The 144,179-nt window shown below is 35.4% G+C and overlaps 2 protein-coding genes across 4 annotated transcripts; one reads left to right on the top strand and one right to left on the bottom strand.

The window, feature by feature from the left end:
* Positions 1-55,879: 55,879 nt before the first annotated feature.
* Fancb (FA complementation group B) lies at positions 55,880-83,073 on the bottom strand. Of its 2 annotated transcripts, XM_046424267.2 has the most exons (10): positions 82,983-83,073; positions 78,978-79,070; positions 75,515-76,532; positions 72,766-72,903; positions 71,973-72,065; positions 67,269-67,397; positions 64,859-65,022; positions 60,228-60,661; positions 59,882-60,119; positions 55,880-59,362 (listed from the first exon to the last, which is right to left on the bottom strand). In XM_046424267.2, exons 3-10 carry the CDS (start codon positions 76,460-76,462, stop codon positions 58,951-58,953), a joined length of 2,556 nt encoding a protein of 851 aa, XP_046280223.1. In that variant the 5' UTR covers positions 76,463-76,532; positions 78,978-79,070; positions 82,983-83,073; the 3' UTR covers positions 55,880-58,950. The 2 variants fall into 2 exon arrangements, with proteins under 2 accessions (XP_046280223.1, XP_046280224.1); XM_046424268.2 differs by lacking the exon at positions 78,978-79,070 and having other exon boundaries at positions 82,983-83,052.
* A 313-nt stretch (positions 83,074-83,386) lies between these two features.
* On the top strand, positions 83,387-126,090 carry Mospd2 (motile sperm domain containing 2). Of its 2 annotated transcripts, none has more exons than XM_046424310.2 (15): positions 83,387-83,548; positions 83,695-83,764; positions 101,478-101,633; positions 103,457-103,543; positions 105,223-105,377; positions 108,657-108,717; positions 111,044-111,082; positions 114,115-114,239; positions 115,907-116,083; positions 116,783-116,895; positions 118,895-118,991; positions 120,199-120,295; positions 120,717-120,846; positions 123,803-123,905; positions 124,725-126,090. In XM_046424310.2, exons 1-15 carry the CDS (start codon positions 83,540-83,542, stop codon positions 124,782-124,784), a joined length of 1,479 nt encoding a protein of 492 aa, XP_046280266.1. In that variant the 5' UTR covers positions 83,387-83,539; the 3' UTR covers positions 124,785-126,090. The 2 variants fall into 2 exon arrangements, with proteins under 2 accessions (XP_046280266.1, XP_046280265.1); XM_046424309.2 differs by having other exon boundaries at positions 124,591-126,090.
* Positions 126,091-144,179: the final 18,089 nt, after the last annotated feature.

Genomic DNA, 144,179 nt, shown 5'->3' with positions numbered 1-144,179 from the left:
CATCTACAACTAAAATACAATATTTTTAAAAAGAGAAAGGTTTTATCATTATATATATGCATATATATACAAACATATATCTGAGATATATATATATATATATATAAAATCAGGAAGAGTATTAGTAGAAATATGAAACTTAAAGGTGCTTCTGGTGAGGCCGCACACAGAAATTTGAAAATGTTTGTGGCCACTAAAGGAAAGGTGATCCTGATTATAAAATGGCAGAGAACTTGACTGAATTGTATGATTGTGTTTTGTGGAAAGTAGACTTTGTAAATTATTAAATTGAATCTCTAGCTGAGAAGACTTCCAAGCAAAGTGAGGAAGACATGGCTTGCTTTCTCCTTGATGCTTATAGTAAGATGCTAGAGGAAAAACAAGGATGCAGATATAGCTCAGTGGTAAAAGCACCCTGGGTTCACTCTCTAATACCAAAAAGAAAAAAATGCTAGAGGAAAGTAAAGAAATAAACTGAGAAAACAATTGTTATGTAAAAAGATACCAGCACTTTATCATTTAGAAAATTCTCAGCATACATAGTTAAGAGAAAAGATTAGACACTATACTCTGGAGAGAATAGCAAGGATGTGGCTGGACAATCATTTGTTAAAGAGATTAGGCATGAGGTTTATAATCTAAGCAACAATCATAGAAGCAGGTAGAAATAGCCATGGGGTTACCTAGGAAAGATCTGTGGAAAACCCCTATGTGTAATGACTTGAATCCCCATGTATTTCATGGTAGACTGACAAATTATTGAGAATTGTATACCAGAAGAAATACTGTCAACCTGAACTGAAAGGGATTGAGAGAACACCATGTAGGACAGAGACACAGAGAGAATGCCATGTGAAGAAGACAAAGAGATTGGACAAATTTATTTACAAGTCAAGAAAAGTGAAGGACTGCTATCAACTACAAGTTAGGAAAAGACAGGAAAGATTCTTACCTAGAGCTTACAGAGTATGGTCTTAACAATATCTTAATTTCAGACTTCTAGCTTCCAATAACATGAGAGAATAAATTTCTATTGTTTTAAGGCACCCAGTTCATAGTACTTTACCTATAGCTGTCCTAGGAAACAAATACAGGATGTAATAAAAGGTTATTGAATAGCTGAAATTTCCTCTTGTATCTCAAACCTACACATATTTTCTGTATTTATTTGGGAAGGAGCAGATAAACATTTTAATTTAATAAACATTATATTAAATTAATTAAGTAGTTTGATTAATTTCCTTGAAAACGTGGCTTAAGACATATTTTATTTATGACAGAGGAATATATTATAGTTTATATTACACATATAGAGCACAAATTTTTCATATCTCTGGTTGTATATAAAGTATATTCACACCAATTCATGTCTTCATACATGTACTTTGGATAATGACGTCCATCTCATTCCACCATCATTTCTAACCCCATGTACCCTCCCTGCCCCTCCATACCCCTCTGCCCTATCTAGAGTTCATCTATTCCTCCCTTGTTCCCCCTTCCTATCCCACTATGAATCAGCCTCTTTATATCAGAACATTCGGCATTTGGGTTTTTTGCAATTGGCTAACTTCACTTATCATTATCTTCTCCAACTCCATCCATTTGCCTGCAAATGCCATGATTTTATTCTTTTATTACTGAGTAATATTCCATTGTGTATATATGTCACATATTTTTTTTATCCATTTATCTACTGAAGGGCATCTAGGTTGGTTCCACAGTTTAGCTATTGTGAATTATGCTGCTATAAACATTGATGTGGTTGTGTCCCTGTAGTAATGCTATTTTTAAGTCCTTTGATTATAGATCAAGGAAAGGGATAGCTGGGTCAAATGGTAGTTCCATTCCCAATTTTCCAAGAAATCTCCATACTGCTTTCCATATTGGCTGCACCAATTTGCAGTCCCACCAGCAGTGTATGAGTGTACCTTTTTCCCCACATTCTTGCCAACATTTATTGTTGTTTGTATTTATAATAGCTGCCGTTCTGACTGGAGTGAGAGAAAATCTTAGAGTAGTTTTGATTTGCATTTCTCTAATTGCTAGCAATGATGAACATTTTTCATATATTTGTTGATTGATTGTATATCATCTTCTGAGAAGCATCTTCAGTTCCTTGGCCCATTTATTGATTGTTTTTTTTTTTTTTGGTGTTTAGCTTTTTGAGTTCTTTATATACCATAGGGATTAGTGCTCTATCTGATGTGTGAGGGGTAAAAATTTGCTCCCAAGACGTAGGCTCTCTATTCACCTCACAGATTGTTTCTTTTGCTGAGAAGAAACTTTTTAGTTTGATTCCATCCCATTTATTGGTTCTTGATTTTAATTCTTGTGCTATAGGAGACTTATTAAGAAAGCTGGGGCCTAATCCCATATAATGGAGATTAGGGTCTACTTTTTCTTCTATTAGATATAGGGTCTCTGGTTTTATTCCTAGGTCCTTGATCCATTTTGAGGTGAGTTTTGTGCATGGTGAGAGAGAGGGGTTTAATTTCACTTTGTTGCATATGGATTTCCAGTTTTCCAACACCATTTGTTGAAGAGGCTATCTTTTCTCCAATGTATGTTTTTGGCACCTTTGTCTAATATAAGATAATTGTAATTTTGTGGGTTAGTCTCTGTGTCCTCTATTTTGTACCACTGGTCTACCCATCTGCTTTGGTGCCAATACCATGCTGATATTGTTACTATTGCTTTGTAGTATAGTTTTAGGTCTTGTATAGTGATGCCACCTGCTTCACTCTTCCTGCTAAGGATTGCTTTAGCTATTCTGGGTATCTTATTTTTCCAGATGAATTTCATGACTGCTTTTTCTTTTTTTTTCTTTTTTTTAATGTTTTTGGTAATTTACATGCATTTTTTTCAGTTGTTTTAAGGTATACAATCAGGATTTTTCGATTTCTATGAGGAATGTCATTGAAATTTTGATGGGAATTGCATTAAATCTGTATAGTGCTTTTGGTAGTATGGTCATTTCAACAGTATTAATTCTGCCTATCCAAGATCAAGGTAGATCTTTCCATCTTCTAAGGTCTTCTTGATTTCTTTCTTTAGGGTTCTGTAGTTTTCATTATATAGATCTTTCACTCTTTCATTGATTCCCACGTATTTTTTTTTGAGGCTATTTAAATGGGGTAGTTTTCCTTTCTGAGGATTTGTCACTGATATACAAAAATGCATTTGATTTATGGGTATTGATTTTATATCCTGCTACATTGATGCATTCATTTATTAATTCTAGAAGTTTTCTGGTGGAACTTTTAGGGTCTTCCAGGTATAGAATCAGCAAATAGTGCCAATTTGCGTTCTTCTTTTCATATGTATATCCCTTTAATTTCTTTAATCGGTCTCATTGCTTTGGCTAAAGTTTGAAGAACCATGTTAAATAGAAATGGTGAAAGAGGGCATTCCGGTCTTGTTCCAGTTTTTAGAGGGAATGCCTTCAATTTTTCTCCATTTAGAATGATATTGGCCTGGGGCTTAGCATAGATAGCCTTTATGATGTTGAGATATGTTCCTGTTATCCCTAATTTTTCTAGTGTTTTGAACATGAAGAGGTGCTGTATTTTGTCAAATTCTTTTTCTGTGTTATTGAGATGATCACATGATTCTTAAGTCTATTGATAATGAATTACATGCATTGATTTCCGTACGTTGAACCAACCTTGCATCCATGGGATGAATCCCACTTGATCGTGATGCGTTAGCTTTTTGATATGTTTTTGTAATCAATTTGCCAGGATTTCATTGAGAATTTTTGCATCTATGTTCATTAATTTCCTTAAAAACTTGGCTTAAGACACATTTAAAAGCTATAATACTTATCATCTTTTGTCTATTTGCATCATCTTTGAGCTCTAATTTCCTCAATTTCCTTCTCACACACCTGCAAAAATCCCATATATTTTTGCATGTGAAATCCAATAGAATAAATAATAGTGTTCTTTTGACAAACATCACTGCTCATTAGTAAAGGATTTAAATTCTGCATGGGCTTTGTTTACACACAGAGCTGCTAATTATCAGTCATTTTGATATGCACAGGGAATGACCACAGTGGTGGAAAATGCCAAATCAGAGGCATTACCTTGATTAGAATGTCCAAGATGTGATGCTAGAAATGTTCTCTGATAGTGGAGGTATATCCCAGGCTTCTAAATCCCTGTGACCTAAGTAGCTGGGACAAACTGTTATCAGCAGTTCCAGCTTCTGAGTTCATACTCTGTTAACCAAACAACTTTTTGCAGCTCTTGGAAGAATCAGGATTTAGGCTATAGTCCAGGTCTTTAAAATGCAAGGAATTTTATTCATCACTTTGATATTGGTCCCCTGACCCTGCTTCATCCCCTCCCACAAACAGCTATCTCTTGTTAAGGCCTCTGGAAATGTGGCCCATATTCTGGAAATGTGGTCCATATCTAGCCACATACAACAATGTACCTAAGTGATAGAGAGACAGTTTAGGAAACAGGATTCCTCAACTATGAGCCATCACCCATTGGTGAGTTGTGAAAACATTTGATGGATTGTAATCAAAAAACATTTAAAATAAAATAGAACAGGACAGATTAAATAAACTAGGAAATATCATGATTGCTGCCATGTAGTAAAGTGTTTCAAGAACCTTGTTTTTTGAACTTTTTCCCACATCTGTCTCTGTGTGTACTAGGTCATGTTATAAAAAATTTTGAATGCCCATGATTCAAAACTCTTTGAATTCCCATAATTCTGGGGAATAATCATGATTTCCAAACTCCTTCAGTTTAAAAATGACCATTGGTCATTTGCATAGTCTGTCCATCCACTTCTTTTTATTAATACCATGTCTCCAGACTAACAGCCCTGGTGTCTACTAGAAACAAATGAATTCCAAAGACTCTAGTACTCAGAAAACATACACAAAAAGGTAAACGGGACAATGAAACAAGAGCTCCATGGCTTAGACTACTTTAATAGCCTTGTGATTTTCTTGAAACCTAGGTCCATGGCCACATAGCTTATCTTTTTCCCTTTATTATAAATTTGGGTGCTAGGGATTAAAGATTATTGGATCATGGCCACACCTAAAGGTACTCCCAGACTGATAACAAGGACATTTAAGATAATATCATTCAAGGCACTGTTGTAAGTGCTTAGGTGAGGGTGGGGTTAAGGAAAACAGGATAGGCCAGTACCAAAGATAAGATGTTCTTAAAAGATAAGTAAGAGTCTGCCAATCAGACAGGGTGAGAAGGCACTCCAGGCAGAGAGAAGGGACTAAGCAGGGAATACAAAATGAACATAAAGTCTATGTAACTTTGTTATAGGACAGCGTGACATCATATGATGTAGCTGAAATACTAGGTCACGCAGCAGAATGATGGGCCATGGGCAAGGAGGGATAGCAAAGACCAGATCATAGAGGGAAAACTTTAGAGGATATAATAAAAGGTTCAGACATTATCATGTAGTTGTGTGAAACCATAGGGGACTCAAGTTGTATTAAAGTAATTTGATTTGCAACATGGTAGAGTCATTTTGTAAGGAAAGCCAAATCAATTGGTAGGAGCATGGGTCATAAATGGTTTGAAGGCAGGAGGTCAGACACGGTGGCAACTTATTTAAAGTGATAGGACAGCAGAGGAAGAAATGGAAATAGATTTTTTAAAAATAAAGTGTAGAAATGGATGAAGAATCAGAAGTCTTGGATAACTCCCAAGCTTCCTGATTAGGTAGTTATATGGTTGGGTAGACAAGAATAGAGCAAAAGAGTATAATTTGGGCGAAATTGAATTAATGTGCGCATAGAACATTAAGGTGAATCAGGATGCTAAACAATTAGATCTGGCATCCCTTCTTCTGTCTTTTAAGCCAAGTTGCCATCAAACAACCCAAGAAATAAACAGATTTTCAGTCAATCAATCATTTCTTTTAAAGTTATCAGGCAATGGTTTCTACCATGTCCCTTTAAAATGAATTTTAGGAGAAAAGTGTCAGTATGCACCAAATTCAGGAAACTAGGGTACAGATCTTGCTATTTTCAGATTAGAGGTATTGCTGAGACTTTAATAAATTATCATCATTCTAATACATGGACAACCAAGCTTGATTTTTAAAACCAAGATGTTTGCATGGATGGAGAAGAGACAGCCAAGTGACATTGTGGTCCTAATCTCATAGATTTGTCTTTGACTCTAAGAATCCAACCATTTCATATTCACAAAAAGGACTTGGTTATAAATACTTCAGATGCTAGCTCTCCTGAAGGGAGCAATTTTTATCCTAGAGACAAGATGTGCAGATCACTCATGGATTCCAAGACCTCTCTGACAGTTATCCACAGGCATGTTCAGTGTTGGGACAAAGCAGAAATGCTACTTGGGTTTCAGCTATAAACTTGGCATCAGCAAATGTTACTGCAGAACAAGGCACTTTATTGTCTTTAAAGAAAACCTTCAGGAATTCCTTTTGTGACTCAAAATTTTTAAATGATCACCAAGTGTTTCTTCACCAATGAAGAAATTACAATAATAATTCTGGATACATATGCCTTTATGTTTGCAGGGAAGGTTAGGGAGTAGAAGAAACCTCAGCCAAGTTAGTTAGTTGCTTTCTTTCTTTCTTTCTTTCTTTCTTTCTTTCTTCCTTTTTGGTAGGAGGGTGGAGAATGACGTACATATTAGAAAAGTTAAAATAAGGAAGATTAAAGTGTCAGAAGTAAAATTTAGCATGCATTCTGGCTTCAAATACCACGCCTATTTTCTACACATATTATGAAGAAATCCCAAAGATATAATTGTGCTGAAGTGTTTTAGATTTATTCCTCTTTTCCAAATTCATTACTCACTTCAATTCCCTCATAGATTGTTAAAGACCTACTTGTCACTGAGTTTGTTCCTCAGCATCATATAAAATAAATAAATAAAATAAAGGTATTGTGTCCATCTACAACTAAAAAAAAAAAATTTTAAAAAGACCCACCTGTTTCTTCCAGTTTTGATGCAGTGTCTTGTACAAAATAGAACAAATTCCAAATGCTGGGGCTCACTTCTCAGCTCCAAACCAATTAATAGAGCTAAGAAATCAAAGGCTAGAGTTAAGCAAATGGAACCAGACTTGTATTTACCTAATCTATATATACAGTTCTGATACAACCCAAGCTCCAATCCTGACTTTTAAGAGGCTTTTGGATATGTCTCCTGAGCATCATTCTCTCTTATCAAACTCCACATTCTTATATTGTATTCATCACCCCTCTTCCTCCTACTTGCCACTGACAATTCTCCCTTTTTCCCCTGTGCCCAGTTTCTGAATTTTTTTGATCTCCCTAAAGGTATGTGTGAGTCTCACTCATATGCTACATAAATCACTCCTAAACACCAATTTTATACCTTTAAATATGTAGGTGCCAGGATATTAAGCTCTATAGCTACCTACTGAACATCTTTATGAGGGTGTCTCTCACTGGAATCTTAAACAAACCAGGGGCATAAATGATTCCACTATTTCCTTCACCCCTACCCCAAACTGCTTCTGCTTCCTTGTTGCCTTATCTCAGAAAATACATCACCCTCTTAAACTGTTTAAGCTGACTTCATCCTCAGACTGACTCATCTGTCCATCCTCCTGTCAAACCACATGAATGCCATTGAATTCATCATCCCTGCTGGGCCTTCAGCACAGGCATTTCACATTGCCTTTTGGACTAAAAGTCTTATAACTATTCTCCCTGACTCTACTCTGTTCCTCCTACTGTGGTCAGAGTGATCTTTCTAGAATGCAGTTTTGAGAATGATATTCTGCTTCTTTACAGCTTTTGATAGCTTCCTTCCTTCTGCCCACAGAAAACTTCCCAAGATTCTCCATTACATGGCCCATTCTGACCACTCCAATCCCATTGGCTACAACTCAACAACATTCCTGCACTCTCAGATGCTATTCCTGACTATAAATTGTCTACTTCCTCTTATCCTTCTTGAATGCTTTGATACTTTATATTGCTTCTCACTTGTTCTAAAAAATCATGAGTAGGAGTCCCATGTCTAACAATGTGATCATATTAAATAAAAAGCTAATCTGAAGGCTATGTTTCTAAAGGGTATCTAACCAGAGTAGAGGGCATGTATTTGACAGAATGTTCAACTAAAGTTAATAAAATGAAAACATAGGACCAGGACTGAGTTCAAGATTGGATCAGGCAAATTATAATACATAATAGAAAAAGGGAAAGTATGAGATTCAAAGGAAAGGGATGAAAAGAGTGTGATAAAGAAGGAATTAGGGCTCTGAGAAAGAAGAAAGTGGGCATGTGAGAAAACTGTGAAAATAAAAGATTCCAGTTCCATGCTAAGGCATTGGGGCTTGAGAAGGAAGACCACCATTGAGAAATTTCCAGTGATTAGGAAAGCCAAGAGATTTTGGAGAAATGTAGTGTCTGTAATTCAACATGACATGGCTTGTCTTGAATACTTAGACTTGTGAACCCCTTTATTACCCATAATCCTTTTGTAAAAAAATCTACAAAATGGCACTGTGTATTGCTACAGACAGTGCACCAAGCCAGAGGTGATGCAGTGTATGGAGAACACAGCAGTTTTCAATGGCCAAGGGGTTACAGGGAAGCAAGGTGCAGTGTGAACTAACCACAAGAAAAGTCAGAAGCACAAAGTTAACCATATGTCTTGGCCAGCATGTTAGATTTCTACCATCCAAAGGGTTGTATTTTGGGGAAGTTTATTTGATATCAGAGAAAAAGGAGACTCAACTCTTAGAAGGCTGAAAGAATTAGGGATGTTCAGGCAGCAGACCCATAGCTTACAGTTACATCTCATATAAGAAAGTTATAGAACTGGCATGAAGTAAATAGTTTTGAAAGAATACATATAAAAATAGTTCGATCCTCAACACCACATAAAAATAAATAAATAAGCAAAATAAAGGTTTAACCAAAAAATAAATATTTTTTAAAAATATGCAAAATTTAAATTAGACATAGAAAGGGGTAGTTAAAATCCTATTAAAGATACAATGTAAGCAGATGGATTCTCAGCTCAGTTCTATCAGACATTAAAGAAGAAATAAAGTCAACCCTCTCAAATTACTCCATGAATTAGGGAGGGAACAGTCCCAAATTCATTCTATAAAGCAGATGCAAAAATCCTTAATAAATTAGCAATCAGAATTCAACAACATATTAAGAAGATTGTACATGATGATCCAAGATGATTCAGTTAATTTCATCCCAGGGATGCAAGGATGGTTCAACATAAGCAAATCAATAATGTAGTTCACCAACAAATAGAATCAAAGACAAAAATCACATGGATCATCTCAATAAATGAATAAAAAGCCTTCAAAAAATTAACACTGAACAAAGTAAGTATAGAAGGAACTTACCTTAACATCATAAAGGCTATATAAGACAAACCCAAGGCCACCATCATAGTGAATGGGAAGATAATCTGAAAGCATTTCCTTTAAGATCTGGAACAAGACAAGAAAGTCCACTCTCACCACTCCTGTTCAATATAGTTCTTGAAATTCTATCCAGAGCATTTAGACAAGAGAAGGAAAGTAAAGGGATACAAATGGGGGGAAAAAGATCTCAAATTATCTGCTTGCTAATGACATGATACTATACCTAGAAGACCCAAAATACTCTCCCAGAAGACTTCTAGAGCTGATTAAAAAAATCAGTAAAGTAGCAGGATACAAATTCACAAATACATAGCTTTTCTACACTCCAATAATGATTATGTTGAGAAAGAAATAAGGAAAATTATGCCATTTACAATAACATAAAAAAATATTTGGGGATTAAACTAACCAAAGAGGTGAAGAACCTCTACAATAAAAACTATAGAACACTGAAGGAAGAAACTGAAGAAGACTTTAGAAGATGGAAAGACCCTCAAGCTCTTGCATAGGAATAATTAACATTATCAAAATGGCCATATTACCAAAAGCACTCTATAGATTCAATGCAATCTTCATCAAAATACCATTTGTCACAGAACTAGAATAAAATGTCTTTTCATATGAGAAGAATGAAAGACCCAGAATAACCAAAGCAATCCCGAATAATAAAAGAGGATTGAAAACTTAGGAATTAGACCAAAAGCCTGCAACTGCTAGAAGAAAACAAGATCCACAGTTCAACATATTGGCACGGACCACAGTTTCCTTATAAGACTCTTAAAAGTCTGTGTTGATTTGAGATGAGGTATTGTGATGCCTAAAGCTCAAGAAATAACAACAAGGGCTGGGGTTGTAGCTCAGTGGTAGAGCGCTTACCTAGCACAGGTAAGGCACTAGGTTCAATCCTCAGCATCACATAAAAAACAAAAATAAATAAATTGAAGGCTGGATTCTTCATAAAAAAGAAAAAAATAATTAATAATAAGAATCAATAAGTAGGATGGCATCAAATTAAAAAGCTTCTACACAGCAAAGTAAGCAATTAAAAGCATTAAAAGAGAGCCTACAGAATGGGGAAAAACATCTTTGCCAGCTACTATTCTGACAAGGGATTACTATCCAGAATATACAAAGAACTCAAAAAATTTAACACTATAAAAACAAATAACCCAATCAATAAATGGGCAAAAAATGTAAAGAGAAAGTTCTCAAAAGAAAAAATACAAATAGCCATCAAATATGTGAAAAAATGTTCAACATTCTTAGCAATCAGGCAAATGCAAATCAAATCTACACTGAGATTTCATCTCACCCCAGTCAGAATGGCAATCATCAACAATACAACAGACAAAAATTATTGGTGAGGATGTAGGGGAAAGGTACACTCATACAAACGGGGATTGTAAACTGGTACTACCACTTTGGAAAACAGTATAAAGATTCCTTAAAAATCTAGGAATGGAACCACCATATGACCTACCTATTCCACTCTTTGGTACTTATCCAAAAGAACTAAAATCAGCACATTATATTGATACAGGCACATCAATGTTTATAGCAGTGAAATTCAGAAGAGCCAAGTTATGAAATCAACCTAGGTGCCCAACATCTAGGTGAAAGGATAAAGAAGATGTGATATGTATATATATATATATATATATATATATATATATATATATATATATATATACACACACACACATACACACAATGTTATTAATCCATAAAGAAGAAATGAAATTATTTCATTGGCTGGTAATGGATGAAACTGGGGAACACCATGCCAAGTGAAATAAGCCAGACTCTGAAAGTCAAGAGTCAAATATTTTCTTTCACATGTAGAAGTGAGAGAGGAAGAGGGAAAATATGGAATTTAAAAATAAGGATCTCATAAAAATAAAAGGGAGACCAATTGAGCAGAGGAAGGGATTTCAGAAGGGAGGGCATGGGGAAGTAATGGGAAATTAAATCTACCAAATTATGCTATGTCCATGTATAAATTCACTACAATGAATCCTGCTTATGTATATGAATCCTGCTTATTACAATGCACTAATTAAAATAATGGCAATAGTAATAATAATAGAAGGGATATCAGTAGAGTAAAACAAGTAGATCAAGAAAGGGAGAAGGAGAGGGAAAAGGAAGGTACTGGAGAATGACAAAGATCAAATTATATTATGTACATGTACAAATATGATATAATAAATCCCACTACTAGGTATAATTATAATTCACTAATAAAAATACTTAAAAAGAAAATTGTAGAACTACCATAAAGTCAATACTTTTGAATAGATGAATATAGTAGATATGTAAAGCAAATTAAAATGGATATACTTATGAAAACTGGTTGGTAAAAGTATATTACATTAAATATACGAAGTAACTTTACAGGATGATAAATTAAAAAGAAAACACTGTTCTTTATTCTCTGGCTCCTTAATTTCCAAAAAAAAGATATATTGTTTTCAATGAGTCAGAGAAATAAGGAGATGGTTTTGATTCAAAGAAGTATGGGGAAGAAAAGAGTGTGGTTGATTATATTTGTCCTAGAATTTCCACAATTTCTAATCTAGAAATTTAGGAAACTGAATCAAATTTCTATTATATCTTACATAATAGAAATTATATAATAGACAAGTGAAAGTTGTCAAGCCTGAAATGTCACAATTGAAGATCTATTTTTAATGACAACAGAAATGATTTCAGACATAAATTTTATTTCCAAAGCCCAAAAAATATTTCTTTACACATAGCCCCAACAATTATATTTGATAACTTAGTACTTACTGCAGTCACCAGAGTTTTATGGAGCCAAACATGTCTTTAGGATTTCTTTGCTAATCAAAATTTGAGAAAGCATCATGAATGAATATGTATGTAAAATAATACATACTGATTCCCAAAGTAGAAATAATGTCCCTCAAATTTGGGAATTTGAGGATTCCAGAGTAGTTGCTTATTAATTTTATGTATGACTCTAGTAATTATATGCTGCAGTAATAATCCCAAAGTTCACTGTGGTGTAGTACAAGATTATTTCTTACTCATATAAAGTCTTCAGCAGACCTGAGATCCGAGGAGGACCACTGATCTCCATGTATTGACACAGTCTTCCAAACCACTTAGATTTTATACTTTCTCTGTTTCAACATACACTCCCACAATCACAATCTACTTTTAAATGTATCCATCTGCAAATCACTTTGCAGTCACATGACTACACCTAACTTCATTCAGTTGGTGAATGAAGAAAATTCATTTTCAGTTGATTTTTACATGGGGTATGAGGTAAGGGTCCAATTTCATTTTTCTGCTTATGGATATCCAGTTTTCACAACACCATTTATTAAATAGACAGTCCTTTCTCAATTATGGGTTCTTGACACCTTTGTGTCCTATATATTTCAAAATTGCTTAAAGAGTAGTGTATTAGCCAGAATTCTCCAAAGAAATAGAATGGGATTTACTAGAGGATTGGCTCACATGACCACAGAGGCTAAAAAGTCTCATGTCAGGCCATCTTCAAGCTGAAGAAGTAGAGAAAACTGTAGCAAGAGCCAGAGAAGTGGATAGTATGGTTAAGTCCAAGAAGCTAGAAGCCTTAGAATCAAGGAAGCAGACAGTGTATACCCTAGACTGAGGCCAAAGGGCTGAGAGCCCCCAAAATGTCAAAAGTGCAAGTGTCAAGAGTCCAAAGGCCAAAGAACCTGGGTATGATATCCAAGGGCAGCAGCTAGAGAAATATAACTTCCACTGGAAGTAGAGTCAAGAGAGTCAATTTCTCCCTTCTGCTTCCTTGTCCCATCCTGGGCCCCCAGCTGATTGGATGGTGTCCACCCACATTGAAGGAGGGTTTTCCCTACTGTTTGCTAACACACATGCCAACTTTTCTGGTCACAACCAGAAATAATGCTTTGCCAGTTCCTTAGGCATCCCTCCATCCAGTCAAGTTTACATCCCAAATTAACCATTACAAGTAAATTTTAAGTGCTTTTGTCACGGAGAAATGATAAATATGTGGGATGATATATTTGTTAATCAGCCTGATTTAATCATTCTACATATAAACATGTATCAAAACATCACATATTGTACCTCATAAATATATACAATTATTATTTGTCAATTAAAAATAAAAAATTAGGGGATGGGGTTGTGACTCAGTGGTAGAGCACTTGCCTAGTGTATGTGAGGCACTGAGTTTGATTCTCAGCACCACATAAAAATATATAAATAAAATAAAGGCCGTGTGTTCATCTGTAACTAAAAATATGTTTAAAAAATTAGCTGGTATCACATGCCTGTAACCCCAGCAGTTCGAGAGGCTGAGGCAGGAACATTGCAAGTTCAAAGCCAGCCTCAGCAATGTAATGAGATCTTGAGCAACTTAATGAGACATTGTCTCAAACTTAAAAAAAAAAACAAGCTAGGGATGTGGCTCAGTGGTTAAGTGCCCCTGGGTTCAATCCCTTATACCAAAAATATAAAATAAAATAAAAACTTTAAAGTACTGAACAAATAAAATGTTCAAATATAAAAAGTAACATTTTTTTAAAAAGGAATCATAAATATTGGTAAGCCAAGTACAGTGACATGCATCTGTAGCCCCAGCTACTTGGGAGGCTGAGGAAGGAGAATTGATTGGCCCAGGACTTTGAGTCTGGGCAATGTAGTGAAACTCCATCTCAAAAAATATGCCAGAAATTAAGGCTTAATTTTAAAAAGAAGGAATGTTAGTATCAGTAATGTCTGCAACAGATACATAGCCAATTTTTAGATTTTGTTTATATTCTTACAGGACAAATACAATTTAAATGTTTCCAGGTATTTTCAACCATCAGAAAGTATTGTATATCTTCCTCCCACTTATTCCTTGCTTCACTCTGATGTAAACAAGAAAAAAAAAGAATAAAAAGTAGACTTCAAATACATTATTCATTTTAACCCAATCCATGTTACTATAAAGGACCTAAATAAAGGCTTTTATCTAACATAGGGCTTCTCAATCTCAGCATTATTGACATTTGGGGCTGGAACACTCCTGGACATTATCCTGTGCATTAAAGGATATGTTAGCAGCATCTCTGATTTCTTCTCAGTAGATGCCAGTAGCACTGTCTACGCCAAAATTGTCTCCAAGCATTGTCAAATGCTCCTAGCAGAGTAGGGGGGTTATTCCTAGTTGAGAACCACTTTTCTATTTATTTCATTTGACCACTAGAAGAATTTGGGAAGAGATAAAATGATCTAAAACATAAAATGACCCAGTATTGAAGTCAGGTAGAGATGAATGAAACACTTTCTTCCAGATTAACCACTTACTTCTCCTGTGACTTTGGAGCACATATCTGACTGACCTTTCTTTGCCTTATCTATAAAGTGGGAAGAACAATGTTACCTAGCTCACAAGCTTATTGAAATAATTAAATGAGACACCAAATAACCCATTATTTTCTATTTGAGGAAACTACTGCTATTATAGACCCAGTTCTTCAATATAGAGAAGTCTATTTCTCAACTTTCTGTTCTGTTTTACTTGTCTCTTTACATATGTCTGTGAGAGTTCTTCAATAGGTTGCTTACCCATTACCTATATTAAGCCTTCTATTTTTTTGGTGCATTATAGTTATACATAATAGTAGGATTTGTTATGCGATATTCATATATGCATATAACAATTTGATCAATCTCATTCCCTAAGATCTTATCTTTCCTTATCCTACTCCCTCCCCAGATCTGCTTACTCTACTCTACTTGTTTCCCTTCTATGATTTTTTTCCAATTAGTGAATTTTATATATATATATATATATATATATATGCAGAATTCATTGTAGTGTATTTATATATATATATATATATATATATATATATATATATATATATATATGCATAGCATCATCTGGTAGATTTCATTTCCCAGTACTTCCCCATGTTCTTACCTTTTCCCTCTCTCTCAATCCCATTCCTTTAAGCCCTCTATTATCCATAGGTGAATTGTCTGAAAAACTCAGCCATCAGGAAAGGGGCTGGAAACTGAAAAGTGAAGCAAAAGACCTGCAGAAGTTCTGCACTAAAGTTCAGATGTTTCTCATATAAAGCTTCCCCAAATTATTAAGATGGTTTACAAATTATTCCTTCCTCAGACTGAATGCTATCCTGACCTTGCACACAGAAATATGTGCCCAATAAATCTTAGCTGAGGAATTAATTGATCAAATTCAGATATAAGTTAAATAAGCCTACAAGTCTCAAATTAGGTAGGACAGGAAAAAAAAAAGTATTGGCAGGAGTGAGAAGTGGTATCATCAGTAAGAAGCAATAGCTAATAGTCTGACATTAAGAGAAAATTAAAGAACAGATATTAATTTTAAAGAAACACATGCTCTAGAGAGTAAGCTGCTACGCACGTCACAATAACCTCTTAGCTGCATTACCATGTCAGTGCATAATAATTAACATTACTAATAATGTCTATGACATTTTTAAAAATGTGAATTCTGTTCCGCATGTTTTATTTTTTAAAATTCAGGATAGTATATAAAGGACTTGAGAAAGATTTTCATCATAGACTTATAAAATATGTGATTTTGCAACGTATATCAGGTGTTATCTATTCTTTCTTCTAGATGAAGAAAGTCCAAGAAAGGTGAAGTGCACATTCCTCAGGTCAGACAACAGAGATAAAGAATTAGAATAAGGAGCTGGGGATGTAGCTCTGTGGTACAGCGTTTGCCTAGCAAGTGAGAGGCCCTGGGTTTGATCCTCAGCACCACATAAAAAAATACATAAATAAAATAAAGGTATTGTGTCCATCTACAATTAAAAAGTATATTTAAAAAAGAATTGGAATAAAAGTTTTAGTTTGCTGACTTTATAACAATTGCTTTTCCCACTACTGTACATTTTCACAAATATACATGAATATATACTTTAAATTCATTAACATTGACAAATATAATATTTAGTGACTCAATTGGGGTATACTTCAACTACTTGGAATTTTCCCTATTATTAATCAAGTGGTCTTTATTGAGCCTTTTTGCTGCTGAAAGAAAAAAAATTGATTTGATGAGTGTGTCAAAGGAGGGAGAAAGCATGATCATTGATTCTGTGATTTAAGAGACTTAAATTTCTGGAAAGGAGAGGAAGATTCATGTGTAAGAAGTCAGAATAATACAAAGCAATGCAAGTAATGAGTTTGAGTTCATGGCAACTCACTCTGAGTGTTCTGGGAATGGAGAGATAGGAAACGGCAACCCATGGCAGGTGGTCACGGAATGCATGGAAATGGAAAGGTAGGTCACCTGAATTGAACACACAAACATATGTAGGCTTTGGAAAATAAACAAGGAGACTCCAGATGCAAAGTACATTAGAAAACAGTAGGAATTTGATTCAAAGGTATGATATGCCAAGGTCATTGTACTGTCATGTGTAACTAATTAAAACAAATTTAAAAATTTAAAAAAGAAAGAAAACAGTAGGAATGTAGCTGGGCATGTAGCTTAACAATAGAGTGCTTGCCCAGCATGTACAAGATCTGAGGTACTGGGTTTTGTTCCTCAGTACTGCAAAAACCAACAAACAAAAACAAAATAAAACAAACAAAAAAACACTAGGAGGGGATAGAAACTTCAATCATATCATATTGTCCAAACCATTCAATCAAATGTATTACTGAATAAGTATGAAATTTTTATGAAAATTTAGGGATATACAGGAAATATTCAAAATTGAATCCTTCCTAGAAAATCTAAGTAGAAGGGATGAAATAATAAGAAAAATGGCCTAACAGCTCTATAATATCACAATCTGATAGAAACATAGTACATGCCTCATATGTAATTTAAAATTTACTAGTAGCCCAATTAAAAATACTAAAAATGACTTGTGATCTGTAACCCTGGGGTCACCACTGCCATTGCTGGAAACCCCTACCACCACTGATGCTACTCCTATGGATTCTGGGGACATATCCCTGCTCTCCACACCCCAGTACTACCAGAGGCACACATTAACTGCAAAGCTTGTCCCAGCAGTGAATGAGAAAAAATCCATCATGCTCCACATTGCAGTACCACTACTTCATTGCCTGAGCAACAGTGGGTGCCCCACAACACTGCTATGTGCAACACACCTGCCTGGGACACTGGAGTGCCCTCACCCCAAACCAACTTCAGAGACAGTGGGCTTTCCTACCCCACTACCAAATACACTGTGCCCAAAGCTATCAATTACACCAGAAAAAGCAATAAGGAGATGATAGTATGGTACCCAGCTGGAACCAAAGTCACTAATAGCCTACCAACCCACATATACTAAGATACATCTTTAGGAGAAAGATATTTGCTATGATTTCTTTGGAAAAACACCTTATAAAATTGGTGGAGACAACTCATCTGGCAGATGCACATACATCAATATAGGGACACAAGAAGTATGAAACAGCAAGGTACTATGATGTATCCAAAGAACAAAGTGAACTCTCCAATAACAAACCACAGAGAAAAGGATATCAGCAAAATGCCTGATAAAAGAAAATAAAGATGGAATATTCAATGAAATTGGGAAAACTTTAATTCATGATATGAATGAAAAATTCATCAAAGAGACAGAAACCATGCAAAAGAACCAAAAAGAATATTTGGGACTGGAGAACTCAATAAGTTATATAAAAATTATAGTAGGGAGCCCCAACAACAGACTAGTTCAAGTAGAAGAAAGAATTTCTGAACTTGAAAACAAGTCTTTTGAAATATCCCAGTTAAACATGAAAAAATAATGCACAAGGCCTCTGAGACTTTGAGAACAACCATAAAAAATATTCAAGTTATAGGAGTTCTAGAAGGTAAAGGGAATGAAAAGGCATAAAAACATATTCAATGAAATAATAGCTGAAAATGACCCTAAGCTTGGAAAAAGTATAGACATCCAGATCCACAATGCTCAACGGACCCCAAATATATTTTATCAAAATAAAAAAGTCCTCAATGCAGTATATTACAATCAAACAGCCAAAGGTTCAAGACAAAGACAGAATTCTAAAAACAGTAAAAGAAAATATCATGTCACATTTAAGAGAACCCTCCTCAGACTAATAAAACTTCTCAGCAGAAACCTTACAGGATAAGAGAGAATGGGATGACATATTCAAAGTTCTGAAATTAAAAAATGGCAACCAAGAATATTAAAAACATCAAAGCCATCCTTCAGACTGGGTATAGTAGTGCACAACTGTAATCTGTTAATTGGGAGGCTAAGGACTCAATGTTTGAGGCAGCCTGAGCAACTTAGATCCTGCATCAAAACAATTTTTTATGGAAATTACCTTTATTTTAATCTATCAACTTCAAAAAAACATAATTCTCCCATATTTGCAGGATTTGTCCTGATGAAGAATTAGCCACTTAACAACCAAATAACATTTATTGCCTTGGTTAAGTGGCTTCAGATCCCAGCATTACAGGAGGGTCTCAAAAGAGGAAATACTACAAGATACCTGGAAAAAAATTTAGAAAGGTACAGAATACCTTAGGAAAGTTAACATTGGGGTTCCAGAATATTTTTCTTAAATTTCCTCCTTCTAATTATAACATCAAACATGTTTCAAATAATTTTATATTAGAAAAATGATATAAAATTAAAACATTCTTATAACTTAGGGATAACCGATATTAATATTTTGGTTGTACCTACCATTATATTTTTAAATAAAAATAATTTCAATTTTTATTTAACATTATAATAATTTTATAGTAATAAATATCTATCTAAAGCAACCTTTTAAAAATTACATTAATATTTTAGCCTTCCATTATTCCATAATTTATTTATTGATTTCCTTATCATTGAACATTTATTCTAAAGGATTTAAAAATCAATGTTCTTATTCTATTTTTAATTGGTTCTTTTTAGTTATAGGTTACAATATAATTTATTTTGACATAATTATAAAAGCATGAAATATAATTTGCTCTAACTCAGCCCCCAGTACTTCCCCTTCTTTTCCCATACTCCCATCCCCATTCCCTTTCCTCTACTCTACTGATCTTTATACTATTATAGTTACATTTTTAAATTAGTGTCTTATGGATGTATATGATGGTGAAATTCAATGTAGTATATTCATATATGTACAATAGGAACGTTAAGTAAGATTCACTCAAGTCTTTCCCTATCCCATCCCTCATCTCTTTCCTTTGTTCCCCTTTGTCTACTCCACAGATCTTTCTTCTATTCATTTTTATACTTCCCTTCTAATTTTGAATTAGCTTCTACATATCAGAAAAAACATTTGATTTTTGGCTTTTGGCTTATTTTCAGTTAACAAGATAGTCTCCAGTTCCACCCATTTACTGACAAATGCCATGAAGTACTTCTTTATGGTTGAGCAGTACTCCATCATTTGAGTGTATGTGTGTGTGTAGCATATTTTCTTTATCTATTCATCTGTTGAAGGGCACCTACCTTGGCTCCATAGCTTGGCTATTGTGTATTGTGATGCTATAAACATTGATGTGGCTATGTCACTGCAGTATGCTGATTTTAAATCCTTTGTATATATACTGAAGAGTGGGACAGTTGGGTCATATAGTGGCTCCATTCCAAGTTCGTTGAGGGATCTCCATACTGCTTTCCAGAGTGGGTGCACCAATTTGCAGTCCCCCCAGCAATATATGAGTGTTATCTTTTCCCCCAAATCCTCGCCAACAATTATTATTGCTTGTATTTTTGATAATTGCCATTCTGACTAGAGTGAGATAAAATCTCTGTTGTTTTAATTTGTATTTCTCTAATTGCTAGAGATATTAAACATTTTCTTATATATTTGTTGACCATTTATGTTTCTTCTTTTGAGATGAGTTTAGTTCCTTTCCACTTTTATTGATTAGGTTGTTTGTTTGTTTGTTTGTTTTTGATGTTAAGTTTTTTGCATTCTTTGTATATCCTGGATATTCGTGCCTTAAGGAACAGGTGACAAAGATTTTCTCCCATTCTGTAGGCTCTCTCTTCATGTTCTTGATTGTTTCCTTTGCTGTGAAGAAGCTTTTTAGTTTGATGCCATCCCATTTGTTGATTTTTTATTTTACTTCCGGTGCTTTAGGACTTTGCTTAAGAAGTCAGTTCCTGAGCTGATATGTTGGAATGTTGGGCCTACATTTTCTTCTAGCACATGCAGAGTTTCTGGTCTAAATTCCTAGGTTTGTTATCTACTTTGAGTTGAGTTTTATGCAGGGTAGGAGATAGGAGTAAAATTTCATTCAACGAAATACAGATTTCAAGTTTTCCATCACCATCTGTTAAAAAGGCTATCTTTGGGCCTGAGGTTATGGCACTCATATGAGTGCTTGCCTGGCATATGTGAAGCACTGGGTTCAATCCTCAGCACCACATAAAAATAAATAAATAAATGAATATATTATGTTCATTTACAACTAAAAATATGTTTAAAAGGCTATTTTTTCCAATGTATATTTTTGGCACCTTAGTCTAGTATCAGATAATTGTATTTATGTTGGTTTGTCTCTGTCTTCTATTCCATTCTACTGGTCTTCATGCCTGTTCAAAACAGTTTTTATAAAGGTGGGCTGAGGTTATGTCTCGGTGGTAGAACACTTGCCTAGCACATGTGAGGCACTGGGTTTGATCTTCAGCACCACATAAAATAAATAAATAAAATAAAAGGTATTGTGTCCATCTACAACTAAAAAATATTTTTCAAAAAAAATTAGAAAGGGCTAGGGATGTAATTCAATAGTAAAGCACTTGCCTGGTATAAATCAGTCCCTGAGTTCCATCCCCAGTATTGCCAAAAAAAAAAAAAAAGCTACCTTTCATCAATGAATGAAAAATAAACACAATCAAAGACAAATAAAAACTGGGAGAATCCATCATTCTAAATTAACCATACAAGAAAGGCTTAAAGGAGTCTTACATCTGGAAACAAAAAAGTATCCCTACTGTAACAGTTTGCATGAGGTGTCCCCATGAAGCACTTTTTGTTCATAGAGGAAGTGAAACTTTCAGATTTTGAGATCTGTAACATTAGTAGATTAATCCATTTGCTGGATTAATAATCTGAAGGAATTAATGGGTGATAACTGTTGGCAGGGAATTAATGGGTGATAACTGTTGGCAGGTGGGGCATGGCTGGAGGAAGTGGGTCACTGGGGGCCTACATTAGAGAGTACAGATTTTGTTTTGGGCTCCTCCACTGCCTCTGTGCTTCAGAGCTATGACTTTTCCTCTACCATGCCCTTTTGGCATGATGCTCTGCCTCATCTCAGTCTCAGAGCTGTAGACTGAGCAAACCATTAACTGAACCTCTGAAACTGTGGGTCCACAATAAACATTTTCTCCACCAAGTTGTTCTTGTCAGGTATTTTGGTTACAGAATAAAACTGAAACAACTACTATCATAAAAACATGAGAAGGAATAAAACCCACTGGTAAAGCAGATGTACAAATAAAAGAGAAAAATGGATCAAACTTTAACAGTACAGAAAACTACCAACTACAAAAATAAACAATAAGAGAGACAAAAAGAACCAAAGAATACAGAAAACAACCAGAAAATAATTAAACAAAATGGCAGGAGTAAATTTTTATCAATAATAACCTTGAGTATAAATGAATTAAACTTCCCAAATTATATCAAGTGGATGAATGGATAAAGAAGACACAATTATACTGCCTACACAAAACTCACTTTACAAATAAAGAAAGAAATTAGCCAGGCACAATGGTGCATGCCTGTAAACTCAGCAGCTTTGGAGGCTGAGACAGGAGGATCTCAAGTTCAAAACCAGCCTCAGCAACTTAGTGAATCCCTAAGCAACTTGGCGAGATCCTGTCTCAAAATAAAACATAAAAAGGGATGGGGATGTGGCTTAGTGGTTAAACATCCCTATATTCAATCCCTGGTACCAAAAAGAACAGAAACAAATTAGGACTGGAAAAGATATTCTATGCAAGAGGGAACTAAAAGCAAGCAGGAGCAATCATGTTTATAGGAGATAAAAGAGACTTTAAGTTGAAAATTGTAAAAGGAAACAAGGTGACTATATAATCAAAAGGTGTCAACACAACAAGTGGAAATAACAATTATAAACCTATAAACACCAAATCCTGGAGTGCCCAATTTTATAAAGCAAACACTATCAGATCTAAAGAGACAAACTCCAGTACAATAATAGTTGGGGAACTCAATGCTCTATTGTCACAAATGGAAAGATAATCCAGACAAAAAAGTCAAAGAAACATTGGCATTAATCTATACTATAGACCAGATGGAACTGATACAAACACTTATAGACCATTTCATGTGGCAGCTGGAGGATTCACATTGTTTTCATCAGCACAGGGAACATTCTGCAAGACAGACCATATATTAGGCCACAAAACAAGCTACAACAAGTAAATGTCATCAAAATCATACATCTTCTCTACCATATTGCAATAAAAATAAAAAACAGTAAGATGAACCTTCAAAATTAAACAAATATATGGAAATAAAACATGATGCTCTTGAATTAAAATGGGTCAATGAAGAAATCAAAGGCAAATTTAAAAAATCTTGAAACAAATGAAATGTAAATACAACATATCAAAACCTATGGAATACAGCAAAAACAGTACTAAAAGGAAGTTTAGAGCAATAAGTATCTACATGAAAAAGAAAGAAAATGATATCAAATAAATGATCTAACAATGAAATTTAAGTAACTTAAGAAAGCAAGAACAAACCAAACCCAAAATTAGTAGAGAAAAATAAATAATAAAATCAGAGCAAAAATAAATGAAATAAAGACACGAATACAAAGGATCAATGAAAGAGTTGATTTTTAGAAACAGAAACAAAATTGACAAAGCATTAGCCAGGCTAACCAAGAAAAGAGAATAAAGAATTCCCAAATAAATAAAGTCAGAGATGAAAAAGGAGACATTACAACTAATACAAAAGAAATACAAAGTATCTCTAAGCACTGTTATGAACAACTATATGTCAACATATTGGAAGACCTAGAAAAAATGGAAAAATTTCCAGAAATAAAAATCCTACCAAAATTGAATCTTAATGATATAGACAATCTGAATAGACCAGTAACAAATTATGAGATTGAATCAGTAATAAAGTCTTCCAATAAGAATAAAAAGCCCAAGACTTATTGGCTTCACTGCTAATTTCTATAAATCATTTAAAGAAGAACTAAATTCTTCTTTAGAAAAATGATCCATTCTTCTCAAACTAAAAATTTGAAAAGTATGAAACTCTGCCAAGCTAATTCTACCAGGCCAGCACTGCCATATCATCAAAACCAGACAAAGGCAAAATAAGAAAATAAAACCACAGAATCATATCCCTGGTGAACACAGATGTAAAAATTGTTAACTATTAAATAATAGAGTAAACTGGATTCAGCAGCACATCAAAAAATTATACACAATTAACAACTGGGAATTAGTCCAAGGATGCAAGGATGCTCCAACATATGCAAATCAGTAATATAATACAACACATCAACACACTGGAGAACAAAAAAATATGATCATTTTAATGTGTGTAGAAAAAGCTGTTGACAATAGTCAACAATGCTCTAAATTTTTTTTAAAAAAACTCAAAAATTTGGTAGATAAAAACATACCTCAAACCAGTAAAGGCTACATATGACAAACTCACAGCCAACATCACAGTAGATGGTCGTGAGTGAACAAGACAAGGATATCCACTTGCAATACTCCCATTATCAACATAATAATACTGAGTCTTAACCAGAGTAATTAAGCAAGAAAAAGAAATAGAGGGCCTCCAAACTAGCAAAGAGGAAATCAGATGATTCCTATTTACAGATAACATGATGTTCTATGTTAAAAAAAAAAAAAAAAAAAACTAAAAACTCCACCAAAAAAAAAAAAAAAAAAAAAACTATTTGAACTGATAAATACATTCAGGAAAACTGCAGTACAAAAATAAAAAATACAAAAGACAGTAGCATTTTTATACACTAATAACAAACAAACTAAAAAAATCTCACAACAGCCTCCTGGAAATAAAATGCCTAAAAATAAATTTAACTACAGACACTAATGAAAGAAATTATAGAGGACACAAAAAATGGAAAGACATTTTATGTTTATGCATTGGAAGAATTAATATTGCTAAAATGTCCATACTATCCCCAAGCAACCTACAAACTCAGTGTAATCACTATCAAAATACCAATGGCATTCTTCAAGAACTAGGAAGAAACAGTTACAACATTCAGAAGACTCAAAAGAGTCTTTTGTTAAGTCCCCCAAAAGAGCCAAAGAAACTCGTCTTGCCACTACCTTGTTCAGACCATATCTTTCACCCAGATAATTGCAGGAGCTTCCCAACGTTGCCTGCTTGGTATTACTCCACTTCAGACTACTCCAAACTCCCTGGTACTATTTCCAAATACAATTGATGGTATTCTAAACTCGATGGTATTTTTTCCAAATACAAATCAGAATGTCACCTCTTTGATTAAAATAATTCAGAGGCTTCTATACAGTAACTCTCTGTATAATTTTTGCAACTCTTCTGAAGTAAATCTAAAATGGTCTTATATATAAGATTAAAATAGTTTTTGTATTCACCCTCTCCTTCTCAACTGTGTAGTTCCCTTTAAGAAAGGTTCTTCACAGAAATGTCAAGCCAAAAGAAATGAGAGTTGAAAAATTTCCAAAACAAATGTTAAGGATTTCAGATACAGAGTAATAAAATACTCTCTTCATTGCATTACCAAATATGTCACAATGAGTTTGGTCTGCTACAACTTTATTTTATTGTTATAAAGATAAAAGATATAGAAAATTAAGATTTTTGACCATAAACACCTTTGATTTTACAAATTCCATAATGTCGAAAGTATTATTTTAAGTTAAAAAACTACCAAACCAATTTAGCTAAAGTATAATTGTATCAAAGTTCAGTAACAGATTATGTGTCTCAATTAGAGGGAATCCTTAAGAGAGAAAAAAAATTTATGGAAAGTACAGCCCTATGCCAAGGGTATAAGTTTGATAAAACCAGGTAATCTGGGAAAAAAGTGTCTAATTTCATGTTTTAATTATATTTTAAAATATTTAGTCAGAAAATTCTGCTAATAAATTAACCCTTAGTCATATAGCTGAAAAATAGTTATGACTATGACATAGAACCCAACAGAATAAAATATTTTATATAATTATATATATATATATATAATTATTTAAACAAATGATTATTCTGGTTCTCTTGTTTTGCTATAAGTTTATATAGGGCCTTTTGTATCTTCTGGAGAATTCTGTTAAGTCCTCAAAGCTGAGACCAATAGTCACCTAAAGACAGATGCTGACTTGGAAAGAAGTGGACAAACTAGTTCAGTGACTACCACCCACCTCTAGTTTATCTAGGAGAAACGCAGAGAGACACATTTAAAAACAGAGATATGATTTTTTTCAATGTTTTAAGAAATGAGAGCATACTGGTATTTTGTTTTCTTCCTCCTAAGGGCATTCAGTCCTTCCTCAAGTCAGGTCAAGTAGGAAGCAAGCAAATCCTTTTTGCTTAAATTTGTTTAACCAGTTCCTTTCAGTTTCTCAGAAGAGGAAGAAGTCATCTCACTCTGCAACTGATGCTCGCTGAGCTGTACATATTCGCAGGTTTTCCCTGTACCACCAGAGTAGAATACAAGAGGATTTTTGGAAAAATCTCACAGCAACCCCAGACCTCTAAGGAGCACCAGGACTCATGCCAAACTATCTTTTGGAGGGATCTGAAAGCTGACCCCCAACATTAAAAGAGAAGGAAGCAGTGGGAGCAACTGTACTTCCAAGATTATTGGGTACAAGGATGGCCTATTTCTCTGAAGGCCCAGTAGATTGTATGGAAGGTAGCTGACTAGAGCCATTTTGAAATGACCTTGCCTAAAAGGACTGCCTGCCAGAGAAATGAGTATCCCCAGAGATGTAATATCAAAGTGTAGAAGTTAAAGGAGAGTCATTAAATCATCACTGATCCTGCCAAGGCCTCCACAAGGATCTCTGAAGTGGTCAAACAAGGCACAACACAAAGAGCCTGCAGTTATGCATCTGTTACTGTAACAGAGGTACCAACAGCTAGATTGTGTGGCAGCCAATCAAGAGGGATTGCTGTTTGCCCCTAATCTCTACCCGTGGAGCCATACAAGAGTAGCACAGGGAGTGAAGGTCCAGAATACAATCTAGTTCCCTCTGTCCATTTCTGGTCTGCAGAATGTAGGGCCAATCCTGAGCTAAGAAGAGGAAGAAGGTTTTGATTTGTATAAGAAATTAATTTTTAAGTTTAAATTGTAAAATATACTCATCTTGCTCAAGAAATAAACAGTAAATAAATAAAAGATCACCAGTGAAGTCTTGCTCTGACTTGTGTTTTGATGACACTAATTCTGCCTAAAAGGTGACTGGATTATATGTATTCATTTCTCTATTAGTTTCCTATAGCTACTTTAACAAATCAATACAAATATGGGGGTTTAAGACAACAGAAATTTATTCTCTCAAATTTCTGGAGACCAGAAGTCTGAACTCAATCACTGAGTGGAAACCAAGGGGGCAGCAGGGCTTGCTCTAGAGGTTCTAGATTCTGTTCCTTGCCTTTTCCAGTTTCTAGTGGCTGCTGTCATCCCTTGACTCATAACTTCATCATTCTGTTCTCTACCTCCTTGTCTTCTATGTGTTCAATTTCACTCTTTTAAAAAAGAATACATGTGATGGCATTTAGAGCCCACTCCCATAATCTAGAATAATTTCCTAAACATATCGCATCTTTTGTCATATAAGGTAATATTTACAGGTTCCCAAGATTAGGAAGTAGATCAATCTTGGTAGGCTATTATTTAGCATACCAGTTTCTTATGCATATCTCCAAATATAAGAAAATGCAAGCATATACAAAAATATATTCCCATTTTTTCACTTTCTCACACAAAAAGTAATTGACTATACATGGTTGTGTGACTTGGTTTACTGATTTAGCAATATGTGTTAAAACCTTTCTACATTGATGCACAGAGAGCATCCTCCATTTTGACAAGTACACAGAAAACCAGTGAATGGACATTTAAAATTTGTTTAACCAGTTTCTTTCAGTTTCCATTGATTGCCATTACAAACAATGGCAAAGTAAACAATTTTGTACGTGTGCATGTACATATACATACATGTTTACAAATATCTTAGGATAATTTCCCAGAATCAAAATTTATTGCCAAAGGGTATATGCACTTGTAATTATGTGTAGATACTGCCAAATTGCCTACCTAAGGGATATATCCATTTATACTCCCATCAGTAAAGTATCAGAGTGCCAGTTTCTCCATGCCCTCTATAGCAGAACATATTGTCAAAGAACATTTAGATTTGTGCCAACTTTATAAATGAAAAATGTTATCATGGTGAATTGCTTGTATATGTGTGTACATTATTTTTAAGAATTGTAGAATGTTCCACCGTATGAATGAAACAAATTCTAAAGCCATTTTACTATAGTCACACATTTCATTTTTTTATTGTTTGAAACAGTGCAGTGATAATCTCTGAGCATATATATTTTCCCACATACTGGACTGCTTCCTTAGAATACATTTCTAGCAGTGCATGTGCTCAAAGAGTATCCAATGTACTTAAATACATATTACAAAATAGGCTTATAGAAAAGTTTAGCCTGCGTTATTTTAACCAGTAGCATATGAGGGTCAGACATCAAAATCTGAATTACAATTATTTATAGGAATAACTCAGAATACTAGTAAAGGGTTTTAGCTCAGGAATATATGTGGAACTTAGTATGCTAGGTATTTTCCTAAACCCTTTATATGCATTATTTCAATTATGAATCCCATTTTAAAGTTGCAGAAACTGAGATATCCATCTCCTAGCCAAAAGCCTGTCTATGTGTGTTTTCAAGCCCAACCACAGTCATTACAAAGACTTTGCCTGGTAGACCTCACAGGAGAAAGGGAAGCTGCCTCTCCCATGTAGATGACTTCATGTAGGGCCTTCAGCAGAGACTTCTTTATCAGGAAAAATAAAACCCTGAAAACCCTTTCATACACTCTGAATCTGTAAATTTCCACTCCTAGCCCTCCTCCTCCTCCTCCTCCTAGGTCCTGGGTCCAGAAAAATGCATGCATCTTTTGGTTTGGGACTTCCTCAGCAGTAAAACCATCCCCAACTCTGTGCTGATTGACCTGCCCCTCCACCTGTGTACTATTCCATGGAAAGAAATAGAACAGATGGGAGTTGGCTCTTTCTCTGGTTTAGCATTTTTTTACATTACATAGTGGGTAAATGCTGAATATTCCTTTCATTTTGTTTTAATCAGCTACTTTGACACCTGACAGCTTGGTTGTCTCCAGCTCAGCTGAGGTCCCGGCAGAAACTACGACCAATAAATGTTAACTAGTTGAATATTTCCAGCTAGTAAACGGTGGATCCCAGATTTGAACACTGGCTGTTTTCTAAAAAGTATTCTTTACTTTATATGTAATTAGTTGAGAGTAATTTAACCCACAAGATGAACTATTCCATGCCATAGTTCACAAAATGGTACACTCTGTAATAAGACTTACTAATTCATTGTAAACAATACATGGGGTTTAGGTATTAATATTCAACCTGAATCCTCCACCCACCCTGAAGCCAAGTGTGAGACTGAGGTACCTTCTCATGGATCTACACCCTAGAAAATTCTCATTAACTATATTTCAGGATTACAAGTTTGAGGCCAGCCTGAAAAATACCCTGAAATTTGCTTCCATCTAAATACCCTGAAAAATTTTTGCCTGCTTTTTTTATCTGAAAAGAATTCCCTCACAAATCTAAACCATGATACCTTTTTATTGTGAAATGGGGATCACATTATCACATCATATTTGGTATTAACTTTATATCCAGGTATGTTCAGTAGTTTCAAGGCAAGATATCACTCAAAAACAAATCTCTTCTTAGTGTCTTCAGATTAATATCACTATGACAGGGTTAGGGGTGTAACTCAGTGGTAGGGTACTTGCCTAGCATATGAAAGACTGTTTTAATCTACCCTATTACTTCTACCTTTCTGTATCTTTAAAGTGTGTCTCTTGTCCGCAAAGAAAAATCTAAACCAAGGAACATAAAAATAAACTATTTGTTTCTTTGACCTGGAGTATTTACTCTCTTCACAGTTAACATAGTTACTGATAAAGTTGGACTTATATCTACTGTCTTAGTATTTGTTTTCTACTTGGCCCATCTAGTTTATATTCCCTTTGCCTTTTATTTGGGGGGGGGGCGTTTCCCGGGGATTAAACCCAGCTTTTCCACTGAGCTACATCCCCAGTCCTTCAATTTTTATCCTGAGACAGGGTCTCACTAAATTGCTGAGACTGGCCTCAAACTTGTAGTCCTGCTGCCTAAGCCTCCCAAGTCATTGGGATTACAGGCATGCACCACAATGCCTGGTTCTCTGCTTTGTTTCTGATCAATACCCTTTTTCTAGATTTCCTTACACTGATGTTTTGTCATTGATTTAAGTAAATTTACATGAAATAAAATGCACATATATCAAAGGTATGGTTTGATGACTTTTAACAAATGTATTCATTTAAGCAACCATCACATTGATCAAGATATATAACATTCTATATTTCCAGTTTTCATGTCCCTTTCCAGTTAATACCTCTCCTGATCATATATTTAGTTTTGCTTCAGGACCTCATTTAAGTGGAATTAAAAAAAAAAAACCTACTCTTTTATGGCTTTTTTTTCATACATTATGTTTGAGATTAATTCATGTCACTTTTTAAAAATTTCTGGGTAGTATTCCATAGTACAGATGTAAGACCACAATTTATTTGTGTATTCTACTACAGAGCATTTGGGCTGTTCTGTCAAGTAGCTATTATAAATAAAGCCACTATGAGCACTGGCATACAAGTGTTTCTGTGGACATATCTTTTTATTTATTTTGGGTAAGTACCTAGCAGTGCTAAGCCATGGAGAGTTCTAGTAACTTTGTGTTTAATTTCTAGGTCATGACATTGCATTTTTGGCTTATTACATCCTAATACAAAGTGGATTTTTTTCATTCTCCTGATATTCCAAGAATCTAATAATTCTTGAAATTTATTTATCCTTCTCAATTATTTTGAATGTTCTCATGCATTTTATCTCTACAAATAACAAAGTCAACACATGACAATGTCTTGTACAGAAATTATCCATTTATATTATTCATTACATATCTTTTCATATGTTCTTCTTCTTGAATTTCTGTTCCATCATTTTGTTCTTGCCTGAAGAAATCCTTTAAATTGTTTTTAAAGCAGGTCTGTTAGAAAGGAATATCCCTTAGTCTTTTTCTGAAAACACCTTTACCTTATCTTCATTTTTTGAAGTGTATTTTTTTGCTAGACTAAAATTCTAGGCCAGGTAGTGTAGAAGCACAGATGTTACAGATGATCTTTATCTTCCACCAGACAGGATTTCTCCCTTTTACCCCATTAGGCAATATGGGTCAGTGGCAATCAATTCAATCTAATCAGAAAATGTGTTTGATCAAATATATATTAGTGGGATTCAGTAAAACTCTGTTATGTTCCTGTTCCTACATGCTGGAAGTCATAGGTGTCCTCAGCTCTGGAAGTTAAGACAATTTGACCTTTACAAGTTTTCAGCATTGCTCTTTAGCCTCCTACTTCATTCAGCTTCAAAACCTGGCAAATGTCTTGAAGGGGAAACCAGCCATGTGTTTTAAGTAGAATTCCTCCCTGGCAGCACTGTACAATTTACAAATTACAATCTGCCGTTTAGAAGTTTTTGGGCTAGTTCCAATATTTCTTGTGTAGCCACAAAACTATGAAAATATTCAAAGATGTCACGATAGCACCATGCAACTGCTAAAAAGAAAAAAAAAGACTCCTGATTTATCTGTCCCCAATAGAAGTTCTTTGCCTGGACCAAGGCTGATCCATATACCCTATAAATCTGAAAGAAACAAAGGTGGCAATTATCAAGTCACTTTGGAACAATTCTCCCTTTTTGTCATTTTAATTCATTTAGTCCTTATGTTTGTAGGTCTCTAATGTCTCTAAAATGATGTTGTTGTTGTTTTTCTTTTTGTTTTTGGTTCTAGGGATTAAACACAGGGCCACACACATCCTAAGAGCCCCCTCTACTTCTGAGCTATACCCCTATTCTTATTAGGTAATAAGGATGAGTGGCTAATCAACCCAATCCAATCAGAAAAGTGTTCCTTTGTAATGTATCTAATTTTATCTAGTGGAAGAGTAGGCCTATGGCAACCTATTTCATTGCAATATTACATGAAAGTCATATTTACAGTGCAATTTTAACTTGCACTTAAAATAAAAAACTCTGTATATATACCATATTTTCTTTATCCATTCATCCTCCAACCAACACCACTGGTTCTATAATTTGGCTATTGTGCATTGTGCTGCTATAAACATGGATACAGATGTATCACTACAATGTGCTTACTTCCATTCTTTAGGACAAATACTGAGAAGCAGTATAGCTGGGTCATACAGTGGTACCCTTCCTAGTCTTTGAGGAATCTCCATACTGATTTCCATAGTGGTTGTACTAATTTACATTCACACCAATAGTGGATAAGAGTTGCCCCCTATCCCAATCCTCACCAGCATTTAATACTGCATTTCATTGTATTCTTGATGCTTGCCATTCTAACTAGACTGAGAGAATCTCAGTGTAGTTTTGATTTGCGTTTCCCTGATGGCTAAAGATGCTGAACATTTTTTTTTTCATTCAACAGTCAGTCATTTGTACTTCTTTTGAGAAATGTCTGTTTAATTTATTTGCCCATTTATTGACTGGGTTATTTTTTAATGTTGAGTTGATTGAGCTCTTTATAATTCTGGATATTAGTTCTCTGTTGGAGGAGAAGCTGACATATTTTCTTCCAACCGTCCAGCTGTTTCTTCACTCTGTTGTTTCCTTTGCTGTGAAGCTTTATATTTTGATGTCATCCCATTTATTAATTCATTCTCTTATTTCCTGAACTTTAGGAGTCTTATTCAGAAAGCATTTGCATGTATATCAAAGTATTTCCCCTATTTTTTTCTTCTAGCAGGTGCAGAGTTTCTGGTCTAATATTTAGGCCTTTAGTCCACTGAGTTGACTTTGTGCAGGGTGATGGTTAGGGGGCAAGTTTCATTCTTCTACATATGAATTTCTAGTTTTCCAAGCACCACTTGCTAAAGAGGCTTTCTTTTCTCCAATGTATGTTTTTGGCACCTTTGTCAAAAACCAGATGACTACAGTTGTGTGGGTTTGTCTCTGTGTCTTCAATTTTATTCCACTGGTCTATCTGTCTTTTTTTATACCAGTACCCAGAATCTCCAGGCTATAGCAAAGGCAGGCTATAGCAGAGGAAAGTCTATAAACTATGAATGCCCATTCTACTAAAAAAGAGAGATATTTCAAATAACTTAATGATGTGTCTTAAGGTCCTAGAAAAGAAAGATCAAATCAATCCTAAAACTAGTGGAAGGAAATAAATACTAATGATTTGAGCTAAAAATTAATGAAACAGAAACTAAATGAACAGTACTGAAGATAAAAAAGAGTTGATTCTTTGAAAAAATAAAAAGATTGTGAAACCCCTATCCAAACCGACTAAAAGAAAGAGAAAGAAGATCAAAATTAATAATAAAAGGGTGATGAAAATGTGAATATTTCAATTGAAATCCAGAAAATCATTAGGGAATATATTTAATACTTATATGGACAAATTTCTAGACAAATAAGACCTAACAAAAATGAACCAAGAGACAGATAACAGCCCAACAAAGAAAAGTCTAGGACACAGATAAATTCTGCCAGATTTTTAAAGAAAAATTAGTATCAATATTCCTCAAATTACTCCAATTACTGAATGAGAAGGAATGCTTCCAAACTCATTCTATGAAGTCTGTATCAACCTTGTTATAACAAGACCATATAAAGATACTTGAAGGAAAGAAAACTACAGACCTATATCACCAATGAGCACAGATGTAAAAATCTTCAATAAAATACTAGCAAACAGAATTCAACCACAAATAAAAAAACATAATAGCCAGGCACAGGGGCGCATGCCTATAATCCTAGCAGCTGGAGAGGCAAAGACAGGAAGATCACAAATTCAAAGCCAGCCTCAGCAATAGCAAGGGGCTAAAAAGCTCAGTGAGACTCTGTCTCTAAATAAAATATATAATAGGGTTGGGGATGTGGCTCAGTAGCTGAGTGCCCCTGAGTTCAATCCTCAGTACCTCACTCCCCCCCCAAAAAAAAGAACTGTAGGACAGGCACCTGGCATGCTGGGCAGGAGGCTGAGGCAGGAGGATCACAAGTTCAAAGACAGCCTCAGCAACTTAGAGAGGCACTAAGCAACTCAGCAAGACTCTATGGCGGAATGACCCTGAGTTCAATTGCCAATACCCACACCCCCCCAAAAAAGATAATACAACCTGATTATGTTGGTTTCCTCCCAGAGATTCAACATATGTAACTAAATAATGTAATACAAGACATAAATAGAACCAAGGATAAAAATCACATGATCATCTCAATAGATGAAGAAAAAGCTTTCAACAAAATTCAACACACTCTTGTCATTAAAAAGAACCCTGAGGGGGCTGGGAATGTGGCTCAAGCGGTAGCGCGCTCGCCTGGCATGCGTGTGGCCAGGGTTCGATCCTCAGCACCACATACAAAAAAAAAAAAAAACAAAGATGTTGTGTCCGCCAATAACTAAAAAATATATATATTAAAATTCTCTCTCTCACTCTCTCTTTAAAAAAAAAGAATTCTGAGGAAACCAGAGACAAATATCATAAAAGCTAAGTATGATAAATGTAAAGCCAACAGCATACTAAATGGAGAAAAAAATGAAAGCATTTCCACTAAAGTCAGGAAGAAGAAAGGAAACCACTTCTATTCAATATAGCACTTGAAATTTAGCCACAGCATTTGACAAGAGAAAGAAATAAAAGGGATACAAATAGGAATGGAAGAAGGAAAATTATCCCTATTTGCAGATGATATGATTCTATATTAAGGTGACCTGAAGGTTTCACCAGAAGACTTTTAGACTGATAAATTTAGCAAAGTAGCAGGATATAAAATAAAAATATGAAAATCAATAGCTTTTATTACACATCAATAATGAGTCTTCTGAGAAAGAAATCGGGAAAACAATCCCATTCACAATAACTTCAAAAAGAATAAGATACCTAAAAAGAAAAATAACCAAGGACTCAAAGCCCTTTTACAATAGAAAATTATAGAACTCTGAAGAAAAAAATTAAAGACATAAAGATCTCCCACGTTCATAGATAGGCAGAATTAATGACTTTATTAGTGCATTATGATTATACATCATATTGGGGTTCATTTTGACATAATCATACATGTGTAAAATACAATTTCCTCCACTTAAGTCCCCAGCATTTCCTCTTTCCTTCCCCTCTTCCCTTCCCCATTTCCCTTCCCCTACTCTACCAGTCTTCCTTCTATTCTAGTTTTTTTTTTAATTGATGCTTTATAGATATTGTTTTTTAAAATAGCCATATTACCTATTATGGTTTGGATCTAGAATGTCCCCCAAACCTTTATTGTTGAAGGTTTAGTTCCCAAATGAATCAGTGATCAGAGGTGGTATCCTAGGGAAGAGATTGGATCATGAGGGCTCAAACCTCATCAGGCCTAGCTACTGTCCCTAGCTCCTCACTTGCTATTTCATTCTCTCTGCTTCCTAGCTACTATGAGCTAATCAGCTTTCCTCTGCCACACCATAAGATATTCAACCATAAGATATTCTGCCTTTACCTCAATCCCAAAGCAATGGAGACAGCTAACCAAGGAATGAAACCATGAGCTAAAATATCTCTTTCCTTCTCTAAGTTGTTTTTCTAAGCTATTTCTTAGCAAGAAAAAGCTAACATATTAACAAAAGTCATCTACAGATTCAGTGCAACTCCCATCCAAACACCAATGCTTCACAAACTACAAAAAGCAATCATAAAATTTGTATGGAGAAATAAAAGACCCAGAACAGCCAAAGCAATCCTGAGCAAAAAGAGTGGATGCTGATCCATAATTAGGGAGGAGGCATGGGAAGAATGAAGAAACTTTGGTTTGGGTAAAGGGGAGAGAGGGGAGGGGAGTGGCCATGGAGGTAGGAAAGATGGTAGAATGAAAACACCATCATTACCCTAGGTACATGTATGATTACACAAATGGTGCGACTCTACATCGTGCACAACCAGAGAAATGAAAAGTTGTGCTCCATTTGTGTATAATGAAACAAAATGTGTTCTGCTGTCATGTGTAACTAATTAGAACAAAAATAAATGAATAAATAAAAATGATTTGAAAAACAGCATGCTAGAGGCATCACAATATCTAATGTCAAATTATGCTACAGAGCCATAGCAATTTTCATCTATTTCAAATTGATCCAGTTGATAGACACATTCTCTTTCCTCCTCCAGACTGCAACTTGGACTTCCTAAGACCATCTTTTTCTTATTGAAATGGAATGTCATTTTTATCATGTGCCAAATCCTCACATGCATTTGGTTCTACTTCTGAACTTTCTATTCTATTGTGGTGTCTATTTGCTCACTGGGGAAAAAAAAAAAACTTCTACTTATTGTAATTTACCATGAATTTTAATATCAGTAATGGCAGAGGCCATTCCTTTCATGCTTGTCTTTTTCAGAACTTTCAGGGATTTTCCAGTTTGCAGATTTTTCCACAAGAATTTTAGAATTAGCTTGATTTGTTCCTTAGAAAGCCTACTGGTACTTTAGTAGAATTGGATTAAATCTATAAAATAGACATATTACTGACATTTAGTTTTCATACCCAAGAAATGGTATCCAATGCTATTTTTAAGACCTTTTTGGAATTCTTTAATAGTATTTAAATGTTTTCTTTATGTGGGTCTTCTACATTTCCTATTATGAGCACTTTGTTGTAACTGTAATTATACTTATTTTCCTATATAGTCTCATTTCAAAGAAAACTGAGCTTTTTACTACCTAGACATGAGATTGTCCTCCAGTACCCAATAAGGACGAAATAAGCTATAGGGATGAGCCAGAATTGGTCTGTAAATAAAGACTGCTCTCATTGAGCTCAGCCTATTTAATGAAGAACTGTTTTCACAAATGAGATAATTTTATTGAAGGAGATCAAACTATTCTTCCAAAATGCTCTATTACCATTAATCTAAAATAAACCTGGGAGACTTCTTTACTATTCCCTCTTTCCACTGACCATCTGTGATTTTCAACTTATGGCGACAATTAGAATCACACCTATAACTTTAAAAAAGATATATAGCCAGGTCCTACTCTTGATTCTCCAGTTCAGATCCAGGGCAAGTCTAGGCATATATGTGTGTCCTTGTGTATAAACACACAGTCTCTCAACTCCAGTGATTCCGCCCCAGCTTTGTAGGAATCATTAATAAATTAATCACCAAATTTAACTGACCATATTTCATTCATTTAAAAATATTACACTAATATTAGTTAAGCACTTATTATAGGCAAAGCACTTTGCTACATGGAATAAAAAGTTGATAAAGACTGAAATTGGGCTCCACCCAAAAGAAAGATTGCACATATTATGGTTTGGATGTGAGGTGTCCCCCAAAATCTCATGTGTGAGAAAATGTAAGGTTTGAAGGAAAACTGACTGGGCTATAGCCTTAACCAAATCAGTGAATTAAGCCCCCCCTTATGGGATTAACTGAATGGTAACTGGAAGCAGGTGGGGTGTAGCTGGAAGTAGTTCATTGGAAGGTGTGGCTATGGGATATATATTTTGTATCTGGCAAGTGAAGACCTCTCTCTCTCTCTGCTTACTGATCATCATATGAGCTATGTCCCTCTGGCATACTCTTCTGCCATGATGGAGCTGGCTGTATATGGTCTGAGACCTCTGAAACAGTGAGCCCTTAAATAAACCTTTTCTCCTCTACAATTGTGCTGGTTGGATCCTTTAGTCACAATGGGAAAAAAAGCTGAATAAACAGCAGGGTTAGAGTACAGGGAGATATATATATATATATATATATATATATATATATATATATGTAAAAGCCATGACTTCAAATTGTTTTAATTATAATACCTACTTAAAAAGTTAGCTTCTAAATTATAATTATGATTGCTAGAAAAAATAAAATATACTATGAAACTATACCAGGCAGAACTTTAGTTGGTATTGGAGGATCAGAGGTTTCCAAGAGGAAGTGAATTAAGAGCTGAGATATGAAAGTTAAATGGATATAAAACCAAGTTTATGGGAAAAGAGGAGCAGAAAGAGCAGTAGCTGCAGGTAATGGGAACAGCACATGCAGTGTTTTTGAGTAAAAAAAAAATATGCTTGAATAACTGATGGCATGCCAGAACTCACAGGAACAGAGAATAGAATTCTAGCTAGGTTCATGAAGTAGGCAAGATACCTACCTTGTATGCCACATATGGAATTTGATTTTCATTCTAAAAGTAATGGAAAGCTATTAAATGAACACAGAAACAACAGAAAGATGACAATGGCTTTTTAGCAGCAGATGACCAGGTTTGTGTCTTGACAAAAACAACTACAACTGCCATTTGAAGAACAGGACTGGAAGGAAACAAGAGGAAAAACATGGAGATATTTGGGGAGCTGCTGAAATAGTCAAGATAAGAAGTAGTGGTAGAATAAAGAAGAGAGGTAACAAGGAAGATGAATTTGATAAAAAATTAAAAGCTATTTAGGACAGATTGGCTGTCTTCTTTCTTCCAACACAGCCCTGATTTTCTAGTTCTTAAAGCTAATGCAATAAGAAAATAGAAAGGAAATCAGGAGAGTCTACTATTGGGACCAGTAGGAAGGGAAAGGGGAAGGAAAGGGAAAGGAAAAGGAAAGGAACTGAGAAATGAAACTGAACAAATTATGTTTTGTACATTTGTAAATATGTAGGTATGAATCCCACTATTATGTGTAATTATAGTGTCCCAATAAAAAAATATTTTACAAAATATGAAATGAAGGGGCTGGGTTGTAGCTCAGCGGTAGAACACTCAGCTAGCCTGTGTGAGGTGCTGGGTTCAATCCTCAGCACCACATAAAAATAAATTAATTAAATAAAGGCATTAAAAAAAACCTAAAATGGATAAGTATTGTATTCATTTTCCTAAGGATGTTGTAAAAAAAAAAATATCAAAACTCAGTGGCTTAAACAACAGTGATTTATTTTTTCATGGTTCTGGAGGTTACACATCCAAAATCAAGATATTGGTAGGTCCAGGCTCTATCTGAAACCTGTAAGAAGATCCTTCCTTGCTTCTTCCTAGCTTCTGGTGACTTTAAAGCAATCTTTAGCATTCCTTGGCCTGCAGTTGTATAATTCCAATCCTTGTCTTCATTGCCACATGGTATTCTCCCAGTGTGCCTTCATATTCACATGATCATCACCTTAAAGGATACTGATCATGGATTAGGGGATCCCCTACTCCAGTATGACCTTATCCCAAGCACATCTGCAATGTGAATATGACCAAGCAAGGTCATATTCTGAGGTACTGAGGGATTAAGGCCTCAACATACTTTGAAGGGCGAGGAGAGAAACACAATTCAACCTACATACAAATCCTCACATAAAATATTTCAGTGGCAGTAAACAGTAAAATGTGAAGTCTTCCTTTCCTTCTCCAGGCCTAAGCCAATCAATACAGAATAATCAAGTTGCCAAAGGCATATTTATTTTATTATATAATATCATTTAAAGAAAAATAGATTGAGCTTTTTACTACTTGGACATGAGATTGTTCTTCAGGATAAGCTCTTTCCTTCTGAAAGGAGTGTTGTGCAGATATTTATCCTGGAAATGCACAATCCCTTTGTATCATGTGGGGAGCCAACCTTAGAATGAGGCTAAAAAATTCTAGAAACCTTGCTGAATCAAAATGACTCAAGTTTGAATGTTTCCCATTATAATAATAATTATATCACCTTCACATGTAAATTTATTTTGAGGTGGGTTTTCTTTCAGTGGAAGTCCTAATGGATACCAGGTGTCATTAGGCATTGTACAATCATTGTCTTCCCACTGTTTCTGTGTTCAGAGTAATTTTTTATTTTAGAATTTAAAGAAAACACCCCATTCCATAATGATTATTGATAAACAGCATGGAAGATAACCTAAATGTTAAAATGTCTAAGAAGAGAAAGATTAAGCTCATATATCCTTTGGTTTTCCTTTCATGCCAAAGATTCTGGAACACAGACAATAGAGGACAATACTTTTGTGTAAATTTTGCATAAATGAAAGCACAACAGCAAAGATAAAGTACACTGTATTATTTTTTTTTGGAGGGGGTGTACTGGGGATTGAACTCAGGGGCACTCGATCACTGAGCCACATCCCAAGCCACATTTTTTATTTTATTTAGAGACAGGGTCTCACTGCTTAGTGCCTCATTTTTGCTGAGGCTGGCTTTGAACTCAAAATCCTCCTGTCTCAGCTTCCGGACCTGCTGGGATTACAGGTGTGTGCCACCATGCCTGGCTACCTTGTATTATTAGTCCATTCACAAAACAGATCAGATTGTTAAGACTCTTTGGAGTGACTCTATATCTGAAAATACATAAACCTTGACTTTGCTACACACTGCTTATAACCTGGCCTCTCAAAATGTGCTAGTCAGCTTTACATTGCTGTGAACAAAATACATGACAAGAACAACTTAGAGAAGGAAAAGTTTATTTTGAGCTCTTGGTTTCAGAGGATCAGGTCTATGGTTGGCCAACTCCATTGCTCTGAACCTGGAATGAGGCAGAACATCATGGTGGAAGGGTATGGAAGAGGAAAACTGCTCAGCTCATGGCAGCCAGGAACCAGAGTCAGAAGAACCAGGAACAAGATATATAATATCAAAAACTACACTCCTAGTGATCTGCTTCGTCCAGCCATGCCCCATCTGCCTACAATTACCACCTAGTGATCCATCAAATGCATCAGTCCAATGATTAGGTTAAAGCTCTCATAATCTGATCATTTCACCTCTGAACATTCCTACACTGTCTATCATGAGCTTTTGGGGGACAGATCACATCAAAACCATAACATTCCACCGTTGTCCCCAAAGAGGTCATGTCCATCTCACAAAGCAAAATGCATTTAGTCCATCTCTAAGAGCCATCATAGTCTTAACAGTTCCAGCATTGCCCAAAAGTCAAAGTCAAAAGTCTCATCTGAGTCTCAAAGCAAACTCAACTGTAAGCCCCTGGAAGATTAAAACAAGTTACATATATGCAAAACACAATGACACACAGTAAACTTTCCCATTCCAAAAGTGAGGAAGAGGGGCATAGAAAGAAGGGATAGGACCCAAACAAGTCCTGTAGCACCACATCTAGCATATGTGGCACATGGCAGTGAGATGTGACGTGAAATGTCTTGGGATTCTCAGAGCCTATGGTCTTTCTAGTTGCAGCCCACATGGCCTTTATCATAAACTGGCTGTAAGCAGCAAGCAGCTTTCCTCTATAGAAGTTCATGCTAGTGGCATCTCTTAATCTTGGGGGGATGTCAGCTGCAGCCTTGGGTTCCTTTTCACAGCTTCAAGCACTGCCCTCTCAGAGGATGCCTGTAGGGATTCCAACCCTGCTACATACACTTTTCTGGGCTGCTGAGACCTTGCTTTAAAATTTCTGTGGAAGCCTCCATGACCTACTAACTTCACAACAACCTGCATTCCAATAGAACTAGCATCACATGGACAGTGCCAAGGTCTTCCCTCAGCTTGAGCAGTAGTAGCCAGGCCCCCTTGGACCACTATTGCAGTGGCCTGAGTGCCTGCATGGCTAAGCATGGTGAAAAGGATCTTGAGGAAAGAGTTTCCTGGCCCCCAATGACCGAGCAGGGTGACCCTAAGTTCTCTTAAATGAATTTTCACTTTTACACCCTTGAGTCTGTGATAGGTGTAATCGTACTGATTCATGAGATGACCTGAAGATATCTTTCCTACTGTTTCTATGCAAAGTACTTAACTTCTCTTTAGTGGTAATTATTTCTTCAACAATCACACCTTTCTTGACCCTAATTTCATGCACACTTTTCTGACCAAACTCCCAAGTTCTAAAAACCCTTCTGCTCTGCTTTGTGTTCCTGATTATCATCACAGTTAACCTGGCTAAAAGCTAAGAGCAGTACCCATGTCACTGTCCAAATGCTGTGTGGCCTTGAAATTCCTTCCTCCAGATTTATTAGTCCATCATCTTTAAATTATGCTCTCACAAAGTCTCAGGACTTGAAAAAAATATACACAAGTTATTTGCCCAAATGGAACTTGTGCAACCTCTAGTTGAATTCCCAAAGTAGTCTTCACTTTCCTCTAAAACCTCATTCCCACAGTCTTTACTGTCAGCATTCCTTTCAGCATTCTAGTCTTCTGCACTCCTACCAGAAATGCCCACTAAGCTCTGCTTACGACATTCTAGGGCTTCTTCAGCTTGTATCTCCAAAATTTTCCAAACTCTTCCATGTTGAGAGCCACAGCTGAAGGGGCCCCAGCAAACTTCCAGCTGCCAGCTAATGATTGGCTCACAGCAGCCCCAGCAAACTTCTAGCTGCCAACTGATTGGCTCCTCTGCGGTGATGCTCATTGGGCTGTTTCCCGCCCTTTCAGACCACGGAGCTGCTCATTGGGGGACTTTTTTGGCTCCGCCCACGCGACCCAGCCAATCGGCCTCAAGAGCAGGAGGAGTGGGGGAGGTGGAGAGGCTTGTGGGAAGCCGGTGGTGGCAGCTGGGCTCTGAGGGTTTTTCCTGAGGAGCTGTGTGGTGTGGTGCGTGTGTTCTAAAAATAAAGTTTGTTTCTTTTGACAAGTGGCTCCTGAATTGTGCCCAGCCAGACTGTAGCACTTCCACAAACCAGTTCAAAGGTTTCTGAACCATCATGTTAGCTAAAGCAACAATCCCACTCCTGATATTAATGTATGTGTTAGTCAGACTTTCACTGCTGTGACCAAAATACCAGACAACTTAGAAAAGGAAAAGTATATTTTCAGCTCAAGGTTTCAGAGGTCTCAGTCCATGAGCAGCAAACCCCATCACTTTGGGCATGAAGTAAGGCAGAACATCATGGCAGAATGGTGTGGAGGAGGAAACCTGCTCAACTCTGGCATCCAGGAAGCAGAGAGAGCAAAAGGGGCAGGGACAAGATGTATAATCCACAAGGGCATGCTCCCAGTGATCTCTTTCATTCAGCCACATATTACCTCCCTATAGTTACCACCAGTAATCCATTAAAATTATTAATCCATCAAATGGGTCAGTCCACAGATTAGAGCGCACCTCTAATAATCCAATCATTTTACCTCTGACCATTTCTGCATTGTCTATCATGAGCTTTGGGGCACATGTCATATCAAAACCATGACAAAGAGTATTCCATGAACCAGCAGCATCAGCATCACCAATAATCCTGTTAGAAATGCTGTCTCAGGTCCCACTCTTGACCTGCTGTATCACAACACAGAGTTCAACAAGATCTCCAGGTAATATGTTTACATTATTGAAGTCTGAAAAGCACTGGTATATTACACCACCAAGAGAAAGGTGCTGGGGCTGGGATTTTGGCTCAGCAGTAGAGCACTCACCTAGCACATGAGAGGCCCTGGGTTCAATCCTCAGCACCACAAAAAAATAAATAAATAAAATAAAGATATTGTGTCCAACTACAACTAAAAAATAAATATAAAAAGAGAGAGAGAGAAAGGTGCCACCAACAAGGAAATATCTGTGAAGTCATGGTCCCTAAAATGGTCAAGCTGATTTGCTGGCTATGCATCAGAATTACCTTACAAGCTTGTTTTAAGCCAATGCTAACACCGAAGGCACAATTTAAATGGATCAGAGCTTTTGGAGTTGAGCATAATATCAGAAAACCATTTTGAGAAGCTCTTGGTGGTTCTTAAGTACAGCTGCGACTGTGAATTGTTGGTGCAGGACATTGTTCTCAAAGTTGAGGATGCAACAAAATAAGCTGGAACACTTGATAAAACAGATGGCCAGCCACCATGTCCAGTTTCCAATTTATGTAGTCTGAAATAGGACCCAAGAATATGCATTTCTAACAAGTTCCCAGGTGGTGCTGATGCTATTCTTTCAAGGACCACACTTTGAGAACCATTGATACAAAGAAATAAAACTGACTAAATTGGAAACTTAAAAGACTCTTAGGGACTCTCAAAGGCAAGATAATTCATCAGACTCCACACAATAGAATGGTAGCTACAAAATGAAAAGAACAAGTACTGGGGAGGATACAGAGAAACTGAACTCCTTCTACAATGCTGGAATGTAAAATGGTGTGGAAATTATAAAAACCAGTACAGAGTTCCCTCAATGAACTAAAAATAAAATTCCTATATGATCCAGCAATCTCACTTCTGTGTATATATTAAAAAAAAAATTGAAAGCAGGATCTCTAAGAGGGATTGGCACACATGTGCTTTCTGCAGCATTATTCATGGTAGCCAAGAAGTGGAAGCAACCTAAATGTCAATCTACAGATGAATAAACAAAATGTGATATAAGCACAATTATGTGTCCTTAAAAAGAAGAAAATCCTGTCACACTCTAGAACACAGATAAATCTCAAGGACACTGTATGCAATAATCCAGGCATAAAAAGACAAATACTATATGATTCTACTCATAGGAATGAGATTCCACTCATCTAAAGTAGACAAAAATCATAGAAACAGGAAGTAGAAAAATGGTTGCCATTGGCTGGTGAAGCAGAAAGAGGGAATTAATGTTTAATAGAGAGTTTCAGTTTCACAAGATAAAAAAGTTTTAGAGATCTGCTGCACAATACTGTGGAAATACTTAAGACCATTGAACTGTGTATTTAAAATGGTAAAGATCATGAATTTAATATTGTGATATTTTGCCACAATAAGTAAAAGTGATTCAATCAATTTAAGAAGTTGCTTTAATATATATACATATATATTACTTTAATTTTTAGAACAAGATTTCTAAAAGAGATTTGAATACAGTTATTTTTATAGGCTCACTGATACAATAAAACTAATTTTTCAATCAAGAAATATTTCAAATGTGAGTACAGGTATAGACTGGGTGTTTAACAAGCATGAAGCCCTTCAGTTGCCAGCACAAAAAAAGCAAGAAAATAGAAAAAGAGTATGATTTGTATGTATTAGACTCCTTTATGCTGTTCAAAGTGCTTTGGTTCTACGTGCATACATTCCTCTCTTGTATTCTCTCTGAATCATGAGGTAAAACATCATTAGACTACCACTTTAATCTCAAAACTACTTCCAATATGAATATCCTCAGATTTTATCAGATCCCCAAGGAATCCTCTCACCCAATTGAGATCCTCTAAGACGGTGTTTCTACTAGGTATAGTTCCCTTTAAAGGTATTCCCTGTAAAACCAAGAATACATGTATCAAATACCTCAGGTTAGCATATATCTCTGTGCCACTGTCTCTCCCATTAAGACTGAGCTTTTTAAGATCCAAGAAGCTTATTTATATTCGTATCTCCAGCTCCTAGATGTGCACAATACTGTATTCAATGAAACCTAAAAACATGAATGAATCACAGATCCCTACATCTCCTTACTTTCATATTTTCAAAGAAGTGAAATGTTTTCTATGGGCAGATCATCTGAAAGGATTAGAGCAGGCAAAGGGTGAAAACAGAAAACAGAATTCCTTTTCTTTTCAAGTGTCACAGTACTCATAGAATAAAGATGTAAGTTTTTTAAGCTAGACAGCTCACAATTTTTCCTAGAATTCCAAGCTCCCTACTGTGTTGATGACCAACTAGTGATGAATATTTCAGCAACTCACAAGACCTACATATTTCCCAAGGAGAAGCTATTTAAGGATTATTTAGAGAAGTGACACTTTCATTCAAGAATTCCCCCAAAAAATGAACCAGAAATTGTAATACAATAGTTAAGTGCATTTTGTTAAAATATGACAGTGTTTTATTACAAACTGATTTTATAAGCAGAATAGCCTAGTGGTGAAAGAGCAGAGGTTCTAAAACTAGAATGGAGGATTTAAATCTTGGCAGTTCCCTTTGTAGCTATGTGATCTTGGGCATATTATTTAACCTGTCTGGGTCTCAGTTTCTTTATCAAGAAACAAGACTTAGTTAATAGTAAACATCTTAGGGTAGCACGGACAAATAGAACTTCCTATGACTATGGAAATGTTCTCTGCGCTGACCAAATACTAGCTACATGTAGCTATTGAGCACTTTAAATGTGGTCAGAGCAAATAAGAAACTAAATCTTTACATTTTATTCTATTTTAACTAATAAAAATGTAAATTTGAATAGCCACAAATGAGTAATGACTACTATCCAGAAAAACACAATTTTAAAGTGTTGGTAGGATCATACAAACAAATCATTAGGAAAACATGTTTGCTATATATATCATACAGCAAACTGCATTGTAGAAAACTGGTATGCAAGTGTAGGTTACAGTTTTATTCAACTCTTTTCTTAAATGTTGTTGATAATTCGTTTTCTTACTATTTATGTTTCCTATCTAATTCTTTCCACTTTCAGGTGGCACAGCTTCAGGAAACACCAGACTAGCCAGCACACCAAGCCCCACCTGCCCTTCCTAAGACCAATGCATGTACAACATACTTAGGTTTTATTTTTCTGATGATTTTGACAACTGTAACACATTTGATCCTGGCTTCTTTCAGATTCTATCTTCCACAAACACATGCCAATGTTTTTATTCTTTTTATCAGAATCTTTTAAGTGTTGGAATATATTAATTTCCTGTTTGGATAAATCAAGAGGATTTTATTATTGTACTTGACAAATTACTCAGCCATTCTAAACCCTAAAATATCTCATCAGGCTTACAAAACCACAGGAAAAATTGCCATCACCTTGTTTTTATGATGAGATTAGAAAGGAATCAGAAAGGGTTATCTTTCACTCAATGTATATATCCGTTATCTTTGAAAACGCTGTAAGTTCTAAATTAATAATGCTGTATCTCTTGACATAGCAATACTACTCTACTTCCAAAACAGTCCTATGACATCAAATTTGTTTTTCCTAGCAAAGACTCCTTCAAAAGTAACAGTGTTGAGAGCCACAGCCGAAGGGGCCCCAGCAAACTTCCAGCTGCCGGCTGATGATTGGCTCACAGCGGCCCCAGCAACATCTAGCTGATTGGCTCCTCTGCGGTGATGCTCATTGGGCTGTTTCCCTGCCCTTTCAGACCACGTTGCTGCTCATTGGGGGACTTTTTGGCTCCGCCCACGTAACCCAGCCAATCGGCCTCAAGAGCAGGAGGATTGTGGGAGGTGGAGGGAAGCTTGTGTGGGAGAGAGAGGCTTGTGGAAAGCCAGTGGTGGCAGTTGAGGCTCTGAGGGTTTTTCCTGAGAGGCTGTTTTGTTTGGCGTGTGTGGTTCTAAAAATAAAGTTAGTTTCTTTTGACAAGTGGCTCCTGATTGTGCCCAGCCAGACTGCGGCATTTGGTGGCTCGCACAGGGAGCGACTGAGGGTAAGTGAACTGCTCGCCCCTGAGGGCAGGGCGAGAGGATGGGTAGCCATTTTAAGATTCTTCTTTTGTTATTTTGTTTCACTTTTGTTTTAAGTTGCCTGTCCCTGGAGATGTGTAAGATGGAAGAAAAACCGCTCACATCTGAGGAACAGATAGGGAGAAAGGATGGATGGACATTTCAGGAGGCTATTATAATGATTTTGTGTTGTTCCAATTTTGTTTCACTCAGTTTCAGTTTTGTTAGGCGTTATCTTGTTGGGTTGTATTATAGTAGAAATACGGGATCAGAAATTAGTAAAAAACAAACTGAAAGAGTGTTAAGTAAATTGTTAGAGGAAGGAGGCATCTCAGTAAAATCAAGAACAATCAGGGCATACGTTGATACAATACAAAAATGTAGCCCATGGCTTTTTAAGGAGGAGTTGTTAAATATATCACAATGGAACCATCATGGTGAAGATTTAAAAAGAATAGAAAAGAAAAGCCCAGGGACTCTGCCAGTTGGCACATTGCCATTGTGGACGTTCATATCTTGTTTGCTTAGTCCAAAGCCTTCAGTTCAGACAATGGTAGAGGAAGAAGAAGACATAATGATTCAAGTAAAAGAGAAGGTCTCTCAAGTTAGTCAGACAGAGGAAAAGATTCAAGTAAAAGAGAAGGCCTCTCAAGCTAGTCAGACAGAGAAAGAAAGTATAAAACAGAAAAAGCCATCAGGGGGAAAGTTACAACAGGAGACTGCTACTAACACCTTTCTATCACCAGAGGGTGTAAGTGTCCAACCAACAGCACCACCTCTACAGGAGACTGCTACTAACACCTTTCTATCACCAGAGGACGTAAGTGTCCAACTAACAAGGCTACCTCCATATGCTGGGAGGTCCCAAACCCCCGCAGTTGATAGTTGGGATCCTGAGACAAGATCTCAAATATTAACATGCCCTGTATTTGAGGCAGGAGGGCAGCGATTTTACCAAGTTTTAAATTTCAAAACAGTGAAGCAGCTAAAAGAGGCTGTAACAACCTATGGTCCTCAAGCACCCTTCACTGTAAGCATGGTTGAATCCATTAACAACTTGAACATGACGCCAGCAGATTGGGCTAATATGTGTAAAGCTGTGCTAAATGGAGGACAATACCTGTTATGGAAGGTTGCCAATGAGGAATTTTGCAAGGAGACGGCTAGGCGAAATGCAGCAGCTGGTTATCCTCAGAGAAATCTAGATATGTTGTTAGGAAAGGGACCTTATGAGGATCAGCAGCAACAAATTGCATATGATCCTGGCGTATACGCACAAATTGCTGCAGATGCAATTAAGGCATGGAAGACTTTACAAGGACATGGAGGTTTACAAGGTCAATTATCTAAGGTAATACAAGGAGCTAATGAACCTTACGCTGAATTTGTAGATAGGCTTATTCAAACAGCTACCAGAGTTTTGGGGAATACAGAACAAGCAATGCCATTACTAAAACACCTGGCTTATGAGCAAGCGAATCGTTGGTGCAGAGATATCATTAGACCATGGAAACATGAAGATTTAAACACATATATTAAATTATGTAGAGACATTAATGAACAAGAGCAAGTCATGGCAGCTGCAGTAAAACAGGCTTTAGATGCCAGAGACATTAATGAGCAAGGGCAAATTGTGGCAGCTGCAGTAAAACAGGCTTTAGATGCCAGGCCAAGAACATGCTACAATTGTGAACAAACAGGACATTTTAAAAGGAATTGCCCCATTGGAGGAGGGTTTAACAAAACTAGGTATCAAAGGAGTAGAATACCAGGTATTTGCCCACGATGCCGTAGAGGGAGACATTGGGCTAATGAATGCCGTTCTCAAACCACCATAGAGGGTACTCCATTATCAAAAAACGAACAAGGACCAGGTGTTTATCCACGATATCGTGGAGAAAGGCATCGGGCTCCATTGCCAAAAAATGGACAGGGGGGGCCCAATGCTCCGGGGCCCAAAACCACAAATATACGGAGCACTGGAGGAACCCAGCAACCCCATCAGGGTAGTGCCCAGGACACATTGTCCATCAGATCCCTCATCAGACAAACCAGAGGGAGCGCAGGGTTGGACATCTGTGCCTCCGCCAGAGCAGTACTAACTCCAGAGATGGGAGTTCAAATCATTCCCACAGGGGTGAAAGGACCTCTTCCCAAAGGAACCGTAGGCTTATTATTGGGATGCAGCTCTTCTACTCTAAAAGGACTTATGATAAGTCCTGGGGTAATTGATCCCGATTATGAAGGTGAAATAAAAATTATAGCCAGTTCTCCAAAGGGTATATCAGTAATTTCACCAGGAGATAGAATAGCACAGTTACTAATAATACCCAGCCTACATGATAAATTTTCCAGTCGTACTGTAGAAAGAGGTTCCAAGGGATTAGGCTCCACAGGTGTAGATTGGGCTATGCTTTCTTTAAATTTAGATTCTCGCCCCATGCTAAAACTAAATATTCAAGGACATGAATTTAATGGGCTACTGGATACAGGTGCAGACCTTAGCATCATCTCTCGTCAAGAATGGCCAAAACATTGGCCATTACAACAAGCCACTCAAACGCTTCGAGGCCTAGGAGTGGCGACTAATCCCCATAGAAGTGCAATGGTATTAGATTGGAAGGATCCTGAAGGATGTGAAGGAACTATACAGCCATATGTATTGGATCATCTTCCCGTAAATTTATGGGGACGAGATGTCCTAGATCAATTAGGTTTGACATTAACAAATAACATCAACCAAAATGCACCCACTATTATGACTAGACAAGGTTTTAGGAAAGGAAAAAGATTAGAAAAACAAGAACAAGGTATAGCAGCACCAATACAAATAGATCAAGGAACAGACAGACATGGGTTGGATATTCAGAAAGGGCCACTGAGACAATAAAAATTACTTGGAAATCAGAAAGACCAGTATGGGTTCCTCAGTGGCCCCTGACTAAAGAAAAGATACAAGCAGCCCATGACCTGGTCAAACAACAATTAGCAGAAGGACATATACAACCTTCTGTATCTCCCCATAATACTCCCATTTTTGTCATCAAAAAGAAATCTGGTAAATGGAGATTATTGCAAGATTTAAGAGCCATTAATAATGAGATGGTTATTATGGGACCTGCTCAATCAGGGATTCCTCAGTTGTCTGCTTTGCCAAAAACCTGGTATGTTTTAGTTATAGATATTAAAGATTGTTTTTTTTCAATTCCAATTCATCCTGAGGATAGTCCACGTTTTGCATTTACTATCCCTGCACTGAATCATGAAGGTCCTGATCAGAGATATGAATGGAAAGTACTCCCTCAAGGGATGGCTAACAGCCCAACTATGTGTCAAATTTATGTTAACAAAGTAATCCAGCCACTTAGAAATCAAAATCCTGAACTACAAATATTTCACTATATGGATGATGTATTATTAGCACACAAAGATAAAAACACATTGCTAGAATGTTATGCCACACTTACAAACTTATTAAAAAATTATAATCTAGAGATAGCAATAGATAAAGTACAATTAAATTTTCCAATTAATTATTTAGGAGTTCTATTATCCTCAACCATGGTCCGTCCACCAAAAATTCAAATACGAGTAGATCAACTCAAATCACTTAATGACTTTCAAAAGTTATTAGGACACATAAATTGGATAAGGCCTTATTTAGGTATACCAACAGGAGAGTTGGGACCTTTATTTGATATCCTAAAAGGTCCATCAGATCCAAATTCACCCCGAATGTTAACGCCTGAAGCAAGAAAGGCATTAAAAATCATTGAAACATATATGGAAAATATGCATTTGGATAGAATTGATATAAGTTTGCCTTTATTATTTATTGTACTACCAACAAAAAATATTCCTACAGGAGTATTTTGGCAAGAAGATCCATTATTATGGATACATTTATCTTATTCTCCTAACACTATTCTTACTAGGTATCCTGAGGCTGTAGGACAATTAATACTCAAAGGAATAAAAGCAGCAAAGGGAGTGTTTGGAATTTCTCCCAATAAAATTATTACTCCATATACTATGAATCAAATTGATGAGTTAGCTAATGAGTTAAATACTTGGGCAATAATCATGTGCAAATCTAATGTTTCATTTGATAACCACTTACCATCTAATCCTTTATTGTCTTTTTGGTCATTGCATCCTGTAATTTTTCCAAAAATGACAAGAAAAACACCTATCATGAATGCTCCAAATATATTCACTGATGGGTCAAATAATGGTACAGCAGCAATAGTTACACCTGATCAAACTTTTACATTTTTAGTACCCAAACAATCAGGTCAAAATGTAGAGCTTAATGCAGTATTACAAGCTCTTGTGATGTTTAAAGATTCTGTATTTAATTTATTTTCCGATAGTCAGTATATAGTTAATGCTATAGCATCCCTTGAAGATGCTGGTAGGATTTCCCCTTCTTCTACTGTTTTCTCTTTGCTTTCCACTATACAAAGTCTAATCTGGGACAGAAAAGATCCATTCTTTATAGGACATATCAGGGCACATACAGGATTGCCTGGAGCCCTTAGTTTGGGCAATGATTTAGCAGATAAAACTACACATGACATACATATTTTCTCTACACTAGAAGAAGCTATAAATTTTCATAAAAAGTTCCATGTCAATGCTAATACTTTACAAAAGCGTTTTAAAATAACTAAGGAACAAGCTAGACAAATAATAAAACAATGTCAAAATTGTGTGACCTTTTTACCACAAGTTAATCTTGGAGTCAATCCTAGAGGATTGATACCTAACCATATTTGGCAGATGGACGTCACACACTTGCCAGAATTTGGAAAATTAAAATATTTGCATGTTACAGGTGATACTTCTTCTGAATTTTTGATGCGCTCCCTTCATGCCGGAGAAAAAACTAAAGATGTTATAGCTCATTGCTTACAAAATTTTGCCACTGTGGGTGTTCCAAAACAGTTAAAAACAGATAATGCCCCTGGTTATACTTCTACCTCTTTTAAACAATTTTGCTCAACATTTGGCATTACTCATATAACAGGAATCCCATACAATCCACAGGGACAAGGCATAGTTGAAAGAGCTCATCAAACTATTAAAATGTACTTATTAAAGCAAAAAGAAGGAATTGGGAAGGGGTATATATTCCCCAAAGATAAACTTAAAATAACCCTTTTTACTCTAAACTTTTTAAATTTGGATTCATCAGGACTTAGTGCTGCGGAAAGGCATATGTGTCCAAAAAATGTGCATAAGCCCAAGGTACTTTGGAAGGATATTCTAACAGGACAATGGAAAGGTCCTGACCCAGTAATTGTCTGGAGTCGGGGGTCTGTTTGTGTGTTTCCACAGGGAGAACAGCAGCTGATTTGGATTCCAGAGAGATTAACCAAGGTCCTGACCCAGTGATTGTCTGGAGTCGGGGGTCTGTTTATGTGTTTCCACAGGGAGAACAGCAGCCGATTTGGATTCCAGAAAGATTAACTAAAGCGATTTCTACAGACCAAAAAGAAGATGATTTGGCTCAAATCCATAACAATTGATATCCAAAACTCCAGTTTGGCTATTCTTACATCTGCAACAGAACCAGGATGCTTTTTTCAATATCTATTTTATTATTGCCCTTTGCCATATCATGAAGTTCTATTTTGTTTTTTGAGCTCATACAGACCTAGGTTAATGTTTTGCTGATCAGTTCTATTTTTTGACTATAGAGTTTTTAAACATTGCAATGGAGATTTCACCTGTAAAAAGTTATAAGGCCTTTACTATAATGTTATGTGTTGTATGTATTATATTATGTGTGCACACTTGTGTTTTGTGTTATGTTTGAATGTATGTATGTCCATATATCATATATGATGAGCGCTCATGATAAAATGGATCCAAATATTTTTTTTCACGTGATTTATATGGTTTAATTTAAACTGGGTAAACAACTGTTGAGGATTGTTTTAATATGTAAACAAAAAAGAAGGTTAACAGATCTGTTTGTTTACTTTCACCTTTCCTTTTCATTATATTTAATAATTCTCTTAAAGATAATGTAAATTGTTAAGAAAATTGTTTTCTTTTAGTGCCTTCTGTAATGTTACATAATTTTTTCTTTAGCCATTATTGCCAGAATTCCTATCTTCATCCCAGTGCTGGTGAAGACAATGTAAATTGTTAAGAAAATTGTTTTCTTTTAGTGCCTTCTGTAATGTTACATAATTTTTTCTTTAGCCATTATTGCCAGAATTCCTATCTTCATCCCAGTGCCGGTGAAGACAATGTAAATTGTTAAGAAAATTGTTTTCTTTTAGTGCCTTCTGTAATGTTACATAATTTTTTCTTTAGCCATTATTGCCAGAATTCCTATCTTCATCCCAGTGCTGGTGAAGACAATGTAAATTGTTAAGAAAATTGTTTTCTTTTAGTGCCTTCTGGAATGTTACATAATTTTTTCTTTAGCCATTATTGCCAGAATTCCTATCTTCATCCCAGTGCTGGTGAAGTCAAAGATAAAACCAATCTACAGCTTCTACAATAGCCATCACTGAACTGCTTGCAGAACTTGCCTGGACACATTGTGAGCTCACCTGTATGCATTGTGAACTATCTGTTGGTGCAGCGACTTGTGGTAGTGTTGGGGTATTTTTGCTGATGATGTCATTGGTGGTACAATTTTTCCAAAAGGAGCCGTCAATTGGCTTGGTGTATCTTCCTCCCTTCTGCTTGTCATGATCGTCCAGCTAAAATTTGGGGGCCAACAGAGGTGAGGCAAAGAACCTCACCCCCCCGCTGGTACAAAGACCTCTCCACAGGTGTGGCTGTATACTGGACCGGTAGTCAGTGACAGGTAAGATCCAATTGCAATGGTACCAACCTAAGGACCATATGTACTATTGGACAACCTAAGGCAGGCACGGTCCCTAAGCCACATACTTGTTGTTTAAACAGAGAGGGGGAGATGTTGAGAGCCACAGCCGAAGGGGCCCCAGCAAACTTCCAGCTGCCAGCAAACTTCCAGCTGCCGGCTGATGATTGGCTCACAGTGGCCCCAGCAACATCTAGCTGATTGGCTCCTTGGCCCCAGCAACATCTAGCTGATTGGCTCCTCTGCGGTGATGCTCATTGGGCTGTTTCCCTGCCCTTTCAGACCACGGAGCTGCTCATTGGGGGACTTTTTTGGCTCCGCCCACGTGACCCAGCCAATCGGCCTCAAGAGCAGGAGGATTGTGGGAGGTGGAGAGAAGCTTGTGTGGGAGAGAGAGGCTTGTGGAAAGCCGGTGGTGGCAGCTGAGGCTCTGAGGGTTTTTCCTTAGAGGCTGTTTTGTTTGGCGTGTGTGGTTCTAAAAATAAAGTTAGTTTCTTTTGACAAGTGGCTCCTGATTGTGCCCAGCCAGACTGCGGCATAACAGTTGATAAAGATTTCTTCCTCTTCCTACTGAAGAGGATGTAGCTAAGAATAAGAGAACAGTTGTCAGAAGAAATGAGAATTTAAAGTATGAATTCTTCACATATCTAAGAAACAAACTGAACAGATATGGTCCTTATATTTATAATTTTTATTTTAAAATAGGAAATATTAGGCGAGCGTGCTACCACTTGAGCCACATCCCCAGCCCTAAAAAACAAAAAAATAAAATAAAATAGGAAATACTGAGAAATAGGTTAAAGAATCAGACATGTGCCTTTACCCCAATAAGGAAGGCATAAGAAAACAACTGGAATGGCCTAATACAAAGAAAAAAAATAAGATAAATTTTAAAAACTTAAAACTTTTATTTCAAGTATATACTGCTATCAAATATGTAGTAGTTTGAATTATAAACTTAGAGAAGGGGAGTGAGTCACTACCCAGAAATCAGGGTAGGCATGTTTTTTAAATGTAAAAGCATTCTGTTTTTGTAGTAAATGGTTTCTGTTGTTGTACTCCATGTGCTTTATTCTCTAAAATTCTTTTCCCAATTTCTAGCAGTTTGAAACAATTTCAGCTGCAAGTAGCAGAAACTCTGATTTCTGTCATGAGGATCTTTTTTTTTCTGAAGCAATCAGCAATCCAGGGAAAAAACAGAATTTAGGTTTGATTCAGGGGTGCAACAATAAAAATGTTGAGGTCCGGTGTCAAATTCACTCGGAGATTTAATTTCCTTGTGACTCTAACATAACTCTCAAATTTTAAAATTAGAACTACTTACTTCTAGCAAGTGTCTCTTCCTCAACAAAGAACCAAGTCCTTCACTTCAATATGACTAGTCCCAATGGAGTGGTCTTGCACCAGATCAGTAATGATTGTCAATGAAAGGTGTTATATTGACAGGCTTAGAATTGGGGTCCACCTCCCCAATCATGCAACCAGTGGGAAAGAAAGTTTCATGAATGAGAGTTCTGGTATTGAAAAAACTAGGAGAAATAAGATGTACAAGGGGCAATCAACAGAGCATGCTATACTTTTATCTCCTGACTAAATGGTATCCAGCTATATGTTTGGACTAATTACTAACGGTATGCTTTATTCGCCATAGCATCACTTATATTCTGACGTAAGTGGCTACTGCTGTGGGGAAACAGATAATTAAAAATGAAGTTAAGGATGGTAAACCCTCTAGCTGAACCCAGGGCCGCGATGTTTAACTATAATTTCATGCACAGGTACTTTGTCCAACACAGCTGCTCATGAGTATGGCACAGAAAAAAAAAATCTAAAAAGAAGAGACTGTGGTTATCTAATGTAATGCCTTTATGAAAGTTCAGCACCCAAACAGGACCTGGCATCCTACTAAACAAAAAGTCAAATTGACAGGATTACTAAAAAAGTGCTTAAAAAGTAACCAGACTCAGCACTGTAAAAATGCATAACAGCAGGCTTTATAGGACAGCATTATTTTGTTGAGGCAGTAAGCAATTCAAGTAGTAGATATAGAAAATTCAAAAATGGAAAACAGAACAAACCCCTAAAGAATTCAATTAAGTATACTGTTTATGTGTCAACATTCTTTCCACTGAATGAGGCTGTCTTTAGAAGTAAAAGCCTAAAGTTCCACAAGATACAGTTATCCAAGAAAGAGATTACACTCTTAAATTCTGAGCACAGAAAGTAATGTTTTTGCAAAACAAAAAGGATTCTTCTCAATGTCTAGTACTATCCAGGTGGAAGGGAGGGAGAGAGAAAAAAGGGAAGGAAAGAGGGAGGGAAGAAGGAAGGAAGGAAGGAAAGCTCTACACAGGCTTCTAGCCTAAACAGTTCAATTTTTTATTTTATTGGAGAGAGTAAATAGAGATGTAAACTACATTTTTTTTCCTTTCTGACACTGGGGAAAGACTTGGTCAATTGTAAATGGTATAAAGAGATGTTATTACAACAATATGATTCACTTGCATATTATTACATTTCTTAAAGTATCTGCTTTTTTTGTTTTTTGTTTTTGTTTTTTTTTTTTGTGTGTGTGTGTGTGTGTGCATGTGTGTGATGCTGGGGTTTGAACCCAGGGCCTTGTGCATGCAAGGGCAAGTACTCTACCAACTGAGCTATATCCCCAGCCCTTCTGCTGTTATTAAAATAATTCACAACAAGGATACAGGATCAAGGTGTTTTTACGCATCCCCTTAATTTAACATTTTTTTTCATATTGAGGACAACACTAATAACTATACTTCATGGACTGCTGTGAAGAATTAACCATATGTATATACAAATTGCATGTGTATGTATGTGTATGTGTCTGTATTCATCCACATGCATGCTCACATGAGTGTATGTTTCTGGTTACTCTTTGACATAGAGGCTGACAGTCAATAAACTGTACATTACTTGCTCCTTTACTAAGCATAGTTACTGAACTGAATATACATTGGGTTGAACATATTCCTTAGTTAATGGAGTCAGAAGCCAATAGATGATTATTTTGCTGAAAACTATGGAGAGCTCCATTCCTAAAAAAAGAACTTGGTTTGAATTTAGCACTATAAATTTGGGAGGATTAAGTTTTTGAGAGGAACCTCAGATGTGTAAACAGGGTAGAGGTCAATGGGATTTGTTTACAGATGCAAACACAGCTTACTCGTGAAAATGCAAGGGTGTCAACTCCTCAAACTTAGGCTTGTCTAGTTTGCAGTTAGTAGGGGAAAGCATACTAAAATACAAAACTCACTTGTCAAAAAGGTATTTGGTGTATATACATACACTCACATATAGTACTGACTGTTATTTATAAATAAAAATATGTAATGTGCTATTTGTTAGTATCGCAACTTTCTCTACAGATAAACTATCAAAATTAAATCCTGTTAAGTATTTGACAGCCTCAATTTTACAACTGGTTACTGTATTTTATACTTGTTTGTTCTTTCAGAACTTGACCTGGTCAGTTTCAAAAGATAACAAATGATACATACTATTTCCAGATTTCTATAATTAATCCTGAATTTATTCCATTTCCATCTGTAGAACATTTGAAATATTTTCCAATGGCATTTCATAGAAATAGGGCTGTAGAGTTCTATCTCAATTGCCAATGGACTTTCAAAAAGAGGTAGTATATTATACGAACAATCATAAAAACCAAGACAAGAAACTAATAACCTATATTCTCCAAAAAACATTTATATCACCAGATCATTAGATACAAGCACTTCTATGGCATAGGGGGAATAAGCACTTCATAGCTTCAAGCATGAGATGCCACTTCCTATAATCATCTGTATTTCTTTCAACTGAGATGGAAACTTGCATCTCACTTAAGGATTTTAGAGTAAAAAGGATCAGGAACATTTCTTCCTGCTCATACCTTTTGGTGTCTTTTCTTTCTCCTGACACTGTTATTAGTCAAAAATTCTTATTTTTCAAAAAAAGAAAAAAGACTAGGTTCATTTTTTATCCCTTTGAAATGTCTCTCAGTGTATCCCTTATAAATCACTTCTTTATTGAAGTGAATTTTTACTTATTTCTAAATTTCTCTGTCCCTAAGGAGCACCATATTCTTTAAATTATTTTAGTTGCAATTTTATATTTTACCTTTACCTAGAGTTGGAATTTCAGATGGCTTAAAAGCATTTTCAATTTTATTTTTAATAGTGGCCTGTGAGGTATACTTAGCCTTTTGAAAGGATGTGCTTTTCAGAAAAATGCCCTAAAATTTTTACATTCCTATAGACTTACACAATTTCAGAGCAGCTCTCTAATAAAATTTAAATTAACAAGTGTTTCAAAAACTGGTCTCACTCAGATACTCTGCCATTTAACTTCCTACAGGAGCTTAATATTTACAGAAACCTGTGAATCCTGACAATCTTGCTTAATTTATTCATTTGAATTTTTTTTTACATGCTAGGTTTTACTAAGCAGAATATAAGCATAGGATTAAATTTTTTAAAAAGATTTAGAAAAATACTACTATATCTGTCTTCACTTCAGTGGTAAATACAGGATTTTTCAATCTCTGCATTATTGACATTTGGGACTGGGTAATTATGTCATGGGGTACTAGATGCCCACAGTACATTCTATCTATCCCTAGAAGGTAAAAGAGGTAAGGATGGTGCTAAAACTCCTACTATATGCACAGGACAGCTCCCCAACACAAAGAATTATCCAGCCACAATATCCCTAGTATTAGTTTCTTGTTTTGGTTTTTATGATTGTCCATATAATATGCTACCCTACAACTTCTGACAAACAAACAAACAAACAAAAACATGCCTCCAGACACAGTTAAATGATACTTGCAATGGAAGGTGGGAGCAGAGGAAGGCAAAATAGCCCCACTTGAAAACTGCCACTCTATAAGGAATATTATTTTGTGCATCATCAAAACTAAAAGAACTGCAATGAGCCTCAATATTTCTAGAAAGGGGCATATAAAGCAGAACCAAAATTGATGGCAGTGAAAACAATTTCAAGTATGATCACACTGAAATTGTGATTATAAACTGGTTAGTTTCTGTGCAGTGAGGTCTGACTGCAACTGAATCTCAACTAATTTTAAAGTCATCTCTCTATAAAGGACACCACTCACTTTTAGGTTCCTTTCCAACATTTTCTTTTCTCGCTGAACTTCTTCTCTGCACAAACGGATTTTTTCCTTCCTGTCCGTTGAAGCAGCCATGACACTACTCTTTCCTGTGTTTGCTTCACACATCTGTACAAAATTGCTTTCAACCTTAGCTAAAGCAGAAGAAGAAAGAGAACCAAGGGTAACCAGTTCCTTCTCCAAAGTCAATGCCAAGTGATCAACTAGGAAATCCTCATTTTCTAATTTTAAATTTTTGAAGGAACAATTTATAGGGAGAACTCTGATGAAATTACGAAGGCACTGGAACAAAACTGTTTGATTCCTAAAATAAAAACCAAATATAATATTACAAAATTTGATGAGCACAAAGTAGTCATATACAGCATAGTAATCAACTGATATTCATTTATATACTATAATGATGTAGAGAACCAAAAAATGCATGCAATCATTGATAAAAGTCAGACTGCAGCAATCAAATATATATATATATGTGTGTGTGTGTGTATATTATACCAATTCAGTTCATATTAATAACTGCTTCCTGTTAAATTTCTTTTGAACATTAACATCAGTATATTTTTTTTAAAAAATTTCACTATGAAGAGGTAAAAAGAAATCTTAAAATAATTACTAGGCTCTTTAAAAAGTCAATAACAAACATAAAATTAAAGCAGAGATCTTCAGTTTTTAAATGAGGCTATACCTGTCCATTCATTCTATATCGGGACATGCCCTGACATGCCCCACAATAGCACAGAACTCTACAAGGAGATAGCTATTGAACCATAGGGTCACCACACTCACACACACACTAACATCCCAATTTAATGTGCATTACCTGGAATAGACTGTTAAAGTGCCTTCAAATGGGGTTCTTTGTTTCCAGCTTAAGAGTGTCCCATACAAACTTCTTGGTCTTTTACAAAAGCACATTTCTGGAAATTCTTTGATTACTTCACATTTCATGCAATCTAAGAGCCACATCTTCATTGAATTCAGGGAATAGGCAGGTGAAATGACTTGAATACAAGATTTGTGCAATGTTGTGAGAAGTGCAAAGAGGTCTTCCATGTCTTCTACAAGAAAAAGTCACAATTTCTATCATTAAACTGTCCATTATCAAATAAACAGTTCTTAAAATTTTCTGATTCAATTAAGTATTTGATTAAAAAGTGCCAACAAACCTATGGGTTTCTTCTTTGGAAACGTCATTAAGTATTTCCCACTTGAAAGATCTTCTAGACTTAAAAAAAGTCTGCCACATGGAATATAATGATCTTTAGGACAGCTACCATTTTCTCTCTCCCTAATGTGTAGCAGCACAATGCAACAAAATTTATTGAATGCTAAAAGTGGTGAAAGAGACGTTATAGCAGTAAATAGCTGTACATATGTTTTCATAGATGATTGTTCACAAGCAAACCTTTCTTCTTCCTTACTATCAGAGGCCAACTTGATCCTTTTGGCTTCTGATCCTATTTCATCTTGTGGCATCAAGTGTGGTGCTCGGAAAGAATCTGGGCTCAACTTAATCACTCTATTTTCACATTTAATAAGCCGAAAGCTGGAGTTACAGGCTTGCTCCATTATCAGCGATAAAGTCACCTCATTCAGGGACCTGTAAAAAAATACAAAGTTTGGTTAATTCTACCAACACATTTTTTAAACCCTATCACCCCATTTTTAAAAATCAAATAAAAGATTAGATACCATACAAATGACAAATGAAACATCATTTCAAAGATAAAATATATCAGAGCTAACAGTAAAAGTCAAGCAGATTTTTAAAGGCCCTGTAAACATAGCACTTCTCTTAAAATAGGCCAGCAAAACCACTGGAAATATGTTAGATTTATGGAAAATTGTTTTTCCTTCTTTCTTTTTTTGTGGTACTGAGGACTGAACCCAATGGTGCTTTACAACTGAGCCACATTCCTAGCACTTTTTACTTTTGATTTTGAGACAGTCTCCCTAAGTTGCCCAGGCTGGCCCCGAACATGTGATCCTCCTACCTTATCTTCGCAAGTCATTAGGATTACAGGTGTGTGATATGGCACCCAACAGTTGGAAAATAATTTTTAAAGGTAAAGAATGGTACGATAGTGCTGGATTTAATTTTTGAAGTAGTGTTTTCCCCTCAACCTTTTCAAACAAGAAAAAAACTACTCATTTTTAAGAGTTTATTTTGGTAATAATCTAGATTTCGAATACGTCTAAAAAATTGCATTTTTATTCCCATGAATTACTTGAATAATATCTGCTTTTAATACAGAATATTGCTGGTTTCTCAGCAATTCTTCTCAGATTTACACTTCTAACAACTTATGATATAGGCTTATTTTAATATACTCAACATTGTCAACATTATCAAATAAAACAGGTAAGAATGAGAATATGACCAATGAGAGGACTTTAACATATAAGAATTTCACTGTATATCTAGTGGGTTATGTGTTAAAAAATTGTAACAATCATATTGTTGGTATTGTTATTCTATGAATACTGCCCTACCGATTGTGGAATAAAACAAGTAATTATGTTGGTACAACTGAGAACTGGGATTTTCAGCAATGGAGGAAAGAGATACCGATGCAAGACTGGTGGTGATAAGTAAAGATCATGAAGTTCTTAGTCTAAATTGGAAATGCTAAAAAAAAATCATAACCAACAAATGACAACAAAAAATCTCCTCCCTCTGCCCACTAAAAAGGTCTAGAAACAGCAATGCACTCAAGAGCAAATGAGCACCTTTTATGTCCAAACTCTGGTTGCTAAATTACAAACTATATATAGGTAAATAAGTGATGAGCAGTGTTTCTATAGAAGCATTCCAGCTAGTAAAAAAGGAATAATGGAATCAAAAAATCATCATACTGCAAATTCTAATAAAATAATGATCACCAATAGCTAATATCACAAAAATGAAAAGATCAGATTTTATTTGACTCCTGAAGCAACAGAGCAACATTATCTATTAAGTATTTTCTCAATGAAATTCAAGCATTAATCTGATCCAGGCTCTAGATTTAACTACTACTTTAGAGGAAATACAGGAGACAGAGAAACATGTGAAGCAATAACAGGATGAAATCAGAAAAATCTTGTCTATAGATCTTCACAGGTCTACTGCTTGGTTCCTTCCAAATACATAAAAGAAACACATACAAAAAAAAACATGAAAAGGGCACATATACATTATGAGGGACTTGGAGATATCAATCAGTCAACTTCAATTTACAAATATTACTCGGATTTGAAAAAATATTTTGATAGAAAACAAGTGGGAAATTTTAGTGTTTACTGAGGAAATCACTGGTAATTTTTGAGGAGGTGATTGCATTCATATTCTAAGTCTTATTTTTTAGATACACACACTGGAAGAGTTACAGGTGAAATAAAATGATGCCATTGATTGCTTCAAAATAATCTGGGCATGGGGGTAAGGAGTAAATAGAGATATAGATGAAACAAGATTAGCAATGAGTTGTGAATTACTGGAGCTCAATGATGGGCAGATGAGGTTCACCATATTGTTCTTTTAGTATGTTTGGAATTTTCTATATATAAAAACATTTTAAAAGTAATTCTGTTTATCACATTAAGGAAATAAAAGGTAAGTGGAAAATACAAGAGACAATAAAAAATGACAAGGCAGATCTGAAAAGAGCAAATAAAACTTAAGTGCAAATAATAATAAAAATTAGAAATTCATTGAGTAGATTAAGTAGCTGAATAAAGATAACCAAAGATAAAATTAGTAAATAGAATATACACTAGAAGAAACTACTTAGGATTCATACTGAGAAATGAATAGAAAATATGAAAGAGAAGTTAAAAGATATGGAACATAGAATTAGCAGGCCTAACAAGACTTCTTGAATTAAGTAGAACCCCATGAGAGAAAAAAAGAAGAAACTGGGAGGCATCAATATTTGAAAAGATAATAACTAAGAATTTCTTGAGTTGCCAAAAAATTAAAAATCATTTCTTAGAGCCAGGAAATTCTAAGACCTAAAGAAGAATGAATCAATATCAATATTAGATATAGATATATCTAATCATATCACAGTGAAATTGTTAATAACAGAATACGCCCAAAGAAAGTGGAAGAAAATAATAAAAGATCAGAAATTAATAAAACAGGAAACATACAATTGAAGACTGACATAAAAAATTTGAAGAGACTAATAAAATGAATGAATAATAATAAAAGTAATCAAGAAAAAAAAGCAAGACACAAGGTTTGGAATGAAAACAAAAGACTGATAATACGGTTGATAAATATCTGAATATCTTGGAAACAACTTAAACTAATAAACGTGATGACAGGTGAAATGCAGAAATTGCTAGGAAAATATACAGCAAAATGCATTTAAGAATAAATAAAATCTGAATAATCCCATAAGTCTTAAAGAAACTGAATCAGTAGTTTAAAAACATCTCATGAAGAAAATGGCCAGGTTTCCACTGCTTTCAAGGTCAGAACAAGCAAATATCAAAGCACAGATAATTCTGAACTTACATAAATTAGAAAAACAGAAAAAAAGGAAATAATCCTTAACTCATTTACAAACTAGTATAAGTCTAGGCATGGTGTAGTCCCAGCTCCTCAGAAGGCTGAGGACGGATATCACTTGAGCTCATGAATCCATGAGACCATTATGGGCAACAGAGTGAGACCCTATCACACACAAAAATAAATGAATACATATAACATAGTATAAGCTGAGCATGCTAGTGTATTCCCATAGTCACAGCTACTTATGAGGGTGAGATGGGAGGATCACTTAAGTCCAGGAGTTCCAGGCCAGCCTGGACAACACAGCCAGACCCTTGATACTAAAACCAAACAAGTATTGTTTTGGAAAATTTAAGCCAAATTCACTTATGAACAGAAATGCAAATATTCTTGGCTAAACATTAACAAGCCCAATATATGGATGTACCAAATGATAAATTTCGGTTTATCTCAATAACATGACATCAATAGAAAATTGATTAGTACAACTCTTCAAATTAAAGAAGAGACAAAAAAATCTATATAATCAACCAGTCCAAAACTCCTTAGAAATTCACAGAAACAAGAACAAATCCATATCTCAAATCTACTGGGTAAGTAATCTAAATTTCCTACTGTGTTGAGCTGTACAAATATACTGCCATATACTACAAGGAACTATCTGGTCTCTCTCTGCTTGTGTATTTGGGGGTTAAATGCAGCACTATGATACTATATTTAGTCTATTTTGTCTAAAAAGCTCTTTCCTAATCTGCAGATAACATAGACATTACTTCCCTATACATGATCTCAAAAGAGAAAATTCCTCTATTATCAGAGACTTTTGTTACTTAAATTTTCACCAATCCATGTTAGTCAATAGTCTCTAAATGTTCGCAATATTTCCAAATGTTTGGATAAAAAGCTCTATATGTTGTTTAATTATCTCTACCCTGAGACTACAACATCTTGATTTTGTAAATGCACTTTCTTCATATCATTAACTTCAATACATTTGTATAAAAGAGATACTTCTACAGCTATGTTGGCCAAGAGACATATGGTTACTGAGCATTAGGAATGGGGCTAGTCTGAACCAAAATGTGATATAAAAACTTGGTATGAAAAAATAAACATAAAATATTCCATTAACAATTTTGATATTGATTACATGTTAAAACGATAATATTTAGAATATAGTAAGTTAAATAAAAACATCATTAAAATTAATCTCTTCTACTTTTATTTATACTTTTTAATATGGACAGTGCTGACCTAGAGCATTAGCATAGCATTATCACATCAGAATTTACTCACAGCTTCAAAGATGATGTTTTCACTCCAACGATTAAGCTATCATCCATGACACGGTACCATAACTTCTCTACTAGCTGTTCTGGATCTTGAAAATTGTCTGATAACTTTTCATCAGAGGTATGAACACAGTTTTCTTCGTCACCACAAAAAGGAACAAGATATCCCTTATACAAAAATATGTTTAAATAACTGATTACAAAAAATGTATCAAATGCACCAAAATTAAAATAATGCAAATTAGCTTTTGGTCAGGTCTTATCGTTTAAACATTTTAAAATAAATCATAATACACCATATTATATATTATACATAATTTACTAAAATAAAATGTATAAAACATAACATTAATTATATTCTCAGATTAACAAGCATGATTTGACTGGAACAAGATAAATTATCCAACATAGAACTAGCAGGGATGTGAATCTGGAATCAGTCCAACAATATGGACTCCAGGTATACCAAAAACAATATATATATATATTTTTTTTAGTTGTAGATGGACACAATACCTTTATTTTGTTTAGTCTTTTTTTTTATGTGGTGCTGGGGATTGAACTCAGTGCCTCATGTGTGCCAGGCAAGCGGTCTACCACTGAGCCATGACCCCAGCCCACAATCCAATATCTTATCAGCAACTCTCACTAAGCTGATAACTGTAGAATTTTGTATTAATAAAATCAATTAAACTTATCTTTGGACTACTTACAGATTGTTAAAATTCATTCTTAATGTCCAGGCCATACTCAGTAATTTCTGCAAACATGTATATTTATAAGAACAATAGAAATAGTGGTAGTAGAGATACTGTTTATGTCAGGCACTGTTCTAAATGCCACTCATGTATCAATTCATTTAACCCTTACAATAACTCTAGTATCCTAACTTGGTTGTATTGTTGTCTACATTTTACAGATAAGAAAAATGAAGCACAGAAAAGTTAAGTATCTTGCCAGAGGTAAGGCAGCAAGCAAGTGGCAGAGCTGGGTTTGAACTGAAGCATACTGGTTCCAGAGCCTGTGCTCTAACAGCCTACTCTATGTCTCTATGTGGTAATCACTGCAAAAAGATATGGGCCCTTACAACACAACAGTGCACTAACATTTTCCTAATGGCTTTGGCCAGCAGCTGTGAGATCTGAGGCAGACTATTCATCAGAAATCTGAGGAAATTGTTACTACCTGCCAGTCTTGTTTTTAAAATTAACAGTGTAAAGATCCCAAAATGGGGCCTTGAACATAGTGGTTTCAATTCATTTCTAAACATTCTTTCTTCTGTATAATACTAGCAAAATTAATGCAGTAGTTGGGAAGGGAATGGGGAGATTCAATTTTAACAATGACTTTTGTGAGGTCTCCCAGGAAATTAGAACAGTGATAAAGAAAAACATGATGTGCTTTCCTTATGTTTTTTACATTAACAGGATCCTTTTTTGGACGAAACCCCTCATATTGCTAAGACTAAAATGCAGGCAGGGGATACAGAATGGCCAATATAGGGAATGGGGTTGTGGCTCAGTGGTAGAGTGCTTGCCTAGCATGTGTGGCAATGGGTTTGCTCCTCAGAACCACATATAAATAAATATATAATCTACAACTAATAAAAAAGAAAAAATAAAGAATGGTCAATATAGAGGAAGTCAGGGCAAGGCACAACAGTGGACTTGAGAAAACAAAATGCCACATAGTTTCTCTATGCAATTGTGCAATGCTGGTCTTTCTCTGTATGTAATTAATATGCATAAACACTACTTTTTATGAAGTCTGAACAGTTTTTACTAACTCTTAACATTACTGTACCAGCATAAGTAACTGCAGGGTACCTGAAGAGGATCATATGATGGTCAGCCACAAAGAAAAAAGAGTAAAATTATAAAATGCACATAGAATTACTAAGAAAACACGGCAAAGGGGTATTTACTAGAGGAATAAATATTCTTAGAAATGAACAATGCAATTGACTAAAAGAACAATCATCATGCTAATGATGAAATTATGTCATCACTAATATAAGGTCAAATAATGCTCAGTATATTCTATTTACAAATTCAGGAAATATATAATTTACTCATGAGTAATTCCTATCTAAATCATACAAATAAAAGTTAATAGTTAAATCTTTTTTTAAATTAACAGAACTTGTTCCTCAAGGTTTCTGATAAATGAAATTTAATTTAATTAACCAAGATTTAATATCCTACAGGATTGCATGCAAGCAGGTAAAATATTGGCTCCTTAATCAAATATTTTTCAATGCCATAAAAGTTCATCATTATAATTCCTGCCATTTTTGTTCTTGATCTACTGCACAGCATTTTCTAATATATTCCAACATTCCAATTTTAATAACTCTTCAACAGCTTGCAGATTTTTGATGCATAAAATGATAAAATGGCCACGATTAATTTTACCTCCTCTGCACTTGATGTATTATCATCTTTCCCTTGAACCAAATTTATTAAAGCTCTCCAAGATTTCGAAATAATTCTCTCCTTAAGCAAGAGATGCTGCTGTAATTCCTGAACAGAAGCCAAACCAACCTGTAAAGTAGAAAGAAAAATAGTTGCCAGAGTCATAATTTCAAATGAAACCAGGCATACCATTAATTCAGGATGTACTTTCTCCAAATGTGTTTTTCAATTCATTTTTCTATAAAAAAGCAGAGACTATTTCTCAGAGCAGAAATTTTTATTTATAGATTTAAAGCCTAATTACAAAAAAACATTTTTTTTCAAAGGAAAATACAGCATATAACTGCAATATAGAGTTTATGTTTCAAACTGAAAGAATGTTAATCTAGTAGCATCCATTTTAGTATTGAGTTAAGTAACTAGGAATCAATATGGATAAGAATCAAACCCTATTAATCCTCTCACCCTCATCAAAAACTTTTTTCTTGTTGAAATAATTTCTGCTTCAAAAACAAAGCCTCCATATAAGCAAAGACATCATCATGAATAGAAATGATCACTCTGAATATGATAGTATGAAACCCTCTGTTCATATAACAAAATTTTAAAGATGACACATAACAACCCTGATATGTTATAAGTTGATTTTTGCATCAATAAACTCAGTGCTAGGATGAACTCTCCTGGAAAAAAATACTGAAAATTACTGAAAAAAAAAAAAATACAAATTTAGCACTGAACTGGGCATACAGCAACACATTCCTTTTATTATACCAGATAAACAGATTTCAGCACTAAGGATGAAACATTCATGGAATACATTTTGCTACTGAAAATTTAAAGGGTTATGTCATTGAACTGATAGAAGTTTTTTCATTTCACATGGCTATCTGAGGCTCTTTAAGTATTAATCTAGCTTTTAATAAAACATGTCTTTTTATATTTAAAAAACAAAATACATTCTTCTGGATTCCTTAAATTTTCAGGCAAGGCAATTTTATTTTTATCAATGAATGTAAGTTAGAATATAAAGACTGAATTATTTCTATATCTTAACCTCATTGTACAAAGTATATAAAGTGTCTATGTAATATTTTAAACTTCTATCTAATATTTTAAACTTCTCTTGTTGACCTAGTTCTGTGAGTTACACATCTTTCATGGTCCATCACTCATTCACTCAGTAACTCATGGCTTGTGTAGAAGATGTACTCATCAGAGATATGTAGCCAAATCTGAGTTGCTGGATAGGTATAGAGTAGAAGAAAGTACTATGTGGGCAGATTGAAAATGAACTCTCAGAAAACTAGCTGTGGTGTCTTGCCCCCTCTGTCTTCAGTATATCCCCTGCCACAGGACTAAACAGTGAATCACAAGACTAGTTAAAATAAATTTCATGACAGAAAGAACAGTACAATGGACTCTAGCTCTAGCTCTGCAAGCCACTTACTTAACTTTTCTGGTTCTCTATTTGTTTCCTCATGTGTAAGATGGGGGAAAGGAAGACTTGCTAACCTCTTAAATGGCTACCAACATTAGAACTTTATTATCCACACTGACAGCTGCTATTAATGTGTATTCTTAAAAAGGACACTACACTATCTTTAACCCTCACCTTCGTATGTCCATGCTTTCTCTTTATATTGTTTAAAACCTTCTATAGTTTCCTTATCTTTATGAAATTTTCTGGATCATTTTTCTAATACATGCTGATTCACTAATTTGCTTTACATTTCTTTCAACACTTTAACTATTAAAGTCCTCTGTTGAGCTTCTTTAATTGGGGAAAAAACAGTATTTGGTGACTTTCTGTGAGTGATTAATTGTGATGCCTTGTTTTGTATGTGTTATTATTCTGTGAGTGGCTTATTTTCTTTGAAAAAATTTGTGAGATTTCTATGAGGACTGGGATAAATGTGTATTTCCAGAGAAGATTTTATATTTGTTTTTGCCAAGTGCCTGGGGCATCACTGTCACTGATGAAGGTTCAAATATGCTCCCAGGGCAAAAGAAGCTTCAGTATTTTGTTTATTTCTCTGGATTCCAGACTTAAAAATTTGACTTAATAATTTGTTCTTATATTGTGTCAGGTTGTTAGAGCTTTTAAGAAACTTCAAATTTTTTTCATCTATATTCCAAGTTATTTTTTAATCAGAAGAGTTGGCCTGCTTTATAAAACAAACCTTTTATAAATACTGCTTTCATAAACTACCCTATTATGGCTTCATTTCTAAATCAATATAAAAATATCTTATTCTTTTTGACACCTATATAATATTCCATGTTTTGGATATATATCATGATTTATTCACCACAATTCTTAAAGATATGAATTTACCCTTTAACACTTATTATTTATAAATGCTACATAAACATCCTTATGAAACCACCTTGGCACTTGAGTGGTAAATTGTGTGCTCAGCATACATGAAGCCTTTGGTTTAATACCTAACATCCAAAAAAAATTCATCTTCATCCTTAGAATAGGATTTCTAGAAGTGAAAATGTGATAATAAAAAAGATACATGTGATTCACATTTCAATAGCTATAACAAGTTTCCCCCTAAGAAGGTAGGACCACTTAATATTTGCAAAATTCTGTGTAAGAAGCCACATTTATATTAAAGAAAATAATCCTTTGTCATTTATTATAATCTTTTCCCACAACTTTTTATTTACTTTGTTCAGGCTTCAAAAGTTTTTAATATATTAATCTCTTCCTTTATGGTTCTACATCTCTTAATCTGTTTTATTTATCTACTGTTCACATTCTTATCTGTGTTTAATAAGCATTTAGCAAATTCACTTTAATAAATGAAAAAGCTATGAAATAATTTTAAAAAGGCCTACAAAGTACTAAAATTCACTATGTAGCTCTTTCCAGAAAAATGTCTGCCAATCCTAGGGATAGAGAAAAACTTAAATGGCACTACAAGGAAACAGACAATCCAAAAGGAGAGACCACTGGCCTGGCCTCCTTATTAGAGTCATTTTAAAAAGAGGGGAGGGCAGGAAGGGGTATTATTCTATATGAAAAGATCAACAAGAGATATGATGACCAAATATAGATATAAACTCTGATTGGATACTAAAAAAGGATATACAAAAAACATGTCTTTAACAAAACAATACATTTCAATATGGACTAAATCAATAAGATTGAGGGATTCAGATTAATTTTCTTTTTCTTTTTCTTTTTTTTTTTTTTTTTATTTGGTACCAGGGATTAAACCAGGGCACTTATCCACTAAGCCACATCCCCAGCCCTTTTTTTGTATTTCATTTAGAGACAGGGTCTCGCCGAATTGCTTAGGGCCTTGCTAAATTGCTGAGGCTGGCTTTGAACTCATGATCCTCCTGTCTCAGACTCAGACTAGGATGACAGGCATATGCCACCACGACCAGCAAGATTAATTTTCTCATTGTGATAATGATATTGTGGTTACACAGGAGAATGCCCTTATTTTTAGGAGATTCTGGCTGAAATACTTGGGAATAAAGTATTTTAACATTTGTAATTTTCACAGGGTTCTACAAATATGTGTGCACACACACACACACACACACACAGAGATGAGGCAAATATGATTTTTAAAGCGTTAATAAAAGAACTAAGCACAGTGGCACATGCCTGTAGACCCAGCTACTGAAGAGGCTAAAGAAGGAATATTAAGCCCAAAAGTTCAAGAACAACCTGGCCAAAAGAGCAAAACACCATCTCAAAACATTAAAAAATAAATAATAGTTGAATCTACATGGGTACTACAGAGTTAATCACTATATTCTTCAAACTTTTTAATATATTTACTTGACTATTTTATATATAACAAAACATAAATATATACAAAAATAAAAAGGCAGATTAAAAACCTTCAACTTAAAACCTCATTTCCACGTACATTTGCATCAAATCATAATAAAACTATAAGAATATATACATGAATGTGTTAAAGTTGGTATTTTACATAGGTACTTGTTAGTTTCTTTTTAGTAGTTACTTGCAAAAATCTCAGTATTTTATGGGAGATATACATTACTTTAGTACATTTGAGGGAAAAAAAATTTTTTTAAGAGAATTTTTTATGGAAATCTTGAGGGTACACTTTTCATGTTTGAAACGTGTTATGATTTATCATATTTGGTACCCCTCTAAAGGAGATACTGTGGTATATCAATTCTGTAGGCCAGAAAGAATATGTTTTCAAAAGTGAGCCTCTTATATTTTGTCTCATGAGGCTTATTAAATCTACACAATCTTACTATAAAGAAATGTGATTTTTAGATGATATATTTTAAGTAATGCTATAATAGCTTTTACACAGGTGCCAAAAAGGTAAAGATCCTTTGAAATACCATTTTACCCTAAGTGCTAAGCTGTTTATACTTTAAGCACCTTTCTTTCAGTGTTCTTTCCTTAATTTAGAATAGCATTCATCAAAAATCAAAAGCAGAATGAAGGGAAGGAGAGTAGGATTAGGAAAGACAGTAGAATGAATCAGACATAACTTTCTTGTGTTCATACATGAATACATGACCAGTGAAATTCCACATCATGTACAACCACAAGAATGGAATTCTAATTAGGATAAGTTATACTCCATGTATCTATATTATGTCAGAATATACTCTGCTGTCATATATATCTAAAAAGAATAAATTTTTTTAAAAAAAAATCAAAAGTGTAAAGCAAATAAAGACACTAACTTTTAATCTTTTTTCCAATGGCGGAATCATCAAATAACAATGTTCTGGTTGGTCTTCAAATAAATCATCTTCATTACAATTCAATGGGTGACTCTAAAAAAATAAAACAAAATTTGAAATAAAATTGAAAATTTTAAGATTAATAAAATATGATTAAAATTTATCCACTCAAATATTACCTTCAATTTTATGAAAAGCAAATTGTATTTCCCTATCTCCTTGTAACTAGATAAAATTACTATGGTTATTACTATTACTACTTAAAATTAAAACCATGATTTAAAAGTATTAGTCCATTAGCTTTCTATAAAATTATAAAAACCTTTAACTAGAGATTATAAGAATTATGTTCATCTTACAACTAAAAAAAAATTGAGGTTTGGAAAGATTTTCCACAGATCTGAAACTGCAGAGCTATAATTTCTTTTATGTTCAAGATTTCAAGATATTTTGAACTATTACTTCTTTAAAAATTTTCACTTTATTTTACTCCTTAATACAGTATTATCATGTTTATTGTTATAAAAATTGATTTTTCAGAAGCAACAAAGTTATAGTCTTAATGTCATTTGAATGACCATCAGATATACCATATTCTAAATTTATATAAAGTCAGTTTGTATAATATTTGTTGAGAGATTCAATGTATATATTTTAGATTCAATCTATATATTTTTAAAATTCAAAAGTTTAAGTATAAAACAACAAATATTTAAATGGTGTGTCAAAAGCTCTTAAGTACTCAAAATTTCTTAATACAGGACTTAAAATAACATACAATAAAAGAACTTACTGAATAATTTATTTTGTCAAGATTTGTTATTTTAAATGAGTTCAAGGAGTCCTTAAAAAGGAGCAGTACTTGTTCAGTTCCAGTTCCAACAAAGTCATCTATCAGTACTGAGTTAAGTTTTTCCCACTTAGCAGCAATCTGAGAGAAAGTGCACATTTAAAGAGGAATAGAGAAGAAAAAAAATCAGATGTGATATAAATATAAGTCCTTTTCTTTCATGGAGTAATTTGTTATCCTCAATATTACAAATGGGTAATGAAAATGGTAGTTTAAAAATTAAAATAGGGATCAGAAAACACAAGGCATTAAAACAACGTCATAAATACCAAGGTACCTAGATTTAATGCTTTATTAATGTTTGTCCAAGGACTGTCAAATTCCTGATTTCTCTATGAATATCCTATTATAAGCTATTTATAAATTCTAACACTTCTCATAAGTAAATCTTTTGTAAATCCTAACTTCTATCATGAGTAAAACTCTAGTGAAGATTCTTTTTCTATCAAGGATAATTTACGGAAAACCTTCATTCCCATAAGCCTTAGTGTATATGTATCTATGAATAAGAACAATTACCCAAAGAATTCAGTTATATTCAGTAACTGGCACTACTAGTATATACTTAAGAACACTCAAAGCAGATTAATTTAAAAGAGCATCAAGATGAACTTATATGCTTAAACCCTGGGGAGGGGGGACAGAGCTATTATCAGGGGAACCCAAAGGTAAATGACCATAACAGTGGGACACCTAGAAGCATCCCGCCTCATAGAATGATTTGGCCAGTTTTTATTAGAACAGGAGACCCCTAAATTTGAAATAGAAGACAGCTACTTAAAGGTCCATAAAGCTGAAAGCCTCCACATTGATCCCTTGGAAAATTAACACCAGGAGGATAAGATTCCCCTTTCTCCCTGAGGCAGAAAAGCCTCACTCAGAATCTAGGAGCAGAGGCACATCTAGATGACACAGGAGGATGGCTTGTATTAGGGCTATAATGTTAAGTAAGGGTCTTCCATCTATATAATCAAATATTAATCTTACCCCTCTTGGGATAATTTCTAAAGCTATGATTCTTCACTTGTGCTGGAAAACTGTTTATTTGAAAATCCAGAACCCTCCCAAGATTATCATGGAGCTTAATGAACTTTAGGAAGAAACATTAGTAATGAGAATGTGCTCAGCGTGCAAACATCAGAGAGCTGGCATGCATGAATACACACACATGGGTAATCTACACTTTGAGAACGGCTATCCAATACAAATACAGGTGAGACACAAATGCATGGCATACATAATTTTAAACTTTCTAGGAGCAGTTAAAAGGTGAAACTAATTTTAATATACATACAGTCACCCCTCAATATTGGTGGAAGACTGGTTCCTGGATTATCTGCATATACCAAAATCTGTGGATGTTTACATCCTTGATTTTAAATGGTATTCTATTAGCATATAATCCACCTACATCTTCCCATATACTTTAATTCATCTCTACATTACTAATAATACCTAATATTATGTAAATACTATATGATTGTGATTATACTGTATTGCTTAGAGAATAAGCATACAAAAAAGTTTGTACATGTTTATTACAGACATAATTTTTTTCAAATATTTTAAATATGCAGTTGGCAAAACTCATGGATATAGAACCCTCAGATAGAGACATAACTGCATTTAACCTAATACATCCATAATACTACTATTTTAATTCAATGTAGTCAATTTTAAAAATGGAGATATTTTACTTTATTTTTTACCAAGTCTTTGAAATCTTATATATATTTGACATTCGTAACACATTTTAATCCAGACCAGACACATATCAAGCACTGAATAATCATACATGGCTACTCGCTACCACATCAGACACACAGCTCTTTTCCTATTGACAACATATCAATATCTGATTCAGGTACACCTGACAATGACCTCAGTTTTGAAATGCCTGCTTCAAACATTCTTGTCAAAACTTGCAGAGACAATTTCTCTTGAGAGAGACTCAGCTGTTTCAAGTCCTATCACTGGATTAAACATACCTGGGGCTTTTAAAAAGAGCTGATCTGGGAGCACACTAACCTTGATTTTCATTATTTACTCAGATTTATGCTTGTTTTATTTTACCTATCTTTGTAAGCTGCCTTAATTTCTTCTTGGAAAGAGGTAGTAAAAGAATGGATAGATGGATCCATAGCCACCCCAGAGGAAGATTGCTTCTGGGGACAAAACTGCTATCAAAGAGATCATCTTATTATTTAATAAGGTATTCACTTTATTATCCAAAACCTCTTACATAATACCACAAACAGTAAATTCCTTTCAGAACTCAATGTTAGAAAAAAATTTCCCTTTCAGAATGTTCAATCACAAAACTGGCATATTTACTTTTTTGTCTTAAGTGCTAAGTAGTAGTGATCAAATACAATTATTGTATTTCCCTTAACCTAGATTATCTGACATGATTATATTTTAAAAAGTTAAAAATAGTTATATCAAAAAACAAAGAATTACATATAGTTATGTATTTATATATTTCCAAATTCAAAATGGCAATACAAAAAAAATATCAGGTGGTATTCAGCTAACGTTAAGAAAAAAGAACAATGTGACACTTATGACTTTAAAGTCAGAACTATAAAAATTCATTTAGATAATAAAACTTCAGGGTGAACTCCATGAATCACAGAAATGCTTAAAAGGTTATCAGACCACCAAATGAATTATTAGAGATTAAGCACTGTACCTGAAAGTTCTTTTTCCAAACAGCACAAGCATCATTGGACCTAAATGATACAATGAAAAAGAGGTTTCCTTCACCTGAATCCAGAAGCTGAACAGCACAAGGATCTTCAAATGGAAGCTGACACAAACGTTCAGGAGTCCCATTTTTGAATGAAATCAGCTGATTCTTTAGAGTAAGGGCAATCAGAGACATTCTAAACTGGTTGTTGACAATCTCAGCTGTGCAGACATGCACACAAGTTACCACACTGCTATAAGCAGGAGGGATAATATATGTATCACTTAATACTTCTTGATTTTCAAAAGAATATACACAAAATTTGGTATTCTGAATTGCAAAATCTGATTCTGAGGGCTTTTGGTTGCATTCTTCCTCAGATGAATCACATTCTGTTAGTCCCAATAAAACTATACCTAGATTTCCAATCTCCCCTGCCCATTCAATAGAGGAAAAGTTAACCGACACACTAATAACTTTGCGAGTGTGGGAAGAGATACAGTACAATGTTTTGACATATTGCCATAAAATTAAAGGGCCATTAAGAACGCTTATGCTGTCCTTCAACTCATGGGATAGTTTAAAAGTCAAATGCTTTTCAAATCTATTGTTACTGTGAAGACACAGTAGAAAATATTTGAAAATGTTATTTTTATTGCTTCTTATCAAAATGTAAGGGAGGTTAATTCCAGTTTTGAAATCTGACACACAGTTGCAACATAGAATTTTTAAATGAGAGTATTCTTTCCTCATGCTAAAGAACCCAGTGGACTTCAGAACAAATGTTCTTGTTTCTCTATCAAACCCCATTCTTTTGACATGTAATGTGGATGGTTTTGCAGGTCCTTTATCTGCAAAATTTCCTTGAGACAACTGAAAAACAAGGACTTCTCCATTATAACACAAGAGCCTCTCTTGTTCTTTAGATGACATTGCTTGTTTACTAGGCATTCCACAATATCAAGTCTTTGTGCTGATCCAATTTTCAAATGCAAATTGATTCCAGTTGATGCTTTTAATCCTAAAAAAGAAATGAGAAAAACTGCCATGAAGTAGGCAGAGTTGAAAAGAAAGCACATTTCTGCAAGAAAATTATCACACAGGCAACCATAAATTTCCCTAAGTAAACATTTTTTAGCTTTTTATAGTACATACTTTTATGACAATGTCACACTTATCAGAAAAGAAATCCCCGATAGTATTTCTATAAACCCTGTAAAAAGTTTGCTAGAATGTTAATTACTAATCAAAAAAAAAAAAAAATACCTGAATGTGTTAACAGCACATATTTAAAGCTAAAGCTTTATATGCTCTATTAAAAGTGACTTCAGACATTCTTTCTGGCACAGGGAATTTCTTAAGGGTTCTACTTCTCTCTCTGTTTCAAACTTACCAACTCTTTTCTATTTTCACCTTAGACCCTATAGAATGACAATTCAGTTAATCAATAGTTTACTTGTCATGAAGCTCAGGGCTCTATCCAAATAAGGTGATTCCCAAATTAGACTCCCCACAGTACAGGCACTTGGGCTCCTGCTTCCTGAAGACAAGAGTTTGTACAGGCTATATGACAAATATAAAACCCCAGAAAGAAAAAATAGGAGAGGCTAAAGCAAGGCTGAAAAAAAATCTCTGTAAGAAATTAATCTTACTTTACAAATTAATCTTACTTTACAAAGTTATTACCTGAGGAAGTCATTATTCTTATTCAAAGTAGGGAAAAATTGAGGATTAATACAATTATTATAATGGATAGTACAATTATTAATCATTCTTGCTTACTATATGCCAGGTACAATACAGGCACTATTTAATGCTTACAACTATTCTCTTAAGATAAGTATTCTGCTGGGCATGGTGGTGTACGCCTATAATCCCAGCAGCTCAGAGGCTGAGGCAGGAGAACTACAAGTTCAAAGATAGCCTCAGCAATTTAGCAAGGCCCTAAGCAACTGAGAGACACCCTGTCTCAAAATAAAAGAAAAAAAAATGGGGGGCTAGAGATGTGGCTCAGTGGTTTAGCGCCCCTGGATTCAATCCCTAGTACCAAAAATAAAATAAATATTCCTATTATCCTCTTTTAAATGTGAACACCTTATTTTAATGAAGTTAAGAAAACTTCCCAAGGTTGCAACAATGATTCACAGATACAATACTAATCAGCAATCGTGCTAGACTTGGAAATGAGGCCCTCTGACTCCCGAGTGTACACTTTTAACCACCACACTGTCCTGGCATCCATTTTCTTCTTCTGAACAAACTGGTTATAAGAAAGGTAACTGAAGAGAATTAGTAAAATATAATAAAAATCAAAAGAAATAAACACACACAAAATAAATGAATACCAACCATCTAAACTGAACACACGTTTTTTAAAAAGATGTTTTCTTTATTCAGTGATTACACATACTGAATCACTGCTTTGATAGTATTTAAAAGTACTACTGAATGCTTACCATATGCTAAGCAGAACAGGCTTAGAATCTGAGTCTTCCTTTTGCTAGATGTGTGACTTTGGGCAACTTACTTAATCTCTTTGTTCCTCACAACCACATCTGTATAGAGGAGTATAATAATAATATCTACCTAGCTGGGCACAGTGGCACATGCCTATACTTCCAGCAGCCTGGGAGCTGAGCCAGGAGGATCATGAGTTCAAAGCCAGCCTCAGCAACTAAGCAAGACCTTGTCTCTAAATAAAATAACTAAAAAGAACAAATAAAAAAATTAAAATGAAAAAACAAAAAAGGGCTGGGGATGTGGTTCAGTGGATAAGCACCTCTGGGTTCAACCCCCAGTACCAAAAATTAAAAAAATAAAAATTAAAAATCTACCTCACAAGGTACTAGGATTAAATATAAAGCACTTGAAATAAATCCTGTTAAATAGGAAGTACAGTATTACTCCTTGTCATCGGTCTTGCAGTTCGTTATTCATGGTCAACTGTGATCTGAAAATATTAAACGGAAAATCCTAGAAACAATTCATGTTTTAATTGTGCACTGTTTTAACTAAGGTAATGAAATTTATGCTGTCCCTGTCCCACTCCTTCCTATCTAGGACAGAATGTGAATTATTCCTTTGTCTAGCATATCTATGTTTCTGACTGTTTAAATAGGTGTTTCAATTATCAAAGTGCTTAGAGTCAAGTAACTCTTATTTTACTTAACAATGGCCCCAAAGTTCAAGAGCAGGGATGCAAAGGAGGCATCAGAACACAGAATTTGGGTACTATATGACAAAGCAGCAGGACATATAGGAAAAAACATTATATAGAGAGAGCTCACTACTACACATGGTTTCAGGCCTTCACTGGGGATTTTGGAATATATCAGCTATGTATAAGAGGAAACTACTGTACTCAAATAAATGTTTACTGCTAACATCGTTGTCATCATCGTCATCATGGCTAACTCTGGCCCATAAAGTATTTAACCTTCCAAACATCAAAAGAATAGTTACATACTTAAAGATTTGTGAAGAAAGATTCCCGTCCACTATAAATAACTCTCATATCCTTCTCCCACATGTGCACCATTTTGTATTCCAGAAATTTCAACTGTTTGAGAAACAAATGAAAACTAGGTTATTTACAAGTAAATAAGATTCTTTTTCCTTGAATGAGAAGCAAACTCCAAAAGCTTAAGTTTTACTTATTCATGATAAAAATCTATTAATAGTTCAATTAGAAAAATGTATCACTATGAACCATAACCTAAAATTGAAGTCAATGTAGACTGCATTTTACAGAAAGGACTTTGATTTACAGAGGCAATTTTACTTAAAAGCAGATTCAATTAGCATTTATTTTCAAACTGGAGATGTCATATCTTATTATCTAATTTCCAAATATATCACTTATGGTTTTAAAATGTGCTCACAAATTCGTTGTTGCAATTTCCATCAAGAAGTGGCACTTAATTGTGCTCCCTTTGTGTGAAGGCTGGGTATTGTGACTTGCTTCTAGCCAAGAGAATAGGGCAGAAGTAATTTTGTGACTCCAGGATTAGGTCATAAGGAGCAATGTGGCTTCCTCTTTCACCTGTTAGATCACTTGCACAGGGGGACACAACCTGCCACACAGTAGTCCCATGGAGATATACACACAGCAAGGAACTGTGGCTTCCTACCAACAACCAGCAAAAAAAATTAGACCTTCTGCCAAAGCCATATGAGTGAGCCTTCTTGGGAGAAGATCCTGCAACCCCAGGAAAAAGTCTGAGCCAGAACCACCAAGATAAGCTGCTCCCAAATTCCTGACACTCAAAATTAGAAGATAATAAATGTGCTCTTTTAGTTGCTAAATTTTGGAGTATATTCATCTCCTGGTACAATGGGGGACTGGTCACGGGACCTCCCGCAGATACTAAACCACCAGAGTTCAAGACCCTTATATAAATTGGCAGAGCATTTGCATATACAGTCAGCTCTCCATATCCATGGGTTCCTCATCTGTGAAGTCAACCTACTACTAATCAAAAATATTCAGAAAAAAATTGAGTCAGTACTGTACATGCCTACTTTCTTTTCTGGCCATTATTCCCTAAAGGATAGAGTGTAACACCTATTTACATAACATTTACATTGCATTAGGTATTATAAGTATTATAGATATTATAAGATCCAGAGATGATTAAAAATAGATGGGTATGTGTAAGTGTTATACAATGCCATACCATTTTATATAACAGATTTGAGCGTCAACAGATCTTGGTATCTGTGTGTAAGGGTCCTGGAATCAGTCACCCAAGGATACCAGGAATGACAGTAATCTATGTTAATACAAACATAATAGGCTGGCAATAAATTATTTCCCTTATCCACTCTTCTCTACTAATCCCCTCCCTTAATGAACATGGTACTTCTTTTAATTCATTTTGGCACTATAAATTTCAAAACTCTTTAAATAAACTACCATTATGGTTCAGAAACATCCTATAAGCACTATAATATCTGCATATGAAATCCAAAAAAATGTCTATATCAATTGTAAGCAGAAAAATCTTTGTAAAAAGAGGTAGAATTAAGATGCCCAACTGAACACAATCTTACAAACATAATGTTGACAGATGTCTTTTTAACCATATATTGACATTGTTAAGTGAATTAAGTTGTCTACCAAATATGTCCACCATTAAAATGGCTTCCCCTATATTAACCATTTATTGGGAATCTATCCAGAATTAATTTCCCCTTTTCCTTTCCCAACATTATCTAATATGCCTAAAATGTCAGTATATGTAGGGGAATGGTGAGTTACTAAGTTAAGGAATTAAGGAACATTAAGTTAAAGAAGAATTTCTAGGGGCTGGGGTTGTGGCTCAGTGGTAGAGCACTCATCTGGCATGTGTGAGGCACTGGGTTCGATCCTCAGCACCACATAAAAATAAATTAATTAATTAAATAAAGGTATATAAAAAAAGAAGGCTCTCTATGCCATACTAAGAACGTCTTTCTCCTATAAGCAATAATCCATTGAAAGACTTCAAATTCAGAAACCACAAAATTGTATTTCTGTGTTATAAAGACCTTGGTGACAGTGTTGAAGATGTGAATGAAGCAAGAATGGAAACAAAGCTAACAATTAGGAGTAATTAATGAAAGGGAAAGATGACTTTGGAATGTAATCTGGCAGTAAACCAAAATGCATATACACAGCTATTTAATTTCTAGATACAAATCCAGGGAAATAATGTCACATACAAATAAGGACATTGCTCTAGAATGTCCACTGCACTATTATTTGCAATATAAAAAAAGTAAAAGGTATGTGTGGTGCGGTGACATGTATCTGTTCCCAGTTACTAGAAAATTGAGGTGGAAGGATCCCAAGTTCCAGGCCAGATTAGGCAACTTGGTAAGATTCAGTCTCCAAAAAAATTAAAATGGGGCTATAGGTCAGTGTTAGATCATACCTAGCATGCCTGAAGCCCTGGGTTCAATTCCCAGTATTACAAAAAAGAAAAAAAAAGAAAGAAAACTCAATTACCATCAATAGGATAATGAATACATACAGATAGCTTATCACACAATAGTTAAAATGAATATTTTAGAACTGTGTTAATGATCATAGTTACATTTCAAAAATATATTTAAAAACTAAACTGCAAACAAGAGATACTGTAGTATGTTATTTTCAGAAATGAAAATATTTAAAACATCATCATATACTTTCTGTTTACATATAATTGCTATATTCTCTAAGTATTTTATCTGGGAATAGTGGCAGGGACTTCTTTTTTCCTCATAGAATAGTGCCAGGTACTGTTCTAGGCACTTCAGTTTAATCATTTACTCCTTGTGACATCCTTATGCCATAGGGATTATTATTATATCATTTCAAAAATGAGAAACTGATGGACAGAATTTCAGGATATTCCCAAAGGCCTACAGATAGAAAGTGCCAGAGTTAAGATTCAAACCCAGGTAGTGTGGTCCAAAATATAAAAGCAAAACTAAACAGTTTATGCCAAATGTTGAATGGCTGGTGATTCCAGACAAGGTGATGGATATCAGGTTCTGGTAGTGGAACTAGAGGGAAACTTTAGTTAAAGCTGAATTTATTTATTTAGTGGTGCAGAAAGTGGAACCCAGGGCCTCCAGCATGCTAGACAAGTGCTCTACCACTGAGCTACATCCCAGCTGAAAGTCTCTGCATATGTATTCAAACCATTTTTAGACAATGTGTTTGATTTTTTTTCCCGGAAAAGAATGTAAATATATGAAACAATCTGGGGCAAAAAGATTCTGAAGTGCCATATTATAGTGGCTGTCTACGGATGATGCAGAGACTGTTCTGACAACTACTTTGTTGTTTTTAGCACTTTTCAAGTTTTAAGAAAGACAACATTGCATGCACAACGATTTCCTTTCACTTATTGGTTTTTCATTAACGAACCTGAAATTTGTTCCAGTACTTCATAAATCCAACCTTTCTCAAAACTTGGCACTATTGATGTTTTGCGCTGGCCAGCCATTGTGGTTTGTTCTATGCATTGCAGGATATTTGGCAGCGTCCCTGGCTTCTGCCCCCTAGAAACCAGTAGATCGGCTTCCCCGAGTACTGAGAATTGTGACAACCACAAATTTCTCCAGAAATTACCAAATGTATCCAGAGTGGTAGAACCGCCCACCGCTCCGGTTGAGAACAACTACCTTAATTAAATCGGAAAGACGCTTTTCACTTTTTACTTTACATAACTGCGTCTAAAGATTTCAATGATAATTTTTCTTTTAAGTATGTCACATTCCAAATGGGAAGGATGTTGAAGGGATGAAGAAAGTTTTCAGAGAAATAATAGCGGAATACACCAAGCACTTAAAATTCAATCCTTCTACTGAAAACAGATCTAGGCCCCGGGAAACCGGTTTTCCCTCCTGCTCTTCCGCACAGTGAAGGCAAGGGGTGCAAGTCCAGCCAGCCTCCCACTCCGCGAAGTCGGAGAGGGGAAAGGAGCCGACTCTGCCTTACCTTAATCAAGCCACGTTCACGAAAACCCACGCAGGTGCAGAGCCCGAAGTTTCCAAACCTCCCGCCAGCGCGCTGCATTCTGGGAGACCCCGCGCGGAGGCTGCGTGGAATGCAGAGGAGGCGGAGCGAACCGAGTGGGCTGGGAGACGGTTGCCATGGGAGGCTGAAGAGGCGGAACCTCCCGGGAGTGTTGTGAAAGCGAATGGCCAGCCCAGCTCCCCAGGGCGGAGCTGGCGGGGGCAGCGCCAGAGATCAAGCTGCTGGCGGGGGCGGGACCGCAGTGCGGAGGGTGGGGGGACGTCGGGGGTGGGGCTCGAGCGAGAAGCGAATGGGGACCAGGCTGAGAGCCTTGTCCCTCCTCCAAGCCCAGCCGGCCACCTCCGATAGAGCGGTGCAGCACCACTTCCGTCTGCCTTCCGGTGTCACGCGACCACCTCCCCCTCCCGCCCTTCCCTGTCTACCTCTGGGCCTGACTGGCCGGGTGATGAGATACTCTGGCGGCGGCGGTGGAAGGGGCGACGACTTCAGCAACTGCAGTCACATCCACAACCGCGATCATGGCCGAGGTGAGGAGCCGACTGCACCGCTGCTGGCACCCTGTACTCGGAAACAGCCTCCGAGGCCCGGGGCGCTCTCCAGGGTGCAGGTAGGCTGGGTTGAGGGTAAGCTGTGTAGTGCGAGAAGTATCTAAGCTGTCGTGTCTCCCACCCAGAATCACGCCCAGAATAAAGCCAAGCTCATCTCTGAGACCCGGCGAAGATTCGAAGCTGAGTATGTGACAGGTGAGCATTGCGTCCTCGGGGTTGACAAAGGTGTAAAATGAGCATCCTCAACTTTGCTAGGGTATTTGTGGGTGTCTCTGTGGGAACCCTTTCGACTCTCACAGGAACCGTGCTCTGCACGTTTCAAATTTTTGCTCTCCATAGCATACTGTGTATGCTGCTCCAAGTGGGCAAGTGGTGCGTCTGATGCTTCCTTTAAAGGGTTAATGTAAACTAGAAATTCGATGATTTTCTAGCATCTCTTCGCGTTTATAGAACCTGTAGAACACTTATTAAGCTTACAACACAGGCGACACTGGCCATTCCATGGTTCTTTAACTGGCTTTTCACCAGAGACATTCTAAGAAAATGAATCTGGAAACTGCCATAATACTGTTGACGTGTACTTAATTGAATATGCCAGTTTCTTTGATATTTTGCCTAACAACTTCACTTCATATAACCTACCATGCTACCCACAGTGTAGGCCTTCCAGTGCTAGAACAAATTATCTTACAGTCTCACACTACACCTAACAAAGTTCCTATGACTCCAGAATTGATTTATTGGTTGAACATTCTGTGTTCAGATATCACAGATGCTTGATTTGTCAGTTATTTAACTAAGGATTTAATATTCATACAGTAGTTTTTTAAAACATACACGATAAGTTATAAACATGGAATTGAAAAAGGATCTTTATGTTGCCTACTTAAAATTGTTTATATTCCCAACCTTGCCACTATATAGCAAAGTTGTCTATTCTGAGCCTGTTTCCATATCTGTGAAATGCAGATAAGGTTAGGAGGATTAAAAGAAGCATATATCAAACTGTCTACCATGGACTTAACATATAATAAGTTCTCAATGTTTCATCTCAATAGTCATTTTGGTTTCTGTGAAAGGAGTTATGCTTGCACATCTTGACTCTAGTGCTCAGCAGAAGTTTATTGCAACTTTAAACTCTCCTAGATTATGTATCAGTTGATGACCTAGAACAAATAAGGAAATCTGTTCCAAATAGCTTGATCAGTAAGTCTTTTCATGCCTCCATGCCAATTTTCTTCACACTCGAAACTTTACACCAGAGAGTTGCAAAAGCACTTGATTCACTTTTAGCCCAGAGATATCATTTCAAATAACATAGCTGGTTACAGTAAAGACATAATTCTAAAATTGCTTTCAATAGAAATGTAACTCTTACAGTTACATGGTTTGTAGTATTTTAAGAAGTAACTCAGAACTAGACCTAGTGAACTAGTGATTCTGCGGTCAGTAGTCATTTCATTATGCCCAAGGGAAAAAAACAAAAGATAGGTAGAAATTTAGCAATACACAGATCTTAAAGGTCATCTTGGTTCAGCCTTTTCATTTTTAAAATGAGGAAAGTGAGGCATAGGGAGATTAAGTGATTTGCTCAAAATCCCTGGTGTTAGTAGCTTGGCCAAGGTCAGTGCTCAGGCCTTCTGAAATTCACTATAGTAATCTTTTGGCAATGCCATGATGTCAAATTAGATCATGTCACTCCCCTTCCCACTGCATGTAGAATAAAATCCTAATCTTCATGGTGGCCTGCAATGCAAGACCATACATCATCTGGCTCTTGCCCACCCCTACATCGTTACCTCTTACTACTGTCCTTGCTTGGTGCAGATTTGACCACTTCCTGCATTAAGAAACATATAGTGCAACCCAGTGCACACATGTGCATACTCACATAGTTGAAATGAACATTCATTAAAAATACTTTCTGAAACCATGTGATTCTGATGTTTTTACTGTTTGACATCCTTTTAAAAAATTCAGTGACCCACAAATTTGACATCACAATCTAAAACATGACCCACAGTTTGAAAAACATAACTATACTGCCTCATTTGTGTTCATTAAACAAAATGAGTCTGTTTCCATCTTGGGAACTTTCCACTTCTTTACTCTGCCTGGAAGGCTCTTCCCCAGTTAGAGTGTGTAGCTAGGTCCTTTTATACTTTCTGAGGTTTAAATATATCTGAGAAGCCTTCACTGATTATTAAATAGCTTTCCTGTCCTGCTTATTTTCTTTCCTTTACAGCTCTTACCTTAATCTGTAATTATCTTGTACATTTGTTTGTTTATTGGTTCGCTTCCTCAAATAGATTATTAATGAGTTCTGCAGAAACCTATAGAAATTGAGGGGAGAGGTCTTATATATCTTACTTGCCTCTGAATACCTAGTATAGTTCTCAGTACATACTCTGAATGACTACAGCAATACTTATATGCATTGGAAGATTAGTCCAATTATGAATTAAGAACTATCCCAACTGGCTCTCCTTTACCACCATAATCTAACAAAGAGCAGACCTCACAATATATCTCATCCAAGCACTATTCCAAAGTAAAACACTGTGCCAGGCATAGTGGTTCATACCTATAATCCCAGCAACTAGGGAAACTGAGTGTGAGGCCAACCTCAGCAATTTAATGAGCCCTAAGCAACTTAGTGAGACCCTGTCTCAAAATAAATAAAAAAGGCTGGGGATGTGACTAAGTAATTAAGACCTCTTGGGTTCAATCCCTGGTACCAAAAAAAAGAAGCACTGTACTGTATGACATTAAGAATAGGAAGGGGTTTGCCCTTACACACTTGAGTAGGTAAGAACATATGTAGTTTATTTGCACAGCAATTGCAAATATTAATTTATAGATTTATATGGAAAACAAAAATAGCAACCTTCAAAGACTTTCTCAAAGTTTCAGTTGTTTCACAAAATGTAAATCTGATAAAGGTGGAGTTGGAAAATAGTAAAAACAAAGTTTTATAACTTACCTACGTTCTCCCTTTTAAGTTTGCTCTTTAGAAATTAACTTGGGTATTTAGAACATCTACTTTCCTTCTTCCTCTGTCTTTCACAATTTCTATTGTCATTAACCATATTTTGTTTCATAAGAGACTTAAAGCAGACTTACGTAAATGTGATGTTTTTCCAAAAGAAAAATGTGTATTATCTGCAAGCCTATCTCTTCAAGCACTATCTATAATTCAAAAGCTATTTTAGAGGTAGGTTCTTGAGGATTTCAAACACATTTTTGTGCCCGTAGTAACTGTTACCAATCGTGGGTATATTGTAATCTGGCAAAAAGAATAAGATATAGGTCCATAATTGTACTTTTTTTCTCATTGTTACTATGAAAAATTCCATGCTGAGTTTGAAATGAGAAACATTTCCCATTCTTTCTTTTTCTCCGTATGCCCAAGAGAAGAGACTAATCACTTGTGACAATAATTTATTCAGTTCCTCAAGCACTCATTATATGCTTAATTCTGGGAAGCAGTGTGTCAGATTAGAGAAAAAGCTAAAGAAAAGTAGAGCCCCTTTCCAAAAAACTACAATCTAGTAGAGGCATTAAAATAGAGACAACTGTTAAGTTTAAGGCAAATTACATTAAGAGTAATAAGAGTGCTAAAATGCTATCTGTAGTAGTCAAAGACAAGGAGAAATAACTACTGGTTGGTATCTGGGTAAACACAGAGTTACAAGAACCTTTATAGAAAAGGTGGTGCTCTACTTTGAATCCTAAGTGTCCTCCAAATATCCATGTGGTAAAGGCTTATTCCCAGGGTGGTGCTATTGGGGAGGTGGTGGCCTTTAGGATGTAGGGCCTATGTGAGGTCTTTAGGTCATTGAGGAATGTGCCAGTGAAGTGGATTATGGGACCCCTTTCCCTTTCTCTTTCTCTCTATTGCTCCTTGGCCATGAGGTGAGCAGTTTTGCTACACTACATGCTGTGCTGCCTTGCCTTGGGCCCAAAAGAAACCAGGCCAATCATTGCCTGGAACCTTCAAAACTGTGCTAAAATAAACCTTTTCTCTTTATAAGTTGATTTTTCTCAAATATTTGTCACAGAAAGCTGACTAACTCAGGTACTATGTTTCTCATGACTTTGGAAACATGGTAGAACTTGGCTAGGTAGAGAAAGTGATCTACAAGGGTCAAATAGTCTGCCAAGGGACTAAGGTTAAAAGATATGATGCATGTTTAGGAAACAATAGCAAGTCCTGTTTCTAAAAATATTGGAAGTATATAGTATAAAGAGCCTTGAACATCCAAATGATGTGTGTTTTAAAGTGAGTGTGGAGAACCATTGAGAGGTTTGTTAGATTTATTATGTGACTTTACAAACATATGAATTCATTTAATTGAATTTAGTTGATACCAAAAACAGTCTACAAGCCCCCATAAGCTTGCCATCCAGAGATAGCTCTGCTAACAATGGATACATTTTTTCAGTATTTTTTTGAATACATTTAAGATTAGATTGTTTTTTTGAGTTCTGGGAATTGAACCCCTAGGCCTTGTGCATGCTAGGCAAGCATTCTACCACTGAGCTGGGGCTGGGGTTGTAGCTCAGTGGTAGAGCACTTGTCTAGCACAAGTGAAGCACTGGGTTTGATCCTCAGCACCATGTAAATAAATAAATAAAATAAAGGTTGAAGTATTTAAAAACCACTCTATGTAATTCTGTGTGTTATATTCTTATTGATATTATCTTTATTTCTCCAAATTTATAAGGTAAGCAACATTGTATATTACCATTTTATATTTGAGTCTATAAATAAGGCAGTTTTCTTATCATTTAGCTTAGGGAATCCCTTTTTGGACATTTAGATTATTTCCAGATTTTTTATACCTTTATTTATTTATTTTTATGTGGTGCTGAGGATCTAACCCTGTGCCTCATACAATCCCAGCCCCTCCAGAGTATGTTAATATACTTTTTGTGATGAAGTTCAGATTTTTTCCTTTAGATTCATACCTAGAAATCAAATTATTGTTTTCCTGGATGAATATTTTTGACACATTTGATAATATGTGTTGAAATTCCTCCAGAGAAGTTTCACCAATATTCATTCCTACCAGCCTATAGGAGAGTACTAGTCTCACCACACTCTTATACATATTTAATGTGACTTCTTAACTGATGATTCCTGTAGTTTGCATTTGACTGCTAGTTATGCTAAACATTCTAGATGTTTATATCCATTTGTAGTTTAAACTTTTTGTTAGTATAGCTTTTAATTATGGTCTGGGCTTTTTTGCTCATGTCTCTTACTTTTTTGCAGTTTTTAAATATATTCAAAATGACCCATTGCTTTGGGTTTTTTTTTTCCATTGTTATCAAATAATCTTCTCTCACTAAATAAAATTTTTGTACTTTTTTAATTTTTGTTTTGATTTTGTTTTTTTAATTTTTTCAATTTTGAAAATTTTGATTTATAGAATGTAAACAACCTATGCGTACTGCTTAACCAAAGAACTAGAGTGTGTACTTGTGTGTTCTTGTGTTTATGTTTTTTCTCAATTCTAATACCTAATACAGGAGTGATAAATATAATAAATATAAATTAAAAAGGTTTTTGGAAATCATCAGTTATTTTTCATAGGGTAAAAGGGGTCCTAAAACCAGATGGTTGAGTATTGCTACTCCAAGGTTTGTATTAGGCAGTGTTAATAGGTAGATTGTGAAAGAAGCACATGTTCAGCTTTACTAGATAATGTTGAACTGTTTTCCAAAATGATTCTACCAGTTTTCATTTTAACCAGTAGTATTTTTAGTATCCTTGTTTTTCCACACCCTAAAATTTCCCACTTTAAAACAAATTTGCCCATCTGATGGAGGTGCTAGGCTTTCTATCTCATTGTGGTTTCAGTTTGCTTTTGTTTGAATATCAGTGAAGTTGAACAGTTTTTCATACCTTCATGGGCCAATTGGTTTCCAATAACATGAAAATCATTTCTTCAGGCACCTGGTGGCCTTTTATTCTTCCATATAAATTTTAGAATTGGCTTATCATGTTTCTGCAAAATAAAAAAATAAAAAAGGCTTCTGTTGGAATTTTGAGGGGAATTGTGTTAAATCCTAAAATGAGTTTAAGGAGAGTTGACCTTATCATGGTGGAGTCCTTCTATCCAAGAACCTAGAATATAGGTCTGCCTACCAAAGTCCTTATTATAGAAGGACTTCAGATTTTCTCTATAATGGTTAACTCTTCTTTTGTTATATTTATGCCCTGGTCCTATACATGTTTTATTTTTAAATGGTATGTCTTAAGACTTATTTTGTAAATGATGGTTGCTAGTTTATGGAAAATACATTTGACTTTTTGACATTAATATTAAATTCCAAAGCCTGTTAACTCTCAGTCTGATCATTTGTAGCTAGGTTAATTTGTGATTTCTATGGAGATAATAACATCACCTTGAAATACTGCCAGTTTCATTCTAAATTTCCAATTCTTAGATCTTTCAGTGCTTTTCTATTTCCACACTAGCTGGAACCTTTAGAACACTGTTGAAGAGAAGCAGTGGTGAAAGCATATTTGTCTATTCCTGAGTGTAGGAACATAGTTCTGAATATGTCACTATTAAGTATGATATTTGTAATCACCCTTTATCAAAGTGAAGAAATTTCCTTCTGTTATTGCTTTGCTAGTTTAGGATTCTTTGATTTGTCCTCATCAAGTCTGGTGATTGAACTTTACTAAATTCTTTATACACAGTTTTTATATCTGATGAAATTATTTACCATAACTCATAATTTTTACATCTGATGAAATTTTCATTTGGGGTTTTTCCTTTAATTTGTTAATATGGTAGATTATATTGATCAGGTTTTAAAAATAAACTACCAGATTTAGATTAACAAATTTTTTAGGAATTTTGTATCTATGTTTTTGATTTGGCCTGTAATTTTCTTTTTTCTTATAAGGTTGTATAAGGTTAGAAGTATTTCTTCTTCTCTGTTCCCTAGAGAAGATACATTCATTATTTAGCTCTAACCTGATTCCCAAATTTGCCACCTCCTCCAATTTATTATTATTGTTTCATGTGTCAGTGTTTTGTTACTTACCTTATATTTACTAATAATTTGATTTACTGTTTCTTCTTGAGTTTCGGATCTTATATCTAGAATCATCACTATTTCATATCATATATAATTCCCCTGATAAGGTCTATTGTAGTAAACTCTTTGTTTTGAAAATGTCTTTGTTTTATCCTTACCTATTTTTATTTGTTTGTTTTGGTTATTCTTAAATTAAGCAATTAAAAGCAATTAATTTAAGAAATAACTTTCTTTTCTGAGGATGAATGAGGCAAAGTGGTTAGCAACATAGACTACAAGAAAGGAGAATTTCAAGTCCAGAAAGATCAGCAGTGAATGGAAGGAATGCTTGTAGATAAAGGGGTGAATAAAACAGGAATTTTCCTTATCAACCACCCTGTCTGGAATGGAAGGGTGGAAGGAAAATGACATTTTAAATGTAACTGTAACTGTATTATTGCATAGTTTGGATAGTACCTAGATTATGAACCATAAAAGGGACCAGTTTTAGGCTTCACCTCTTTGCATCTGCAATATCTATCTCTGTTTTGGGCTAGCAGATGGTGGGTGATCACAAATGAGTCTGCATAATTAACGAGTTATTAACCCCAAGAAAGGAAGCCTTTAAAGAATAGACAGGCAGACATTTTCATTTTCTTCAATTCTTCTCTATTTTTAACATTCTCAGGGTCAACCCTTTTAAAGTTTTCATGATTAGAATAAGAGGAAAAGATCTTCAGAATTTATCAGATGAATGTATGAAGAAAATGTGAGATAAATAGATAGATAGATAGATAGATATATCATGTAAAACTATTCAAAAAGAAATCCTGTCATTTACAACATTTAGGATAAACCCGGAGGATGCTGAGTTAAGTGAAATAAACTAGGCACAGAAAATCAGCTACCATATATTCTTACTTATATGTGAAATCTGAGAAAAGTTGAACTCCTCTTAGAATTGAGGTTTCCAGAAATTTGGCAGTGGGGGCAGGGAGGCAGATATTGATCAAAGGATGCAAAATTTTCATCAGACAGGAAGAATAAGTTCAAGATACCTATTGTACAACATGGCGACTATAGCTAATAACAATATTTACTAGACAGAAATGATGTGTATAAGATAATGTGTATGTGTATGTTAAATAGCTTGATTTAGCCATTCCACAGTATGTATATATGTCAAAACATTACAATATAAATATATACAATTTTTATTTGTCAGTTTGTAAATGGATTAATTTTTAAAAAGAAGTTATTGATTTTCTTAAGAGAGAGAGAGAGAATTTTTTTAATATTTATTTTTTAGTTTTTGGCAGACACAACATCTTTGGTTTTTTTTTGTTTTGTTTTGTTTTGTTTTTTTTGTATGTGGTGCTGAGGATCAAACCCAGGCCGCATGCATGCCAGGCAAGCACGCTACCACTTGAGCCACATCCCCAGCCTAAGAAGTTATTAATTTTTATCCTTATTTCATATCTGAATATATCTGCCATAGGGAATGTAAGATTATAACTTCCCATGGAGACATGCATGGTGAATGTGTATTGGGATAAAGAATTGATAGACTTCCTTATTTTTTAATCTTTCTTTTTATAGTGACTAGCAAATGTTCTTTTATTTTTGATCTTATTTCTTTAAGTTGTTAATACCTATTCTTCATATGTCCTCATTCTGAATGTTTAGTGATATTTATAAATTTAAACCATCTGTTACTAGAATGCTGTCTGTCATTTCTAGGATGTCAGTTTGTTTTTTGTCATAGTCATTTGAAAAGCTTGCACAAGAATGGTGGTCTTGTTTACCATATCTATTTTGTGCTCTTTTTTTTTAAGTTCCAGGGATGGAACCAAGAACTTCATTCATGCTAGGCAAGTGTTCTCAGGATACATCCCCAGTCCTATTGTGTGCTCTGGGTAGTAGGAGGATTTTTCATTACTGAAAGTTAATCTCTAAGAATATTTTCTTTATTTTCTTAATTTTAGATGGACACAATACTTTTATTTTGTTTATTTATTTTTATGTGGTGCTGAGGATCAAACCCAGTGCCTCACATGTGTGAGGTAAGTGCTCTACCACTGAGCCACAACCCCAGCCCCCCTCTAAGAATAATTTTGATTTGATAAAATCTCTAAAAGACTGAGTTCACAGAAATTCCTAAAGGACTTTTCCCCACTGTAGCCATTTTACAAAGAATGGGAAGGCAGAAAACTACTACATTTCAATCAAAACTACTTTTAGCTGAATTTGTATAGACTAGTAACTTGGCATTTAGGAATAAACATTTTTTATATTATTGCTTTGTCTGGATTAGTTGGGCCATAATTTTCAGAAACTTTTTCTTTCCTGTTATACTGCTATATACTCACAGGTATCATAGGACATTCACAGGCAGTTTTTAAGTTTTTTTTAAATGTATTTTTAGTTGTCAATGGACCTTTATTTTATTTATTTATATGTGGTGCTGAAAATTGAACCCAGTGCCTCAACATGCTAAGCAAGCACTCTACCACTGAGCTACAACCCCACCCCCAGTTTTTAAGTTTTTATACAGTACTCAGTATCAAGAACATTGAATTTTTAAAATGAATAAAAATGTGTGAGAGAAAATAAAAGACTTGAGAAACCCAATATACATTTAGTAGACCTTCTAGCAGGAAAAAACAAGTGCTATGAAATAATAGTTGACAATTACCCAAACTTTATAAAAGATATCTGTGTTAGCTTTTCATTGCTGTGACAAAATACCTGAAAAAAAAATCAACTTAGAAGAGTTAAAGGTTTGTTTTGGCTCAAGGTTTCAGTCTATAGTCACATGGTTCCATTGCTTGAAATGGAAGGCTTCTGAAAAAGTAGAACATTATGGTGGAGAGGGCATGGTGGAATAGAGTTGCTCACTTTGTGGCAGCCAGGAAGCAGAGGGAGAGAAAAGGGCCAAGGATAAGATATACCCTCCCAGGGTATGCCATTTTTTACCTTTCTCCTCAAATTAGACCCCATCTCCTGTAGTTTCCACCACCTCCTAATAGTCTATTCAATTATGAACCCACCAATGGATAAACCCATTGCTGAGATCAGAGCCCTCATGATCCAATTACTTCTCCAAAGCCCCACCTCTGAACTTTGCTGCGTTGGGGACTAAGTCTTCAACAAGTCATCCTTTGGGGGACATTCCAGATCTAAACCATAATAGCATCAAGTATTCACACTAAACACAACAGTCTGAGCATCATAGTTTCTCATCAGTAGCAGTGATGCTGGGAAACAATGAAGTCATTTTCAGAAAGTACTAAGGGAAATACCTGCCCACTTAAAATATTCATTCAAAAGTAAAGGTTAATAATTTAGGCAGGCATAGATTGATAGTTCATTGCTGATAAAGTAAATACTAGACTATTTCTTTAATAAGTAAATAGAATGCAGAAAGGAGTACATGCAAAAAAGCAATGAAAAGCAAAAAAATGGGTAGGCAAAGTAGTAAAGAAAAAAGTCAACAACAACAATAATAATAGGAATAGGGAAATTGGAGATGAAACATCGCAAGGACTTATATTATTTAGATTACCATAGAGATTAACTTTAGATTTTTGTAAATAAGATATGGGGGATAAAAAAAAAAAGAATAGAAGGAAGATCAGTAGACAAGGGGGCTTGAAGGGAAGGGGGAGGGATAGGATATGAAAAGACAATGGAATGAATCTGACCTAACTTTCTTATGTACGTATAGGAACATACTACAGTGAATCTCACCATCATGAACAAGACACTAATTAAAAAAAAAAAAAAACTATAAGTAAATAGCAGAAAAATCAGTAGAGGGAAGGGACCATGGGGTAGGAGTAAGGGAGAGAAAGGAGAAGTACTGGGGACTGGATTAGAACAAATTATTTTCCATGCTTTTATGATTATGTCAAAATAAATTATATTATCATGTTAAAAAAAGAAAAAGAAAAAAGCCCCCGAAAAAAAAAACACAAATGTGAATATTATTTGTAGGTGCTGAAAGATAGAAATAAAACGTTTAACTTCCAAACCAGTGGGGGAATGAATAAAAAGTCATTTCCCTAGCAAGAAACAGGAAAGGATAAGCAGAGAAACATAGTAACCATGAGACACAGAAAACAGCAGAAATAAGCCCAACTTTTATTAGTAGTTGCTGCACATATAAGCAGATTTGTATGCATTAACTATCAGATTAAATTTTAAAATTGTAATGACATACAGGCTACAAGAGATTACTGAAATAAATTAATGAGGAAAGGTTGAAAATAAAGCGATGGGGCTGGGGTTGTAGCTCAGTGGTAGAGGACTTGCCTAGCACATGTAAGGCACTGGTTTCGATCCTCAGCACCACATACAAATAAATAAATAAAAATAAAGGCATTGTGTCAACCTACAACTAAAAAAATTTGAAAAAAAAAGAGATGGAGGAGCTGGGGTGTAGCTCAGTGGTAAAGCACTTACCTAGCATCTGCAAGGCCCTGGGTTTGATTCCTAGTGCTGAGAGAGAGAAATAGAAAGAGATGGAAAGGTACGCAAAACAAATATGAACCAAAATGAATCCTGCGTTGGCAGTACTTTCATTAGGCAAAATATTAACTTTGAATGGAAAAACAGTATTACATATAAATAGGGATATATACTACTAATGATAAAAGGGACCCTACAAAGATGTAACAATTAAAAACTAATAATATAAAAAACTACCAAACAATATAATCTTAATATACATAAAGTGAAATATCCTAGTTATAAAGCAAACTCAATAAATCCACAAGCATGTTGGATGATTCTAACAGACCTCTTCCAGAAATATAGAAAACAAGAAGGCAAAAATACATAAGATTTTAAGATTAACAGCACAATGAACAAACTTGATCATAGACATAAATGAATGCATGTGTGTGTATTTGAGTATATAATCTTCCCTTCCCAATAAATATAGAATATATACTTTTTAAATATCTATTTTTAGTTTAGGAGCTTTTGCAAACTTTCCCCACATAATAAGACATAAAAGAAGTCTCAGAAAACTCTAAAGAATCTAGGTCATACAGACCAAGTTCTCATACCATCAAGCAACAGTATTAGAAATCACAATAAGCATATACTTAAAATAAATCAAATTTTAGGAAACTAAAATAACATAACTCTTAACAATGTATGTAATTCTTTATTCTGTTAAATAATCATAGGATATCACAATGGAAATTACCAGTTAACAGCATAGCTTCTAAAAACCTATAGCAAAGGCCATGTTTAATTGTTAACCAATGTGAACCAAAACGAATCCTGCCTTGGCAATGCTTTCATTAGGCAAAATATTAGTAAATATTTTAGAATATTTTATAATAGTTCTTGTAAAGTCAGGAAAAAAGACGGTGATCTGTACCATTTTTTTCTATTTCTCCTCATTATTTGGATGACTTAGTATAAAGCATAAACAGAGAACAGCAAAGTCCTGTTTTTGTACAGCCCTTGAACAGAGATTTTGTGTGTGTGTGTGTGTGTGTGTGTGTGTGTGTTTAGAGAATTGTTAAACACTTACACCCAAAAATTCAGCATCAAAGGACATCTTTGGCCCTCAAAGTCCAAAATATTTAGACATTTACCATCTTGCCCTATATAGAAAAAAATTACCAACCCCTGTGGTAGACCAGTGGTTCTCAAAGTGTGGTCTCTGTACCAGCAACATCATGTAGGAACTAGTTACAAATGCTGATTCTTGGATCCCACACAGAATTAGATACTCCAGGGGTGGGTTCCAGTAATCTTTGTTTTAACAGTCTCTTCCTAATGATTCTTAATACATGCTGACACGTGAAAATCAGTGCCATAGGCCAATGACTTAATCCCATCATAAAACGATCACCCATCACTCACAACAAAGTGGAGATTCAGGGTAGATTGTGGCCAACTAGCAGAGGATACTCCAGAAGGTATATTTTATTATTTTGGCCAATCACTCCCATTGTTGACATTTACACAGTCCACCCAATAGAAGCAGTCCATCTAATATGAATGCTCCTCCAAGGCTCTATCAGGACTTTACATGGATCCAGGCCCAGAATTGTGGAGGAATAAGAAATGATATGGTATTATAAGCTACTATAATGATCTAAAGTTTTATGATTGCTCCTTTTGAATATTATGATGCCCAATTAAAAACAGTTCTCTAATTTTCAGTATCAGAACATTTTTGTCGTTTTTCAACTTTCATCTGAAATCTAGGCCCATTATAATAACTACCATATGCTTCCAAGACTTTCTCAACTAGTTAACTTTTAGGTAAATTTTGTCTTTCTCTGATGGTTAACATTCTAACTTGTGTTAATAGAAATTCGTGTATATAGTATTTACATTTTTCAGTGTTATTGATCTTCCAATGACTATGTATAGGCAGTCCTTATCTCCACTTTACATATAAGAAAATAAGGTTCAGGGACTTATTGGGTCTCAGTATATATATATTAGCATGGGACTTTTGATTCCATCACTCTACCCCATACCCTGAATATGGCCACATATTTTTAACCCTTGTTAAATTTAAAACACAGTTTCTGACCTGTTGATAATATCACTGTTTTACAAGTAAGAATCGTAGTCTCTTTATCTTGCAACACTTAAAACTGTGTGTTTGTATGTGTGTGTAGGTGAAAGATGAAAAGCTAAGAGAGAGAATCATCTTTACCCTAGAACATTTAATACTGTCTGTTCCCAGAGGTGAATCACCATCGCCATGTATCTTTAGTTCTTTCTCTGCCAAATAATAGATGTTACAATTTAATTATTGGTGTTGTACCTGTATAAAACCAGTTTACAGAAAAGAACTCCTATAAGAACAAATACATGGTCAAAAGAGACAGTGAACCATAGGTGTACTGATAGTTCATTAAGAAGGTTTCTAAATAAAGGAGTAGCTGAAAATGAGTTATTATGAAGAAATACAGCTGGACGCAGTGGCACATACCTGTAATCCCAGTGGCTTGGGAAGCTGAGGCAGGAGGATCACAAGTTCAAAGCCAGCCTTAACAATTTAGCAAGGACCTCAATAACTTAGTGAGACCCTGTCTTAAAATAAAAAGTAAAAAGGGTTGGGGATGTAGCTCAGTACTTAACCCAGTTACCCCTGGGTTCAATCCCCAGTACAAAGGAAGGAAAGAAGGAAGGGAGGAGAAATATAAGAAAGGAAGGAAGGGAAGGAGAGAGGGGGAAGAAATGCAGAGATGAGGCTTAAAAAAATCTATCACTTGAGATTAATGTTGGTCTGTAATGAAGTTGTCACAGATCCATAGTAAGATGAAAGTAATAAGGAAAAAGAATTGAGATTATATACATATATATCTGTGCATAAAACTAAACCCCTCCTCATATATTCATATTAATCATTGATAGGTGAAGTCTTTCAAAGTAATGCCCTAAGTATGTGTATGCATGCACATTTTTATCTTCAGATACATTTTAAGCACATGTCTTTAGCTTCTTCCTGTAACAATTTGTCTTAGTCTGGGACTGGGTAATTTATAAAAAGTCAAAATTTATTTTCTGAGAATTTTGGAGGCTGGGAAGTTCCAGATCAAGACTCTAGCATTGTCTGGTAAGGAAGTTCTTGCTAAATCCTCACATGGCAAAAGGCAGAAGGGCAAGCTAGCTAACACTTGGGGAAGCCTCTTTTATAAGGTCTTACTCCCAGTAACAACAGAAGCCCTCATAGTAATCACCTCCTAAAGACCTCACCTATTTACACTATGCCATTGGTAACACCTAAATTTTAGTGGGAACCCATTCAAACCACAGCACATCTAGACTTGTCAAAGGACTGGTTTTCTGAAAACTTCCAGTTATCTGTGGGTTATGTTTGAAAACAGCAGATTTTGTTGTCGTAAGCACAATTAATTTTTGCCTCTTAGCTTGTGTTCCTAGGCCATATTTTCCTTACTTCAAATGTTCAGTTCTCTTTCTGCCTCTTGTCTTTGTCTCCTTCTCTTTCTCTTATTCTCTCTCCCCCCTCCCCTTTCTTCACCTCTCTGCTCCAACCCCTTTTCCTCTGTTCCCTTCTGCCTCTACTTTTCTCCTGCCTCTCTCTTCCAAGTCCCACATTCTCCTCTTCATATATCTTCTTTACTTTCTCCCTTGTCTGATTTCATTTCTATTTGTCTAGGTGTAAACGGTTAGAAACCATTTAATATGTAAATATATGTCTATTAATAATAAAAATCACTTTACCATAAGTGAACTTTTCTCATTTTAAAGATCTGTGTCCTTGAAGGTTATCAAAAGGCAGTAGGCTAACTGGGTGCATTGACTCATGCCTGTAATCCCAGTGGCCTGGGAGACTAAGTCAGGAGGATTGCTAGTTCAAAGCCAGCCTCAGCAATTTAGCGAGGCCTTAAGCAACTTAGTGTGACCCTGTCTCAAAATTAAAAAAAAAAAAAAAAAAAAGGAGCGAGACTCAGTGGTTCAATCTGTGCCTCTGGGTTCAATCTGTGGTTACCCCCACCCCCCAAAAAAGGCACAGTCTTTAAATGTCTTAGTAATGAGCACTGTCTTCTTTATGCTTTCCCTAGTGATAGTACTAGCAGTGATAGTAATAATGAGAAAAATAATGTTTTCTTTTTTCTTATGGCTAATGTTTACTGAATTTTTACCACTTACCAAATATAATTCTAAATGAGGAGTTTTCAGAGTCTGTGACCCTAGGGGATGCCTAAGACGCTTTTAGAAGTCTATGAGGTCAAAACTATTTTCATAATAATTCTAAGATATCATTTGCCTTTATCACTGTGATGACATTTGTAGTGATTGCACAGAAGCAATGGTGGACAAAACTGCTGATTCCATGACCCAAATCAAGGCCAATAGTCTTCATAGTCTTGCTTGTCAGCCCTCTCAGTGAAAAAAGAAAAAGGAGATTTTAAAAAAAGCCAATTTTATTTTAGAAAGTCTCTAATGATACAGTAAATTTTATTAAATATTGACCTTTGAGGACATGTCCTCTTAATGTTCTATGTGAAGGAATGGAGAAGTATGCATAAAACACTTCTGCATGCTATGTATGTTTAAGTCGCCATCTGAATTAGTCACATTTTTCCTGGAACACCATTTTTATTTGAAAGAACGACTGATGAGTAAACTACAGTTATGCAGACTTGAGTATTTAGCAGAATGTTTCTTGAAAATACATGAAGTCAGTCTGTAATTTCAGAGGAAATACCTTATTGATCCAGTAACCCAACTGGATGATTCTTCTTCAGGGGACAGGAGATTATGTGAATTCTTTTATTTCCAACTTATGCTTATAAATGTCACATATGATTTTTTAAAAATATGATGAATTTTTGAATAGCAAAACTAAAAAGCATTTTCCAAGGTGCAAGTACCACAAAACCATTTATTTTATAGATTAAAAATAGAGCCCAGATATTAAAAAGCACATCCAAAGTGACAATCTACAGATTTATGATGTATGGTCTCATATTTTAGAGTGATTTAAATTTCCAAGAACTTTCATGTATGTTTTTTCATCTGGCCCTCATATAGCACTATGTGTATATAAAACAACTTAAAGATAAGGAAATTGAGACTCAAAGAAGACAGTTCTCTAAATGCACTTTATGTTTTCATGCCCTTCCTGCTATTATCTCTGAAGTTCTGGAATAAAGGCAGTGGAACTGGAAAGAAACATCTATAAAACTTGGAAACTAACTAGATCTGAAAGAAAAGGAAATGAAGGAGCCAGGGAATTTTCCCAAGCTTTTTCATGGGTCCCTGGGAGGATACAGATAGCTGAAGATGAAGAAAACAAAATGAGATAGAATAGATTGTGTCAGCAAAGGTTTGCTGAAGGACTTCTCATTGGCACTACTGTCATCTGTTTGGGAGGATTCTTAAGATGTCTACATTTTGCATTTTTATTGTCTATTAGGGAAATATGGCATGCATGCCAGGAACTGTAATTCAAAGCAAAAACTGGTAAGTGCCTTAAGAAAGGCTTAGTTCAAGTCCTGTACTGCTGTTCACAGGAGAGAAGAAATTATATCTTTATGGAAGAAGAAACATTTGAAAGGAGTATTGTAGAATGGTAGAATTTAGTTGCACAGAGATGGTTGTACAAAGACAAGGAAAGTTCATTTGCAGAAACATAGTGAGAATAAGGCATACAAGGAAGAATATCTGGTATAGAAATTAGGTATATAGCATGTGTGTAGGCCCATAGTGAGAAGTTATTATTATTGAAAATAATTATTCCAATAAATTATTGAAAATGTTGGCCTCAGTATGGAAATAATAAATAACATAATGCTGCATATGTGATCAATTTTTCATTTTGCATTTAGTTTATTTTTTTTTAAATAACACTTGCCAAGAAACCATCTTTTTTAAATAACTTACTAATTTCTATTCATATGTCTTTATTTGAATACAGTAAAGATTTTAAATTCATATAACAATTGATCTTCCCAGATACTGGTTTATAGTTTTAGAGAGGGTTGTGCTAAATATTTTACTCTGGTCTTCTTTTGGGGGTCTCTTTGTTTGGGTTTAGTTTGGTTTTCTGAGACCGTGTTTCACTGTGATTCCAGGCTCAAGTGATCCTCCTGCCTCAGCCTCCTGAGTTGCTGGGACTATAGGCATGCATCAGGCTCTGGTGTAATTTTTTAAAATATGCAGTCTTTAATTTCATTTTTCTCTCACTTAGAAATTCCATCAGTCCTTTAAATTGCATCTTCATCTGAATTATATCCCTACATCTGTCCTGAAATATCTTTGCTTTGTCTCCCAGGTCTTTCTTCTTCTTGGTATGGGCATTTGTTGTTTTTAATTTGCAGAATTAATCTGACTTGGATATTTATTACTCTTTTTTCCCTAGATAAGCCAGAAAAATATGATCCACGTGATGTTGAAAGGCTACAACAAGATGATAACTGGGTTGAAAGTTACTTACATTGGAGACATAATGTTGTCGATGAAACACTAAAGATGCTTGATGAGAGTTTTCAGTGGAGAAAAGAATTTTCTGTCAATGGTAAGCAATTCAGTTTAACTGTGACAGGTGACATTGCCTACACAAATGTTACTGTTTTACATTTATTAAATGTTGTATTTATACATATTCTTGGCAATTGTCATACACATATGAACATAATTATTTAGAAAGACCTAATAACACTTTCAAAGGAACATCTTGTGAAAAGGTCTTATAAGTAGGATCATTCCTAAGGAAATCAACTCACCAGGGAGCAGAATCACACATTCTTCACAGCACAGCCTTCTAACTTGTGTTTAGTTTGGCATCATTATATAACAGTAAGGCAGCATCCTCACAACTGGACCTAGAAATAAGGAAATGTTATTTTCTTGATTTTCTGTTTTTTCCAATGCCTTTCCCTATTCCCAGAGTTCTTTGTGCTTGTAAGTGTTTATATAGAATTGTTAAATGGATAGGGATTCCAGAAAAGCAAACTTATCCCCAAGGATTCCAATGGCAGTTTTCTCTTCTTAATTTTTAAAGTTCACTACTAGATTGAAATCTGTCCCCAAATGGGAGTTTTAAATCTTAGAAGGAGTTGTAGCATGGTCTTCAAGTATATGAAGAGCTCTTCACAGGAGGGGGTTACCTGTTATCTGTCTCCTAAAAATTTAGCAAGAAGAAACTGGCATAACTACTGATTTCAATTAGGTATAAAGAAGGATTTCCTGTCCTTGAATATTATAAACTCTAGCGTGAATGACTCTGAAAATTTAGTGCAAGACAGTCAACAAATAATTAGAGAAGATCTCTCCTCACTGTTCATACTTGTAGAAGGAATCCATGAGAAAGGGATTATTGAAGAAATAAAGTGATTGTACTAATAAAAAAGAAAGAATGTGATTGGAAATTTTAAAACCATGGGAACTTTTCAGCAAACAGTGAAGCACTTATTACTGAAGGAAAAAATTAATCTGATATTTTTAAATCATTTAAGTACATAATATACTTTTTAACTCAACCATACTTGTGTTCTTACATAGAATTGCTAGTTTTGGGTGGCAAACAGAGATAGGATAAGCAGTGGGAGTGTGAGAAAAGAGAAACCTTGTAAAGTTCTTGGGGAACTGCTGGTAAATTAAACAAAAGCTTACACTTTGCCATGCTGGTCTTCAGCCCTAGCAGAGATAGGACAGGCACATTGTTTGTTCTCCCTATTAAAGGATCTTGTGTATTTCTTGAATTTTCTACTGCCCCGAGGTTATAAACTTTGTTAGAGACTACTGGATATCAAACTTTTTTAGAAAAATATCATTTTAATAAAAAAACCAAAATGAGTTTTTCTCCTCCAAATTTGAGTTTATGTGAATACATACAAACATTTTCTTTCTTTTTTTCTTTTCTTCTCTGTGCTAGATTGAACCCAGGCTTCATGTACTAAACATACCCCACCATTGAGCTACATCCTGGGCCTCTACTGTGTTCTCTTGAAATTGTCTGGTAGTGATAATATTTGTTTGCAAGGCAAATAATTATGTGAGCCACACCCAGAATGTGGAAATGTATCCAAATAAATAATGACTGACTTGTCAAAGAAAACAGAGTATTTCCATTTCTGTCACCTGTATATCTTTATTTGTTTGCAGTGCTAGGGATCAAACATGGGATCTTGCACATGCCAGGCAAGGGCCTTACCATTTGAGATATACCCACAGCTCTCCATATGTCTTTATGTAGTTTGTTTCCTTAGTAGGAAAACCCCTTTGTATTGCTAGTTGTATCTTTATATATGAGCTACTATGTACCATTACCTTTACATTGTCAGTTTCATCTTTTGGTCCCTAAATTACAATTACTGATCAAAGTTTATCACTTTTTAGACCTTAATGAATCCTCCATTCCCAGATGGTTGTTAGAAATTGGTGGTATTTATCTGCATGGTTATGACAAAGAAGGCAACAAATTGTGTAAGTATATTTAATTTATGCACTGACATTTATCTTTCTCAATTGAATTAATCCACAGCACTTTCTCCATCTGTAGTACACTGCTCGCCTCCTGCAATTAGGGATGATCAGGACCATCTTTACTGCATATCACATACTTAATAGTTGTGCATTCTGTTTGCATTATAAGAAAGTAGGCAGTAAATGCAAATGCTGCATCCTATAAACCAAAGTAATTTGATTCTGAGTTACTATTTTCTATTTTGACTTTGTTGTTAACATTTGGATGGTTATACAGGAAGTCATTTTTATTGTTGATGTTGTTGTTAACATTTGACCCAATATTTTTATGAAGAATCTTTTTTACAGTTGCTTACACTTGATAAATGGACATTTTGTGTGTGTTTCTCAGTCATCTCCCCTTAGCTTTTTTCCAAAATGTGTATAATAACAAGAACAGAAACAGTCATCTCTGTTGTTCAGATGACTCCTTCATTGTCCTCTCCACTTGCACCAAATCTAGCTTCATATTGTGCCATGGGTGGGATTTGACAGGTGTGTTTGATCCCTGGACTGAATAGCTGTCCTGTGCTCGTCTTGCTAGTTTTCTCTTTAGCTTGTGATCTGTACTGTATTTTAACAATATCTTATCTTTCCCTTTTCACTATTTTCTCTCTCAATCTTTATTTCTTTTAGTTTTTCTGCTGCTTGCCCCTTAAATATGTTTCCCAGGCTTAGTCTTTTCTTGGCTTCTTTGACTTTCCAGCTAATACTATCTCCTTGGGTCATCTGAAGAATAATGGCAACTTCAGCCACCTCTGGACAAGTGGTGGGGATCCCAAGTAGTCTCCACACCATGTGCACATACCCAGCTACCCACTAACTGGTACCACGTGACTGTCAGCTGCTTTTTAAAATGACACACAACTGAACATCTGCATCCTACCACTTGCCCACTTTCTATATTGCCCTACTCAGTCTCACCCATTGTCTTTTCCTCTAATATAGCTTGAATTTGGTGCCTTTTCCATCCTCACCAGTGCTTCCTCATTTCAGTCCCTGACTACCACCCACTTGTTCTTAGTCCCTTCCCAAGTCATAGACTATTAAGTTTCCTTCCTTGCCTCTTCCACTCTATCCTCTATGCCACTACCCAAAATGTATTTTGAAATAGGAAAACCAAAATGTCCTGGTGTTCCAAAGTCCCTCAAGCCCAGCTCCTGTCTATTCCACATCTCCTCTTACCACTTGTCAGAGCTTCCACCACCATCTGAAGCATTTGTCTTGCTCTGCTCATCACCTGTTCAGGCCTTCATCACACCTGTCAGTGTCTTTCCTCTGGATGAAACATTTTTTCTAGTTCTTGGCAGAACCATTGGCTTTCTTTCCAAACACACTGAAGAGCACTTTTAGGTTATTACCAAATAGTGTTTGTTCACCTGCATGTTCTGTTTCCCCATAGAAGTGAAGGTTGTTTATTTCCTAAGGGAAAAAAAATAGTTTAAACTTCTCTGCTTCTCTTTAATTTAAAGGACCCAAGGGCAACTATTTCTCATTTAAAAGAAAGAAGAGCTGCTTTTAATATATGAAACAAAATGAGTTATAAATGAAGAAACATGTCAAGGAAAAGGCTATATATGTATGTAATAATATTAAAATGCCATAAATCTTGTTCTTTATCTTTTGTTCTGCTTTAAAAGTCTGGATCAGAGTGAAGTATCATATAAAAGACCAGAAAACTATTTTGGACAAAAAGAAGCTCATAGCATTCTGGTTGGAACGTTATGCTAAGAGAGAAAATGGGAAACCTATAACAGTGATGTTTGACCTGTCAGAAACTGGACTGAATAGCATAGTAAGCATTTTCCATTAATTCTAAACCATTGTTTATCCTGGCTTCTTCCGTCTTTCCTGTATTCCCTGCCAACCAAATTTTGTTGTAAAATAGAGCTAACTTAAGTTTGACATTTCTTTTCTTTGAATAGAGTCAGACATGGAATTGGGTTTGCAGAGAATTAAATTTGCTTCAGTATTTGGCATTGACACTAGAATTCCTAGAAATGTCCCTTGTCTGATATACAGGATGATGAGGTAGGACATCAAGACTGGCAGAGTATGAGTTAATGTGATGACAGCTTTTTTACCATGGTTCATATCCTACTGCACCCATTCCTGTGCCCTGCACAGAGGAAACACATGCAATAAATATCAAGTAATTCATGTATGATCTCTATGACATTATATTATACCGTGTTTTGCAGTTGCAAAATGTTCACATGAGTTTTGCACATACTGTGATTTTGTTGGGTACTTTCATTTGCTAATTTGGATTTGTTTTCTATTTGTTTGTTTGATTTGCTAAACTTTAACCCTCAGATGATTTTTGCCAAGCTTAAAAACATAAGTCAAGCAACTGGGAGTGGGCTGCATGCCTGTAATCCCAGCTACTCAGAAGTTAGTGGAAGGAGGATTGCCTGTTCCCAGGAGCCTGAGGCCAGCTTGGGCAACTTAGCAAGACCCCATATCAGAAAAAAACATCAAAGTATTCAGTCTTTAATTTCGGCCCCTCTTTAGTGCTAAATATAAAACCTTTAGCAGCAATTGAGATCAGTTGGCACATTTATTTTAACTGTTGTCTCTTACATTTAAACCGTGGCAGATTCTGGTAGCAGTGAAATGGCATTTGCAGACCCACTCACAGCAGTGTTTAAATCTTTTTGGAAATCCATTTGGCAAAGTATTTTAAGAACCTTAAAGTGTCCATATTCAGACTGTTTTCTCGTAACTAACTTCTAGAAATCTGTTCTAAAGAAATAATCCTGAATTTTAAAAAAGCATGAAAATGTTTCTCAGGATGTCATTTAAAATAGCAAAAACCTAGAAAACATCCAACTTGTTGAAATGGTAAACTATGGCGTATCTAATTGGTGGAGTATATGTAGCTATATAAAATTGTGTTTATAAAGAATTTATAGTAATATTGGAGAATACTTCTTTAATGAAAAAGATTGTTTTACCATAATATGGTGATATGTAGCTCAATAAAAAAAAAGAAAGAAAGAAAGAAACCTTAGACTTAAGGCTAGAGAGAATTATTAACAAGAAGTTTTGGGTGTGATAGGACCACGGATTATTTTTTTCATGTTTCTATTACTCTTTCTTGTTTAAGAATCCAATGCCCTAGATTTTTCCAAACTAGTTTCCATGTGAATAGGTTTTTAATTACAGAGGAAATTGTTTTATATTCAAAATCAAATTACCTAAATAAATAAATATTCCATAAAGGTAAGTCGTGATTCTTTTATCCTTTGGGTATGGTAATTTCCTATTAACCCAGAATCATGCAAAAGAAATGTTAATATTTTCTATTACCAAATATAGAGACAGGGAATTGACAAGCTGTTTTTCAAGCAACTTATATGATATCTCATGATCTTTAATTTGTAAATAAAGTCTATTTGCATGACTAATTATTTCAGTCATTATTGTTTTAAACTACTTGAATCTTATTGCATAACTTCTTTCTATATATGACCTTCTCATGATTCACTTAAATCAGCTTATAAAGATGTATACAGAATTACAAAGCAAAACATAAAGAAATCATTTGTTAGAGTTGGGCTACCAGTTTGACTCTAAGCTTTCAGCTGCCTGCCTAAGGAAATGAAATCTTTTAAAATTATGCAGTGGCCATACTTGAAAATCAGTATTCTCGAACAAGTGTATCCATTCCTGATAGTTGAACTAGAGGGAAAAATCTTCCATGGGTCCTCAAAGGAAGGACATTTTCCAAAATAACATATAATATCCTCAGAAACAAAGGCATTCTTATAGAATGCAGAGCAATAGGATTCATGGAGCTATTTTATGTAGTACCCACTGATAGACACACAGCAGTGGCATCCTATCAAAATCCATGTGAATAGCAGTAACTCAAGATTTGATGAACAAGCATAGTCGATTAAATAATTGGTGGAAACAAGAATATTAGACAAAGACTAGGCAAAGTTTCTAGAGGGATCACAAATTATAAACTAGGTAACCAAATTTTGATATAACTAGTTCTTTTCAGCTATTTTCTTTGACTCTTACTTAACCACAAATTATGAAACTTTGCACAGTAGATGTAATGACTATTTATAAAGCTATTATTATATGCTAGGATTTATCCCATAATAACTACTTCAGATAGTTAAGGACGCTTACTTTCAGTTTACTGCAATTAAAGATGCTGCAACTCAGAGGCTAGGGATGACTTTATATAGACTGTCATCTCTAGAACAATCTGCCTTTCAGTAATTGTGATGGATTTTAGTTTGCCTGCTTATATCTTTCATCCAGCAGACTTTATGAGGTGGCAGATCAGGATTACTGAAACAGCCTGTGCCCATGAAAGAACATAGAATGAAAGGCAAATAACATCCCTAATGACCTAATTTACTGTTGCTGTGCTTAAAGCATTAGAACTTACCAGACAGCTAAGTTTACAAATTCTCCCAGAAATTGAAGTCAATGAACAACACTTGAATGTAAACTAAAAGAATAATTTGAGGTCCCTAAATAAAAGGAAAGAAGTCAGAGAAGTAAAGTAGATACTTTGATACTTTGGTCAGTGTTATCAGATTAACTGTTGGGTAAAAAAAATAAAATATATTTTGTTGAAGCTATTATGTGGTGGAAAAAGTAGATTTAGAAGGCAAATATTCTACCAGAATTTGTGTGTGTGTGTGTGTATGTGTGTGTGTGTATATAATCATTCCAAGTTATAAACTGTATGTATTCTTGTTTTAATAATTCTTGAATTGTTCAGTAGATTTTTAGAATTTTTCTGTGGGGATTGCTTTTAGACCCATTTTATGCCCCATTGCCATAGCAGCCTGAAATACATAACAAGTTTGAGCAATAATTTTAAAATGTCATTCAAGCATCTGATTTCTTCAACTTAATTTTAGGGCTGATAATTACAGTTTAATGACCTAAAAACTTAATGCTTGGAAATGTAAATATTTATATGAGCTCATTTTTAAGAATTTAATAATTGTCTCATTTGTATTTAACCATTTATGACCTTTAGAAATGTGCAATTTAAAGTTCTCTAATACGGACAGTCTTAAAGATTTAATCTTTATTTTAGGACATGGACTTTGTACGCTTTATCATCAACTGCTTTAAGGTTTATTACCCTAAATACCTCTGTAAGTAACTTACTCCTTTATAAAAATATAATATATTGAAACTATAGACAATGTCTGAGAATTGTAGTTCGTTATATTATTATAGACTTTCATACCTAAAACATTATTTTCTGATGAAGAGATTTAAATGTGTACAAGGGGGATGTCTAAGTGCATTTTATAGTAGGTTAAGAGGAATTTTTTTCATAAGTAGTCATTGTTCTTTATAGTTAGTTTTAAAAGTTTAAGTTCTAAAATGTATGTATACGTCCAATAAAACACACACACACACATACAAAGGTACATACAAATAGACATTTACTTAAAATATTATCCTCATTTTACTATCCTTTCAATTTAGAAATTTATTTTAAATTGTATTTATTATATGGAATGTTTTTGCATGTAAGAACAGATAGCAATATTGATTAAATACACTGTATGATAAGCAACATTGTTACATAAAGTACAGTGTGTTTTGATTGCTCTCTAAATATTGTCATTAAGAAAATACTTCACAAGAAAGCACTATATTTGAATCTGGAGTTTATTTATTTGTTTTTAGTTTTAACTTTTTGGTAATTACCCAAATGGAAAACTCCTAAATCTCATATGCTCATTTTTTTTCATTTGTTGGATTTATATGATGAGTTCCACCCAAGGAAAACAAGCTGCCAACCCACATAAACAGTCAAATATATTGAACCCCAGTGGGTTAAAAATAAAAAGATAGAAGGGAGGCGATAAGAAAATAAAAAAAAAAATGGAAATTCATAGATCCTTCCTGGTATACTCCTGGCAGATATCTCAATTAGGGTCATTTGGGACTCATGATTTAGGTGACATTGAAATATAAAAATTCCTAAAGCATCTTACTTTGGCTTGCTTTCATATTATTATTGTTAATGTGAAGTTAGGAATAGACTAAAAGCGTAATGGATATTAAGAATAGTGCTGCCACCTCTAGCCTTGCTCTCTCTCTTCAGAGACAGTATTTGTGAATGTTCTTAGCTATAGAGAATGACCAGTAGTGTTCAGTTTGGGGAACCTGTAGCATCTGCTATTCCTTATGAATTCTTTTGTATCTGACATGTACCCTGACTCTTTGAGGCTTGCTGAGCAGTGCCAATCCTCAGTTTATAGGATATCACTACTCCATATTATTAGTTAGATTCTCTGATGGACAAAATGAAAATAAAATGTCCACTTATTTATTGAAATATCTAAAGGAGTTTGTAAAGAGCCACTTAGAAATAACAAATATTCTTATTACTTTATAAAATACATCCAGGATTTTTTGAAAGAATTATTGATTAATTCATAGATCTTTATAAACATGAATTAGAATGCTGTTCATTTCAGATGACTACAGATAATATATATTCTACCAGCATACTGTACTTTTGCAGACATTGAATTGTGTGGAATCTTAAATTGATTATTCTTCAAAATCCATCATGAAATGGATTTAATCAGTATATCTCAAGCATATGCCAAATGAACTGGGCTTAAGACCAGGGTATCTCTTTACTTGTACCTTGTTCTTTATATGTACTTCACTTGCCCTACATTATTATACCTACTCTGGAAGGTTCTCTGCTCAAAGAAACATAAAATTACATATTGATTCATCTGGTTTGTTTTTTTTATTATTGGTTGTTCAAAACATTACAAAGCTCTTGACATATCATATTTCATACATTTGATTCAAGTGGGTTATGAATGAATTGGATATCAAAACTCCTCTTTGTGGTTTCTGGTTCTTTCTCACAGTTGTTAATAGGGCTATTTAATATCTTCTATTCAGTGTGTAAACTATAATTCTGTATACTTTGGAATTATTGGCTTCCTGCAACTCATTAAAAAGTAGAAATATTTTTGTTACTTAAAACATAATGATTTATTAAGGGATGGAGGCAACTGTGAGACTGGTTTAATAGTATAATCTCTAGAAAAGTATCATTAAAACCATAAATTAGACATGGAAATGTTTTTAAAGTTCAGGGGCCTTTGGCACTAATATGACATACCAGGTCCAAAGACTCCACTTACCCACTTAACTTACTTTCTTTTGTACTTTTGTGCAAGCAATCAATGAACAAAGAAACACTCAGAACAGCAGTGTCAGTGCATTATTGATTTCCCACTAGTCATCTTCCTGGGCAAGCCACTCACCATTGTGAGATGTTGGTTCAGTCCCAGCACTACTCATGCTTCACTGAATTGAACTTGGTCAACCAGCTTAATTCTTATTTATATTTAAGTGATCAGATTTTTCTAGGTCACATATAAGTGATAGTACTATAGAGAGACTCAGTCACATTTATTGAATTTTTTCATCTTTCAGCAAAAATGGTGATCTTTGATATGCCCTGGATAATGAATGGTGAGTAAATTATTTATGCTTTCCTAAAACAAAATATCAGATTTTCTTTTTTCTTACTTTGCCACATTATCCATATTTCTACAGCTATTTTATAACAAATTGTATTGTTCTTAGTATGTACTCTTAAGACACTAGCACTAGAGTACTCAATGGCTGGTCCTAAATAAATGGGGCTGACATTCTATGCCCAGACTCTGGGGTACTCACTAGTCGTTTCTAAAAACAACCTCAAGATATTCAGTCATTCAGGTGACACTATAACCAGAAGCCTTAATTTGCCATCCACAAACAGGGTACATCACAGAATACAGGCCTTGGCTAGGTTTTCTCTTGGGCTCCAAGTGTTGAAGAAAAAGATGGGATGAATGTGAAATACACCCCAAATCTCTGTAGCAACATGGCCCTTTTGGCAGTGATAATATATTTTTGGCAATATTTTTTTAAATCCATTGAAAAACAATTTACCAACTTTAAAGTGATTGTAATTTTTGTTTTCTCTGAATGTGCACTTTCATTGATGTTTACAAATGCCAGTTACATAGAAAGCAATAGAGAAAATCAACAAAACTAAAAGTTGGTTCTTTGAAAACTTCATCACTTCAACATAATGATAAACCTTTATCAAAACTGATGAAGAAAAATACTTAAATTATTAAAATTTGGAATTAAACAGCAGACATCACTACTGACTTTATCAAAATAAAAAGAACTATATAGACATTATTACTCTAGGTACATATATGACTATATGACCTGTGGGATTCTACATCATGTACAACCAGAAGAATGAGAAAATAAACTCCCTTATATATGGTGTATCAAAGTGCATTGTATTGTCATGTACAACTGATTAAAACAAATAAAAATTAATAAATTATTTTTTAAATAATTATAAGTAAATACCATAAATAATTGTATGCCAAGAAATTAGATAACCTTGATGAAATGGCTAAATTCTTACAAAGATGCAAACAATTGAAACTGACTCAAAAAGAATCAGAATAGAATTTTAACAAAATTAAATCAGCAACCACAAAACTTCCCAAAAAGAGAAGCCTAGGTCCAGGTGGCTTCCTTGGTAAATTCTACGAAATTTTTAAAGAAGAATCAACACCAATCCTTTGTAAACAGTTCAAAAAATAGAAGAGGAGGGGAACACTTCCAAACTCATTTTAAGTGGCAAGTATCACTCTAATATCAAACCCAACAGGAAAAAAAACTACAAACTGTAATCCTTATAAATATAGATGTACCAGTCCTCAACAAAGCAAACAGAATACAGCAGAACATAAAAAGCAATATACACCATGACCAAGTGGGATGTATCTCAAGAATGTAATATAGGAAAGCCAACATAATCCACCATATTAATAGAATGCAGAGGGAAAAAAAACTGCATGATCATCTCAGTAGACACAGACAAAGTATCCAACAAAATCTAGTACCCTGTCATGATAAAAGTACTGAAACTGGGAATGGAAAATGCAGAGTTGGAACAACTGCAAGTTAGATCATAGCAGTCCATAGAAGACCCCCACCCTCACTTCTGGCATAAACTGCAAGCTCAAAGGTTACCACAATCACCCACAGGTTTGATAATTCTCTGGAAGGACTGCTAGAACACATTGAAAGGTATTATACTCAGAGTCACAGTTAATTACAGAAAAAAAAAAAAGATTCATATTAAAATTGGCCAAGGGAAGTTCCAAATGTGGAGCACATTACTTTGCCAGAATCAATGTGTGGCAATGCACATGGAATATTGACAATCATGGAAGCTCAATCAAGCCTCAGTTTTCAGAGTTTTTATTAGGGCTCTATTACATAGACATGATTGATTAACTCATGGTTCATCTCTGTGCCCAGTCTCTCCAAAGGTATATTGACATTGTGTGACCCAGAGCCCCCATCCTAAATCACATGATTGTCTTTCTGCCATTGTCAGTGCCCAACCTAAGTCATATTGTTACAGTGTGATCCAAGACCCTAGGCAAACAAAGACCTCCCAGAAGCTGAGGGCAAGAGCCAGTTCTTTACTACACAGAATTGAACTTGCTTAGCCTGATAAAGGATATCTATTGAAAACCTACAACTAACATCATTTAAATTATATTTCAATAAAGCTATTATCAAAAGTCAAATTTAGCACTTTATATATAAACTCCAGTAGCATAGCTTCAAGCCTGTCAACTCACAAAATTTAAATTGAAGTTATTGATAATTTTAATGTTATGCAAAAGGAAAGCTTAAATCATAGCCAAGGTAAAAATGTAATTTTCTGAACCGCTATTCCATGTTTATCATGCTGTTCTTATTTCCAGTTTTTTTTCCATCGACACTTATGCACATTTAATGCAGTATTCCACTTTTAGTATCTTAAAAATGTGCTTAGACTCTCACATTAGAAATGAAGCTTAAAAAATTAGTATAAGTAAGAAATGGCATGATGGGACAAGATTGTAATTACCAAACAGCTGTGTGTGATAACAGTTTATTCTTGTAGATTCCGTAAGTTCCCCCACAGTTATGTAAACTGCATAGCCTGGGAAAAAGGCAGAGAAGTTTAGAGTTAGGAAGGAAATCTGGGTCCAGGTCACACCCATAATGAAGAGGGCTATTTCCTTCTCTTCCTGATTTCTCCTTTGAGAAAGTTTTTCAGACTGAGGGTTTTTTCAGAACCATAGGAAATGACTCTTCATACTGTTGTGCATTTATCCCCTAAATCACATGGCAGTTTGATTTACTGTCTATAGATCTTAGCAGTTGAGATGTGTTCAGATGTTGATAAGTTTATTAATGAGCATCAGGGTAATTTAATCTTCCTGAATCTTAATGGAACATTTGAAATTCATAAGGGACAGTCACACCATAAATGCCTACAGGAATTGAGAATATTAAGTATCATGCCATGTAAAGATAAATGTTAACAGATCATAGCCCAAACTGGTTTCAAAAGACTGGGGTTAGCATGGACAATGAATCAGCTGATGAGAATGAAAAGAATTTTAATGAAATGACTGTTTTTTCTTCAGCTGCTTTCAAAATTGTGAAGAGTTGGCTTGGCCCAGAAGCAGTGAGTTTGTTGAAGTTTACAAGTAAAAATGAAGTCCAGGACTATGTCAGTGTAGAATACCTGCCTCCCCACATGGGTGGAACTGTAAGTATAGCCCTTGAAATTTATTGATGAAATAACACTGAATTAAAGCACAGCTAAGCTGTACTCTTTCCTCAAGGAAAAAGGAAAAGCAATACTGTGACATACAAAGAAATATAACAGATACCCCAAAGTAGAAAGTGATGGTACAGACATGTTTCAATAAGTTTTAAAGTTGTTAATTTTTAAATGGGTAATTAATTTACATGATTCTTACCTGAACAGTATTCAGTATTCAGGAAAGTATTCAGAAACAAGTCTTTAAAATCTTACATTCTTCTACTTTAAAATTAGTCTCCTCGTACTCTTCCACAGCTAAAATTGTATATTAATTTCCAGGGATGTGTATTGCATATATAAGCAAGTAAGTATATATAATTCTTCCTCCCTCCTTCTTATCCCTTTTAAACAGGTAGTGTATTTATCCACAATTGCACATCTTGTCTTTTTTCTTTACAACATGTCTTAGAGATTATTCCAAACCAATATGTGGCAAGCTTTCTTACTCTTGTTTATGGATTCATAGTACTCCAATATCTAAGGTAAACCACAAATTCTTGAATTTCCTTTTGATGTGCCTTTAGTTTTCTTCCAATTTTGTGTTGTTCAATAGTCTTTTTAATTTAAGAGATATTATTAAGCATATACAGTCAAGTTTCTTTTTTGTTTCATTTTTGTGGTGCTGGGGAGCAAATGAGTGCTCATGCATGTTAGCCAAGCATTATACCACTGAGCTACACTCCAGCCCTCAAGATTTTTTTGAACCAATTTTTACTACTTACAAATAAAGATCATGAGTAAATGGTTGCATATTAAATGTTTAATACTACATAACAGTGAAACTTACTGTGATAGTGCCTTTTTAGAAACCATAAAAACCTATGAACTTGGTATTCAGATTAACTTTATTTCAGTTATTTGATTTTTACAATCTACTTGTATGTACTGCCTGGCTAGCAAAACTGTATTCAGTTAGAATCAAGGAGTGGAAAATGAAAAGTTTGGGGATGTCCTGGGGTCCTAGGTTTTTTTCTTTGATTAGAAAAGACTTAAGTCTGTTGCCCAAGTATTGTGCACTTAGTACTAAAACTAAGTGTAAGTATCTGAAAATCATAGTAGTGATATTGTCATTTTTAATAATTGGCCAATAAAATTGTTGTATCTTAAAATCTGTGGCATTTAGTAAAATTTATTTTCATTTTTACATGTAGAAAAAGACATTATATTTCCACCTTTTTGTTGCTAGTGGTTTATTTCTTGAGGACTACATTCAAAATGGTAGTAGGACTATTATTTCTTGGCATAATCAATCCTCTTTTGGAGGACCATTAGTTATTTTCTAATTTTTTGCCATTATTAATATTGATACAGTGAATATTCTTATAAGTAACTCTTGGTACATGGGTACAGCAAATATTTATATAAGATAAAATCGTAGAAGTGAAATTATTAGGCCAATGGGCACATTTAGCTTTTAATTTTGGTAGCTGTTGCCAAATTCCCTCTAAAGACATTGTACCTATTTACCAATGAAGTGTGAGAGTTGTGCCACATGCTTGCCAACACCTCATAGTCTCATATCTGTAACATTTGCCACTCTTGTGAAAAATATTTTTCTGTGATTTTAATTTGCACCTCTTTTATTATAAGACTGATTTCTTTTCTCTTAGGATCCTTTCAAGTACAGCTATCCACCACTGGTGGATGATGACTTCCAGACACCATTGTGTGAAAATGGGCCCATTGCCAGTGAGGATGAAACTTCAAGTAAAGAAGATATAGAAACTGATGGTAAAGAAACCTTGGAAACAATTTCTAATGAAGAGCAAACTGCTCTTCTAAAAAAGGTAATTTTATGAATAAAAGAAATGGAATCAAAAGCTGTGGTTTAGCCCCAGTTCTACCATAGGCTGGCTATAGGATTTGGGTAGTTCACTTAACTTGTTGCCCTTCCACATCATTGTGTATAACAAAAAAAAAAAAAAAAAAAAGAGGAGGGACAGCATGAGTTGATGAGTAGTGCCACTTCATTGTATGAAAGGCAAAGGCTGAGTCCATGCTTTGTATAAAAATTGTCAAAGTGCATCTGGAAGGAAATGTTTTACCTAATTTTTATTTTTCTAAGATAAGTGATTGATTTAAAGCTTTACCTTGATCTACTTCCTCAACTTTCAAAAAGCACTTAGTTATCACTCTTTCTAGAAGTTTTTAGGGGCTTGATAAAAAGATAAATTTAATGTTATAATTTAGTACAAATTTAAAGACTCTTAAGGGAAGGACCATGTTATATTTTCAACAGTGACATGTTTATAGTGAGCAATCAAGTATATGTTCATGGTCATGTTTAAATTTGTTAAAATATACCACTTAGACATAATAAATGTATATTAAAGATTATAATTTAGATTGAATCAAAATAATGTTTACTCTTTAGCCTAGTGACCTGTCCAAATATCAGTGTGAAACTAAAATGTCTGTATTCTTTCTCTCTCTTGGGATGTGTGTGTGTGTGTGTGTGTGTGTGTGTGTGTGTGTATGTCTTTTAGACTAACCCAGCTGAATCTACTCCCAAAGCAGAAGAAAGTGAAAAAGTTGATTCAAAATTGAAAACTTTCAAGAAACCACTGAGTGTATTTAAAGGTCCCTTATTACACATCAGGTAATCATTGAAGATTTTATTAACTACATTGTTATAACATATCTTGAGGAGGCAGCAAAATTAAAATACACAATTAAGGGTTATCTGGAAATATAAAACTAAGGGTTATCTGAAGACTCACCTTGGTTTCCAGACATAGTAGATATTTATAGCTACCTTCTTATTTATTCCATTGAGTATGTGTACATGGCCCTCATCATACATCAGATAATAAAGGTGAATATTCATATATTAATAAATCTGACATGTATTTTTCTCATATTATCTATGCTTACATAATTAGGGAGATGTCAGAAATGCCACCAATAGAGGCATTTGTTGATTTGCCTTGTAAAGCCAAAAAATGGGTTTTTGACTATAACCCAATTTCAGCACATCTCCATTTTTGTTGCTAGGTTATTTGATCAAAAAATATTAGGATTGGGGTCTGGGGATATAGCTCAGTGACCCTCATCCATGATAATCTAATATAGTATTTCCTGTCCCTGTACTTGAAACCTTCCTGTGTAACTGGTTTTAGGTATATCTCAACCAGACAGAATACTTTTAAAAAATCTGATCTGAGATTCTCTAATTGACAAAATGAGTCTTTTAACACATATTTTGATTACTGTTGTAGTTGGATTTATTTCCACTGTCTATGTATATATGTGAGAAAGATACACACATACATTTTATTTCCCATGGTTTTTCTTTGCCCTTCTCCCATTTTTAAGTTTGTTCTTTTTTGTTCCCATTGTTCCCTCTACTAATTTGTAAGTTATACATTCTGTGTTTTCACGAGAGGCCTGTCAAAAGCACAGATCCTAACCTGTGTCAAGGTTTGACAAGTGGAGCAGGCTAGGAAAGAAACCAGGCTGAAGGAGGACAGCTTCCAAGGCTGCACTTGGACTCTGCCACCATTGCCTGTGCCCGCAACAGAATCACAGAGCACAAGGACCTAGCATATGTCCATCTCTCCAAAGTTGCTTATGGTTTTTAAGCTGGTTACTGTGAGTGACTCAGAGGTGCATAACCTTGCTGTCTTTTCGATGACTTAAGATTGGTCCCTAAAAGGAACCCATCAACCATGCTGTCTTACCAACTTGTCCAAAAGTATGCAGAGCCCTTCTGGGAGAGGTCTTCCTTAATAAAATGTGTTCTATAGATTACAGAATATTCCTCATGTGTAGACATTCCTTATATAAAATGAATCTATTTAAAGATGTATCTGTTTAAAGATGTATCTCAAAATCAAAATATGTATCTAAAGACTCACTTTAGTTTTTTAATTAAAATAAAAACACCATCCAATATGTCCCTCATTGTTTTGAGGCACCAGATATGATTTGACTAATGTGAGTTAAGTGCACAAAATTTGCATGAATTGTTTAAGTTTTAGTGGATCATAGGCATTACATTGGCCACTAAGTAAAATTTGAATTTTGAGGCTCACTGAGTTTACTGCTTGATAAATTCTTCATTTAGTTCCCAGTCCAAATTTATTTCTCTTTTTATTTCTCTCCTCTGTTACCTAGAAAAGCCATTGTACAGAAAGAAGTTTCTGTTATTGAAATATATTCCTAATAATCTTTTTAAAGTTATGTTCTTCTCTGTTGGTATAAAACAAAATGCCCAAGCCCTATCTATCTGTAATTAGGGAAAGTTGAAACAGCAATATCTTCTTTGCTTTGATTATAATCCATATCCTTTTAAGGACTTTAAATAAATGCACCTTAAGATTGTGTTGACTATAGAATTAATTCACAGTCTTTCTTATTCTCTCTTATTTTGCTTTTGATTTTAGGGAAAACAATAGGGTTTCTTAAGTAGCATGCATTAGATCAGTAAGATTAAAATGTGAAATTGAATTAGGTTATTGTTTTGTAGTCTTCTTTTTCAGTGAAATCTCTTTACACAAATAAGCATAAAATATTAACCAAATATATTTTTCAAGCTAAGATTATATTGTCATTTATTCTTAGTAATGCAAATGCCCTATGTTTTTGTCACCACCTAGCCCAGCAGAAGAACTCTATTTTGGAAGTACAGAATCTGGAGAGAAGAAAACTTTAATAGTGTTGACGAATGTAACTAAAAATATAGTGGCATTTAAGGTAAATAGCTTAAGCATATAATAAATCATGAGTGAAAGTGTGAATTGGGAAGTGATTTGAGACATAATGATAATTGAAAGATTGATAGTTGAACAATGAATAATCTTATGCAAAGATTGAACTTGAACAGTGTTTTTCTTTATGATACTTTTAGTCATGTTATATAACCCTAACATACTAGTTCTAACTAAGCAGCACAGCTTGTCTACCATTTTCCTTGGGATCTCTATCTCAGTCTTTAATGCCGCCTCATAATGTCCAAATTATCCCCAGAGTTTAATGGTTATTGTAAATAAAAGCCCAAGAAAAATCACACTTCATTATATGAATAATTTAATTCATAACAACAGTGGAAGAGGAAACTATAAAGTTCCAAGTGCACATTTCCCTCAACTGCAGTATATTCTAGAGTATAATTTATATTGAATACTTACCCAATAATGAACATTAAATGTAACAAGACTGAGTCTGCAACCACCGATATCATATATGTTTCTTTCTTAAATCTCCTCTTTGATTAAGATATAACTGTTTGAGCCAGGCATGGTGGTGTACGCCTGTAATCCTAGCAGCTCAGGAGGCTGAGGCAGGAGGATCACTAGCAAGGCCCTAAGTAACTCAGTGAGACCCTGTCTCTAAATAAAATACATAATAGGGCTGAGGATGTGGCTCAGTGTTTGAGAACCCCTGAGTTCAATCCTCAGTACCAAAAAAAAAAAAGATATAACTGTTAGGATGTTGTAGATGTGCTTTGATTGTCAACTGTGTTTAATTTCTGACTATCATCATACTGGGCTCTACTGTGCATTCTGTTGTATGAATTTACATCACTAAGTGTAGGCTATTAGCAAACAGGAGAAATATTTAGTAAATGGATTAAATTTTTTATTTAAGAGGAAGGTAAGTGAAGTATTTTTTTAGATAGATCAAGATGCTTTAGCCTTTTGATGAGGAAAGATAAAACTTATGCATAACCACCAAGGTTGCTCTGTAGACTCTTTGTTCAGTGATTATTAACTGCTGATGTTTTTTAATCACAATTTTTCATATCTCTGGTTGTACACAAAGTAGAGTCATGCCATTCATGTCTTCATACATGTACTTAGGGTAATGATGTCCATTAAAAGTCATTAAAAGTCATTCCGCCCGAAAAGCATACAGGTTGTTATCATACAGGTTGTTGTGTGACTCCTGTGTTTCCAAACAGGTGAGAACAACTGCTCCAGAAAAATACAGAGTCAAGCCAAGCAATAGCAGCTGTGATCCTGGTGCATCAGTGGATATAGTTGTTTCTCCCCATGGGGGTAGGTTGTCACTGTGGCCAGCAGGTGTGGTGGGAAGCTGAGACATGGGGCTGTTTATTGAGTCTACAGAGATATAGGGCTAGAATGTAGAAATTAGCAGAGTATCAGCAAGCCCCCTCAGCCTTACTCTAGCATCTGTTTTTGCATGTGTGAAATGAGATGGTCAAAGGGTCTCCAAAGCCCTTTCCAGCATTAAAATGTAATTATTTTTTAATGAGTGACATTTTTTTAAAACTGACACCAATTGAAATTGAGTTTCAAAAACAAAAAATTCTTCATTTGGGGGACTTTTTACATGTTTAAGGTAGTTCCCTTTTCTTCTTGTTCCTGAATGTTATTTTCTAGAATAATGCAGTAAGCTACACTTCCAGCCTCTTGTGAAGGTTCCTGTTCACATGCTAATTGCCCTTTTGGAATGCAGGTTTAACAGTCTCTGCCCAAGACCGGTTTCTCATAATGGCTGCAGAAATGGAGCAGCCATCTGGCACAGGGCCAGCAGAATTGACTCAATTCTGGAAAGAAGTTCCCAGAAACAAAGTGATGGAGCATAGGTAAGCTTTTTGTCATAGGCTATCAGATGTGTGGAAGAATCAGAAAGAGAAATGTACCTCCATGGGGGAGGCACCGTCCCTTCCTTCTTAACCCTGGGCATGAAGGACCTGGAACTGCTCAAGGAGGCCCTGATAACAGAAATTCTGTGGAAATTACACATGCACATTTCTGACCTATAAACCATGTTTCCAAAAAAGCTCATCTTGCCTGTGAGAATGAGTGTTGCATCATAGGAAAGAATGAACTTAAATAGTCACCAGTAAAGCAATACTGAGATATACTTGAGTATTACCACACTAAAGAGCTCTCTGCAGCCATTCAAAGAAGCATAGCAAATTTGTTTGTTCTGACATGGAAATATATGTGTGATATGTTATCAGAAAAGAAACTAATCACAGAAAGAGATGTATAACACTATCCTATATAAAGGGGCTTAGTATAGGTAGAGGGTAGGTATATACATATACATGTATGTATATGTCAGGTTGTAACAAAAGTCTTGAAATGATATACAGAAAAGAAAGAGAAGACTGTGTTGTAGTTTAGTTTTGCTTTGTTTCTTTTTTAATTGGAATTATGATTTATTGGAGTGTTCCCAGTTTGCCCCCTAGGGGACACTTATCAATGTCTAGAGACATTTTTAGTTGTCACATCTTAGGGATGGGGTGAAGTGAGCATGTAGTGGGGGAATCCAGGGATACCACCTAACCTCCTGTAGTATACAGGACAACCTCAATTCCTCCAAATCAAGTGGAACCAAATGTCAGGAGTGCTGAGGTAAGAAACCCTCAGGACACTCAGAGTAGCACCTGAAGGAAATTAGAGTGAGCCACATTGGTAACTGGACAAAGACCTTTGTAGGCTCAGGGAAGAGCAAATAAAAAAGAATTATGCTTGGTCTGCTTGTGTTCCTACAGCAAGGAGGTCAATGTCACTTGACTCTAGTAAGTGGAGAGTGCGGGCAATGAAAATATAGGGTACAATGAGATGATAGGATACCAAATAACTGCTAGTGATCTGAGTTTAAGAGGAGAAATACTTACTTGGTACTGAGAAGAGCCATGAGGTAATCTGGTTACTTTTCTTAAAGGATCCTTCTGGGACTGTAGGAAATAGTGGCCAGATGCAGTGGCGGCCATGCTTCAGAGGTTACTCTGGAGTAGTGCCTGCTGTGGGCCAGCACAGTTCTGGATGCTTTATTTTCATTCATTCATGGAGTTCTGAAGACTACCCTAGGAAGGCGGGAAGGATTTTTCCCACTTTAGAGATGAGGAGCTAATAAACCTATTGGTCACATCTGAGTAGATTTTTCACAGAAGGAGTTGAAAGAATACAAGTGTGTCTAGAACAGAATAAGCAAGAGGTAAGAAAGAAAGTAGGAGAAGCAGGAAGGGGCCAGAGAAGGAGCTCAGTCCCCTACTACAGAAACAGAGGTAGATCTGACCTGCCTTTGACAAGATCATGCTGTCAGTGATATAGTTAATAGAGTCTAAGAGGATAAGAATGTACCTAGGGAGATAGGTGTTATTTTAGTTGGCCCAACAAGAGAGGTGAAAGATTAAGCCTATCCTAAAGGAGTGTTTTGTGGTCAAATGGAGGTGGACAATCAGCAGAGTTAGAAGGGAAATCAGGCGAACTCTGCCAAGTCATCAAAGCCCAGTGAAGAGAATGTGTCACCAAGTAGGAATTGACCAGTGGTATCCAGTAGTGCCTTGTGGGTCAAGAAGGATGAGGTACAGCATGACCAGTGCCGGTTGGTGGTGACATTACAGAGGTCACTGATAACCGTACACAGAATAATTTCAGTTGGCAGGAGCCACATAGATGAGAGGAGGTAAAGAAATGGAGGCTGCTGGAAAATCTGCGCTGGAGCTGTCTTTGGTTAGGAAAAGAGTACAGTGGCACTTGGAAAGAGGACTGTGGCCTTGATAAAGGGTCCTTTTTAATAAAAGAGATTTGAACATTGCTTAAAAACCAGGTTCTGAGACCATTAAAAGAGGAGAAACCAGATGTATAAGATATATCATTAGCAACGCAATTCCTGAGAATGCTAAAAGGAGCAGGAGCAGAGGGATGATTAGCCTCAGTCCCAGGGAGAAGAGGAGAAAGGAATGCAGAGGGAGACCCAGTTTCCAGTTGTTCCAGTTGTTTTTGCATGAATTAATTACACATTTAAATTTCAAATTATATTTCAGGAAGACCTACCTTTTTTGTATCAAGAGTTTTTTTTTTTTTTTTTTTTGGTGGGGGTTGGTTTGATTAAATGTGTAGATGTGGGAAAAATTTGAAAGGTTGATAAACACTGGTATAAAAGGTATTAAAGATTAATTTGAAGTTCTTATGAAACAGTCCCTCAAAATGAGGGGGTGGTTTTGGCTTTGTTATATATGATTTGCCTTATTTTCTTTGCTTTTGGTTTTACCTGTTCCTTGTGGCTTGCTTTCCTGTAAACGTCAAGAGGAGATCACTGTTTTCTCCCAGAAAGTGGGAGGGCAGTTTGGTGATGTGGTACTGAGGCCCAAGTAAAGCACTATCTCCTATCTAGAAAGGTTGACTGCCTTCAAATAGTAATATATCTGGATGAATTCTACTGAATACCATAAAAAGTTATTTTAAAAAGCTTTCCATTGAATCCCATGGAGTATTAAACAGTATCCATAATCTTTTGTGTTCTTAAGATGCTCAAAGAAGGCTGGGGGTATAGGTCAGAGGTAAAGCACTTGCCCAGCCTGTGGCAGGCTGTATGTAGGTTTGTAGCACCAAAAAAAAAAAACAGAGACCGGAAGATAAATAGATAAATACACACTGAGCCATTACCTTAAGTGACCCTGGGGAAAGGAATGATGTCTCTGTCTGTTACATAGACTCCTGTGTTTAACTTTTTCATTTTATATTTTAATTGGTGAGAAATTTTACTAAAGGTTTTAAGACGTTGTTTTCTTTGTATTTTCATAGGTTAAGATGCCATACTGTTGAGAGCAATAAACCAAACACTCTTACATTAAAAGACAATGCTCTTAACATGTCAGATAAAACCAGCGAAGATATATATCTACAAGTAAGTATACTTTCTTCCTAACTGAAACAAGTTGTTAATGCTAATCAGCATTAGAAATGCACTTTTCTCCACTGACAGAAGGGAAAATCTTTGACATAGACGCGGCAAAAGTGCTCTCTTCTTTGAGAAGAGAAGCCAAATTAGAAATGGTAAGAGGTGAGTTACTTTTGGAAATCTAGCCTTTAAAAAGCTCTGGCCATTTTAATTTGGAATAGAGATCGTGTGCTTTGCTTACTATCAAAGAATTCCATCTTGCAGAAAAGGGTACCAAGTAGCACATATAAATTTGAAAGAGACAGAAAGGTACTAGGGGTGTAGCTCAGTGGTAGAGCACTTGCCTATCACCAAATTTGAACCAAAGCCCTGGATTTGAACCAGCACTGCAAAAAAGAAAAAAACAGACAGACAGAAGTGCTCTATTTCTAAGTAGTTTAAAGGTTTCTGTGCCTCCAGGAAGTGATTGCTGTGCTCCTGTCTCAACTAGAAAATTGTACCTTTTGAAATAAGAGTAATCAGACACACATCTGTCCACCAAAGAAGTCGAAAGCCTCCTTGGATTTCTAGCTCTCAGCCTTTCTGAATAGATGGGCCCCATCCTGTTCAATGTTTGGATTTCTAATACTCCTATTTGTCATTCTTATGATTAATGATTGTTTTTATTGATATAAATCTTTTTCCTCTTCAGCTCAATCGTTTACTAGAAAGCAATAGGAAGCTTGAAGACCAAGTTCAGCGCTGTATCTGGTTCCAACAGCTGTTACTTGCCTTAACAATGCTCTTGCTAGCTTTTGCTGTCTCTTTCTTTTATTCATTGTACAGTTAAAGTGGTGGTGCCTGATCAAAAACATGGCTTTTTCATCTGTTATTTGGAAAAAGTAACAGACCCCAAACTACTCGACCAAGCTACTAAAAGTATTGCACATCTCTGCTACCTAAAAGGAAATATACAGCACTTAAAGGGGTACAGCACTTACCTGTCTTGAAAACAAATTGTTCGAATAAAGAAATGCTGGAGAAATTATTAGTGAGTATAGCTAGTTAGGAACGTAAGTAAAGGTATATGCATTGTGTAAATTAATAGCTTAAATGTAATTTATTTTTTTCCTTTTGATTCAAATACTTTCAAAGCTTAAGTTTTATCATGTAAATACATTAGCTAAACTTAAAAGTATAAGTAACATGCTTTGTTGCAGCCAAAAAATGTAATCTGCTTTTTTATGACAAAATTATTATAGCTGAGCCGACTTACTAGCTTTTCTATACTCTGTATATAAAAGAATCTGTATATTGAAAAAGAAAACATACTTAACAAAGTAATTTATGTAATCATGACTTTGTAAATTTGAGAAGCACTTCCAGATGATATTCTTTTGGAATGTAAACCTATTCAATGCCAAACCACCTTTGCCTTTGTTTCTCAATGTTCCTTAACAGCCTGCCTTTTATTAATCCTGGACTTTTTAATGAACAATTTCATTTCAGTAGAATTTGGAAAACTAAGTGTGGTTGGCTCTTTGAATTCTGATAGTAATGCCCAGAAGGCAAGTCTCTCCAATCAGTCCCCCTTTCCAGTCATCTCAATGCAACTTCGTGTTGTTCATTATGGCTGGACGTTAAACTTTTCACCTAATTTATTATGAAAGCCTGATCCTCTGTTCTTCCATCTTCGCCCTCATTCCAGAGCAAAGGAGTCTCTGTGGACCACAAATTGCACTGTCTTCACCCTCGCTTCTAAATGAAAGACATTAGATAACACTTTTTGAAAAGTTAGTTTTTCAAGATGCTAAGCATTCTGATGAATTTGTAGTTCAAAATATTCCTTGTTAAAATCAACCAGTTTAAAAAAAATTACAAAAGACTGGAGTATCTATAAGGGTGAACAGAAAAAAAAATGTAGAAGAGTAAGTTTCAGCTCTCTTAGAGAGTAAAAAATATAACTCATGATGGACTGTAAAACCTTCAGACCAGGACTAATTGACTGACTTGTTATTCTGCCATGGGTATAGAAATACCCACCCAATGTGGTTCCTAAATTCCTGAAGAGATACACCTTGCAGAAGCAGAAGCTAATGAAATTAGTTTTCTTTCTCATTAATATACCAGTTTTAGTACCTTTTGGTTCACATGTGTACTTTATATGAAAGAAAAATAGTCTGCTTGTAAAATAAATTTGAATTTTGATTGAGCCATGTTTGGAGATTTATTTTATGAAATGTAGTATTGTTGGCTTTCATCTTGAAGAAGTTGAAAAACTGAGATTTGGAGAATGATAAATAGATTTCCTTCAAAATTGGCACAGGAAATAAAACCTTAAAAGGACACTGGTGTGATACTTTGTCTTAATTTGAGCTTTTCTGTTTCAGTTTGCCACCTCCAGATGTGAAAGGGACTGCAGTCCACCCTAAGTACTGTGCACAGTTCTCCCTGTGTATGTGCACAGTGGCTTCCCCTTACATGGTATATTTGGGCCTTAATATAATTTCCAAAATTATTTGTGTATGCTTTTCTGTTCCTTGGCAGATTAAATGAAACAATTAGCCAAGTTTGGAAATGTATTGTCGTAACGGTGTCCCTTTAATGTTTCATATGAAAATTATGTTGACTCACTAAAATATCCTTGCTTGATATGTAGTCAGTTGAAATTAATATATCTTGTTAATGTTTGTGTGTCTATTAAATGTGACTAAGCAGAATTACTGAAAATTGACTATAAAAGCAAAGAATCTAAACTTTTTTAATTGTCTTGATTAATCATATATATTTACATTTGAGTTTTTGTCTTTCTTTGGATTTAATTACAGTCACATGATTATTGTTGGAACTCAAATCAATGATTTTATTTTTAATCATGTCATTACATGTTTATGACCAAATTACCAAGGACTTTCATTTAGATTTAGATTTTTTTTCACTTGGGAATGGAAATGAATAAATTTTCCATGAAAACATTAATGAGATATCATTAGCTTGATCTGCAAGTAGCCTAAAAATGCAATTGCTGGTAATCCTAGCCTCAAATTTAATAATACCATAACTGTTTTTATATCTTGCCACTAATTTTGACTGGATTTAATAGCACTTTATTGTATAATTACAAAAAAATATATTCCTAGAATTGTTGCCAGTGTAATTTCTCTAATGTTCAGGTGCTTTTCATATATTTTCAGTATTTTTATTACTATATTGGTATTTTCTTTGTATAAATTGATCAAAAGAACATGTTTTCTATTTTAATATGTTTTAGAAAAATAATTACATTTATGAAATAAATATCATCAGGAAATTAAAAAACTCTGGTCTCTAATTGATAAAGCATCTTAAAGAAAATCAATGTTCAAACTCACTCTGACCTTTTAAAGATCATAGTAATTCCTTTTGGATCTGCTTTGCATTTTTATAAGGACAACATTTCAGGCCTACAAAGATACAGTCCTGTGCAGGTAAGCCTATCCTTTAGTGTGTCTTGTTTTTCCTCATCCCTGTGTCTAGTTTGGCTGCTCTTCAAAGCAGTGCTTAGCAGTGGACCCTCTGTCATGACTTGGTTCTTATTATTGAACTCAGTGAATCCAGATTGTCCCATTGTTCCCCGGTTCTAGTATCCACACACCTTCCTGCCTGGTGAGAGTAAGCAGGAAGCAGGCTAAGGAGGCATCCTGCTGGCTGCCAGGCACGTGGATGATGGGCAGTGTGGCATTGATTGCTCCCAAAATCAGGATTGTTGGGGAGGGGCACAGGGAAGCCCAAACTGCTGGTGGAAAGGGTTGTTGATGTTGGTCCCTAGCCACTGGAAGGCACAACCATCCAAATGGGAAGTACCTCTCCATAAAAATAGAATGCATTAGAACTGGTACCTCTTCTGAAAGAGGTGGAGATTTTTTAAGGGGGGGGGGGCGGATAAAAAGTTCATCATTCCATCTTATAAAATAAAACTACAAAGAGCATTAACCTACCAAGAAATACCATACCAACTTGAGACAGTGAGAGACTGATCTTTGTAAAGAACAATTTTCTAGGAAACAGGAACTCCTCTGTGGAAATCTTCAGCCTGGAAAGAATTAAGTGTAGGAATCTTCAACTCTCTCTTCTACATTTTCACTCCCAACTCAAGGTTTCCTGATCTCAGAACACCATGGGCTCTCAGAACCATAGGGCTTTCTCTCTCTCCCTGGCCCAAAGGGACAGACTGGAAATGTTCCCATTTGTCCTGAGACTAGCAATTAGGAGTGAGAGCAGTGAGGTAGACTGCCTAAGTTCAAGTTCCCTCTCTTGTTACCTCCTCCCTGAGTGTCTTGGGAAAGTCAACCTGCTTCAGACTGTTTCTTCTCTCTACCTAATGCAATAATTATATGACTAATTGACAGGATACATGTGAGAATGAGGAAATAATGTAGAGTATCCACTGAGACTGGCCCACTGAGACTGACTGTGCTTGGCTGGTGTATTGTCTCCACCACTTTATATTCCAGCTTCCTAAAACTTTTCACATTTGATCTTGAATGACATACCTCATTCACAGCCAAACTGTCCTGCCGTGCCTTTTTGGCACCTCAATGAAATCATCACATCTGATCTTTCATGTCTGGATTTTCATTTGTCCTCCTATTGAATAAATATCCAGTCTCATACCTTCCCCTGCCACACTCCTGTCCCCTGCCATAAGAAGTAAAACTCATCTTTTGCACATGTTAAAATATTTGAAGAGAATAGGTTTAACTGGCAAGACTATAGGGGGATGTCTCCCTGGCCCTTAGGACAAGATGTATGTTCGTTTGATTGATTTGAAGTCTCTAGAGGAAAAATTTGAGTGATCCTTGAAATTCTTTTAACAGTTTTTTTTTATGCTCCTTTGCCCTTAGCAGTCTGGGAATACATCATAAGATCTGTTTTTTTAACAAAGGACAAGAGAGTGCAAGAAGGTGCAAGGACTACAAGGGTAGTCAATTTCAGAGCCAAGAGTTGAACTAGTTTCCCAAGAGCAATGCTCATCTGCTGTAACCACCTGGAGCTATCACATTTGAGTAACTGGTTAAAATGTTGAATGGGTGAATTTGACAGAGCTTCACCTTCACTAAACAGTATGAGAAGAAAAGTGAATGAAAATAAAATACTTAGAGAAACAAGCAACAGAATAGCCCCTCAGGACTTTTGGCTGGAAATGTAAGTTTCCTGGTATTCTAAGCTATAGATAGACCTTATTTGGAGAAAGGTTTTCAATGCATGGGCTAATGTTTACTCTGATGGAGTGTTTTGATGTGCAATATCAACCCTTAAAGGGGTTGATTTATCACTCCATTGAAGGGCATCTTGTACAGTGTATTGTCATTAGTTATCTCAAAAGCATAGTCTAGTGACCTGAACAAGTTGTGTGTTTAATAAAATCAGAACATATATTAGTTTTCTATTGTCATATAACAAAATCCCACAAACTTAGTAGCTTAAGACAACACAAATTTACTATCTCACAGTTTCTGTGAGTTGAATCCAGCACTACATGGCTGGATTCTCTGCTGGGGTTCTCATGACTGAAATCAAGGTGTCAGGTGGCTGTATCTGAAGGCTCAAATGGATAATGATCCACTTTCAAGTGCCTTCAAGTTGTTGGCAGAATTTGTCCCCTGGTGACTATAGGACTAAGGTTGTAGAATTCTTGCTGATGGGGGGACCTCTGAAGTTCTAGAGGCCATTCTCAAGTCTTTGCTCTATGTCCTCTGCCATAAGCAGTTCACAGCATGACTGTTCTTGCTTTAAAACTCTTCTTTCAAGAATGGCCCAGTTTCAATGAAAGATCTATCTGATTAGGTCAGGCCCACCCAGGACGATCTTTGAGATTAACTTGAAGGTAGTTCATTTGGAACCTAAACTACATCTGTGAAATCTTTTCTCTGCATATAGGTAATCTAATCATGGGGGTGATATCCCATCACATTCACAAGCCCCACACTCAAGAAAAAATTATACAGAGCTTCTGTTGTGTGGGACCTTAAGTTCATCCAATGTAGTCCCCCAGGAAATAGGAGGATCAGAAGTCAACCTTACCTAGTCTGATTGATGGCTCCCTTGCTAGATCTAGGACTATAACAAAGAAGTGAATCATTTGTCTTTGTCAATCCAATCTTTGAATTCACAAATGTTCCAGCAGAAGTTCTAATCCACACCTGAAAAGAAATGGACTAGAATTTCTCTATCAGGCACCAAATGACAGGTTTCGGTATAGTATATCTCTATCCCAGTTGACTTTTTCTAGTCTAATGGTTTCAGGTTACACAAATATTCAATTTTATAAATAAATTGTTAAGGGAAAGTATGTAACCACTATATTAAACATTTACTCAACCATAAAAGTACTCAAGAATGATGCTCACAAGGAGTTAATTTGTTAGAACAAAGGGTACTTCCAGTAATTGTGTGCTTTTATGAATGAAGCTCTAGTGAAAACAATCAGCTTTTTAAACTCTCCTTTTTCTTTCAGAATAATCCATTCACTTCAGCTAGTTTATTTAAATTCCTTCTTTTAGACATAAGTATGCTTTATGAAAATAGGAAAATGAAAAGGTTTCAACTGTCTAAAAATATCCTTATAGAGACATGCATCATGTTTCCAATATTTATACATTGTTTTGCCTTAAGTTCTATTATTTCAAAAAGCCCACTGCACATTTTCAGGTTGTTCTTGAGCAATATATGTATGTATATGTGTTGAAAAATCTCACTGATTTCCTGATTCATTGTTGGAAGTCATTTATGTATTCTTAATACATTTCTGACTGCAAGAAGCTTCTAAAACTTCTAAGATTGTGCCTCTGCCCTTTCCTTGCTAGATCTGGGACAAAAAAAAAAAAAGTGAATCCTTTATAGTGAATCCAATAGTCATGTATCTTTTTTCTTTGGCACTTCAGCATTCTAATTCTGTGGCTCCTTAGTGGGGATGGGGGGTAAAGAAGTCATCATTAGGGATAATAACAATAGCATGACACAGTCTAGCAAAATTTACTTTCTTAATGTGACTGAACTATTAGGTTGCTAAAAAAGAAAGTTCAAAGAAAAAAGGCAAGTGTAAAAAGCAAAGCTTCCTTGCAAATCCAGTATTTACCACCCTGGGATTTCTTAAACTGCTTAAGATCTCAGTCCTTAAAGATAGAGGTTATCTAAGAGTGAGTTATATTCTAAAGTCAGTGCTTAGGGAAGAGATGAATATAGTCAGAATTTTCCTTGAAAACTTTGTCTCTACTGAGATGGGCATAGTAATCCATATCTTGATGAATTCAAAGCTTCATCATATACCAGATAAAGTATTATGTTTACTCTATTATTGGAGTGGGAGGAAGGGGTCCTGTATCATGATAAATATATGTAGTGTCTCTGTGGTGTTTTTGTTTTAGTTTGTTACCTCACACATGGTAAGCACCCATGCTTCTGCTGATCTACCATTCCCAGCCCTGTATTGTGTCTCTAAAACTAGTTACCAGCAAGTTCATCTTGTTTTAAGAGTCATAAGATAACTGAGAATGAATGAAGGGAAAACATTCTATCTATATGCATTAGGTGAAATGGACAACCTTTATTCTAAGAGCTGGGGGGCTGAATCTAAGTGAGGGTATTCACATGCTTGGGGGGCAAAGTCAGAACTGAAATCTGATCTTCCTTTTAGTCAAACCCCTATAAAAGGTCTCAAAACATCGCCACTTCCATGCCCTGTTGTCTCACTCCATTCTATGGTCTAGTCCCATCACTCCAAAAAAACAGCACTTGTTAAGGTTCAGAGATGGCCTCTATGTTCCTTTATTCAATGGAACTATTTCAGCCCAAATTTGAAATGGCTCTTGCTATAGCTGTACTATATCAACAACTAGGTTTCTGAGACAGCAAACTTCTTTTCTTTGTCCATTGACACCCGTTAGTTACCTTCACTGGCTCATCTTCCTCTGCCAACTCTTTAAGATATTACAGATTGAACTGGACTCTCTTTCCTCTGTCTCCTAGAGAAAATCCTCCATATCAATGGCTGCAAATACCACTGGTAAGCCATTAATCCTTTGTATATTTCTATCCCAGATCCCCTGTTCTAAATACAGACATATGTGTCTACAGTTAGCTTTGCAGTTTTAGGTATTCATCACAAACTATGAAAATCAACTCACAGTCAACCCCTGACCTTGTCTTCCAGTCCCCATCTCAAATGATGGCATGACCTTCCATCCATTTATACCATCTAGAAACCTGACTTTCATCCTTGACACTGCAGAGCATTCCTTCTCCATTCATTCTCTCTCTCTCTCTCTCTCTCTCTCTCTCTCTCTCTCTCTCTCTCTCTCTCTCTCTCTCTCTCTCTCTCTCTCCATTCACCCCCACTTCCCAGTTTCTCTCACCTGGACACCTGCAACAAACTCAAGCAGTGTCTGGGCATCTTCAACAATCTTTTCTCATATTGTTTCAGAAACATTCATACCTGGTGCATCTGCACATCTGATCATACCACTCCTTTGATTAAAACCCTCAAGTAGACTTTTTGGCTTTGAATCCATGATTAAACTTTCTAACTTACCCTACAAGGTCCTGAATGATTGAGTCTTTGCCTACCTTCCCAGACTTATTCCTCCACCCCACTTCCAAGTCTCCCTTTTTACATTTAGGGCCCATTCTCTACTTGGAATTTCCCCTCCCCTTCCAACCTCCTACCTTTATCCATTCCCACCGGCTCTCAGCTCATTGTTGACTCAGAAAAATATCCCTCATTCCAAGGTTGTATGTGGTTAGAGCCCTGTGTTAGATGCTCCCGTGACACCAACATGTTTTCTTCATAGCACTCATTATAGCTTGTATTTAAATACATGTACATCTTTTATTAATGTCTCTCCCCTCATTAGGCTCTAAATTCCATAAGGCAAGGGATAGTATTCATCACCAAGTCCCCAGCATATACCACAATACTTGCTGCATGCATACAGCCTAGCTGATGAAGGAAAAAAAAGTTTCTCAAATTTAAAAAATAGACTACTCTTGATTTTTATGCTAGCATTCCCCTTCCTCATTCCTAGTTTTTTTTCTCCCCCAATGTACATCAATCAACCAACATTCATGAAGCACAGCTTCAGGCAAAGCATATAACTTGGTGCTCAGGGGATAGGGGGGTGACAAGTATTAAAGGACAGTCACCATTCTCAAAGAACCTAGAATATCTGTCTGAATCCTGAATGGAAATTATAGGTCAGTAGGGTCATTGCCTCTCCAGAATTCGTAAAGATATTTCTTCTACCATGGACTCACTAGAGGTGGACGGTATTGAGGATTAGCCAAAGGTTTAATGATCAGGAGCTTTCCCCAATTCTTCATGTCCTACTTGCATCCCAGAAGGGACCACTATGATCTCATTAATATCATGCTAGAGCAGTTCTTCAGGTGCTGTTTCTATCTCATAGGTCTGCATTTCCTCAAGTAGGTCCCTTTGAACACTAATTAAACTTGTCCAAAAGGCATTGTCATATAATTTTAAGAAACACTATGTTAATCATTAGAGTAGAGCAAGCGGATCAGGGGAAAGGAGGAAGGAAGAGAAAGGGAAGGTACTGTGGAATGAGACGGATCAAATTATAACATGAGCATGTATGAATACAGCATAATGAATTCTAGTACTACATACGCACCAATATTTAAATAAAAAGAAACACCATATTAAAACAAAACTGCCCTCTACCATAGAATTTCAAACGCTCTTAATTGTATTCAGAATGCTTCCTGCTTTCATCTTTACATAAAAAAGTAACCCGAAATAATCTGATTTTAACTAATCTTCATTATTTTCCTATCTCTGTCGCCCTGTCCCCACATTACCAGGAAATCAACTTTAAGATGACTATTCCAGCCAGTCATGGTGATATCTCAGCTACTTGGGAGGCTGAGGCAGAAGGATTGCAAGTTTAAGGCCAACCATGGCAACTTAGTGAGAACCTCAGCAACTTACCAAGACCCTGTCTCAAAATAAAAAATATAAAGGGCTGGAGGTATGGCTCAGTAACAGAATGCTTGACTAACATGTGTGAGACTCTAGGTTCCATCTCCAAGACTGCAAAATAATTTTTTTAAATGACCTTTCCAATTGAGCCCACCATGCACATATAGTCCCTGCTACTTGGAAGGCAAAGGCAAGAGGAAGCCAACCTGGGTAACACGGAGAGACCCTGTCTCAGAAAAAAATAAAAATAAAAAAGACCATTTTTGTTTCTGTTTCTGCTTCCGTCAAAGCCTCCTCTGTCTATAAAACCAACTTCCTTTGCTCAGATCATCAGAATACTTATTTTATTTTATGGAATATAGTATTATTCCATTCTAGAAATGAAAATACAGCCAATTAAGATTGTTAAATTAAATTCTTATAATTTTGTCCTTTGACACATAGAATTTAAGTATTCTGAGAACAGTTTGGAGAAGACTGTGTTGGTGGTTTTAATGGGGTTGAAAGGTCCCTGTGTGCCTATAAGCCCAGCCTGCAACTGAAATGTAGATCAGAGCTGAAGGTGATATTCAAAGTTAAAATTTCATGACACTTGTACAAAAAGGAGGATAGATTTATAGCTAAAGCCCAAGACAGATCTTTTTACTCTTATTTTCTAAGTTCCATTTGTGAAATTAATTGGACATGATAAAGCATGTATTTTAACTAGAATCACATGGAATTCCAAAAACCTTTCTGTGAATTCACATTTCATTGTTCCATTTTACCCCCTACGGCATTTTGTAGTTTTGTCATGGCTAGATTGCACATTATCTGTCTCTTTATTCCTTCTTATCCCTCTCTGAACATTTTTTGTCTTACCTTTCAGTGGATTGGTTAAATATATGAAAGGTATTTGAGACTTACTGAGATGGAAGCTCATCAAAAAAGCCAGCCATTATTGCTTTCTGCTCCACAAAACTTCATCCAACCCACCTTTGTTTGGCTTTCATTCACTCAGGACAAATGCAAGTAGATTTCAGGGGCAGCATAAGAGTCCTAATTTAGAGGAATTCATTATAGATAATAAATATAAGCATACATACAGTACTTGTTTAAAGTTAATGGTATTCTCTGAGTATTGGCAGACATGAATATAACTGCATGCAATCCTTTCATGTCAGCCTGCCTCTTTCTGTTAATGGTGTTTTTTGTTGTTGTTGTTTTTGTTTTGAGTCTTCTTTCCAACTGGTTGTTTTTCAGAAGACAGAAATTCCACCCAATACTTCACTTCATTCCAGTACTATTGTCATCTTCTCTCACATTTTTGAATTTCAATGGTTCTGCCACTGATCTCAGGCTAATTGTTTCTATTAACCCTTCCATTTTATGGTTTAAAATCAATATACATTTTTATTAAAGGTTCATGGTAAAAAGTGACTCTGTGAGCTTCCTCTATATAAATGCATTTTATTTACCCCTGGCACATTTTTCTGCTACCTATTGAATCTAATGTTCTTTAACTCAATTATAGGTGAAATTTCCACATTCTTTTTCTTGCCCATGGGACTCATTATTCAATATTGTATTTTCCTGCCCTCCCGTAAACAGTATGCATAATAGTGTTAGGCTGTTTGCTAGGCAGTCCCTAAACAAACATGGCTTGAATCAAAAGGACTGAAAGTTCAAGGTTTAATGCTTTCAGAAAAGTATGAGAGAGAGAGAAATCTGTTTTGTTGCCCCTTAGCAATAAACTTGGAAAAGCCAAACTATTATAATGGAGATACAGAAGCATCAGGAAAATATCACTCCTTAAACAGGGCCACAACCTTAGAGAGTGATCAATAAGGAGTCCTGGTCCTTTTCAAAGAGCCTGTTAGGAGGAATCATTGAAAGAGGAGCCAGAATCTGACTAAGAGGGCTGGGATTGGGCTGAAGAGTCTGAGTTTCTAGCTTTTATGTCATCTTGATGTGCCTAGCCCAGGCTTTGAGGAAGAAGGATTTCAAAATGTCAGAAAAGACCAATCTCAGGTTTCACCCCAGATCTGCTGAATCAGAATCTGTATGTTCACAAGATCTCCAAATCTCTAGGTGGTTTATATATATATATATATATATATATATATATATATATATATATATATATATATATATATATTTAAAATCTTCATGGAAAGGACTTGTACTTTTCACTCAAAAGTCCTTTTTTCTAAGAGCTTTCTTGTTTTATTTGACTATTAAGCATTCCCTTGGCTGTAACCATTGTGGGTTAGAAGCTATTTTATGAACTTCTGTAGGTTTTACTTGCTAAGTTGTTTATGGTCATTTATTAGTGGGCTATGTTTTGTATGTATAGTATCTAAAATGAATTAAACATTGTTTGAATGTTTTCTCATGATGTGTACTGTGCTGAGCACAGTGTTACAAAAAGAAATAAGATGTGGCCTCTGACTTCAGGGAATCGCAGAGGTAGAGTGGGGGTGATCCTGGTCCAGATATAACATGAAATCTCTAAGTTTTGCAAGAGGGGAGGAGGGAGATATCACTGTGTTAATAATAATAATTCCATCACTATGACAAAATACCTGAGATAAAAAACTTAAAGGAGGAAAGATTTGTTTTGGCTCATGGTTTCAGTCTATGGTTGACTGGCTCCATTGCTATGGGTCAAAGAATCATGGCAGAGAGAGTATGGTAGATCAGAGCTACTCACTTCATGATGGCCAGGAAACTGAGGGGGGGCAGAGAAGAAGGAGGAGGAGGGGGAGGGGGGGGGGAAAGGGGCCGAAAACAAGATATTCTCTTCTAGGGCATGTCCCCTATGACTACTTCCTCCAACTAGGGCCCACCTGCCTGTATTTTCACCTCTTTCCAGTAGTCCATTCAAATTATTAATCCATCTTTGACTGATGAGGTTAGAACTTTTATGATCCAATCAGTTCCCCAGATGCCCACCTCTGAACATTCTGCATTTGGGTACCAAACCTCCAACACACAAGCCTTTGAAGGACATTTCTGATCCAAACTATAATAATCACACAAATGAGCTATTTTTGTCATGAAACATGTTCATATTATAGTCTGATAATTAAAAGGATGGCATTTTCTAACTAGCCATGTCCCAGAAATCAATAAATTTCTCGTGGGTTTATCATAACTAATCCTAGACAAACTTGGTATACCCAACAAAATCATTCCATAGATAAGGACTCCTCTAACCATCAAGAAGTCCAATTAGCCAATCTTCAAGGAGATTTGACCAAGTCATTTCTCCTTCATGTGCCTTCAGGGTGGGAAAAACTGAGTGCAGGCCAGCCATCAACACTTTCTTCTAATTTTCATTGATGTGTTAAGCTGGGAGCTAGCTGGGGACATGCACTGTTTAAAGAGTTGGCTTTTCAAAGGGAGAAGAAAAGGAAAAAAAGACATTTGTATAGAAAATAACTCATTCTCCTCTAACAAATGCATCCTGGAAATGTAGCATACAAAACTGGGTAGGATCTTAGTCAGTGAATGAAGGAAAATGCAAATCAGTTTTAGAGAAAATATCTTGGGACACTAATTGATACATAACACATTCCTGCACTGTTTTGAAGACATTAATGATTAACCCACATTTTTTTTTCTTTTTTTTTTTTTTAGTATTGGGGATTGAATTCAGATGCGTTCAACCACTGAGCCCCATCCTCAGCCCTATTTTGTATTTTATTTAGAGACAGGGTATCACTGAGTTGCTTAGTGCCTTGCTTTTGCTGAGGCTGGCTTTGAACTCACAATCCTCCTGCCTCAGCCTCCTGAGCCACTGGGATTACAGGCAGGCACCACCACCATGCTGGGCAATTAACCCACTTTCACGCTGCTGGGAGCACATGTCTGTGCAGGGTTAACCTAACACAGTAAAAAAAAAAAAAATGGAGGGTGCATCTTGACCTCTATTTGACAGGGTCCAATTGTTAGAACTACTGGTGTTATCATTAGTAATAAATGGCTCTGTTTATTCTCATTAGAAAAACCACTTTGACATTCAGCTTTACCAAATGAATTCAGATATTTAATGCTCCATTGAGAATTAGTGAATTTGTTTAATGTTTAAAACCCATAAGCAAAACAGAACTTATTGTAGAAATCAGTTATTCAACATTTGGAAGCATTCCAGAGCATATTAAGAAAGGAACATTTACAACAGTTACCATTTACAACAGTTTTTATACCTGTACATGTATGGTTTACATCCTATGACATAAGACAGTCCCTGGAAACAGAAAATATTATTCAAACTCTTTCCTGAAAATGTGTTTCATTTGGATGCAAATTAAATAGTTTTTGTTTTGCTGGATCTGTGAAATCAATCTATCTCTTGTTTAGCTCCTTTAGATAAACCATAAATCTACTAACTTGTCTCCTTTCATTTTCTTTCTCTGAAAGAAATGATTTCTAATCTAGGGCCAGTTACCAAATGTGTGCAGATGAGGGGAGATGAGGGGAGGGTTTCTAGATGATGATTAGTTGCAAAGAAATGTCCCTGCAGGGCAGAGGGGAAAATAAGGGTTGTTTTGTGTTGCACAGCAACTTTACCTGCCACTCTGAAGGTTAGAATAAAAGGGTCCATTTGCTTCTACAAATAACCAGGCTTTGCTGCCAATGCAAAGATTAGATTCTTCATTCCCAAATGAGGTAAGTGCTGGATTATAGTGGGACAGGGATCTTGGCTTAAAAGTCCTTTCAAGTAGGTGTTTGGTCCTCAACATATGTCAAGGATTTACCTCTGTAACTAGGAAATATAGGACCTGAGAAATTCATACGTTTGCAAATCCAAGAATTTTTCATAAATCGTAAGAATTGTTTTATAACCAAAATAATGTATATAAAGATCACATCATGAAAAAATGGTGTGATAAAATTGAAGAAAAGATAGAAGTATATAAGATTACTTAGGAAATATAATTTAATAGAAAATGATTAATATTTCCAGAGGGGGATAAAAATTAAAATATACTGAATTAACAGCAATTTTTTCCAAAGATAAAATATAGACTTTCCTCCATTTTTCTCTTATCTCACTTTTTTATGGGCTTAAGATACTCCTACATTTTTATCATTAAAATTTTAATAAGGATATGAAAGAAATTTTTTTCAAAATTGTGAGTTATGCTAGTTATATAATTTTTCTGTTACTTTTAAGATAATTTAGCCAAAATCAAAAAACAAAGTTAAAAAGACTTGTCACTGGGTAGAAATAAATAAGATAAATACTTTTCTAGCACAGTGTCTTACATGTCTCAGACACTGTTTCCATGTTCATTTCTGTATCCTTTTGAAATTAATACCCCATCCTCTTTCATCAAAGACAATATCTCAAAATCTGAGTTAGTTTTTCTTGTTCAGTTAATGAACCATAAATAATGATAAGCTTGAAGTTTCACAAGAATACTCCCTTGGAAACTTAATTTGCTAAATAGTGATATGGACACTGCTTAGAATTTCAGGAACCCTCTGCCTTCTCTACCCAGAGCTTTAATCTCTGTCTCTAATTCCCCACACTCAATAATCACCTACTCTTTCTACCTCCTCAGTGTTTCTTGAAAATGTCTATTTTCTTTTTTAAATTTGTTCTAGTTAGTTATTCATGACAGTAGAATGCATTTTGAGACATCATATATTGATGGACTATAACTTCTCATTCTTCTGGTTGTACATGATATAGAGTTACACAGGTCATGTAGTCATATATGCACATAGGATAATAATTTCCAATTCATTCTACTATCCTTCCTACCCCTATGCCCCCTCTCCTCTTTTCACTCCCCTCTGTCTAATCTAAAGTACCTCTATTCTTCCCTAGCCCCACCCTTATTGTGAATTAGCATTCTCATATCAGGGAAAACATTCAGCCTTTGGTTCTTTGGGATTGGCTTATTTCACTTAGCATGATACTCTCCAGCTCCATCCATTTACTGGCAAATTCCATAATTTCATTCTTATTTAAAGCTGAGTAATGTTCTCTTGTGTATGTATGTGTGTGTATGTATATATATATATATATATATATATATATATATATATATATATCACATTTTCTTTTTTTAACCTTTTTTTATTGGTTGTTCAAAACATTACAAAGCTCTTGACATATCGTATTTCATACATTCGATTCAAGTGGGTTATGAACTCCCATTTTTACCCCAAATACAGATTGCAGAATCACATCGGTTACACATCCACATTTTTACATAATGCCATATTAGTGACTGTTGTATTCTGCTACCTTTCCTATCCTCTACTATCCCCCCTCCCCTCCCCTCCCATCTTCTCTCTCTACCCCATCTACTGTAATTCATATCTCTCCTTGTTTATTTTCCCATTCCCCTCACAACCTCTTATATGTAATTTTGTATAACAATGAGGATCTCCTTCCTTTACCATGCAATTTCCTTTTTCTCTCCCTTTCCCTCCCACCTCATGTCTCTGTTTAATGTTAATCTTTTCCTCCTGCTCTTCCTCCCTGCTCTGTTCTTAGTTGCTCTCATTATATCAAAGAAGACATTTGGCATTTGTTTTTTAGGGATTGGCTAGCTTCACTTAGCAAAATCTGCTCTAATGCCATCCATTTCCCTGCAAATTCCATGATTTTGTCATTTTATAGTGCTGCGTAATACTCCGTTGTGTATAAATGCCACATTTTTTTTATCCATTCATCTATTGAAGGGCATCTGGGTTGGTTCCACAGTCTAGCAATTGTGAATTGTGCTGCTATGAACATCGATGTGGCAGTATCCCTGTAGTACACTCTTTTAAGGTCTTCAGGGAATAGTCCGAGAAGGGCAATAGCTGGGTCAAATGGTGGTTCCATTCCCAGCTTTCCCAGGAATCTCCATACTGCTTTCCAAATTGGCCGCACCAATTTGCAGTCCCACCAGCAATGTACAAGAGTACCCTTTTCCCCACATCCTCGCTAGCACGTGTTGTTTGACTTCATAATGGCTGCCAATCTTACTGGAGTGAGATGGTATCTTAGGGTGGTTTTGATTTGCATTTCTCTGACTGCTAGAGATGGTGAGCATTTTTTCATGTACTTGTTGATTGATTGTATGTCCTCCTCTGAGAAGTGTCTGTTCAGGTCCTTGGCCCATTTGTTGATTGGGTTATTTGTTATCTTATTGTTTAATTTTTTGAGTTCTTTGTATACTCTGGATATTAGGGCTCTATCTGAAGTGTGAAGAGTAAAAATTTGTTCCCAGGATGTAGGCTCCCTATTTACCTCTCATTGTTTCTTTTGCTGAGAAAAAACTTTTTATTTTAAGTAAGTCCCATTTGTTGATTCTTGTTATTAACTCTTGTGCTATGGGTGTCCTATTAAGGAATTTGGAGCCCGACCCCACAATATGTAGATCGGAGCCAACTTTTTCTTCTATCAGACGCAGAGTCTCACATTTTCTTTATCCATTCATCTATTGAAGGGCATCTAGGTTGATTCCATAATTTAGCTATTATCAATTGAGCTGCTATGAACATTGATGTTGCTGCTGAAGTATGAAAATTTCTTCCACTGTAGTATGAAAATGTCTATTTTCTCCAACACTACATTCTTCTCTTCTCAAGCAGAGGTAGATAAAGTTCTTCTGTAAAGGGCCAGATAGTTAAACTTTACAGGCCTTATGGTCTCTGTTAGAGTTATTCAACTTTGCCAAAGTATAACAAAAGCATCCATATATAATGTGAAAGCATATGACCTGAGTATGTTACAATAAAACTATTTACAAAAACAGGTAGTTGGCCAGATTTAACTTACAGCTTGTAGTTTGCCAACCCTGACCCTAGATTGTTCTACGGCATTCTCATTGGTTCACCTACCTCCAGTCTTCTTTAATCACAACCTGCTCTCTACACCGACAGTTAAAATGACAGTGTTGAAAAGCAAAACTGATTGTGATAGTCTTCTACAGAGATACAGATATCAAATATCCATTCTGTTCTACTTGCTTTCTCACTGAATTCTGATTTTGCTAAGTACTGGCAGTCCAGAAAATAATAATACATTACCTAGCCTCCTTCACAACAAGGTGTAAGTATGTTACAAGTCCTAGTCAGTAATATGTAAATAAAAGTATGATGTGAGATTTCAAGGAAATCTTCTTTGAAATTAGGAAGCAGGCTATTGACCTGGAATGCAGCTGTGATGGGTAGAATTTCAGCAACTATGAAAGCCACTGATGATAAAAGTTATGCACTAAGAATGAAAAAGACAGCAAAAGAGCTCCTGATGTCTTACTGTAGCTGGCATTCTAGCCTAAAGTGCATATCACTTAATTTTTCACCAGGTGAAGGTGAGAAACAATATATATTGTTTTACAAGTATTGTGTTGGACTTGTGTATGTGCAAACATAATCCTAACTGATATATTAATTAATCTGTCATTATGAAGTGACCAGAGGAGTGCTTTCAGTCACAGGGAAAAAAAAAAGAGAGAGGGAATCTGGAGGAAGGTGTCTCCTGGCTTAGGTCAACAAGCCAAGACCAGTATTGGCCCTTCTTGCACAACCAAGATGGCTGCCACAATTCCAGGAATAACATCCCCATTAAAGGCAAAAAAAAAAAAAAATGGCAAAGGGATCTGCTGGCTATACCTGTTGTTGCAACTGGAGAAGCAGTTGCTATCTTAAATCACCCAAGCAGATTTCTACATGTCTTTTCTGCAGCTGCAAGTGAGTCTGGGAAAGTACATATTGAGCTACATACTCATCAACTTGGTATCTATGGCAAAGGAAGATGAGGAAGTCTGGAGGGAGATATTGTTGGTTTAGCCAAAATTCAGGGCCTCATAATAATTACTCATATCCCTTGGGATAAATGTTCTACTCAAGAATTCAGCATTCTTCTTTTTTTTTTTTTAGTTGAAGATGGACACAATACCTTTATTTTTTTAATTTTATTTTTATATGATGCTGAGGATTGAACCCAGTGCCTCACATGTAGGAGGCAAGTGCTCTATGGCTGAGCTACAACCCCAGCCCAAGAATTCAGCTGTCTTATGTCTTAGAGCTAGTTTGCAACCTCTACTAAACCCATGGATTCCCTAGGGCTCTTATTAAAATGTAGATGCTGATTCAGTAGGTCGGAGGCAAGGCCTGAGATTCTGCATTTCCAAAAATCTCCCAGGGGGCTGGAGTGGCTCAGTGGTAGAATGCTCACCTAGCATATTGGAGGCCCAGGGTTCAATCCTGGGTTTGATCCCCAGCACCATATAAAAATAAATAAAATAAAGGTATTGTGTCCAACTACAACAAACAAACAAACAAACAAATAAATAAATAAATAAGTGGAGCTCCCAGGTAGTGCTGCTGCTGCTGGATTTTGGTATTATACCTATTGTTGTAGTCTGTTACTGGTTAATTTGTAAAGGAATGATGTTTGCTTAGCTCATGGTTCTGGAGGCTGGGAGTCCAAGATCAGGCAGCCTCATCTAATGAGGGCCCTTGTGATGGTGGAAAGTGGAAGAGTAGGTAGAAGAAGCAAAACATGAGACATTATAATAACCCATTCTCATGATAACTAATCTAGCCCCTCAAGAAAGACATTGATAAAACAAACAAAGATTCTGTCATTTCTTGTTTCCCCACTTCAAACAACAACAACAACAAAAAACAAACAAAAAAAAAGAGGCTGGCATTAAACCCTCTTAATGATCTAATCACCTTTTAAGGGCCCCAACTCCCAACACTGTCACAGTGGCAATCAAATTTCAACCTGAATTTTGGAGGGGTAAACCATATACAAACCATTGCACCTGGCATATCAAGGACTGAGGATATGATTCAGCCCCAGCATTATCTCTACAGCTTCATTTTATGCCTCTTCATTTTATGCTCCCACTCTCAGCTTCAGCCACATTTCACTTTTAGTTCCCTAGATGGATGATGATTAATCTGCTGACCATCTCCTACACAGCACGTTGTATCTGAAATTCACTCTCAGCTAATTCAGCTTCAACCCCTGGACTATTTACTCATTCTTTGGGTCTCAGCTGATATATTACTTTCTCCAAGAAGTTTTCCTGGCTGGCACTACCCTCCCTTGTACATGGAATTTACTCCTATTAAAAATATTATAGAGGTTGCCCACAAACCACTAAAGCTAAATTAATTCATATAATTTAAGGGTGACAAGATGTAAAAAATGTAAGGTCTTGAGTACAATTTCCTATTATGCTGTATTACTTAATTGAATGCATCTTTTCTCTCTTTAAGTCTAATTTCCTCCAAATCAGTACTACTTAGGACTGGCTCCATTGTTCATCACCATGTGAAATAAGTACAGAAATTGAGAGTGTTTGAAAACTCTTTTGGTC

The sequence above is a fragment of the Marmota monax genome, unplaced genomic scaffold (assembly GCF_021218885.2).
Source record: "Marmota monax isolate L192 unplaced genomic scaffold, Marmota_monax_Labrador192_F-V1.1 WCK01_AAM20220418_F8-fsc00089, whole genome shotgun sequence".
Lineage (NCBI taxonomy): Eukaryota > Metazoa > Chordata > Mammalia > Rodentia > Sciuridae > Marmota > Marmota monax.
This window is presented reverse-complemented; position numbering and strand designations above follow the sequence as displayed.

Excerpts from the sequence above, each read along its gene's own strand:
- Mospd2 (XM_046424309.2), top strand. Across the intron at positions 83,765-101,477 it reads CGAAGCTGAGTATGTGACAG|ATAAGCCAGAAAAATATGAT; the intron begins GTGAGCATTGCG and ends TTTTTTCCCTAG. Across the intron at positions 105,378-108,656 it reads AAACTGGACTGAATAGCATA|GACATGGACTTTGTACGCTT; the intron begins GTAAGCATTTTC and ends TCTTTATTTTAG.
- Fancb (XM_046424267.2), bottom strand. The coding sequence starts at position 76,462 with ATGCCTAGTAAACAAGCAATGTCATCTAAAGAACAAGAGAGGCTCTTG. Across the intron at positions 72,904-75,514 it reads TTTGGAAAAAGAACTTTCAG|ATTGCTGCTAAGTGGGAAAA; the intron begins GTACAGTGCTTA and ends ACTTTCTCTCAG. Across the intron at positions 65,023-67,268 it reads ATACATCAAGTGCAGAGGAG|GGATATCTTGTTCCTTTTTG; the intron begins GTAAAATTAATC and ends TTTTTGTATAAG.